Source organism: Callospermophilus lateralis, chromosome 11, assembly GCF_048772815.1.
Source record: "Callospermophilus lateralis isolate mCalLat2 chromosome 11, mCalLat2.hap1, whole genome shotgun sequence".
Lineage (NCBI taxonomy): Eukaryota > Metazoa > Chordata > Mammalia > Rodentia > Sciuridae > Callospermophilus > Callospermophilus lateralis.
In genome coordinates this window covers 79,260,461-79,404,639 of record NC_135315.1, presented here as the reverse complement: position 1 = coordinate 79,404,639, position 144,179 = coordinate 79,260,461, and the positions used below count along the sequence as shown (strand labels likewise).

Below are 144,179 nucleotides of genomic sequence, written 5' to 3'. Positions count from 1 at the left end.
AAATACAACTGATAGCTCCCACAAGTTACTAAGATAAGCAGAGGAAAGAATTTCTGAACTTGAGGAAGGTCTTTTGAAATAACTCAGTCAGGAAAAAAATAATAATTAAAAAATGAATAAAGACAAATAATGGGACTTCATTAAATAAATTCATAAATGCATTATAGGACAGTCAGAAAGACAAGAAAGGGGTATTGAAAACCCATCTAATAAAATAATAGTTGAAAGCTCCCCAAATCTCCAAAGACATATATGAACATCAATACACAAAACATTCAAAGGATCTCAAGTAGCTTCTATCAAAGATGACCTTCTCCATTGCTTATTGTAGTTGGACTGTCAAAAGTATAAGAAGAATAATTGCAAAGCCAACAAAGGAAAACTGTCACATTTAAGGAAATTTCAATTAAACTTACAGCAGATATCTTCGAAAAAACTTTACAGGCTAGAAAAAAATATGATGATATATTCAAATATATCTCTCAGAAATGAAGGAATAAATAGCATTTCCAAGACAAGCAAAGCTGGAGAATTCATCAAAATCAGAATGTCCCTAACTGAGATTCAGAAGGAAGTCCTATACTAGACACAAAAGAATGACAACTACCATCACAATAAAGGAAAAAAACCCTAAAATTCAGTACACAAAAAGAGAAAGAGAAAAGAATCAAGCCTATCATGAAAGAAAGCTACCAAACCACAAAGATAAAAGATAAAATAGGTTTGTGAAAAGGAAAAAAGAATATAGCAAAGTGTCAGAAAACAACACAATTACAGTAAAAAGTTTATACCTATCAATAATTGATCTTGAATACCAATGTATTATATTCAGCAACTCAAATTATAGACTGAGAAAATGGGTGAAAAAAAATAAGACCCAACTAATATTATCATAACAAACTCACTTCACTTGTAAAGATACACATAGGCTAAAAGTGAAGGGTTGGAAAAATATATACAAACACATACAAACAGTAGGAGGAGAAGTAAGTATATTCATATCAGGTAAAGCAGATTTTAAATCAAAACCTATAAAAGGAGACAAAAGGCCATTGTACATAGATTAAGAGATCAATTCATCAAGAATATATAAGAATTGTATATATATGTACACTAGAGACAAACCATCTAAATATATTCTTGCATCTAAATGATGGATATTACTGTTTGAATGTGAGGTGTCCCCCAAAAGCTCATGTGTGAGTGAATTCAAGAAGGTTTATAGGTCAAAGTATTGGGTTATAAAAAACTTAACTCAAACAGTGAATCAATCTCTTGATGGGATTAATTGTGCAGAAACTGAAGGTGGGTAGGGTGTGGTTGAAGGAAGTAGGTCATTGCAGGCATGTCTCTAGGGTATATATTTGGTCTATGCTGGGTGGAGTCTCTTTCTGTTACCTGATCATCATATGAGCCACCTTCCTCCACTACACTCTCCCATCATAATGTTCTGCCTTACCTCAAGCCCTGAAGAATGAATGGAGTCCACTGTCTATAGATTGAGACCTCAGAAACTATAAGCCCACAACATACTTGTCCTCCTCCACAATTGTTCTGGTCAGGTCTTTTAGTCAGAGCAGTGGAAAGCTAACTAACCCAGAGGAATAGGCACAAATACAATAATAGTTGAGTCTCCCTATGACCAGCACAGCAAGGGATCAGTAAACTGACTGGAGCGGTGAACCCACTGGGAAACTAAACATCTGAAGAAATATTTAGAAATAAAGACAAAGACCACAGAAAAATATATTTGTTTCAAAATCAGGGGCCTCATGGGTGTATCAGACTTGATGTGTCTGATTCCTCTAACACAGGGAAAATACCCAGAATGCTTTATTTAAAGGGAAGCCCCTCAGAAGGATTTATTGGCAGGTAGAATTCTTCAAGACAGACAAAGTCGGCGGGAACAGGCTAATTGGGGCTGATATATTTGCACAGATACCTTCTTTTTGCTCTGGACAGCTGACTCCTCAAGGCTGTTGAGCACACCCATATTTCTTTTACCCCAGGGCAGCGGGGAATTCAAACCTAGGGAACCCATAAATCTCATGCCATGCATGGAATCTACCTCATTAACAGCAGCCACCTGCAAATGGGCGTGTCACACTTATGTACTAAGAGAAACTCAAAAGGGCAGGTAGCTGTCCAAGACCAGTGAGTTCCAAACAATGATTTATTTGTGACTCCCAACAGTTGATGGTTCAACACTCCACTTACATCAATAGAAAGATTGTCCAGACAGAAAATTTACAAACATACCTTAGACTTGAACCATACTTTGTAGCAAATGGATTTATTAGTCATCTACAAAGCATTTCATTCAACAGAAGCAGGATAAACTTTCTTGTCATCTACACATACAAAATCTCCTATAGATCATGTTAGGTCACAAGTCAAGTCTCAATAAGTTTTAATTGGATTATATCATGTGTCTACACAGATCATGAGAAATTAAAGCTAGAAATAAGGGGAACAAGGAAAATAAATATCTACATGACAAGCTCCACTTAGTAATAAAACAAACTCAAGATTTATAAAAATTCAAAAATCATAAAGATTCAAGTAGAAATAAAATCAAAACTAAAAACATTTACAAAACATCATTGAAACAAAAAAATTAGAAAAGATAAACAAATTGGCAAACCTTTAGCTAAACTAACCAAGAAAAAAAATGAGAACTAAAAAATTATACAACATAAATACAAAGGAGAATAAGAAACTTCTTTAAACAATTACATGGCAAGAAAATGAAATGTCTAAAAGAAATGGATAAATTCTTGGAAACATACACCCACCTACCAACATCAAATAAAGAAGAAACAGATCACCTACACAGACAAATAAGACAAAACAAAATTCAAGCCATAATTAAAGTCTTTCATTGAAGAAAAGTCCACGACCTGATTACCTTGCAAGCTGAATTCTACAAACATTTAAAGAACTAATATAAATCCTTTACAAATTATTATAAAAAACTGAAGAAAAAAATCAGAATTCTGCTGCAATTCTTTTTAATAAGGCCTGGATTACCTTGATAACCAAACTCAAGGCACATCCACAACAAAAAAGCATATTACAAACTAATATACCAGATGGACATTGATGCAAAAAAATTTCAGGAAATACCTAGCAAGCTAAATCCAGTGGCACACCAGACAGATCATATAACATAATTGGATGCAATTCATCTCAGTGATGTGAGATCAGTTTTACATTTGCAAATCAATAAATGATACAACACATCAAAAAAAATGAAGAACAAAATTTTAACATCATCTCAACAGATACAGCAAAAGCACTTGATAATACTGGACATCTCTTCATAAAAATAACTGCCAATAAGTTATGTTTAGAAGTAGTATGCTTCAAAATACTAAACTCTTTACATGGTACACCCATAACCAATATAGCACACTGAATGGTAAAAAACTGCAATAAATTTTTCTAAGATCTGGAACAATATAAGGATGTCCACTTTCATCATTCATATCCGATATAGAACTGGAATCCTTAGCAAGAACAATTAAGCAGGAGAAAGAAATAAAAAGTATCCAAATTGGAAAGAAAAAAAGTCAAATTACCCATGTTTGTATATGACATGATTTTATACACAGACTACCTAAATAATCCATCAAAAATCTGTCAGAACTGGTGATGAAGAAATTAAGTAAGGTTACCAGATACAAAAGCAGATTTTTTTTATACAAAAATATTCAACTTATTTGAAAAAAATTCAAAATGTCAATCACATTTTAAAAAGCTAAAAATAATTACGTAAAGTATTCAGGAGTGAATCAAGGAAGTAAAAGAGCACTGCAATGAAAACTAATATATTAATGAAATAAATTTTACAGGGCATGAAAATACATCCCTTGTTCATGGACTGGAATAATTAATATTACTAATATGACCATACTGTTGAAAACAATAATGAAAGTCTTTGGAGAAATAAAAAAGAAACCTAAAATTAATATTTAGACCCACACAAAAAAAATCCTGAATAGACAAAGAAATCCAGAGTAAAGTACAGTAACAACAACAATAAAACTTGGAGGTATCACAATGCTGCAAAGCTACAATGACGCAAACATCATGGTATTGATATAAAGACAAATATACATACCAAGGGAACAGAATAGAGGACCCAGAAATAAATCCACAAACACAAAAAGATTTTGACAAGCTCACTAATAACACACTTTGGAGAAAGACAATCTATCAATAAAAACACTGACATAAGTGGATATATTATACATTAATATATATATATATATGGAAGAATGAAACTAGATCAATACCCCATATCTTAAAAGGATCAAAGATATAAATGCAAGACATAAAACTATGAAATTAATACAAGAAATCAGAGAGTAAACATTTTGGGACTTTGGTATGGATGAAGATTTTTGGAATTGGAAATGAAAGTTAAATCTTGACAACTGGGAGTGTATCAAACTAAGATGCTTCTGCAGGGCAAAGGATATAATCAATAGCAGTAAGACAGAACCTGGAGAATGAAGCAAAATACCTTCAGACTATTAATTTGAGAAGGAATTAATACCAAGAAAATATAAATAATTAAAAGACCCAAGAACAAATAATCCAATTTAAAAATGAGCAAAAGAAAATGAACAATCATCAAAAGAAGATATATAAATGACAAATGAGCATATGAAAAATGCTTAATGTCACAGTCAAAAGGGAAATGCAAATTAAAACCACAACAAGATATCACTTTACTCTGTTTAGAATGACTGCTATCAAGAAAAGAAAGGATGTGGAGAAAGGTGAACAATTATTTATGATTGGCAGGAATGTAAATTAGTATAGCTATTACTGAAAACAGCATGAAAATTCCTTTAAAAACTAAAAAAAAAATAGATCTGCCATATATTCTAGCAATCCACTCTATTTGGATATATATACGAAGGAAATGCAATCTTTACATTCAGAAAGTAACTCTATTCCCATGTTTATTGCATCAATTAAGGTGTCCATTCACAGATGAATGGATAAAGAAAATGGGGTATACATGTAAAATGGAATATTATTCAGTCACATAAAAGAATAAAATCCTTTCATTTGCAGCAGCATGGGTGAAGCTGGAAGTCATTATATGAAGTTGTAATGGTGTAGATATGAGGTATCTCCCAAAAACTCATGTGAAGCAATGCAAGAATATTCAGAGGTGAAATGATCAGATTATGAGAGTTATAACATAATTTGTAGATTAATACTCTGATATGCATTAACTGGGTGGGAACTGTAGGCAGGTAGGTTGTGGTCAGAGCAGAGAGTCCCTTTGGAGTTTATATTTTGTCCCTGGTGAGCAGAGCTCTCTTTCTCAGCTTCCTGGTAGTCATGTTCTGAGCTGCTTTCCTCCTCCGTGCCCTTCTGTCATGCTGTTCTGCCTAACATTGGCCCAGAGCTATGGATTTGGCCATCTATGGATTGAGATTTCTGGAACCATGAACCTCATATAAACTTTCCTTCCTCTTTGTTTTCCTGTCAAGTCTTTTGGTCATAAGAATGAAAGAGGACTAAAACAAAAGTGAAATAAGCCAGACTCAGAAAGGCAAGTAACATGTTCTTACTCATATGGGAGAGCTAAAAGGTTAATCTTGTAGAAGAATGGAGTGGCATAGTGTTCCCTAGAGACTGGGAAAGGCAGGAGAGATAGGGATGGAAAGAGGTAGATAAGTGGCATCAAAGCACACTTAAGATGAATTGGTTCTGATGCTCTATGGTATAGAGTATGACTACTGTCTGCACCAATCTGTAACAAATTTCAAAATAATTCAAGAGTATGAAACTTCCCAACACATAGAAAATATGAATATTTGAGAAATGGAAGTGCTTATTATTTTGATTTGGTCATTATACAATATATATAAGTATCTGGTTTCAGGACTGAGTCACATAAATATGTACAAATATTATATCCTGTATATCTGTATATAAAAAATTCCCAGCTACTCCATATTTATAAGAATATGATATTCTCTAAGGTTTTATTATAACTAAGTGAATAAAACTGGTATTTCTATTTTTTAAAGACAGAAAATAGCTATTAAAACAAATAATTTTACTAAAAACAGAGAAACAAATTGTGATAAAAGGGCAATGGGTCAATCCATTCAGGAATATGTTATGTTCATAACCTTAACACCTATCAACAAAGGCCAAAAGTATATGAAACAGAGTTCATAGAATTAATGCCCAACATAGTAGGAAACTTCAAAATCCTATTTTTAATAATGGACAAACAATATGCAGAAGGTCAGTAAAAAGCCTTGAATAACATGATAAGTCATCTAATACTGAAGTCATATAGAACACTCCAAAGAAAAGACATAGAAAAGCAGAATACACATTGATATATATTTTTTAAATATTTATTTTTTAGTTGTAGTTGAACACAATACCTTTATTTTATTTATTTATTTTTATGTGGTGCTGAGGATCGAACCCAGGTCCTCACACATGCTAGGCAAGTGCTCTACCACTGAGCCACAATCCCAGCCCAGAATATACATTGATATTAATTGCACAAAGAACACTGCACAGATAGGCTATATGCTAGACTGCAAACAGGTCCTACTAAATTTAAATGGACTGAAAATAAAGAAAGTATATTATCCAATGATAATTTAATAAAATTAGAAATAAATGACAGAACGAAAATGGGGAAATTCACAAATTTGTCGAAATTAAACCATATGCTTCTAAATAAACATTAAATCCAAAAACATAAAAAGTGAAGACTGGAAAACATCTACAGATAAATGGAAAATAAAAGTACAACATATAAGAACATATGGGATATAGTTAAAGCAATGGTTAGAATGGAGTTTACAGCTGTAAATTCCCACATTGAGAAAGAAAAAAAAAATCTCATATTAATAAGCTAACATTCAACCCAAAGAAACTCTAAAAGAAAAATTAAACTATAAAGAGGAATAGGTTAATAAATATTAGAGTAAACAATAAAATATATAACAAAAAAGTTATAGAGAAAATAAAGCAAAATGTTGACTATTTGAAAAATCAACAAAATTAAGAAATATTATAGGCTTACTTAAAAAAATGAAGACTTAAAACAGGAATGAATAAGGAAAAATCACTAGTAACCATGCAGAAATGAAAGAGTTGATAAAGGGACACTATAGATAAACATATGCTAATAAATTACATGAATTAGATTAAATAAACTGACTTTTTGAGAATGTCACAAACTAAAAAGCTAACTTTAGGAAGAAATAGTTCATCTGAATAGGAGTATAAGAAACAAATAGAAATTTTAAAAATGAAAATTTCCAGCAACATTAAAAAACCTAGGTCTAAATGAACAGACAATAAAATTCTGCTGAATATTTTAAGAATTAATGCTAGCCCTATAAAAATTCACTGCAAAAAAATAAGAATTGTAAGGAAATAAATCTAGAAATATATGTAAAGCATTATATACCATAACCATGTAGGATTTATACTAGATGTACAAAGAAGTTTCAATATATGAAAAGCAGTCAATGTAAAATGCCATGTTAATAGAATAAAAATCAAAAAAACAAATGATCATTTTTATGGCCACATAAAAAGCACATGATAAAAATTCATCACCTTTGCTTCATAAAAACACTCTACATACTAGCAACACAAGCAAATATGCTCAACCTCATGAAGGGCATCTATTTCTAAAGAGCACAGCTGACATCATATGTAATATCAAAGACTGAAAGGTTTTCTTCCCCATAATCTAAAATAAAAAAGGGTATTTGTTCTTATCACTTCTATTAAGCATTGTACTGGAGGTTCTAGACAGGGAAATTTAGCAAGAAAACATTATTGAAAGTTTCTAGATTACAAAAGAAAGAAGTGAAGCTCTTTCTACTGGCAGAAAACCTAATCTTTTACAGTTAGAAGAAAATATATAATAATGGGGCAGAACACAAAATTGATATACTAAAATCCCTTGTATTTCTATAAAACAACCAAAATCTGAAAATTAAATTAATCAAACATTTAAATGTACAATAGACTTAAAAAGAATAAAATGCCTAAGAATGTTTTTAATGGAAAATAAAAAATTTAACCATGAACACTATAAAACATTGTGGGAATAATTAACCTTAAATAAGTAATAAGAAATCTGATATTAATAGGTTGGAGATGTGGCTCAGTGGTACAGCTCTTGCCTGGCATATGTGAGGCACTGGGTTTGATTCTCAACAGCACATATAAATAAATAAAATTAAGGTCCATCAACAACTAAAAAAAATAAAAAAGAAATATGATATTAATGTATAAAGGGATGCATATTGTTAAGATTACAACATTCCACAAATTCAATACATTCCTATCAAAATCCCAACTGTACTTTTTATAGAAATTGGGAAGCTAATACTAAATTCATATTTAAATACAAGGGATATAGGCTAGCCAAGAAAAACCGAAGAAGAACAAAGTTAAACTACGCATTTTTCCAGATTTCAAAACATTACAAATCTGTTCTTTGAGGGTATATTTCTGGACTCTGACTTCTATTCTGTTTATCAATGGAGTAGAATAAATATTCTCAAAATCACTTCAAAGATTAATTGAATATTAACAAGGGTTTCAAGGCAATTCAGTGCAGAGAAAATAGTCTTTTAAGAAAATGGTACTGAAACAAATAGATATTCACATGCAACATAGTAAAAGTAGACACTTCTATGATATATAAAAATTACCTACACGGAAGAGCTAAAGCTATAAAAACCTTAAAAGAAAACATAGGCCTAAGCCTTTGTCAACTTACATTGACCAATACTTTCTTACATGTGATACAAAAACATAAGTGATAACAGAAAAAATAAACTGGATTTCATTAAAATTATTAATTTTATTTTCTTCCAAAAGATACCATCAAGTAAATGAAAAGACAAATCAGAGAAAGGGATAGTCTTTGAAAACCATTAAGTTAGTGAACAATAATCCAGAAAATATAAGGCACTTTTACAACTCAAAAATAAAATGGAAAATACTCACAAGTGGAAATACACATTATTCTAAAGAAGAATGCAAACGTCTGGTGTGTGGTGGCACATACCTGTAATCCCAGTGACTCCAGAGGGTGAGGCAGGATAAAAGCCAGCTTTAGCATTTTAAAGAGACCCTGTCTCAAAACAAACAAACAAACAAATAAATAAATAAATAATTGGGGTAAAATGACCCTGGGTTCAATTCCTAGTATCAAACAACTGAACAAACAAAACAAAGAAAGTATGCAAATGACTAATGAACATATGAAAAATATCATTAGAATCAAATGAGATAACACTTCCCACCCATCACCATGTGTCCTATGGAAACAACAGAAAATAGTGTCAGTTGTTGTGGGTGGAAGAAATTGAAACCCTAATACACTCCATGTGGGCATAAAAAACAGTAGCTATTCCTAAAAATGTTAAAACAGTATATGACTCATCATGCATACTGAAATTCCTAAAAGGATAGGAAGCATGTCCATACCGTTAATAACAGCATTACTCTTAATGATAAAAAAAGAGGAAATAAGCCAAATGTACTTCAATATACAAATGGAGATGTATGCATGCAATGGAATAGTATTCACCTATAAAAATTAATCACATATTAATGTATTTCTTACCATGAAAAATCCTTAAAGATTATGTAGAAGAAGTCTGATTCAAAAAGTCACATTTCCATTTATATAAAATGTCTACGATAGATAGGCAGATAAATAGAGACAGAAATTCTAGTGGTTGTCAGAGATTTGGAGAATGGAGAGAGAGAACTAGTAATACCTATGAGACTGGTTTGGTAATAAAAATTTTCTGGAACTAGATATCAGCAATGGCACATGCCTGTAATGTACAACCTTAAATATACTGAAATTCACTGGATTCTGTACTTAAGAAGAAAAAATGTGGCATATACGTTATGGCTCAACATTTTTTTTTAAATCCCACCTAAATAATTATGATTCTAGACAAATAAAGTCAAATACTAGATAAAAACTATACATTCTAAAGTGAAGCAACACAATTTAGATAATGCAGGCTTTTACAATATTAAGATGGAATCAGAATTTAATACACATAAAAAGAAGGTCTGTGTGATACATAATGAGGAAGAGATTCAGTCAAATTGAAACAGACCCCACCCCCAAAATAAAAACACAAAAAACAATTACATAGATGCTGAAACTAACACACAAAGATACTAACATAGTTGTTATAAATATTATTAATATTGCAGAAGAAAACCCAAGGAAATAATTTAAACAAAATATAAAATTCTAGAGCTAAAAATTATAATTTCCATGATTTTAAAATTTGCCTTTAGGCTCTAGAAAAAAATGCACACCACTGAAATAAAATATCAGTAAAATTGGCATAGCAGTCAAAATTGTTTAAACACAAGCAAATAAAATGAAAAAGATTTTTTTAAAGTGAATAGAAAATAAGTAATGTACATGGCAATGTCATCAATTAAACAAACATGTAATGGAAGCATCAGTAGAAGAAATGACAGAGTAGGGAAGAAAATTAAATTTGAGTTATGTTCAAATTTACCAAGACTATATACATTATCTATCATTTATCTCTATACATACATATATTCATGTAGACAATACCTTATATAATCTAAAACAGAATAAATAAAGTAAAACTAGACACATGAATGTCAACTTCTTAGAACCAAATATAAAAAGAAAAACATTAAGTTACCAGGTACATTGTGTACAGAAAGCAACAATAAAAGCAATAATCAAATGCTCATCATAAACATATAAACCAGAAACAATAAAAAGAGTTTTGATAGAAAGAAAAATGTCACTCTATAATTCTGTATCTATGGGAAACATCTTTTAAATAGGGAGGTGTAATCAACACCCATTTAGAAAACTAAAGATGAGAGACTCTATTGCCACTCATGCCACTAGACACGTTCCAATGCTTCAGGGTAACAGTAAATGATCATAGAAGAAATCATACATGTGCAGGAAGAAATGAAAGCAACAAAAATGGCATTATGTATGATTAAATAGAAAAAATATTATTAAATTTATTAAAATATATTTATTGTTTAAAGCAAAAAGTAACATTAATTTAGTAAATATATCAAAATCTGTCAAAGTAAAATATGATTTCAAAAGGATAAGGTTCTAGAGTAGGTAAATAGAACTCTGTTCTAAGGTTTTCACAATGAACTTGAAATTGAGTATTATTGATTCAAGGTACACTATAAATAAGTAAGAGCACATATTTTAACACGACTAGTAAGACAGAAAAATAAAATTAAAGTGAATACTATGTGCACATTGTTCTGTTTTCTTTTTTTCCCCTCATAATCCATTGCCTGGGGCCCAACTCTCTTCTCTCTCATTAGAAAGGGTCATTTTTCATACAGACTCTAATTTTTCAGTCAGAGAATGTCCTGGTAGGCTCTGACTCACCTTAGTCTGTCTTTATATTTTCATTCAGAAAGTGAAAAAAATTCATAATCAATTTTCTAGACATTAATTTAGAGTTAATTAATATTCTTTCCAAAATTCAGTACTATCAATAACAAGTTTTTACGTAAATATTTTAAATATCTGAGTTCTCTAACTATTGTTTACCATATTGAAAAATAATTCTAGTTTTACACTAAATTATGTCACATTTAAAATTGTAACAATATGTCCATGTTAATAAGAATCTCTATCTACACATGACCTATTTTAAAATTTAATGTACCCTATGTATGTACCTGTTGTTCTTGTATCCCCTCTAGTATTTTTTCTTTCTTGCTTTGGCTGTCTGAAGTCCCAGGTGTTTTCAAAAGTCTACTCAGTAAGTGATTTCACAGTGTCTTCTTGTGAGACTATTTTTCTCTTAGACTACTTTTAATATTATATTAAATGGAAATGGCTCACATGATTATGTGATTCTTTTATTTGCTCTACCTAAATGTGATAATTACCATCACTGTTCTCCACTTTTCATTAATAGTGTTTCCTTTTATTCATTTACATCATCTTGGGAATAACAAAAAGAAACTACCTCTATTATCAACTCGCATCCAATGCTGTTTATTAAGACACAAAAGAACTGACTAAAATAAAAACTGAAAATGTATTTTTAAATCCATACCTAATAGATTCATGTAATGTCTGTAACTTTCTTTGCCACTGGGTACAGTATTTAGAGCTATTTCATCTCAATGAAGATTTTGAATATGTGAAATAAACAATTGCTTTAAATCTAATTATTATTTTTCATCATAGTTCTTCTGTATCATAGTAACCTCCTGTACATATTGATCTCTAATTACAAATATTTCTGAAGTGAAATTTTATTTAAAAAACAAATATTTTCTTTTAAAAAACGATATTTTCAAAAATTTAAGAACTATTTTCAGAATCTGGAGTAAATAAAGTAAATATGAAAGTACCTATTTAGAGGTGGTAATAGTGGTTAAAAGAATAAATAATATTTCAGATCAGTGTAGTACATTTTTAAATGCCAGATAATTTGAATTAACTAGTTCAAATATGATATGTTTTTAAACATAAAACAAGATCATTTAGCATTAGCCATGATGATTGGCTGTTTGCCTATCACTGCTATTTGTTGTTGAAATACTAAAAGTAAATTTGGAACTCAAAATAGGTTGTATTTCATCATTATTTTTAGCAATGCTTTGGGGACATATCCAGCACTTAGTAAAACCACTCACTCAGAGATCTAGCAATGCAAATAAGAAGTAAGCAGAGGACAGTGGATAGCCCTAACTAGAGGTAATTTATTTTATCTATAGCACCAGGTAAAGCTTAATTATAGCTGGATTAAACAGCAAGAGAAAAGGGAAGACATGATATTGTGCACAGTACTTGGTAATAAACTTGGGTTCATCTTGGAATCATTTTTCTCTCTTATACATGTTTGGGCACAGCATGGTTTTCAGATATTCATTTTCTCCAATAAATAGACAATTATCCAGCGAGATACTAAAAAGAGAATTTCCCCAACTGTAATCAGTACAGTATAATTGGGCAGTAGGGTGCATGCAAGACATTAACAGGAGATGTGATTGAAAACTTATCTTCAAGATTATCTTCATTAAAAAAGATAACATCCCATGTTCTCAAACACATTTAAACTAGAAAAGATGGCACTGCACTTTTCTCATTAAGAAAAAACAACAAGAAAAATCGTTTTTAACCCTTGATTCTTACTCTGCCTTACTACCTTGATTAAACCCTCAATTTAAGATTCAAATGCTTTATTATTACTTATACAATTTGAGTAAATTCACAAAATAAGTGTGTGTGATTTTTTGTGTGTGTCTGTGTATTTGTATAAGTATACACATATAAATACTGAGAGAACGGGAAAAGGGAAAAATAAATATGGCCAAATGTTAACTTGGGTAAAATTATATGGTTATTTGGATGACATAACTCAGGTTTCTTTGCAATGTTCTAACAACTTTTCTGTAAGTCTAAAATTACAAAAAAACAAAAAGTTAAAAGAAAACAAGGTTTTCACTTTCCAAAACTGTGAGAATATATTGAGCAAATGCACAGGATGATAAAAAACAGCATAATCATTTTAATTGAATTTTTAAAATATGATAAATTCAAGTTCTACAAAGAGGAGAATGTGAAAACACTTTTAGATTGTAGTTTTTTTCCCTAGAGTCTACTCTACAAGGTACAATGGAAATAAGTAGATGAATATCAGAGTACTCCTCTTTGTACAAAAGAGGTGTTAGTTTCTCTTCCTTTATTCTGTGAAGCAGACTGGTAGGAGGTGGTGACTGTTCTCCCATGTTGTAGTCTGTGGAATGCACTAAGTAGTACTGTAAATATCTGACCATAATGAAAACTGGGAAATGAATTCCTATATTTTTCTCCTGGAGAACAAAATATATTTATTTCCCTTGTTTTATCCCTCTAATACAAGCTTTATATCCTAATTAGATCCACGGATAGTAGACGTGGAAAATAAATGCAATGAGAAAGCATCAATTTACATCCCTACTGTACTGCTGCCAATGTAGCCAAGAATAAGTTATGAGTAAATTTACTGGATGGTATGCCCTATACAGTATCTTGCCTGAATATATTTCCAGTGGATTTTTTTCCCTACCTTCCACACAAGTAGAGAATTACTTATTCAGTCTTTGCTATTATGCACCCTTAAATGTGTCCTGTAGTAGAACAGTAGTGATCTTGTCTATAACAGGAAACCCAGTAGGTTAGAAATGGACCCTCTATAAAGATCTCCTACCTTTATAAACATTCCAATAACACCTTACTATTGTTTTTTAGCACTTAGTTTCCCTTTCTGTGAGCAAATCATATAAATCAATTATTCATTCCTTCATTAATTTCTATGCACCAGAGAGGAATATTTGGAAGGGCTATTGTTGAAATGCAGAAGTCAAATAACTGAGGGTCAAGTCAGCTATTGTAGACAAAGTTGGTAGATTAACCTCTGTGTCAGTATCCCAATCTAGAAAATTAATCAATCAGATGTGACGAATTCTTCCGCTGCTTTTTGTTTTCGTAACTCATTAGTCTTGGGTGCTCTCAAATTGAAGTCACAGCCAATTAGTGTAGAAAATAAATACCAAACGGGCGAAATATGTGCTAAGATGTCTCCTCCTCTCCTCCTTTTAGCATTGGTATCTGCATTTGCAAAGCAACAGTGGAATTGACGGTGTATCTGTCACAGGCATAACAGAAGACAGATGGCACAAGCAAATTAGGATAATTTGAAGAGGATTTGTAAACAAAGAGACTAATTACCAAAGAGTGGGCAGAGTGTAGAGGACCCACAAGGGAGTGTGCAGGAATCTGGGCTGACAGCCATGGAGTAGTCATCACCTGTAGATCCAAAAAATGTTGGAGGTGGGAGGCAGGGAGAGTCTACTGCCATCATAAATGAGAGTCCTCTAGAGCAGGCACGTTAAAAGGAAGATGAGGCTTTAATGGAGAGAAACACCAGCTAAGATTACCTCTCAAGGACATTAACAGGGTGATAAATATCCCTTGACTCCCATTCTTTTCTCCAGAAAAGAATTTCATTTCCATTGTCTGAATGGAGAGCAGAAGCAGAAACTGATAATAGTCCATACAGGTTACACCTCCCCAAGGTCAAGAACAGGGGAAGGTTGAAGAGAATGGGCCACTAGAAATTAACTGCAGAGAAAGGAATGAAAATTGCCTTCATATATTTATTCACTCATTCATTTAATCAATAATAAAATACTTTAAAAAAATATATCCAGTATTTCAGTATTATTAATAGATCTTGAATTTATAGTCACATTTGGAGGAAGAATTTGTTTTTGTTTTTTTTGTAATATACCAAACACAAAACCCCCAACTGTATCTTAATCCACTCTGTCTCCTGCTGTCCATTGAAGCCTATAAAGATAAGCAAGAAAATTCATACTATTAATGAACTTAATCATGTTTTTCTCTAGTAAAGAATCAAGGCCATTTCTGGAGATTATATCTGAAAATGAAAAAAAAATCCATCAAGATTGAAAAGAACAAACAGGAATAAAAGATCCTGCAAGGGAATCCTGAAGTTTGGAAGTAGGTATCTGTATCTCTATATGAATGTAGAGATAAAATGGCCAATGAAAGTGTAAGCTGGACTTCTGGGCTCAGTTCTGATTAAAATCCTGCCCATTCTAATTAAACTCCCACACTAATGTCCTTTTCCATCAATTTAAATAAAACATAACATGTAGCTAACTTAATATAAAAATAGAAGTGAGATTGTGTTGCTTCTCACAACACCCAAATGGCTTGGCAGATCACTGAAAATCAGAGCAAAGTTCCTTAATATCATCTATGAGAACCTAAATCAGCTGGGCTTGCTCTCCTTGTCACCTCTCCATATTCACCTTTGTTTGTTTTTCAAATTCCCTTTGTTCCTTCTGCTTCTGTTTCTGCTGTTCCTTTCCTGAATGTGCCACACTTGATTCTAACCCAAAGCATTTACGCTGTTATCTACCTGGAATGATTGTTTTGTGGAGATTTCTGAAAAATAAACTCCAACACATCCTCATCTTTTTTTCCTCTGTCACTCAATCAGGGACACCTTTTCTGACTACCCGATGGAAGAGTTTCTCACTTAGGGGAGCCGCACCAAGATTCTCTCTAACCAATTTCTCTGCTTTATTCTTTTTTTTTCTGTAGAGAGTTTATCACTGTTTGTGCACCATACATTTCATTTACTCATTTCTTCGTCGTCTTTTTATGACAACTAAATCATCAGCATTACAGAAGCTGAGTGTTTTCTGTTTTGATCATTGTTTTATTCCCAGGAATAAGAACAGATAGAGACATATATGGTAGAGATTTCGTGCAATTTATTGAGTAAGTGGATAATAGAAACGGTGACTTTGTGGTTAGTGAACTGAAAGACAAACGTGACAGCAATAATATCACAAATACTTAAAATTTCAGTTTAAAATTTTGGAACAAAGAAATGGCTAATCATAAAATTGATTTCCTACATCATAACAAATGATACCAGAATAAAGACCTCCTAGAAATGAAAGAATGAAACTGACAGAGAAAGAATAATAAATGAAGGAATAAGCTTTCCTGTTTGAAAGACTATTTGTGTTTTCTGAGTTGAAAGTAAGAGATTCATACACACAATATGTGTATACACATATAACTACAGAACAATTCATGATAGATTACATGTATTTCAAATGTATCAGCACCTTAATGAAAGCTGTGCCTGGAAAATAACAATAATAGAAAAATTAGCTATAGAATTTTTAACAGCTATGAAATTATAGATTACAAAATGAGCCTTTTCATTTGTTTCCTAACTTATCTATATATCAAAGATAATTAAATGCTTATTTAAATTAATTTCAAAATTGGGAAATATAATCAGAATTTTGTGGAGGGACTTTGCTTTAACTGGGATAACATTATCCTATTGAAATTCCAAACATTGTTTTCTAATGTATTGTTTCATGATGAGATCATTTTTTACAACCTAGTGAGATGAATAATCAAGAAGAAAAATGTGGCATTTATACACAATGGAATATTACTCAGCATTAAAAAAGAACAAAATCATGGCATTTGCAGGTAAATGGATGGCATTGGAGAAGATAATGCTAAGTGAAGTCAGCCAATCCAAAAAAAAAATGCCAAATGTTTTCTCTGATATAAGGGGGGTGACTCATAGTCAGATAGAGATGGAGAGCATGGGAGGACTAGATTAATTCTAGGTAGGGAAGAGGGGTTGGAGGGAAAGGGAGGGGGAAGGGGATTAGCAAGGATGGTAGAATGTGGTGATCAGCATTATACAAAGTACACATGTGAAGACTTGAATTGAATGTCAACATATCTTATATACAAACAGAGATATGAAAAATTGTGGTATATATGTGTATTAAGAATTGTAATACAAAAAAAGTACATGTATAATAGCATAAATTGACATGAACATACTTTATATACACAGATACAAAAATTGTGCTCTATATGAGTAATAAGAATTGTAATGCATTCCACTGTTGTGTATTTTAAAAAATAATAAAGTCAATAAAAAAAGTTTTTTAAAAGAATTATTGTTCCTATATTACAAGTACATGAAGTTTAGCTTCAGAGAAAGAGGTGTGTTCACTTAATTACAGGCATTCTGCTAGAAAGTGTAAAATTGAGATGAATTAATATTTTCTGGTTTTTAGCCAATGCTTATTCACTAAGATTCTAACCTATGCATACAAACAAGTCTAACAGAGATTGAAATGCTGCTTATATGAAATCTTTAGTGGTAATAAAGACCAATGGTTTCTTTGGAGCTTTGTAGAGTGTCTTGCTTAGCAAAAGGGGGTTGTCTAATGGATTTTTATTCCTTTTTAAAACTTTATTTATTTTTTTCTACAGCAGTTTTAGATTTACAGCAAAATCAAAATGAAGGTGAAGAGATTTCCCCTGTACCCCTTCCTCCTATGAACACATAGTCTCCCCCATTATCAACATCCCCCACTAGAGATGCGGTTGTTACAATCCACAGACATAATCACCCCAAGTCCACAACTTACATTTAGGCTTACTGTTGGTGTTGTCCATTCTACGTGCTTAAAAAAAAATCTAGATTCACCCTTAAAAGTTATGTGAGCTGCAGTGTGTTTGCTTGTTTGTAGAAATTCTTATCAAGGTAAGAAAGATCCCTTCATTCTTAGTTAACTAAAAGTTTATTTATTTATTTTTTACTGTGAATGGATGTTGTATTTTGTCAAAGATTTTTTCTACATATACTGATATGACCATATTGGTTTTCCTCTCTCTCCTGAGTATGATGTACTGAGTAAAAGAAACTGATATATAAGCCTTTAGTGATGTTATGGTAAGGTCTAGGACAGGGATAGTCATCCTGCTTCCCTGTGATTAGGTCTCAAGCCCTTTAGTGGTAATATGCCTAATAGCTATTAACTTTATGAATGTTTCCCAGTTTTTTTTCCTAGCTACTTGCCTTCTTTCATGTTGAAGACTAGAAGAAGTCAGCATTGAGTATATACCTCCTAAGAAATTTTTAAGTCTAGAGCTGGATGGGAGGTAGATGGTTCCTTTCCTATAAGTCTGTTAAGCTACAGTGATACCCCAAGCAGAGCCTCTGGCTATTGTTTCCTGATTGCATGCTTTGTTTATCTGGACAGAGTCTGTGGCCTATATAAAAATGGTTCCTTTTTCCTCTTGCCGGAAGCATAGCAAGATATTGTAGTTCCAACCTGGAATGTCTTCCAAGGATCATGTACTTAAAGGATTGGTCCCCAAAGGTGCAGTGTCCAGAGGTGAGGCTAAAACAGAAAGAATTTGATAATGAGAGGTCTAACTTTCTCAGTAGATCACTCCATTTGATGGATTCATAGTTTGAAAGGAATATCAAGAGGTGGAAAGTAGATGGAGGAAGTAGGTCATGGGGGGAGGGCATGCATTGGAAAGGTTTGACCTTATCTCAGGCCACCTCTCCCCATCCCCACATCCTCCCACCTTACTTCCTGCCTCACCTGGGCAGCTTTCCTTTGCCACACCCTTTCACTGTGATGTTCTGCCTCATCTCAGACCCAAAGCAATGGAACCAGCCAACCAAGGACAAAAGCTCCGAAAGTGGGAGCTAAAATAAATCTTCCCTCCTTAAAGTTGTTTATATTGGTATTTTGGTCCCAGTGAAGAAAAGCTAACATAGTATTTATCAGGGAAACTGATCAAATTCTTCCAGATAAATCTCATACTATTTAGGGGATCCCATAAGTACAAATTCCCCTGGAGCTTTAAATATGAGGACTTTTCTAGTCTGAGCATCCAAAAGTTTGTTGATTACAGTCCAAGATTTCCTACCCTAGCACTGGCCCCTGTTATATTTTTCTGCTCCTGAATTTCAGTCCCACTTGTCTGTGATTCCCTGTATTCACTTTTCTGCCTCTACCATCTTGGGGGAAGCTGTTCATGCCTGTTGTCTCCTTTCTTACAGATCCAAAGAGAGTGGTTGATTTTCAGTCCATTCAGCTTTTTACTTTTTTTTTTTTTGGACAGGCTGGAGAGTCCCAGACTTCTTAGATGTGAAATTTGAAACCAGAAGTCTGTGGATATATTTCTTATTTGCACGTACAATTTTATTGGAACATAAACAAACCCATAAATGCAAATGTTATCCAGGATTTGATTTTTCAACTACAGAGAAATACTTGACTTTATGCAAGTGTCAAGAAGCTAAGGAAAAAATAAAAGCTTATATTAGAGGTATTAATAGTCAAGAAAGATACTATGTATACAACCAGAGATAAGAAAATGGTGCTTTATATGTGTAATAAGAATTAATTACAATGCATTTGCATTCTGCTGTCATATATAGATAAAAAATAAAAAAATAATACGCTCTTTTAAGGTCCTCAGGGATTAGTCCCAGAAGGGCGATAGCTGGCTCAAATGGTGGTTCCATTCCCAGCTTTCCCAGGAATCTCCATACTGCTTTCCAAATTGGCTGCACCAATTTGCAGTCCCACCGGCAGTGCACAAATGTACTCTTTTCCCCACATCCTCTCCAGCACTTGTTGTTGTTTGACTTCATAATGGCTGCCAATCTTACTGGAGTGAGATGGTATCTTAGGGTGGTTTTGATTTGCATTTCTCTGACTGCTAGAGATGGTGAGCATTTTTTCATGTACTTGTTGATTGATTGTATGTCCTCCTCTGAGAAATGTCTGTTCAGGTCCTTGGTCCATTTGTTGATTGGGTTATTTGTTATCTTATTGTTTAATTTTTTGAGTTCTTTTATACTCTGGATATTAGGGCTCTATCTGAAGTGTGAGGGGTAAAAATTTGTTCCCAGGATATAGGCTCCCTATTTACCTCTCTTATTGTTTCTCTTGCTGAGAAAAAACTATAGGGATATAGGTACTATAGGCACTACAGGGATACTGTGTATGGCTAATTTTGCGGTTCTATTCTCTTATTTCTCCCCAACTTTTAAATTGCTTTTAATCCCCGGTCTCACTTCTCATATTCTTCATTTAAAAGATTCTCTTAATTTAAACCATATTACTATCCCATAAAATTTTAGCATAAACCAAAATATATTTTTACAAATATCAGGACTCTATTTCAGGGAATAATGCTTTTTTTTTCTATGCTGTGTCTAATTCTCTAATGGGAAGAGTGATTTTCAGGGAAAAGAAGATGCTAGAATACTCTATCCTACACTGGATAAAATAACACCACTATAATGTGAAAAATGCCTCTTCACATAGAACTTCTTCAATACATTTCTTTAAGAGACTAACATGTAATAACTGTGTCCAAAAGTTTATTGCTAATATGGTATAGATTGATCACTCAGTTCACTTAACAAAGAGGTGACAGTGCTATGCCCCCATGACCAGCTGCCAGGTCCTGATTACCAGTTTTTGTGCTTTTCTATAAATGCAGAATCTTAAGGTCCTGTTTCTGACCAACTGCTTACATCTGTGTTTTAATAAGATCCAAAGGTTTATTGTATGCTCCTTAAAGTTTGAGCAGTACTGATACCCCATTATTTTCCAAATGAAAACTAAACCTATAAAGAGGATAATAAGTTTCCTGAGATAGAAATTCCAATGTAGTACACAATGTAATATTATTCAACAGTAAGAGGATAAAATCATGGCATTTGCAGGTAAATGGATGGAGTTGGAGAATATTATGCTAAGTAAAGTAAGCCAATCCCCCCAAAACTAAATGCAAAATGTTTTCTATGATATGAGGATGCTGATCCATAACAGGGATGGGAGTGGAGCATGGGAGGAATTTAGATAGGGCAAAGGGGAGGAAGAGAAAAGGAGGGTCAGTGTGTAGGAAAGATGGTAGCATGAGAGGGACATTTTTACCCTGAGTACATGTATGAAGACAAGAAAGGTATGACTCTACTTTGTGTACAACCAGAGACATGAAAAATTTTGCTTTATATGTGTACTATGAATTGAAATGCATTCTGTTGTCATATACAACAAATTAAAATAAATAAATTAATTAAAAAAAGAAATTCCAATATAGAAGAGAGATCAAGGGGGAATTCTCAACATAATGACAAAGAAAGTATCCACACATTAGGATTCCCATAGCTAAAGATTTCCTGGTAGATATTGCATCAGGATGATAGTGAGCTTTGTGAGAAATGGTTTTTTTTTCAGCAAAATATAATAAAGTTAAAGTTGATACATTATCAACTTTGACCATGTTACCCTCTATTTTTGTCTGCTTTGTCTATCAGTTTCTGAGAGCTGTGTTCCAGTGTATCCTGGTAATGGTGGTAGAGCTGTCAAACTCTCGTTGAGATTTTGTCTGATTTAGCTTTGTTCTTAGGTACATATGGAAAATTACTATATATTCAGAACCTCTGTAACACCAGCTCCTCTTTGCTAACCTCACCACCATGTTCTTCATTCTCAGGTGTTATCTTATTGAGAAAACAGACACAACCCGAAGAGACACTCCACATTTTCCCTCCATCAAATCTGCCAGATCTGCCATGGTACCGACTTCCCTCTTCTCACAGTGAGTGATTACCTGTACAGTTCCAAAAAAAAAAAAAAGAGCTGAGAGTCAGCTCTAGAGACCTGGAAGTCTTTCAGAACTTCTACCTTCCCCTCATTGTAAATTTCTTCCTAGAATACTACATTCTTCATACTGTACAGTCTTCTGTTATTGTTTATGTGAATTATCTTCATTCACATGAAATCAGTATGTCAGGCCCCTACTTTCTCTCCCACCCTGGGTCCTCCTACGGTTAGCATTTCCCTGATTGTGGAACCTTTGGTCGCTTGAGTTCTATTTTCTTAGAAAGGGCTAAAAGGTTAAGTCCCACAGAGGCTTCTGCTCTCACTTGATTTTCTACTTTCAGTTATTCCATCACAGTGTTCCTCTCTAATATGCACAAAGGCAAACCTACTTCATCAACACCAGAATTAATTTTCTTCCAAAGAAAACTGGGTTGGGTTTATGCAAAGAATCTATATTCTTTGTGCAATATAACTTTTCTGCAGAAATGATGATAAGACCTTCCTATGTAAATATCCCCCTTTCCCTGGAATAGTTTCATTAGAAACACTTTCTGCTTTAATAATGAAAGTACTGACATGAAGAATAGTTTCCATTGGGCCACATATTTCTGTCCCAGTAGAAGGAAGGGATATGAATATGTGGGGCTGAGGGTTTGGTGAAGAAAACTGAAGTTGGGGAATTTTGAGTTTACTGTATCCTAACAGGATGTATAAATCTGATCCCTCCTAAAACATTGTAAAAAGTTGTTTCTCATCTGTTTTGATGACCATAGCCATTGTTTTTTCTTCTTTCATTGATAGCGAAGAAGTGGAAGAATCATTAATGTCATGGGCTTTTCAGAGTTTATATCTAGTTTACTTAGGGAATCTTGATGAGGCATAGTGATGGAGTCATGCAGAGCTGTGATAAACTTTGATTTCTCCACTGTGTGACTTGACTGAACTTAGTTTCTGTAGAAACTGGTGAGTCTCTCTGATTACAGCAAAGTTATACCTTGCAGGGATTTTGTAAGGAATTACAAATGACATAAGCCAGGAGGTGTGTGGAAGATGCCATGACTTTGTCCTGTATATATAAAGTGTTCACCCCAGTCTTCCAGTTCTGGGGTAGGAAACGCATTTGACAACCCAGCCAACACTGGTGGTAGAGAGGCAGTTCTCATTTAGATACTTGTTTGTGCTAGGAGAGGAAGCATCATTTTTTCTTATGCATACTCTCATGGTCTCATTTGCAGAAGATCTATATTCAAATTAGCACAAGGTACAGTTCCAAAAAAAAATCCAATTTTTTTCTCTCCTTTTTCTTTAGGCAGACTTATTTATCCTGAATTCCACGTGCTTAGGAAACACTTGAGGACTTGCCAGCCTAGAGCGATGCCTGCGCGGTGTCCTTGCATGCTGTCATCTGGCAGCTGGATGCCCTCTCCTCCTGCACAGCTGCTCCCTCTGTGTGGTGACCCATTCAGCTGGTCCAAGACAGCAGAGCCCCTTTCCATCAGGTGCGGGACCAGGCTGTCTTTCTTATTTTTGTGTCCTAGATAGGGCTGCTGGTATGCAAGGCAGAGGCAAAGGATGAAGAGGATTCACTCCATCTTAGACAAACAGATAGTGAGGACAGCCAATGTTCTTCCATTCCTGCTTTGGAAGTAGTTACTAGTTCCAGGAGTTGCTCTAGAGGGAATATCTTAACGGCTGGAAACCAGCTGGTAGGGGTTATAATAGCTTTTTTAGAGCAGAGATGTAGAATGATTTCTAGTCTGGAGAATTAGCAATACTCCATTCTGACAATGGAACTACTAACCCTAAAGAGAGTCCAGTTCATTTTGCTAGGAATGATGATGATGATGATGATGATTTTAATCTTTGGACTCTCCAGCATATGGGAGCATGTATATTTTTTGACTCTTTGAAAAATAAGGATGTTAATATTTTTTAATTATTCTCAGTGTACTAGTTTCCTGTGGCTGTTATAAAAAATTGGTACATCTTTGGTGGCTTAAGACAACAAAAATTTATTTTCAAAGACTTTTGTTTAAATACTATGCAATTACAGTCAAGGAAATTGAGAATTATATTTAACTGATAGGCAAAATACAGTTTATTTCACACTGCATTTTAAATCATTTTTTAAATAAAAAAAATGAAGAATATTTTTAGATATCTTGGATATCAAGTTGTTGGAAAGTTCTTACACTTCTCATATTCAATGTGGACATTATTAATAACCAATATCAATTGATGCTTCATTAAGATTTATTCCCATTCTCTGTGTCACATATTTTCAGTTGTATTAGACAATACATTGCATCCTGTAATCATTACCAACTTCCATTGACATTATTCTGCTCATAAACAGAAGGACATTATGCCATTAAAACATATTATCTCTGGATAGACCTATTCCTATAACAAATGTCATTAATTTTTTAAAAATTAAAAGTTATTTCACCATAATTTGGTAAAGGATTAGTGTATTGAAAAGAAATAAATGGTTAAATATGGCCAAATATTTCCCCAAAAGTGCCAAAGCCTGAATGAGAAAAGCTCAATTTCAAAGTCAAATTAGTAGATAGTAGATTAAAGAAGAATGTAGGCTCAGATTAATATCTTGGAGAAGGCATGAACAATTCTTCGAGGGAGAATTCAGATGCAGAACTCTCAGTACACCACATGGGAAGGGAAAGGGGAAAGGGTAAAATGATAGTGCTACCCAGGTGCAGTGTCATTGTGGGGAACCATCAGGAAAAAAGTCTCAGTGTTCACATCTTAAAAGAGACCTATGACTTTACAAAGAATACAGTTAACTCTTCAATATCATCCTTTAAAACTTTTTTGAACCCTAATTATTTTACTCAAAAGCCTTAAAATTTCTCCAAGAATCTTCACTGCATTTCAAGTAATGCTCATTTCTAGTCCCCCCACCTTATTTGCACTAAAAATATTATATAAGAATATAATAATAATTAAACTGAAGATTTAAATTTGAAAAACAGATCCCATATTTTAAAGTTCATGAGATCCTTATGAGTAAAGAAATTAGTTTCCTGAGATGGAATCTATTCTGGGTGAAGATGCTATAAACAGGCTTGAAACGACACAAAGGATTTAGAATATTGTATCAAATTAGTGAATAAAGCTTCAGCAGGGTATGAGAAGATGGACTCTAATTTTAAAAGAAGTCCTAGCATGGGGCTGGGGATGTGGCTCAAGCAGTAGCGCGCTCGCCTGGCGTGCATGTGGCCCGGGTCCGATCCTCAGCACCACATACAAACAAAGATGTTGTGTCCGCCGAAAACTAAAAAATAAATATTAAAATTCTCTCTCTGTTTGAAAAACAAAAAGTCCTACATAAAATGCTATTAAGCAGCAGGACCTGCTCCAGAGATTTTTAAATTTTTTTTTTTTAGTAGATGGACATAATTCCTTCCTTTCTTTCTTCCTTCCTTCCTTCCTTCCTTCCTTCCTTCCTTTCTTTCTTTTCTTTCTTATGCTGAGGATCAAATCTAGTGCCTCACATGTGCAAAAGATGGGATTCTGGGAATGATTAAAGGTTTTGGGTAATGTTTGCTTTCATTATTTTTTTTTTCCTTTTTTTTTGTAAATAGAAGACACTTTGTTTCTAAGAGGTTAACTTGAATTCTTCTTGTATTCTGTGCCTCATTAAACTAGTATAGGAAAAATTTGGAAAGCTAATACAGAAATTAAAGCCACATAAATAATACTGTTAATTTAGTGTTCTGAAGTAGTTCTTGTGTGTTGATAGAAGAAAATGGGTTAAGAAAAAGTAAGTTCAAGTCTCTTGACTTAAATATTAATATTACAAGAAAAGATGTTAGAATAGGCATACTTTCCCTTTCTTCTCCAAAGTCTTCTCTCTTATTTTAAAATACATTTTTATGTTGATTAAAGTAACATACTTATGTAGTTTAATATAAGTCAAAGTGTAACTAATGACTTACAATGAAAATAGTAGTACTTTGCTCCATCCACTGTGCAACCCCAACTCTCACTCCATAAAAGTTACATTTTTAACTTTAGCTATTAAATTTAATCTCTACCTTATGATTTTAAAGGAATATATTTTGCTATTTATTACTTTTTAAATTATTGACTATAACTACAGATTTCCTGTTGTGAATATGAGTATTTAACTTTAATATATTCTGATAATCTTTGCAAAACACTTACTCTCTATATTTGTCTCTCTCTGATGCACACACACACACACACACACACACGCACACACACACACTTTTTCGTCACTGTCCTTCTAATATAACTTATGAAAAGCTTTGTTTAAATGTCTACTCAGTGAAACATGCAAACATGACTATGAAAACATGCAAACATGACTATGAAAATGTAAATATTATTTAATCTAAACCACATGTGAAAAATAGTGATGTTTTCATTGAATAGTTTTTACTTTTCCTACCTTAGTAATTACATAATTATTTCATTTGTTTAGATTTCTTTGTACAATGAATTTCCCTCCAACTTTGAAAGATATATAAAATTCATGACCAAATGGTGGTCAAACACATCAAATAATCTTTCAGTACATCTATCTATCTGTCTGCCTGTCTGTGTCTATTTGTACCCATGTATCTATCTATCTATCTATCTATCTATCTATCTATCTATCTATCTATCTATATATCTATATATCTATTTTTCTTTTCCTTCAATCTGCAATGTCATCAGCCCTGGAAACCTCTCACCCCCAACTCATATTCTGCCTGGATGGATCATTCTCTCTGACTGCTCAACTGTAGTTCTAGTATTTCCCATCATCATCATTCCAAGAAGCCTGTACACTTTTGTCTCTAATGATAAAGCCCTATTTCCTTGATGACTTTGTTATTGTTTGTTTTCCATTATCCCATTTGCTTTCATTAAAAGTAACTTCTTATTTCTTCATAGTAATTTCAGTGGGTTTTGGTTAGAAAGATTAAATTTCTGTGTTCCATCTATGTTCAAATGAAAGTCCCTCATATCTGTAATAGACAGTATTCTAGTTTACAGAGAAAGAAGATAACATTAGGCTTAAACTTTTTCAAATAATTGCCTCTATGTCTTCAGGGGTATTTATATTGGTACTATGTCTTTTTAGTTGTCTTCCAAATTTGGATACTGGCTAATTCCTCTCCTGATTCCTTGCATCCCCTGAATCTAACTGATACCCTATTATCTTTCCTTCACAGTAATGCTTATTAGAATTTTGTTTATATTTTCTGTCTCTGTCTCCTCAATTTTCATTAAATTCGTGGCAATCAAGATTTTAGCTCCATGAATATGAACCTCCCTAAAATGATTTTTATTAAGATTGTTCATGTTTCATTTAAAAACTTTTTTTTTAATCCTTGAGTTTAATGCTAGACCTTATAATAGAAGGTATATTTGTACATTACCTTTTTTTCAGTTTTTGGTGATAATAAAAAAATAGTGAAACAAAAAAATAAGAGAATTTTGATAAAGATTTCATGTATACTGATTTATGTTATTTAGGTTATAAATTCATGTGAGTATTCAACAAATTTTTCAGTTGCTGTGTAGCTTGGACAAGTTCACAAAGACACCTTTTGACTCATTAACTGATAATTTCATATACATTTCCAGAAATATCTTTTATACTAAGAGAGGATTAGGAGGTCTGATATTGAATTTAATCTCTAGTGAATTCAAGAAAACAACCCAACTGTCTTTGAGTACTCCCAAAAGATTACAAAGAAATTGGCAATTTGTTGTAGGACTCTATTTCAATCACTGCTGGGCTTTGCTATTTTTCTTTTTTTTTTTTTTTGATATGGTTGAATTTGTGCCCAAAACATGCTTGTGTTGGAAGTACAGTCCTCAGTGAGGCAATGTTGGGAGGTAGAACCTTTAAATGGTGAGACTTTATCGATGATAATTAAGTCATTGGGGTCACTGATATCAGAAGGGAATAATACTGATTTTGTGGAAGGAATTAGTTATTTTACCAAAAGAATTAGTTGATTTTCATAAAGTGACTTATGATAAGAAAGTAAGCCTGATCCCTGACCTCTCTAGCTTTCTACCTTGCCAAGTGATCCTCTTGCATGCTCTCCTGCCATGATTTCATCTGTGGTAAGACCCTAACTAGGTGCCAACGCCAGCACTATTTTCTTGAACCTCCAGTACTGAGAACTAAATAAACTTTTTTTTCTTTATACATACACTGGTCTCAGGTATTTTATTATACTAATGAAAAACATATAAAGACAAGGTACATATAATCAACCCCAACAGTTCAAAAATTTCTACAACCTAAGATAATGTTTTGTTGATATTTTTATTATTGTTGTTACTTAGTGAGAGAATTACTTTAGTTGGTGAAAAGACAGAATCATAATTGTCCCAATGCTGTTTTTTTCTGTCTACAGAATAAGTCAGAAATGACTGATCATATTCCCTCACCACATACACTTGTGGTGGGTGGAATATATGATGGATTTTACTGCATTTTTACAATAATAGGTTTTAATTAAATTTCCAGAGGATATGTATTCATCAAATTTGGGGTATGTTCATGGCATTTACTTTTACAAGAAAAAATCTGTTGCCACTTCTGACCCATTATTGCTGTTCTGAATAGAAGCATTAAGTTTACTGCTTGTTTTATAATTTATTTGAAAATTGACATTAATTGTTCATAACTAAAAATCACTTCCCTCTTCTGTATAATCCTCAGGCATTTTTCATGGTTAAGTATATTTTTTTCCATGTATAAATGGGGGCTTGCCTCTTCTAATTATTCTGCTGCTTAGGCTGAAGATTTGTACATTAAATTGTTAGTTACTAAATATTAAGTCTGGAACAAGATATGACACTTCAGATATAGCAAAGGTAAATTATGGCATATGGCACTATTATAAGGTGTGCTACTATTTTTGTAGTAACTTTACCCACTCTATAACCACAAATAAGTATTTGTCTAGTATGTGTGTAGTTTTAAGGAAATTATGTTGCAGCTTGTAATTACTTGCATTGAAATCTATCTGCTCAAACTTAGACCGTGCACTGCCTTAAATGCACTTGGGGACAGGAATGTATTCGATATGTTTTCTTAGCGCTGATTAAAGCCGTGGTATTTACCTTAGCCCCTTAAAAATAAATTTGCTTTACTGTGGGATCAATGAGTCTAGCTGTGTTTCCTTAAACATGACTTACAATGTGGTAATTTAGAGGAAGAGAGGAGAAAATGTCAGGAAGCTCTTGCGTTTACTCCTCATACTTCAATATGTACAATGACTAGACTACAAAACAACAACAAAGAGAAGTAGAGGGCATTTTCAATGTAGAATTAATTTCCTGAATTGTTAAGAGGGCATTTTTTAACCACTTTTTTTTTTTTTTGCATGAAACTGAGATTTAAGAGTAAATTTACTGAACTTAAAATAACACTATTTAGACTCTGTATTTTTATACATACATCATTTTTCTCTTGTGTAGTCTATGTGCATTTCCACTTCTGAGCCATTTGTTCTTTTACAGAGCATCCTTATACTTAGCTTGTTTTTCTGCTTGGAAAGCTTTAATTTTTTTTTCTTTTAATTAAAATATTGTTTATCTCTCATATTTTATTCTGTCCCCCTAAAAATTCATTTTTCTGTTTCTAAGCATTTGTAATATTTGTCACAGTTGGCCCCAGATAATTAAATGTGTCCTTTTCATATTTCTTTCTAGACTGTAAAATCTGTGAATTTCTTTCCCTCAAGAATCTTGCCTTACTTGTATATTTGGATACTTGAAATGCTCATAGCAGATGCCTGACACCCTGTAAGCAAGGCATGTTTATTAACTCATGGAGTCATGCTGTCCCTGCTCTGGAAATGCTTTTATCTTGCCTCTCTGCTTATCCAAATTTCCTATTCTTCGGGAGTCGGCTAAAGACCTGGCTCTTCCTTGTTGTCATTTCTGGTGAACTCTACCCTCTGTGGTGTCTTTTTTTCCTAATCTGACAGTGGTTTGCAACATGGAAGGGTCTATTTTACAAGGAAAGTGCTTGGCACAGACTTGTTCCTGTAAATGCATCAGCTAGTGAGTGTCCTTTAAAGTCTGTGATGCACAGAAGTGACATGCTTAAGAGTATTTGGTGGCTAAGTTGAAAAGTGAAAGGGAGCTCTGGGCTTCTGGCTGTCCAACAAGGTTTATGATAAGAGTTCTCCATAACACTGGATGTCCACCAAGATCTGTGGCCCTGGCTGCTTACCTAACAAAGTACGCTTAAAAGGGTCACTCTAAAAGATGAACCATTCTTTGTTATTAGCTAGAGTTTTAGTCTGATCTTTGAGAAACCACTTTGACTTTCTGACCTCAAGTCTAAGTTAAAGTTACAGGAGCATGTTTCTTGGGTCTTCACATTGAGCTTTGACTTGATTCTCATGTGTCTTTTAAGGGCAAAGACACATCCTAAGAGAACTGAACTTGTTTGATACATCTTCATATTGTAATAATAATATGAGAAAGACTAAAGTTTTATTTACATTCAATGAGTGTTCATTATTTGGCAGATATTTCCATATATCTCTATTGCCCACAACAATGATAGATGGCATTGGTACCCCTGTTTGATGAGAGGAGCTCTTATAGTATAAGTTACTTGCACAGACACATTCAAAAAAGGTGGAATGGCAGAAACTTAAAGAACCCTTGTCCCTGGCCTCAGAAAATATTAGATAAAATTAGGGGTTTATCAGCTGGGTGCTACTGCGCACACCTGTAATCCCACTGGCTCAGGAGGCTGAGACAGAAGGATCACCAAGTTCAACAATGGCAAGTCGCTAAGCAACTCAGTGAGACCCTGTCTCTAAATAAAACACAAAATAGGGGTGGGGATGTGATTCAGTGGTCAAGTGACCTTGAGTTCAATCCCTGATCCAGAAAAAAAAAGAAAGAAAAAAAGTTGGAAGTTTATCACTTATCAATTATGTGACCTTGGGAAATTTGCTTTAGTTACTTAAGACTTAATCTCCTCATGTGTAAAATAGGACAATATTATTCACCATGTGATACTACCATAATGACTCAATAAGACATTATAAAATGTCCAAAAATTAAATCACAGGTAAGATAATTTGGCTCCAAATCTATGCCTTATTCTGTATAGGCATTATCTAGAGCTATTTAATTCATTCAAAATATTTATTGTATATCTGCTCTAGATTCTTAGAATAAGTCAGTGAACAAAATAGGCAAGGACTCTTGCCCCTGCCCTGTGGAGCATCTGTTATAGCAGAAAAGACTCTCAGTCACTAAAATAAACAAATTATATAGCATTTAAAAATAAGGTGGCAGGCACTAGGCAAGAATAGACTATATGGAAGATAGATGTTTTAAATGGATGATCAGGAGCAGGGTTTAGTTTGAAAATCATAACTGGGCAAAGACTTTGTGACAGTCAGGGAGGTAGAGAGCTTCCAAGTAGAGAGAAGAGCCAGCATAGAATTCCTAAGGTGGATCTTCACCTGGTATGTTCAAGCAGCAGCCAAGAGACCCTTGTGGACAAGGAAAATACAGAACCTAGAGGTCATAGAGGGAGCTGATGCTGTGGAACATTGTAAACCCTCATGAAGACCTGTACTGAGTAGAGAAATGAAATATTATCTGATGTGCTTTAAAAATCGAACTCTTGCATGTGAGGCCCTGAGTTTGAGTCACAGTGGTGGTGGTGTGCAGGAGGCCTGTCAAAAGGTAACTGTAGCTATTGTATTAGAGAAGGTACTATCAGGGAATAGAGCAGATGTGAAATGGCCAGTTAGGAGGTGACTTCAATAACACATTTGAAGGATGTGGTAGCTCAGACCCGGGGCAGAGCAAGATAGTGGTAAGAATGTGAAGCAATCAGTCCATCAATTATTTGAAGGTAACCTACCAGAATTTCCTTTCAGATTGGATATGGGTATGAGAGAGCAAGTAAAGCTGAACGTGGAACTAAGAATCCTGACATGGGAAAATGGATGGGTGAGTAGTCAGAAACTGAGATAGCAAGGATGGCAATAGGGCAGTTTTATTGGGGGTTGGGACATTGAAGAAAAATCAGAAATTCTGATTTGCACATGTTGAGTATGAGATGTCAAAGGAACGTTTAAAAAGTTGTTGGTTTTTATCTTGGCAGTTTCGGCCTACATATCTGCCAAGCTAGCAATCAGTGCCATTCCTTCATCTTAACATTAGCTTCTCAACTGTCATCTACTGTCTATTACCAGATTTCAAAGCCTATGATAAAGAGGATTTACAGTATATTTATTCTGAATTCCTTATAATACTGAAAACATAATTTCAGTTTGTCAAAAATTTATTTCCTCATTGTTTCCAAATGCTTGTCTCCCTAAATAATTAAATATTGCATTGATGACAAGGAAAGAAAAAAATGCATGGGGAAATAATCCAGATGTATTTTTGCCATTCTTTTTTTGGCAACATATAACTGTATATGCATATAAATCACTTTTAGTATGAAATGTATATTAACATACATATAATTTTGAGATGTATATATATATGATTTTGGTATATTTGAAGGCAGAAAATTTTCTTTATACATATTTTTTATTTATTAACCCATTCTAAGACACACATGCAAATGCATATTAGATTGACTTAAATGACTTAATGAGAAGAATACTAGTAGTTTATAAAATAAAAGAACAGATAAACCCTGAAAAGGATAAAAACCAGCCATTCTTGTCAAAAATATAGACTTTTATTTTAACTTTTTAAAGGAAGTATTAAGTGAACCATACCATATGTGCTGGTGATGCCAGTTACTCAAGTATTCATCTTCCTGTTCTGGATTCTGGGGTTTTATTCCCTGAAATCCTAATGGAAAAGGCAGAGCACAAATGAAGACATGGCACTCTTTGGAATGCCAAAACTCCAAAGAGGGAATATACTATTACTCTTCCAGTAGTAATTTGTGGGTTTAAGAGAGAACACAAGTCAAAAGAGAAACTTCATATGGATTCAGAAGGAGATTGCAATATAAAATATACGTAATGATACAGTCTAACACATGCAAATGCCCACAGAGCAGTGACATGTACTTAGGAGGAGAAAAAATGGAAAGAAAATCATAACAGATGATCAACTTCAAAAAATGGTAAAATACATTTTTGCTCTACATAAATGATAAATTTTAGCTTTCCAAGAGGCTCTTATTTCCTTTTTTTTTTTTTAAATCTCATTTTCTTTCTAATTGGTTTCTGTTTTTAGGTAAGAAATTTTATCTTATAAATAGTAGCCTCTTAATCCATGGTTTTATTTTCCACAATTTTACTCGCTCATCATCAACAAAGATCTGAAAATATTAAATGGAAAATTCTAGAAATAAATAATTCATAAGTTTTAAATAAATTTTATTACAGCATATCATTTTAATTGCTCTATTTTATTATTAGTTATTGTTGTTAATCTTCTGTGCCTAATTTGTAAATTATACTTTACCAAAGGTATCTATATATTGGAATAAACAGCTGCCACATGTAGGATTTAGCACTATTCCTATTTTCAGGGATCCACTGGGAGCTTGGATCACAGACTACCGTCTTGCTTTTATAAACCAAGGACAACTTTTTAAATTGTGAGATAAGAGTCTCTGTCTAATTTGTTTAAGCCCAAATGACATTTGTTTCCTCATATACCTCGGACTGCAAATTGGTGAAAGAGACTTGAGTTAGGGATTCTGAGGATGTCATCAGAAACCAGGATCACTACATTTTTGGCATTGCCTTTTTAAAATTTACCTTCATTCTTACCAGTCACAACATCCTAACCATTGGCAAGTCAATAAAAATATTTATTTCTCTGTCAACTATTTGTCGTGTAATATTGCCTCCAACTGGGTCATTTGTGTTCCTGAATTAATTACTATATCCAGAAAAATGCAATGCTTTCATTGGAAGCCTTGTGGCCCATCCCTAGAGGTAGGGACAAGTCAGCTGAGGGTGAAGAAAAAACAGGTTGTCAAAGACAAAGATACATATGGTTTTCAGGTACGTGGTGGATGGAAGTAGAACAACAAATGCCAAGCTTGGGGAGTTTTAATGTGTTGGGGGGAAAAAAACACATCGTTGCTTCTCAAGAAATTTCAAAAAGTCTACTTCTTTGGACTTCCTTATTCTGGTTGTAGTGTGTACCATCATTCTTCCACAGCCAAAACCTCAAAATAGTTTTTACATATTATTTTCTCTTGGCTCAGTCATCAAGTTCTGTCAATTTATCTTCCATAATGTCTTTTACATCTGTACTTTTCTTTCCATTTTCAGTGCCACTCCTCAAATTTGGACTATTATTAATTCTTGCCTGCCGCAGTCCGGCTGCAGCAAAATAACCGGGGGGGGGGGATGACGAGCAACTTGTGTAGATTGATACAGTAGGAGTGGGAGCCGTTTATTGTAGTACAGGAGGGGTATATATATGCCGCAGTCCGGCTGCAGCAAAATAACCGGGGGGGGGGGGGTGACGAGGAACTTGTGTACGTTGATACAGCAGGAGTAGGAGCCGTTCATTGTAGGACAGGAATGGAATTTATATATTCCACACAGCTTATCTAATTAACATAAAATAGATACAGCAGTCAACCGATAAGGAATCTCCACACTTAATGACTCACTGGCGTTACTTCACAAACCACTCCCTCTGGCATTTTGCCAGGCGCCATCCAGACTTGTTTACAGACTCTAACATTTGCCAGGCGCCATCCTGACTTGTTTACAGACTCTAACATTTCCCCCTTTTGTTTAATTTAAATAACGACCATAGTGGTTTTTACACAGACACCATAAATAATCTGCTACAAGCAGAAGGGGAGGATACAAAATGCCACAATACCAAGCCAATTGATGGCTCCATGCAAGAAGCCCTTGGAAAAATTATCCCAGCAATGACACCATTAGCAAAGATACCGAGTTACAATTTGTTGTAGATTACAGTTTGTTGTCTCAGTCCAGGTAAAGCAGTGTCTCAATAGATTAACTTACAGTCCAGGTAAATCACAGTCCAGGTAAGTTCTGCAGGCAGCTAGCTTGATCTGAAGTTTCGTCTGGTTCTCAGCAACACTGGAAATTCTTCCACTCTCGTTGTCACTAGCACTGGGATGAAGGCAGGAACTCCAGCAATGATGCTAAAGAAAATCCTGTAGTATTCTAGCAGGCACTAAGAAAACAACCTTCTGAACAATTTAGTACATTATCTCAAGGTTTTTTACATTTGAAATAAGCCTTAATGGTGCTCATTATTTACTAGCCTCCAGGTGTGGGAGAACCATTGTAGTTATTGACATTGGAAATGATCAAACTTCAGGGACACCATGTGCGTCCTCTGTCCAGCTGTAGTGTCCTTGGGCAGCCCCAGACGTGGAGCTTCCCTGGCTCAAACTGCTTCTGGGCACAGGGAGCAAGAGCCTGCAAGACTGTGCCTCCAGGTCAGGTCTAGATTTGGGTTCTCGCAGTGACATCCTGCTCCCCGGGGCAGGGGGGAAGAGCTGGCAACTGCAGCTTGGAAAATCCTTGTTGCGCCATGTCCAGCTCGCGCATGTGGCAGCCGCAGCTCTGATTTACACACCCTCTGGTAACAAAAAGTATTCAGTAATAGCCTTTTGCTGCAACTTTTTTCCTGATAATCCTTTCTCCTCTGAACTTTCTTCTTACTGACTAGAGTTCCTGGGCTCTTATCAACACATGCCCTACCTATTCTTGGTTCCACTGGGGTGTCTCTTTCCCTTATCAATTTATTTAATACCCTTTCCATATTTTCATCACAAAGACAATACAATACACTGAGACAAAACAAGACACAAACATACTGTATCAATCTTCTCCATTTTCTCAAAATGGCCATTTTTTCTCTCGCCCTATCTGCCTAGGGATGAGCAGATTTGCTCCCGTCCTATCTTCAGAGGGGCAGCTTTTTTCGTCACTTACCCCCATGTGTCCTAGGGCTCCCGGTACGGGCCACCATCTGCCACAGTCAGGCTGCAGCAAAATAACCCGGGGGGTGGGGGGTGGGTGGGAGGGGTGACGAGGAACTTGTGTACGTTGGTACAGCAGGAGTGGGAGCCCTTTATTGTAGGACAGGAGGGGTATATATACATTACACACAGCTTATCTTAATTAACATAAACTAGATACAGCAGTCAACCAATAAGGAATCTCCACACTTAATGGCTCACTGGCTTTACCACAAACCACTCCCTCTGGCAAAATGCCAGGCGCCATCCTGACTTGTTCACAGACCCTAACACTTGCCTAGATATTTGTGTTTGCTGCCTAACTGGTTTTCCAGCCTTCAGTTTTCTTCTTTTTTTAAACTTATATACATTAAACTTTATTTCATTTTATGCTTCTCATTTATGTTTCTATGACTGCTCAAAATTTTAATTGGTTCCTCTTAGTTATGCATGACCGTGAAATCCATTTTGATAAAATTACACAATTATGAGATATATCTTATTCTAACTAGGACCCCATTCTAGTGGGTGAGTATGATGGTGAGGTTGACTTGTGCATTTTCCAACTCCTATCCCTCTCCCTTCCTTTTGTTCCCCTTTGTCTGATCTAATGAACTTGTCTTCTTCCTCTTCTCCCCTTCATTGTGATTTACCTTCTGCATATCTACCAAAACATTCAATGTTTGGTGTTTTTTTTGAGATGGGCTTACTTCACTTAGTATAATAGTCTCCAGATCCATTCATTTACTGGCAAATGTCATAAATTCATTCTTCTTTATGACAGAGTAATATCCCATTGCCAAATGTTCCACGATTTCTTTATCCATTTATCTGTTGATGGAAATCTAGGTTGGTTCCGTAACTAAGCTCTTATAAATTGTGCTGCTACAAACCATAATTTCTTTCTAGAATCCAGGAATTTTTAAAATTTTTTATTTGTTCTTTTTAATTATTCATGAAAGTAGAATGTTTTTTGACAGGTCATACACACATGGAGTATAACTTCCCATTCTTGTGGTTGTACATGATGTGGTGTTGCTCTGATCATGTATTCTTATATGAACATAGAAAAGTTATGCCTGATTCATTCTACTGCCTTTCCCATTCCAATCTCCCTTTCCTTTCCTCCATTTTCTTCTGTCCAATTTGGTGAACCTCCACTCTTCCCTTCCCCCAACCATTTTCGAGTCACGATCTGCATATCAGAGAGAACATTCAGCCTTTGGTTTTGGGGGATTGGCTCATTTCACTTAGCATAATAGTCTTCAGTTCCATCCATTTTCCAGCAAATGCCATAATTTCATTCTTTTTTATGCCTGAGTAATAGTCTGTTGTGTATATACCATATTTTCTTTATCCATTCATCTGTTGAAGGGCACCTATGTTGGTTCGATAGCTTAACTATTGTGAATTGAACTGCTAAAAACATTGATGTGGCTACATTACTATTGTATGCAGATTTTATGTCCTTTGGATATGCCAAGGAATGGGATAATTGGGTCACATGGTGGTTCTATTTCAAGTTTTCTAACAAATCTCCATATTTCCATAGTGGTTGCACCAATTTGCAGTCCAAATAGCAGTGTATGAGTGTACCTTTTCCCCTACATCCTTGCCAACATTTAATATTACTTGTATGTAATCCAGGAAATTAAAAAAAATTCAGCTTATCAAGTGTTAGCATTAAGTAAGTAAAAGTTATTCAAAATTGAGCTGAAATTGTGTAAATTCTTTCAACTTTCCATCTTTCAAATTCCATGAGTAAAATATTATCCTATTGAATTTTAGGTACATAGAGGGATTTTTTAATATAAATCATATGGTACAAAAATTATTTTTAAGAAATACTAGTATGTGTTATTTTGAAGGAAACAATGGGAACATAAAGTCTAGTTGTAAAATTACTGTGATAAATAAGCATGATGTGATAGAATCTGGAACAAAGGGAACAGGGACTAGAAATTAAAAGCATGGTAGATCCAAAGGAAGAATTTTATGTTTTATTTCACCATTTAACTATGTGGTCAATAAGAGCCTTCATCTTTCAGTATTGAATTGTAGCCAATGATAAGTCCTAGAAAATCTTTGGTAAAGTTTAAGAAAGATGTTGAACTAAATTGTATGTCTGGTGGTATTGGGAAAGGGTTAGCTTAAGTAATTGGTGAAGTATGAAAATCAAGAGTCCCAAAGTGTCTTTCCTTTGTCTGTTTAATTCCTTTGCCTGTTTGATTCCTCTTCCTCTGCCTCCTTCTTGATTTTTCAAAAGAAAGGGATTGTTTAATATGACTTGCTGGTGGTTGATTTTTTTCAAGGAAGGTTCTGACAGCTGGTAAGCTGATTTCCTAGTGGTTTTTCTGACTGCTCAAATAATGTGCCTAATAGCATTTATCAAAATAATAGCAAGAAGACTTGCTATCTTCTTCTTTCTTTCTAATGTTCTATTATTCAAGATTCACCTGTCTCTAGCCCATGTCCCACAGGAGCAATGGGAATGGGGATCCCCTTGGTGGAATGTGCTGGCTGAGATAAAGCTAAGAGAAGTAAAATGTTGAAAAAACCCACAGAACACAGAAAGCAGTTTCAAAAGCCAGGGCAGGATAGACAAGCGGATCTTTGTTTCTAGACTCTGGCAAAGTGGAGCCCACACCTGCTTTATTTATATTGGGAAACATCAAAGAGATTCTATAGAATATTCTTCTCCAAAAAAAGTTATAGGTTGCCTGCTCAGTTCCTGACAGGTTATGCCCATCTTCAGAGCTACTATGAGAAACCTTCCTAGCAGAGTGAAGAGAAAGGTCATGTGCATTGGGCAGTCTATTGTCGTGGGAGAGCCATGGTGAGTTCGCAATGCCAGGCCTATCTCCCTGGCTATAGGAATTCCTCTAAGATAGTTGCATGTACCATAGTGAACAGATGTACTAACCACACAATTCTAGAAGTGGCAAGTTCCTTTATCAAACATGGATAGAGTGCTTTCTTCCTTAAAATTTAAAATCAGAACCATTAAAAAAGAAGAGAGAAAGCTTGAGTTATGAATTGAGAGTTGACAGAGGCAATATCACTTTTCCACAAAAAAAGTGAATCTGGCACACAAAAATAGGTAGAGATGAGAGGAAAGGCAAAACTAGTTTTGGACCCCTGATTCCTCCCATCCATGAGGCAAAACGTTATCCCTAGCTAATACAATGGTTTAAGTATATGACTCAATAATTCCCCTATATTTGTTTGAACTACCTCATGAAAATTTTCTGTGATATTGGGTTACATCAGAACACTTCTTAGTAATAAAACAGACTATAAATGTAGTGCCCAATATCATTTAATTAGATATAAATGCTGGAATACATAATAGTTATCTGGTGTCTAAAGTATATTTTTAAATACCTAGCAGTGATTATGTGTACAAGGTTGACACTATGCTCTACCCACATCCCCTCACATAGGCTGTGCTAGTGCATGTGCACAGACTCCTAATGGTCTTTCTCTCCCAGTAGCCTTCATGGTCTCGATGGAGGAGGACCCACAGGGCATTAGAAGTATTGCTGCCTATACCCCTGATAACCGTAAGGACCTGGGAACTGCTGCCCTTGGTAACAGTCCTTTAAACAAACAGGCAGGTAGTAGGTCTTAATGTTTCATCTTCTGACAAAGGACAGTTCTGAGATGATTAACCTATACTGCCTCCAGAGATCCCCCACAGGATTAAGCCAAAGATAACTTCCATAGGACTTGCTTTATATTCCTCTGTTACATGGTTTTCCTCTTTCATTCTCCTAGGAATATGGAATCTATGAATATGAAATCTATGAATATATATATATATATATATATATATATTTATTTATATATTTATATATGTAAATATATATGACATGTATATATAAAAACATATCACACACACACACACCCAAAAAAAAAAAAAACACACTATCTTAACACACAGATTTCACAAGAGACCTCCGGTGAAGAACCTAAGAGTGTGGTATCAAAGGTAAGTAAAATAAAAGTGTTTGGGAGAGAGACATGAAAAAGTGGTACTAAGATAAACACTATAACTGTGTTATGCCTCACCTGGAAATGAGAATTAATCAGAAAGTGACCTAAAAATGTTATTCAGCTACAATTCCAGTGAATTGAAAGAGTACACCTTCTTTGCATTTGCCAAACATTACAGAGCAGAATTTTAAACTGGTGTGTATTTTGGCTCTCATTTTAGGGTTATAATTTATTCTTCTTGGTTTGTTTCCCAGTATTCACAGCAATGTCCAGCATACCTGACTGAAAGAGCATTGTTGGCCAGAATCTTAAGGAGAAATATTTTCTGAAATCATTATAAAAAGGTTAGGATAATTTCCAAAAGTTTGGGATTAAGATTACCAAGCAGCTGATTTACTGGTTCTCTGAGAAGTGTTCAGCCTCTTCCTCCCAAAACAAATACACAGATAAAAAACATCTTCTGTACTCACCAGCCACCACCTATGAGGCTGTTCTTTGGAAGCTTATTCAAGTTAGTAGAGAGTGAAAATGTGAAAATGCACTGGTGTAAAATCACTAGTACTCTGAGACCAAAACCAGTCTAAGGTAGTAAAGGAAAGTAACTTATGACTCAGTAATTTATGCATTTCAGTGGTCCGTTTGCTTCAAAAATATTGCTGAAGCTGCATTCAAAATTTTTCTAATACATTTAAATAGAATTTACTAGGAAGAGAAATATTTACTCAGCATGATTTAATTATACTTGTATACTTTAATTTCCAAATAGCACATATTTTTTTAGAACAGATAGAACTTACAACAACTTAAATAAAATGTTTCATGCCCATATGCTTTTCCCCTATCAGTATATTTCTTATTTTCTGAAAAGAATTTCATACTGAAAATAGGCTTTGGAGTGGTATGTTCTTATGTGTGCCGGGGGGTGGGAGTTGTTGCTAATTCTTTCTGTTCTTTTCATAACATTTCGATGTCTCTAGACCTAATATATTTGCATTTCTGTCCTGACAGTTGATAGAACAGTACTCTTTTAGACCAGTACTCTGCTCAAAAGGACATTCTGGACAGTAGTCAGAGTAACACCTTAAAAAATAATAGCTTTCAAAGCTTGTTTTTCTTTCAGACTATGAGCTACTTGATATTAGGAACCATGACTTATTCATCTCTATATTCCCTGGGTAGAATGTGGCCATATAGAAGATGCTCAATAAATATTTGTGGAGTGAATGAGTAAACAGCCTATGGGTAGAAAGTTTCAAATAGCCTTTATCCCACAGCCCATAACTCTCTCAGGAGAGAGAAAGTCAAGTTAGGACAGTGGATTCTAAGACATCGGCTTTTGAATATTGGATTTGTATCTTTCTTGGGAATATTAGCAATGTATCTTAGAGGAAAACACAGGAAAAAATTGTGGGTTTTCCTCTCCATCTGTAGAGAACACTGTGTCCAGTTAAAAATGTGGCAAATAACTTTTTGAGATGCAACTTATTCTATTTTTATTTCTTATATAATCTTGAAAGTTAAAATCAATATTATTATTTGTATTTTATTCTGCAAAAAGTTCATTTAATGTGTGAATGTTCCTGTAATGTAAATTTAATAGGTAACTAAAGACTATACCTAACACATTTGTAGAATCAGTATAAAGTACCAGTGATATAAACTATAAAAAAACATACATAAGAGTCATTGTTTGCATACAGTTTTAGATATCATTTATAAAGTATGTGCATTCAAAGGCTTTTTAACTGATCTAAACACTCATGTAAATAGTATGGGTATATTCTCCGCAAATTGGCGATAAGAAGGCAAGGTTCAGAGATTTGAAGTGACTATGCAAAGTAAAAGAAAATGAAACTAAGAGAGTTTTAAACACAATCATAAGTTCTAACTAACTGTCCTATATCTTCTTCAGTAACCTAACAAAGCTATTTGTTTTACATTTTTGGATTGGCTACAACAAAATATAAAACAATATTTTGCTCACTGCCAATTTCCCAATTAGATTTGTAAGAAATTATAATGTATAACTATTAGAGTTTTACCCAGGTCTCAAAGGTTATATAGATCTCTTACAGAAATAGTTGCACTAAAAGTTGTACAGGAAAACAGTAATGTTAATGCATAAAATAATAGCAATATTCATTGGTTAAATGAAGGAATTATTGTGACAATTATGTAACATATCCTTTTGGTAAAATAATACCACAATCATAATGATCAAAAATGAAAATTTCTTTTAGATTAAAAGAAATATTCTATTCTTAATATTAATTTTTTATACTGGGGATTGAACCCAGACATGGGCATTCTATCACTATGTCACATCCCCAGTTTTATTTATTTTTTATTTTAAGACAGGGTCTCACTAAGTTGCTGAGATTGGCTTCAAACCTGCAATCCTCCTTCCCCAGTCTCTAGAGTTATGGGGATTACACACGTATGCCTTCTCACTTGGGTGTTCTTCAGAATACTAATTCAGGCAAATAGAAGCCTATTCTAAATTGAGCCACTGAGGTTTTATCAAATCTGTACTGTTTTTCTTCCTATTTTTAAAAAAATAATAACAAGAAATTAGAAAACATTTTTAAGTCTAACATCTAACACATTATATTGCAAAGTTTCTCATTTCCAATCCTATTACTTTCCAAATGCATAGTTAGTCTTTGCTTCTTGATGCATTCTTAGCTGGTAGCATATTTTTTGACACATGACAGAAGCTCAGTAGGTATTTGTTAAATGAATTAAACTTAGTATGTCCTCTTCCTTTGTTATTCCTGAATTATACAAGAGTAATGTTATATAACTATGTTACAATATATATTGTAAATGCATTGCCTAGAAAGCTAACTTCAAACAAGAGAGGCAAAATATGAGGCATATAATGTACTATTTTTCCATTGGTATTGAATTAACTGAATTATATTCAACAAAATTAACTTGGAATTCACTGTGTGTGTGTCTCTCTGCCTGGTATTGGGTGGGCAGTGGAAAGAGGATGTAAAGCTTGAGAGGAATCCAACCAATTTTCAAGTCAAGTGTCCCTGTCTTCTATCAGATGTTGTTCATCATTGAAATGACATTTACTCAGACTAATTGAAAGTTGTCAAATTATATTAAAAAGTAATGTACAAAAGATATTAAGAAAAATCATAAAGTCAGCTAAAATGAAGTTTAGAAAATATCTTGTATTCATGATGATTGCCATTCTGACAGGAGTGAGATGAAATCGTAGAGTAGTTTTGATTTGTGCACATACATAATTACTTTTTGAATATAAACTTATGAGTATAAGTGATTGATGAGTGATTACTAACTTCCTTTATTTTTTTTTCCAGTGCTGTATATATCAAACCAAGGGTTTTAATCATGTGGGCAAGTACTCTACAACCCAGGTGTATCTGCAGCCCTAGTGTTTACTATTAATATATTTTTCTTTGAATGTTTAAAATTAATTTTTTAATTGATTTGAATCTTTATAATTTGATTAAATGAAGTAAATTAATAATGCTCAAATAATGATTGCATTTATTTGTACTGTCAAGGCAAATAAGAATGAGAATGCAGAATCTCAAGTTGTATGTCTGGCTCTTAAACCAGCTGACAGGGTGATCCTGGGATGGTTGTTTCTCTCTCAGTCACAAGGATTCTGGATAAGATTGTCTTTAAGGTGCCTAATAGGGTGTGTCTTCAAAGAAGTCTACTTTAGAGCTAAAAAGTACATCCTCCAACCATTGGGGTTGAGTGAAAAGCAAATGGTTATGACACCCGAAAATTTATTGTTTTCTTATCTGGCATCTTCCTCAAAATAAAATGCTTCTCTTTGGGAAGATATCTTGAAAAACTACTGAGGAATAGTGAGACTGAGATAAAAACCTAGGTCTCTATGAGAAAAGAGAGGATTTTTTTTTCCAGGAAAGAACATAAAATTAGGGACTAAAGAGGAAAGAGATTTACATGAAGAAGCCAGTGAAACACTTTGAGGTGACCCTGAGGACATGAATCCATTTTCTCCCTCTCTCCCTCTCTCCCATTAACAAAAATCCTGATTTCCAAAGCAAATGGAGCTGGAAATTTTATGGAAAAAACAAGATGGAAAAAGCAGACAGGTTAGTTTCCAAAATAAATTGTCATATTTATTAATCCAAATAGAATAATATATATGCAATTTCACAAAGTTATTAATGGAATATTAAATAACACAAATTACAATATGTATTACTCATGCTTCATAGTGCACTTTATGTTCTCCATTTACTGACAAATAATATTTTGCAAAGTCATTTTTCTTAGGTAGAATACCTAAGAATCAGTCATTGTAATATTGTCATATTGTAATATAATGAAATAATAATGGATACACTTCAAAGTAAATATAAAGACTCCTTACTAATTTGATTTTACTAGTTTTTGTAATACTAGTATAGAATGATTATCTTATTATCAAAGTATCAATGTTAACATAGCATTACAGAAAAAAAAAGTGAAAGTTGATTTGTAATTACATTCTTGTAATTACAATGATTCAGGAGTCTCAAACAGGAGAATTGAAAATTGGAGGCCAGCCTGGGCAAGTTAGGGAGACCACGTTTCAATATAAAAAAATAAAATAAAAGGGCTAGGGATGTAAAAAAGTAGTAAAAGATCCTTGGGTTCAATCCCCAGTGCCAATACAAAAAATAAATGAATAAATGTTTTCCTTTTTATTATAATCCATATAGAAACTGGTAATAAAAGTTGTTTATTCCTGTCTTGTTCAACCAGATTTTCTTGCAGTTTCTATTATAGCTATGTGTCATGTTCCTCACCAAATGCTTCCAGTAAAAAGTAAGTTTGACATCTCAACAGCATAGAAAATATGCATTTCAACAACTAAAATAGAAAAAGGCAGGATCACTTCTCAATGAACTTAAGAAGATTGATAACAATTATCCTCATGTAAATTGACTCAACTTACCTGACATAATAGCAATAAAACATGGGAGCAAAACACCTGAAGGTAATATATTAAAAAGGCATACCTTCCTTCTTCCAAAAATCAGAGCCATATCTCTTGCTAAAAAGAGTAAGACTTATCCTTCTTAAGAAAGAAGCATAAAATAAATCTTATCATTCTTGAACATATACAATAAATACTACAAATGTTAATATTAAGTCATCACATAATCTGTCAGATACAAAAGCATAAACCTAAAGGGTATTTCACCCATCACGTTGGACTTGACAGAAAATATATTTAGTGAATCATAAGGCATTTAAAAACTATGAAAAGAAAAACAAACAAAATATCCAGTAATTTTTTCTTTTTTCTCTCAGACTTGTTAAGAATACCTTTTTTGAAACAAAAAACACTGATATTAAGTCATGGAAAAAATTAGGGCAACAGATTCACTATCATTCCTTAAAAATAAACAAGTGTTGGAAAAACACATATTAAAGAGATTTTATTGTAAAATCTAACCTAAATTCACTTCAACAGTAGCAATAAATCAAAATATCTTAACCTTTTCTAACTAGTTAAAAAAATCAAAATATACTTACAGTATATTTAAAAGGTTAAAAAAAACTATTGAGTTAAAATAAGAACAGTTTTGTTGTTCTAAGACTTTCCCCCTTCTCAAATTAATAATTCTTATAAAAAATATACTAAAAACAGTTCTAATTCCAATAAAAACATACATTCCTTACTTTGGGTCTTTTTTTAAAATTCCCTGTGTGAAAATGGGGTGAGGGGGAAGAACTACCTAATTATTCAACAAAGCCTAAAAACTTTAAAATAGTTCTTAGGCCATTTTCCCATCTGCATGAACTGTCAAAGGCCTGAGGAAAGTCAAGTATACTACAAGATATAATACCTTTATCTTGAAGCTGTGTTAATTATTTAATGCTAAAGAGCAAAAATGAGCTATTAGAAATCATACTCTAAAATGGAATACACTCATATATGCAATGTACAAGTGAAATAACTCTAGTTCTAATAAAATTAAGGAACAAAATGCATAAGGAAGGGAAAATTACCAAGTATCATTAAGTCACTTCTTCTTATACATATTACAAAACTATTGAGTATAATGTAAAATATAATTAAAATTAAATACGTAAGTAAAGTCCCCAAACTGAAGATGCCATGCATATCGGGGAAATGAGAGGACCTGGTGATCTTGTACTCCTCACCTCATCTACCTGAGGTTCCTGAGCCTGAGCAGCCTTGGGTGCTGAAGAGTCACAGTCTGGACTATAATGCTCACAGTAGTCATATGCTGCCTTGGGATCACCTGTGATTAAAAACTGCTGGATGTCCCCCTACAAAGAAACAGACATGGATATGGTCAGTAAATCGTAGTACACATATCGAGAGCAAGATTTCTCTAAGATGATCTGTACTTTATTTGTAAATAACTGAAGTAGAAAATCACTTTTATTTCAATGTGAAGAATTATAGGACTGAGAGAGAAACATATTTAACAAACTAGTTATAAATATTAACCTCCATTAATGTTTTCCATAACAGTTTTACTATTTTACATTCCGACCAGTACTACATAAGTGTTTCACTTTCTCTATATTCCTACCACCCTATTTTACTTTCTATTTAAAAACTGCCATTCTCATTGGGGTTAGATGATATTTCACTGTGGTTTTGATTCACATTTCTCTGATGATCAGTAATGGCATAATTTTTTAAAAATACACTCATTAGTCTTTTATATGTCTTCTTTAAGAAATGTCTATTCAGATATTTGGCCCATTTCGTAACCCATTCATTTTTATTTTTGCTATTGAGTTATTTGTATTCTTTATATATTCAGGATACTAACCCCTTTTAAGATGCATAGTTTGCATACATTTTCACCCATTCTCTAGGTTGTCTTTTCACTTGGTGGACTATTGCCTTTGTTATGCAGAAACTTTTTAAGTTCAATGGAATCATGTTTGTTGGTTTTTGCTTTTTTGTTGTTGATGCTATTGAGATTTTATCCCCAAAATTCTTTCCAGACCTATATCAGAAAGCATTTTCTTCTAGTACTTCCAATGCTTTGAGATTTATATTTAAGTATTTCATTTGGAGTTGATTTTTGTGAGTGGTGAAAGACAGAAGTCTAGTTTCATTTTTCTGAGTATGGACATCCAGTTTCCCAGCATGATTTATTGAAGAGACTGTGCTTTCCTCAATATGTGTTATTGATTCCTTTGTAGAACACTGACTGTAAATGTGTGGTTTTTATATCTTGGTTTTCTATTCTGTTCCTTTGGCCTACATGTCTGTTTTTAGGCTAGTACCATGGTCTTTATTTTGAAGTGCATTTTGAAGTCAGGTAGTATGGTGATGCTTATAACATTGTTGTTTTGGTATAAGTTTTTTGCTTTTAATATGTTTTCCACCACTTTTTGCCCTCAGTGGTATCTGGTGAGAATCAGCTACTAATCTTAATGAGAATCCCATATAAATTATCATCACTCCATGCTTGAACTTTGAAAGTTCTCCTTTTGTCTTTATTGAGTGACTGGTTTTGAAGTGTTTAGTTGTGGATTTCTACAAGTTTATCACACTTGGGGTTTGTTAGGAGTCTTAGATGTGCAGATTAACATGTTTCATCAATTCTGAGAAATTATCAGCTATCACTTCATTGAATATGCCTTTTTTATAATTTATTTTAATAATGCATTTTGATTCATTGTACACACTGCAGCACAACTTTTCATTTCTCTGGTTGTACACGATTATAGCATCACACCCTATGCGAACTCCTACATCTACCTAGGGGAATGATCTCCATCTCGTTCCACCATTTTTCCTGTACCTCTGCACCCTCTCCACTCACCCTTCCCTATGCCCAATCAAAGTTCCTCCATTATTCCCATGCCTCCACCTCACTCCCTATTTTGGGTCAGCATCCACTTATCAGAGAGAATAATCAGCCTTAATGTTTTGGGGATTGGCTTACTTCATTTAGCATGATATTCTCCAACTCCATCCATTTATTGAAAATGCCATGATTTTATTCTCTTTTAATGCTGAATAATATTCCATTGTGTATATATACCAAGGTTTCTCTATCCATTCATCTACTGATGAGCATCTAGGTTGGTTCCACAGTTTAGCTATTAAGAATTGTACTGCATTAAACATTCATGTGGCTATGTCCCTGTATTATGCTGTTTGGTCTCAAGGAGTGGGATAGCTGAGTCGAATGGTGGTTCCATTCCAAGTTTTTCAAGGAATTTCCATATTGCTTTCCAGATTGGTTGCCCAATTTGCAGTTCCACCAGCAATGTATGAGTGTGCTTTTTTGCCCACATCCTTACCAACATTTATTTTTGTCTGTATTCTTGATAACTGCCATTCTGACTGGCTTAAGATGAAATCTTAGAGTAGTTTTGATTTATATTTCTCTAATTCCTAGAGATGTTGAACATTTTTTTCATATTTTTGTTGATCAAATGTGTATCTTCTTCTGAGAAGTGTCTGTTCAGATCCTTAGTCCATTTATTGATTGCTTGATTTTTTTGGTGTTAAGATTTTTGATTTTTTTATATATCCTGGAGATTAGCACTCTGACGTGTGTGTGGCAAAAATTTGATCCCAAAACATAGGCTCTCTGTTCATCTCATTGATTGCTCATTGCATGGAGTTCATTCATTGAATTTGCCTTTGATCCCTTCCTCTGCTCTTTCTAGGGCTTCTACCATGTCTATTTTGGTATCTCACAGCTCTCTGACTCTGTCTATGTCTTTGTCATGATTTTCGTTTAATTTTCTTATACTAGATAATTCTCTGTTGTTTTATCTTCAGGTTCACTGATTCTTCTGCCAGTTCAAGTATTCCATTGAACTTCTCTAGTCATTTTTAAATTGGAGTTATTACACTTTCAACTCTGCAATTTCTGTTTAGTACATGTAAAAAATAATATCAATCTTTATGGCTGTTCTTTTTTTGGTAAAATATTATTATCTTACATTAAGTTATTTAGTCAAGGTTTCTTTTAATTTTTGAATGTATACATAATGTTGATTTAATGTCTTTGTTGTGAAAGTTCAGTATTTGTGGTTCTTCAAGGACAGTTCCTAATATTTGTTTTCCTTTGCATAGTACATAATTTACAGTTTCTTTGCCTTTCTTATAATTTTGAAAATTTGTTGTTGTTGTTGTTGTTGAATGTTTAAAAATGTAACTCTGGAAATCAGATTTTGTGCTCTCATATCCTGAGCCCATTGTGGTTTCTATTTATAGTTGTTGTTGATTCTAAGTCTGTATTCTTAGTTTCCTTGACTACTAGAGTCACTACTTAATTAGGGTATGATCAGCTAATGATTGGCCAGATATTTTCCTAAATACTTTAAATCTATAATATCACAGGAGGGTGATATTCTGGGAACTGGAGAACCCTTTACACATGCTAAAAGTTTACAACTGTGCCTTAGACCTCACTTATTCAAGTGCCCTTTTGAGGGCAGCAACATGAGATATTAGGACCTCTTTAAGTCTTTCCTGGACATGTATACAGGTCTTCTAGATGACCGGAAGAATGATGGAGCTTTCCAGAGTCCTTTATGGATTTCTCATTTCCAACTATTTTCTTTTAGTGTTTTCCTCCTCCCGTTTTTTTTTTACTCCATCTTTTGACCTTTATATCAATGTTGCCAACTACTTGCTAAATATCATCTACAATGTTTCATTATCAATAGAAAATGTAGCAAAATTAAAAAGTGAAAAGCATATCCACCAAAAATATCACTGACATGAAATATTATAATGTTTAAACATTCTTTTGATAAATCTTGTTAAACTTAGAAATTTCTCCACTGATCTCTCAGATTTTTAAATTTTATTAAAATTATTTAGTCATTTCATTCAATTAAAATTAATTCATTGTCCACTCAAAGTGTTTTAAAATTACATATAACATGGAAGCATAGTCATATAATACCTAAATAAGAAAACACTTTAATTTCCAGTATAACATGAAATAAAGCTAAAGCAGCAAATATCCATACAGTAAACCACATGGTTTATAATGGTTATACTAGTAGCATTTCCAATCAGAAAATATTTTCATATTTCATCAGCAATATAGATGATTATTCAAATAGGACTGTTTCTGGGATTTTTTTTTGACTTTTTAAAATCAATATATAGGGGAATATAACATTAACAATGCCTGTTGATTCCAGACAGGTTCAAAACAATTGAATACAAGGTCTTAAAATGTCAATAGCATTTTCAAACACCAACTGATCAACTTAAAACATACAGATACACCTGCATTGTTATGAATGGACAATTTCAAATAATAAAGAGAAATATGAATACATAGCTCTCCATTGTGCAGTTTAAGAAAATAATAATGAGGGGGCTGGTAGAATGCTTGCCTGATATGGTTGAGACCCTGGGTTCTATCCCCAGCATCACAAAAGTTAAAAAGAAAGAAGTTAACAAAAAGACATCATTAAGTACATTGAGTATGTTACTGAGAAAGGACATCAATGGTGGTTTCGATTAGAAACTCAATTTCCTAAACTTTCCCCAGCTTTGTCATTAACTGCTTGGAATTGTGAGGCTTCATCTTGTTAAAATGAATGCACTGGAAGATCATATCTAAGGTCCTCTCAGTGCTAAAAATTCTAGAATTACATACCTAATGACATAGGAAATATAATGAATGAGGTAAAGCTATTGCTGAAACAGAAGCAAAACATTGCTTATTTTATATAGAGATTGCATTTCTTAAAAGGTGTAGAGGAATATTGTTTTCCTAACTATTTACTATTCTACTTAAGGTATCTGACTTCATTGAGTGGAATGCTGCCAACTTTTTCACTATAAAATCTTATTTCAGGTGTTTCATAGTTAGTCATAAAATATAGGAGTGGAAAGGAATTGGAAAATTCAGTAAAAAAAAAAAATGAACAGCACTCTTTTCCCAGAAGATAGTTTACAGTGTTTTATATTAATCTATCATTGATGAAATGTTGTGAGAAAGTCTATAAATAAACAAGAATGCTCTGACAGGTTGAATGAACTGTAAATATTTAGATTCGATAGTGGTTTGAAAACTTCACAACTAGAAAAGAGTGAAGTAACCAAGTAAAACTGGCAACTACAGCATAAAAGCCTGGAATAGGCATTCTCATTCTCTAATGATCTGCAAAGCCAAAATGAAGGTAGAGTCAATAACATTCCTCATAATTTACACCTATGTCTAACTACAGTGTTTTCCTATGGACGGTAAAGATCAACAAGAGGAAAGTAAAGAGAATGTGAGAAAACAAAATAGAAACCGTGTAAACAGATGAGGTTCTTCTGAATGTCACATCATTGCGAAAACATCTCATCACATTTTCTATCAATGCCAGTGACATAAATAATAGCATATATTTCTTTCAAAACCAAATAATATTGTATACATGTTAACAGGTCTTTATTTAGTTATTCATTTAGTTTTTTGTTTATTTTACTTTTATTTATTTTACATAAACATTTAGATAGTCTCTGTAGGGCTGGGGATGTGGCTCAAGCAGTAGTGCGCTCGCCTGGCATGCGTGCAGCCCGGGTTTGATCCTCAGCACCACATACAAAACAAAGATCTTGTGTCTGCCGAAAACTAAAAAATAAATAGTAAAAAATTCTCTCTCTCTCTCTCTCTCTCTCTCTCTCTCTCTCTCTCTCTAAAAAAAATAGTCTCTGTAATGCCTAACTACTTCTATTTTGAATAATACAAAGGTAATACTCTATAAAATACACAAGATAAAAAATTCAGGTTTTCTGTGTATGTAAAAAATATGTTTATTAAGATGTATTACATAAAACTGGTCTAATATGTGCCAATGTTAAAAATTTTAATCTTCACATTCGACTCCTCATCTTGGGTGGAACCAACTAGTGCTAATTTGACATCAATTCTAGACTGAACATCCACTGAATTGCACAGCACAACAGTTGACTCTCCACAAAAATCAGTGGAAAACCAGGCTCTGATAAACTGTCATATTCAGTTACATCTAATAGAATAATCTGACATGTAGATAGATTATATACTTTGAACATAATAGGATCACAAAAAAGGCAAAGGAAATTAACATACAGCCACATAGCTAATGCAGGTGTTGGATCAATGGCAAACTATAACTGAAAAATTTTGGCCTCTCTTGAATGTCAAGCTAGCAAATAGTGATTGTTTTTCCATAAGACTGTCATTTCCACTCTGAATATTGGAAGATGTAACCTTTTAATATTAATAATGGATACCACTTATATTCTAAGAGATCAACTTACTTTTGGTAAGATTATGAAGACTCCAAATAACTACTATGTATACCAATGAATTTTAGAAATGTTGAGAATTAAATGTTATACCACCTGCCCCCCTTAATAGTGGAGTTAATCACACAGTTGTAATTTTGTTCTATACAGTGATCTACCTTCTAAATTATCTAGCTTCTAAATTTTGTGTCTCAATTAACTTGCAACCCATAGGTATCTAAATGAGAATAAACACTTATGAAATAATTATTTAAAATATCTTGATGGATTATTTGCAAATAACTAGAAGGAGGAGTGGGAAAGGGAAATAGCATTAAGCAGAATAAGCATTTTAATCTATTGAGGCATCAAACTGAATGCCAAATTCAGAGAAGAGCATATTGTTCTGCAAAACTGGAAAGAAGGACCTATTCATGGTGATGATGGGGACTGAAGTAGGAAGTAAAAGGAACAAAGCCATAAATTTAGAAAAATTCTAAGCAAGGAAACAATTTCAGGGAAATCTTACCAATTAACTGAATCCTGAAAGTCATGGAATGTCATTCAAAGGCTTTGAACAATGGTATGAATTGATCAATGTATTTTAACAAAATCACTTTGACCAAAAAAAAAAAGAGGAAGAGGATTTGGAAGCAGACAGTATGGAATCAGTCAGAAATATTATTCAATAACTCTTAGAACTAAAACCAAGTCAAGCACTGGCAAGAATGAAGCAGATAAGGGTACATATAGTGGAGTGGAGATAATATGAAGAAATATCTGAGATTTGGAGACTGTATGCTGATGATGGAGTGAGATACAGATTGCAAGGATAAATGCAGGAATGTTATTGAGGGGTGTAGGGAAATTCTGTAGCTCTTGAATGAGTAATGGTACACTACCAAAAACAGTTACTAAATAAGAAACATAACAGGACCAGAAATGTAGTTCAGTGATAGGGAACTTGCCTAGTACACATTAAGCCCTGGATTTAATCCCTAGCAACACAAGCAAAAAAAAAAAAAAGAAAAGAAAAAAAGAAAGAAAGATACATGGTAAAAGGAAAAGATTTGGGAGTCAACCATGTTAAGTGTAAGAAGCAGAATAATAATTCAATGTCATTTATGAAATAAGTTCAGTTTTTTTAGAAAATAGCCTTCATCCATGTTCTTCCTCTACTTACAGATTGTCAGATAATATTAAAGCCAGGTTAAATTACAAGAATCAGTAAGAATCAGCAGAAACTTTCCCTTTACTCTGACAGCCACACCTCTTTCTGTAGCAATTTAACTTTCTGCATAGATAATGAAGGAAGGGACAAGATGAACTTGCCTAGACTGTGCACTGGAACTAATACAGACTGAGATATTACAAGTGTCTTTATAACCAAGTAAAGAGCACTGAAAATAGCAAATGAGCAAACAAAAATGAACATTTGTTTATTTACAACAAGAGTAACAACTAATTATGTCCACAGCTAGTATTAAGTAAATGTAGTAGAAATATTGTCTCATTTAATTTGGCAAATAGGAAGAATTCAAGTTTTACTCCAGATGGTGTCCTTTGTATCCCTCAGACAACTGAACGTAATAAAAATTAAACATGGTAAGAAAATATTTGACTCCAAGTTTAAATGAAAAATTTGAAGGGAATGAGTTTCTAAGTACATTTACCAGTGATTAAATTAACTTTATAAATTAATTATACTAGAATTTATATCAAGTTTATACATTATGCAGATGTTTTCAAATATATTTTCATTACACTAGTAAAAAATTAAAACAACTCATGTTTTATGATTCCATATTAATTTGTTATAGTCTAACACTACTTATGCATGTCAACAATGCAAAGAAAAAAAGTACAAAAATGTATCCCTATATTTGTTTTTTGTTTTTTTTTCCTATATTTGAATTATAGATATATAAATCAGAATACTTGTTTTTTGTAGTATTCAATACATTTTCAGCTTATATTAATATAAATAGTGACTTCAACAATATAATTTCCAACATGGTTTCCTCTTTAGAAAACTCTTAAAATTTAAATTGCAAATATGTAAAAATATTGACATGATTCTTAGATTATAACAGAAGCCTTCATATCAATGTTTTTTATATAACACTTAAAATGTGTTTTCCAAATTTGACTCCCCTTCCAAAATAAATTCTTCTTATAGATACTACAAATATTTACTGTCCAAAACGTGTCATTGAAAGTAATATTTAAAAACTACAGGAGGATTTTAAAAGCAAATGGAAATCATTTTGCAACCTATTTTTTTTAAAATTAACTTGAGAAAAAATTTTTCTCATGTGAAAAGAAACATGTATCATGTACTATTTTTAACTTGTCTTTTAGCACCTGGACTTAAAAGATAAGTTCATGGAACTAATGTCAGCATAAAGGTCAATGCCCTTTGCAGTAGGCATGACTTTCATTGCCTGTCATGAAAAATTAACACTAGAATTTGACACTTACATTAAGTCAAAGTCATAGCCTTTGACGGGTTAGTGAATTGTAGACTTATTTTTAAAGTAATTGTTGTCTTTGAAACATGAAGGGACATGACAGACTATTCTCATGATGCCATAAAGAGTCCAACAATTGAACTGTCACATTCACTGCTCTAAGCAAGTATTCCAGATAGTTGGAAATCAATATTTTACCTATCAGTTTTTATCTTTTTTGTTGCATATTTTTCAGTCTCTTATAAAAAAAGATATTTGTCAGAAAAATTTTAAATGTTAGCAGTAGCGTATCAATACATCTACTATTCTAATTTTACATAAAATGATATTATCCAGAAAATAATAGGTTTGTTCAAATAGTGCCTTATTTTTACTTTTTTGCACTCTTTTACTATTTAACAATTATTCACAGATTGCTTTTAGTAAACTGAAACTTCATAAATCAAAATTGGCTATTTTTATAAAATTTTTCCAAGAGAATTTATAGAATATATATGTACACATATGCCATTCACACATATATGTAGCTGACATATATTTTACCCATAATATTAAAAACAAAAATGGTTTTTAAATGTCAAATCTGAAAACTTCACTATACACAACATAGTCAGTGTGTACATCGAACAAGTAACATCTATTGAGCAGTAAAAAATGAGGGGCATGCTTAAACCTAAAGCCATAATTCTTTATTTAAATTGGAGTATTTGGGGGGAAAAAGCAAATTTTTGTTGAAGACAAAGGAGACCTGGTATACAACATTGCTAATTTCAGGAGGTGCTGTGCCATATCATTTTAAGACAAGCTACCTTGTTTCACAAAACAAATTATCTCTTTTATTTTAATGTATTAGCACAAGTTAACAGAGATACATTTTAAAGAAAATAATTATGTTTTTCCAATAATTTCTAATTCTAATTTGTGAAGTAATTTAATAGATTACTTTCAGAATCCTTCAATGTTTGCTAATGATTCATTTATCTATTTATCCCACAAATGTTTATAATGTTAGATATCATGCTGAAACTATAGGTAGGACTCAAAGTTATAAGAAAAGAAGTGAATAAGACCTAGATACTCCTCTCAAAGAGCTCATACCTGGTGAGATTATTTTACACAAAAGCAAAATCATTAAGAAACATTTTTTCGCTACTTATTAGGTACTAATTATAAAGAAGAAAGAAGCTTGCAACAACTTTTATCTAAGAAAATCATAGGAATTCCCAAAAATGCATAGCATAAAAGGGATAATTTGTAAAAACCTGTCCAGTTTTTGTCTTAATGTAAGGATACTTAGTATACTTGAATGACTCTTTAAATCGTACAATTAGTACTTTTTTCTCTTTTCCTATGCCCAAAGAATCTAACCCCTAGATTTAGTATCACCTGACTATTGGTTTATAGTACAGACAAGGACAGCACCAGGAATTTGGAAAGTGGGAAGAGAAGGATCAGGCAGATTCCCCTGTACTTCTTGGCTTTTACAGAAGCTGGGGACCCTGACCATCAATGCCACTTTGGGAGCATAATTCTTCAGGACTGTAGCTGTCATTGAGTTCTTGCCGTAGTTTGGTTGTCCAATGTCTCCAAATACCCATATGTTAAAAGGTTGGCACCCAGGCTGGTGATTTCGGGAAGTGATAAAGCCTTTAGAAGGTGGAACCTAGTGAGTGGGTACCAGGCATGCCTTAAAAGGAATTGCAGTACTCTGGGAATTCTTTCTCTCTCCACTCTGGTTTAGGTTGAGATTGCTTCCTTCTCTGTGTATGCTTCTGCTTTGATGTATTTCCATCTGCTCTTACCAATGGCCAAATCAGTGGAGTCAGCTGATTTTGATTTTGAACTTCCCAAACTGTGATTTTTGTTGTAATAACACAAAGTTATCTAATACATAAAATTGGCACCAAGGAGTGAGGTCAAGAGAAACCTTTGGAACTGATAAATGAGAACAGGTTGGAAGAGTTGGAGGAGAGGGCAAGAGAGAGCCTGGAATTCTGTACACGGAACATACCAGGTGATACTGGTCAGGACCTAGAAGGCCAAAATGCTGATTGAAATTTGAACAAGTAAAGACCAGGAAGATGAGATTTCAGATGGAAACAAGAATTCTATTGGGAATTCGAGTACAGGTCTCTCTTGGGGCACCATGACAAAAATATTGGTTGCAGTGTGTTTGTGCCCTAAGACATGAATGCAAAACATAAAAGCAATTAACTAGTTTATTGGGCAGAGGAGATCTCAAAGTAGCAAAGTATTCAGGCGATAGATCCATGTTACTGGCTGCTTTAGTCAAATTTATAATGACCAAAAGAAAGCACGTTGGAAAGATTTAGAAGTTTCAGCCTGGTTAGAGAGTGGGAAAGAAAAAGCATGCTTGGGAGGTAAATCTGCAGACAAGCAGGGTGAAGAGATTACTAGTAATGTTAATCACTGGGGCAATAGAAAAGACATTTTCAGAGAATTGCAAGCATCTTGAAGGCCACCACTCCCATCACGGGAATATTAGAGGCCTAAAAGTACAAAATTTGTTTTGAGACCTTCTAGGACAAAATGTTTCATGAAATAGTGCTGGAGCCCCCTCCACGGCCAGGGTCATCTTGATATTCTGGCTAGCCAATGAGTTACACCATGGATATTGCAGCTGGGCCCAGAGGAAGCTTATGCTGGTGGCAGACCTTCATAATGTTCATATGATGCTTGTTTTGTAGGTGAGCAAAATTCAAGAGTTATGGGGTCATAGCAGCTTCCTCTAGTCCACTGGAGGACTGACAGGCCCCTGCAGGGTTGAGTCCTACAGAGGGTCCCACATGGAGCAATCCCTACTAACGTTGTGGGTGTGAAACTGAAGCAAAAATGGAAACACCAGGAATACAGAGAAGCCAGCAACATGCAGTGGTCACTGGGGAAAGCTACAGACAGCGTGTAAAATCAGCATGATAGATTCTTCATGTGGGCTGCAATCAGCACACCTCTAAAGGCAGGGTTGCCTGGGTTCTTGGAATCCTAACTCTCCTGACAATGTATCCAAGATGCCATAGTTAAAATACTAAAATTTAACCTTTATCTTGTTGGATTTAAAACTTGCTTTGAGTCAGTTCTTCCTATTTCCCTATGTCTCCCTTTTGGAATAGGAATGTTTACCCTATGTCTGTCCCACCACTGTATACTACAAGTATTTAAGCTGTTTTTGACTTTTACAAAGACACACAGATGAAAGTTTGCCTTGAGACTCAGATGAGACTTTGGTTCTAAACTTTTTGAGCCATGTTGGAACTTAGGAACTTAGGGAGACTTTGGAACTTAGGGAGATGAAACGAAAGCATTTTGTACAGTGAATGGAGACATATTGTGGTTAAGGGCAAAATACTAAGCTTTGGATATTTAAATGCCCCACAAAGACTATACACTAAAGGCTTGGTTCCCATGTTGGCACTCTTAGGAGGTAGCAGAAGATGAGGAGATGAGGCTTAATGGGTAATCTATAGATCACTGGGGATGTGCTCTCAAAGGAGATTGTGGGACCCCAGTCACTCTCCCCTTCTCTGCTTCAGTTTGAGATGTGACAATTTGCTCCTACATCCTTTCCTGCCATTATGTGTTACCATCTATTAACTAGAGGCCAACTAAATGGGTCCACACATTGGAGTGTGAACTTTCTAAACTGAGTTAAACAAAACTTTTCTCTTTATAAGTTAACCACTTCCAATATTTCACTATGGTAATTCCAATATGACTAGTACTGCTCTGTAACACCATTTCTGCCCTAAGGAAGGTAATGCTAACCACTAGGTTTCTCAGCCTTCTGCAACCATCTAAGTAGAGTTCTACTTCCTTCTAAAGTTGGAGAAAGACCTTATTTTAAAGCTCTAGAATAGTAATTGAAATCTTCCAATTATAAATTGGAATTACAAACACACATACACATTAAATTTAAGGTTTCATATAATCAGTATGTGAGTCACTTGGCAGAAAAGTACAGGATCTTTAGTAGAAGACAAAGGCAAAATATATAGTCTGGCTTCCTCTACTAAACCAGTCAATCTATTTTGTTCAGTTACATTCACAGGAACATAAACTTCATGAGAGCAGGTGTTTTATTCTCTGGTTTCCACAGTTCCTAGACTAGGCCTACACGCATTGGATTCTCAGTAAACATTCAATGAATGGATCTCCAAGCAAACAATTTATTCATCATTAACAAATTCTATTTCAAGGGCTGGGGGTTTAGTGTAGTGGTGGAGCACTTGCCTAGCACAAGTCAGGCACTGAGTTTGATCCTCAGCACCATGTAAAAATCACTAAATAAAATAAAGATATTGTGTCCATCCACAACTAAAAAAAAATTTTTTAAAAGATTCTATTTCAATGTTAATTAAGAATAGTAGTACTTGTTCTGTACTTCCTCCAAAATTCTAAAACAATTTGTACACATTTGAGCAGCTTGTAAACATAAAATTTATGCAAACATAAGGTATTTTCATCGTGTATTTGAAGGCAATTAAAAGAGAATATAAGCTTTTGAATAGCAAATTTCTAGACAATGCATGTGTCAGCACTACCAAGTTTAAGGAATGCTGCCACAGAATTCATTTATAATTGTTCCAAAAATAAGTTCAAAAGAAAATCAATTTCAGGAGTTTTAAAGTCATTATTCTATTAGTCAAGTCGGGAAAAAGTACATAGAAAAAAAAAAGAAAAATACATTTAGCTAAGCAGACTAACATGTGCCACTATAAAAGCAACAATAAAATGCAATTCTATATTTTTCCAATAAATACTTATCCAGACACTAAAACTTCTGTTCATACTTGATATTAGAGCTTTATTGGAAAGTATAGTGGGTCTTGAAAGAGACATTGGTTGCACACCCAGCAAGAAGCCTGACATTAAATACCAAATATGGCATAAAATTCTTAAGAAGTGACTACCATTATGTGAAGATTAATTTCAAATCTGTGCTTCCTGCCTACTCAGACTTCTGAATTTGCCAAGACAGTAACTCTTCATCACAGGGTTTTCTTTCTAACATTCCACAGTTAATGATTCTTTCTCAACTATTTTGTGTGGTAAAGGAAAGCTGCCAACATGCTTAGAATTTTAGTGTAATTGAAAAATGCATCAGAGATTGCATCTGAACCATAATTCAAAGGAAAGAATGAAAAAAAACACATAATCACAGACAGGACTACTAGCCACAAAGTTCCAAACATGGCTTCAGAAACCAGTTTCATGAAAATGAGCGGTGTTCTATATTACTGCATATATATCTACTTCACATTTACCAAGTATTACAGAAAATGCCTACATTTGTGTAAAATAATTCCAATAAAAGGACACATTTTTGGTATACTTTCTAAATCATCAATGTTTAAAAAAAACCAAGGTTTCTACTGAAGGATAAGCACTAATTATGGTTCTACTCCACCAGAAGAAGAAGATAAAACAAAACAAAACAAAACAAAAATGAACAGAATGAGAAAAAATAGACCTTGCCTACTGCTTCTATTGTATGTGGGTTATCTAGACTTAATAGAATTAATAAGTGATAGGAGGTATATTTATTTTCTCTTTCAATAAAAAACTGTTACATCACCTGCAAGACTCCAGACTTTGGGGATACAGCCGAGAGCTCCTGCCTGGCTACAGCTTGTATGCTAGAGGCACATACAAAGTTAGCAAAATGTAGTGTATCAGAAAGTGGCAAATGCTATGAAGAGTATGAATAAATAAGAGAGATGTGTCAGTAAGTTGGGTGCTGACTCACTAATGAAGGCTCATGAAGACAGAGTTATCTGAAGACCTAAGGGAGTTAAAAAAAAAAGTGAAGCCATCTGAGGAAGAGCCTTCCAGGAACTAGTAGACGAATAGACAAGAGCTACTCCAAGGCAGAAGCATGTTTGATATACTCAAGGAAGAGACTACCTGTGGCCCAGAGGGAGCAAAGAGTAAGAAACCATTGAACAAAGTTAGAGAGAAGTGCAGAGGGATGGTATGGATCACACAGGACCATGTAGACTTTTGAAAGAAATAGAACTTTAAACAAGAAGGGAAACCATCGAAAGGTTATGAGCAAAGAGTGACATTTCATTTACTCATTTGTCCTTTTAGTCAGGTGCTGTTGGACAGAAATAGGGCTGCTATTCCAGGCATGCTGGTTGGAGAACAGACTAACAAATGGGAAAGACAGAAGCAGTGATGTCGATTAAAGGGTTTTTTCAATTATTCAAGAAACACATAATGCTGATATTTAACAAAAATGCTGATATTTAATTAAAATGTCAGCATTTAAATGGTACTTACTATACACCTGCCACTCTTCTAAGAACTTTATATAGTTGTTATGAAGAGAAAAGAATTAGATCATGTCTTTAAAAGATCAAGTTCTAAAAACACCTACATAGTAATTTAAATAACTAATCATATTCTTAGTGTAACTCTTTGAGCTAATAATAATTTCTCTATGTTTATTATAAAATTCAGGAAGTATAAAAAAGATGGTGAAATAGACTTTGTATAGCATAATCCTACAACTTCTTACTACTATAAAGCTTTTTTAATAAAGTTGCTAAAATTGCAAACAGTTTGTGTCTGTAAATACCATCTATTTACTATGTGTGTGTCAGTGCTAGGAACACAAGGCATTAAGTTCTTCTCTCCCTTAACCCCACATGTCCTAACATACTTTTACAAGATAATATCTTATAGATATATTTAACTAACAGTCCCCAGCTCTTACCAGATCTAACCTACATTAGCATCCAGAAGTGAGACACTTCTCTTCAATTCTCCCACTGCAAGTACCTCACACATGAGTTCATATTAAATATTTCATATTTTCTTATTTTTGCCAGGTCCTTCATCTTCTAGACTAATAAATAAATAAATAGATAAACAAACAAACAAACAAACAAATAGGTCGAGATGTTTAATTACTCAAAGAAATTTTTTCAGAGTCCACAGTTTAAAAGTTCAACCCCTCAGCTTGATGTAAAAGGTAAAGAAATCCTTACACATCCAACCAGGTCATTCGCCCAATGCCCCCAAACCACATTGTCCTTCTCACAACAGCTGTGCTCATTCCAAGCACTCATTGCTTACACGTGTGTTCTCATCTTTAAATGTCCTTTTATTTTTCATTATTGTGGATCCAGTTGTTACAACCTCCCTTGAACATTTTGATGTCTTTATTATGGAAGATAATAACATTTTGGTTACTGTTTGTGTCTCTAGACCCCTTATTTGAGCACCAGATTTAGAAAATATATTTATTCTGCTTCAATAAAAGAATCCATTAATTAAATATCAAACTTTCAAATGGCATATGCTAGCCTGCAGCTATCTACACCCTTCCTACATCCTGATACCTCCAACAAAATGTTTTGGATCTTCATTGGTTATAAGCACTGTGCCAAACTTAGTGTCTGATGATGCTCTTGGGATATATCTAAACAAAGAGGATATAAATCCTGTTTTCAGGAAATTTTTAGTCTAGTGAGAAAGTTATACATTAATAGACATAAATAATTATGAAGCAATGTGGTGATGAAGATATGAAAACAAGAATGCAAATGCAAGATGGCTTTTTTTCATAAAATTCTGCAGATTAATAGTTCAGCATAAAAAGGAAAAAAAGCACACGTATGGCCTTTCCCCAGAGCAATCTATATAAGAAAGGCAAAATTTATAAAAGAGATCACATAAAATGTGACACTTTATTATGCATTGTTGGTAGCACAAAATCCAGTGATACACTAATCACAACTGTTGTATAATAAAGAACAGAAGCTTCTAGAAAAGACAACCAAGGAAATGTATTACAGATCATTGAAGGTTGGTCGTAAATCATGCAGCACATTTTTGCGTGTTGTTCTACACCACACTTGTCAGACCAACTCAGTGTGCAGCAATAAGAAATGTAATTACACATCAAACAGACAAAAACAGATGGTCCTTTCAGTGTTGTTTAAGGATAACCCTCAGAGAAGGATTAACCCTATTATATATAGATGCCATCATTAGTCAAATTTAACCTAAATATCTCCTATAGATTATTAACACCAAATCAAGTAAAATCCAACAAATGTAAAACTTGATGAAAAATAAAATCGTATGTTTTATGAAAATACTTTTACAAGATAATGTCTTATAGATATATTTAACTATTTTTGCATGAAAGCCAAGAGGTCTCATTTAGAAAGAACTGCACACACATTTGGTTGTTTTATATTAAGGAAATCCAATATGTCTGTGAATCCAATGAGTCTTTAAAGCAGTATAGTTGCTGAAGCTTAATATAACCTGGGTGTGTGGTGTCTACTGAGCATTGAATTTGTGTTTGTTACACTCACAGACTTGAACACTTTTTTAACATCAACACTCTCAAATTTTATCTCATGTTGTTATCTATGATGTATTATTTCTCTTAGTTTGGTATATTATTTCCTGACATTTTGAAAATAAATAACTCTGATGCCTTAATACATTACACCAACATGAATCACAAAACTGATTCCCCACAATGCTTTCAACAATTTTTTTAAAAGCCAGAGCGACATTCCCAAATGCTCAAGTTAACCACAGATTTACAGACAAAAAGAAAACTAAACAACCATAATAAACTTAAAGCTTCCGTGTTTTGTTTTTATTTGCTGACTCCATGCTTCTCTGACAGAGTATGTAATAAAGTCCAATTCCAAACTGACATTTCATTTTTGCTTTCACATATTGAAGTCTACTATAAAATAATAAACTATAAACTTGAGTGTTTACAAAGACAAATATGAGTGCTATGTTATCATATCTACTGTTTCACCTAATTCCAAAAATGGTCAATGAACAAAAATTTATTTTGTAAACAAAAGTAAAATACTCAATATTGCAATGCACTATTATCCCACTTTATGCAGGGTCTCTGTCCCTTGTGGCTTGTCCTTTACTCTCACAACACTGCACAAAATACTTTCAGGGGCTGCTTTCAGGGACCTCAAACCTGCTACATATTGCGGTACCTCCTGAGCTTCCCTTTGAAATCTTGATGGGAGCTTTCATGACCCCACAACTCCTGTATTCTGCATGTCTGCAAGACCAAGATTATATGGATGATGCCAAGTTCTACACCAGTTCAATCAGTAGCCAGACTCCCTTGGCTGAAACTGGCATGGTCTCTGAGTGCCTGGATGGCTGAACATGGGGAAAGAAATCCCAGGGAAATAATTACCTAGGCAATCCTCTGTGAGCAGAGTACTCTTGGGCTCTCAAAGGAAAGTCTTTGATCTTGGGATGGTTGAGGTTTTGCAGATTATTGAGATGCCCTACAGATATCTTTTCTACTGTCCTACAACAGACTTGGCTTCTTTATAATGACACTAACTTTTGTAACAACCATACTTCTCTAGCCTACAGAACTAAAAGTTCTCCATTTCTGCCCAACCTGAAGTTTCACAGATCATTCTCCTCTGTTTGGGGCTTGCAATACTCACAGTAAATTTATCTAAAAGTGCCAGCAATGTCCATGCCACTGCCTGAATTCTTTGCTGCACTGAAATTTCCTCTACCAGATTAATTTATCTGTCACCTTTAAACTTAGTCTCCTACAATGTCTCAGGGCATGGATAAAATGTAAAATTTTTTCCAGTAATGAGCATGGCCTGTAAGCCAACCCCCATACAAGTTCTCACTTTCATGAAAATTTCCATGAGCACAGCCTTTACTATCTTTATACCTATGAGAATTCTGATTGTCTGAGCTCCTACCAGAATCACCCCTTAAGTTATGCTTACAGTATTATAGGTTTTCTCTACCCTTTGCTCCAAATTTTCCCAACTGTCTCCTGAAAGGCAATACCACAGGTTTCTGAACTACATGATCAGGTAGTGTCACAATAACGGCCCTACTTCCTGATACCAATTTTTTATTAGTTGGTCAGCTTTCCTTTGCTGTGACAAAATAATCAAGAAATCAACTTATATGGAGGAAAGATTTACTTTATAATTTTAGATGTTCGAATCCAAGATAACTTGGTCTCCTCACTTTGGGCCTATGGAGAAACAGTATATCATGGTGGAAGCACATGGCAGAGTGGGCTGCTTATCTCATGATGGCCTGGAAGCAAAGAGAGAGTATCCTATTTTTCTATTTTTTTCCCCAGTGCTGCTGATTCAACTTAAGAGCCTTGGGCTTACTAGGCAAATGCTCTGTTACTGAGCCAGAACTCCAGCCTTGAGTTTTCCTTTTATATTCAGTCTCTTTTCTCTTTGATTTTCAATTTTGGAAGATTCTATTCTCAGATGCTTAAACTCTGAAATTTCTTCTATGCTTTGTTCAGTCCTTTAAGGTATCCATCAAAAACCCTTCATTTCTGCCACACTATTTTTACCTATAATTCTTACATTTGATTCTTATAATTATTGTCTCTCTGCTACATTTTTTTCTTCCGTGTTATCCACGTTTTCCATTAAAGCTTTCAGCACAGTTTTTAAAAAATTCTTGGTATGTAAATTCCAACCTTCCAACCATATTCTACACTGGTTTTCTTGCTAATTGGATACCTTTAAACTGTATGTTTTGCCTTTTAGTATGCCTCATAATTTTCTGTTGAAGGATAGACACGATTTACTGGGTAAAAGGGGGCATTGTAAGTAAGCCTTTAGTTATGTAACAATAAAGTATTGGGGAGGGGAGCAATCTTTAATGCTAGGATTCACTCTTTCTCTTCTGGTTAACCTGAGCTCATGGAAAGATAAAATGATCTTTTGATCAATGTTTCTCAATCCCACTCTTACCTCTTTATGGTTGGAGGGGGCTTGGTTTATGTATTTCCCTTTTCATGTGGAATGCTAGTGAGAACTTTGGTTGGGTATTTCCTTTCTTCACCAAAGATTAATACTCACTGGTGTGGGTATTTCCCTTTTTTCAGTTAGCTTAAGCTCTGATGAAGCCTTAGGAGGTTATGTACTCATTAAACGGCTTCTAATGATGATGCATTCTGTGGCACACACCTGTAATTCCAAGGACTCAGAAGACTGAGGCAGTAAGGCCATAGGTTCGAGGCCAGTCTAGGCAACTTAGTGAGGCCTGGTCTCAAAATAAAAATAAAAAGTTCTGGGAATGTAGCTCAGTGGTAGAGCACCACTGGGTTCAATTCCCAATATTGGGGGAATAAAAGTTTCTCCTATGGACATGTTTTATTAAAAAGAACAGGACATTTTTGTGTTTCAAAATGTTTCCATCCCCCTTCCAGAAGCCTGGGAGGATTTTTCTCTGATACTCAGTATGACAACCTGATAAAGCCCCTCTAAGTAAAACTCTCAAAAGCATTTCCACCCCTACCTCACACGATTGGGCTGCTTTGGAGTTTTTAACTCAGACTTTTGGTTTTGTCTGCCCCACATGTTTTTGCATGTTAAGAAGTTTTACAATATTGGAGAAGCATGAAGATGGCAAAATAGAAGGGTCACTTCCTTGGGGGCTCCATGGTATAAACCAAGAAAAGCAGACAGGCAGCTTTACAACAAAGTGGGTGAATGATCAAGAATTAGGGGGGACATACTGAAATCTAATAGTGGACACTCAAACCAGATCAGGGACTCAGGAGATCTTGTATGATAAAATAAGGGAAGAAGATTCCCAGCTCCACAGCTGCGAGAGCAGCTGGAGGTGCAAGCCAGATTAGTCCCTACATGAATGGCGTAAAGCAAAAAAGAAATTAAAAGGACCACCATTCTCGGGAAGACTGAGGCATGTCAAGGTACAGAGATCTTAGAGATCAGAGACACTACTTGAAAAAACAGTAAGCTATGCTACTGTATCTACTGTATCTATGTATAGGAAGGAAGCCACCATCTCTCTAGGTGGCATGCACAGAGGACAGTGAAAGGAACAATTTTGCAGTCATAGTGCAGGTGCTGACATCTAAGGAAGCTAATTATTGACAGACCAGAGTCTGGCCTGAAAAATGAGCTGGGCAAACCCACACTGCATGACAGAGAATGTACCTAAATGACCAAGAGAAAATCAAGTGTGAAGAGATGTATACACAAGGGGATACTGGTCACAGAAACCTACCTTCTTTTCCCCTTTCTTTCCAATCTGGCTGCTTGCAGGACCAGCTGGGAGAGAAGTGCCATTCAAATGGGCAGAGGATAGAGACATTGAGTCAGAGACTGAATCAGAGACAAGGAATTGTGGGGTCCACAGGCAAAGCAGTGGACAAAGAAAAGCCTCCTATACACAGGAGTGGAACCCAAAAAAGATTCCTGGGGTGCAGTAACAGAGAGTGGAACCCAAAGGAGATTCCTGGGGTACAGTTTTCCAATATGGACCCACAATTGCTGGGCCTTTGATGAGCACTGACTTGAAATCTCTAGACCAATTGGCACCCAGCAAAGAAACTAGAGCATTCCTAAGCCTAAATCTCCCATCCAGGAGTTCTGCCTCCAGGATTAACCCTCTCACCATAGCAACCTCTCCCATCCAGAAGGTACAACTAGCATCATACTCCAAACAACCACACTTAACTTCTGAAAAGGGAAGCTAAGAAACTTTTGAACTTCAACAGAAACAATATTTTCATCAATATCCCTTTTTTTTCCTCTCATATTTCTACCATTTTTGACATCAAGTATTTTTCATGCATCAGGTTACTGAGGACTGGGATATCTGAAGAGTATATTACAAATTTGTTGTGTATTCTTTCACTTTTATTTTTTTCTTTTTCTTTTAAAATTTCCATTTTTTAAAATTTGTACATTATATATATATATATATATATATATATATATATATATATATATATATATATTCCCCTAACTTATCTGTTTTCCTGGATTTTCTTTTTCTGTTTCTTCTTGCTGACAGCCAATCTCTATTAATTCCTCTTTTACTCTTTGTATAATTTTCTACTTTTCTCTCTTCTTTCCTCATAAATATCACATCATCCTACACCACATCTATTCTCTCTTTGTTCACCATTTGAATTTGCAAACCCTTCTGAAAACTTACTGTTAATAATGTAGACATGAATATAACATTTGTTTATTGCAACAAAACTGTAGATGATTTAATAGGATCTTTTTTATTTAAGCTGTTGTTATTATTTGTCTCCCCTTAGAACTGGAACTTCAGACACAATGTAAGTCTATAAGGTAGAATCTGTACTGCCTCAGATCCACAGTACTAGATGGGCAGACACACACAACATGAAAAAAAAAAAGAAAAAACCACCCCAAACAAACCAAGATGCTCAAATAATAGAATCCATTGACAACACAGTAGATTAACTATCAGAGAAAGAGGTTAAAATGTATATAGTTAAAATCATCTGCGACGTAAAGGACGATGTAAGGAGTGAAATCAGAGATAAATTTTAGGAGGTGAGAAATCACTTCAATAAAGAAACAGAGGTTCTGAAAATAAATTAAAGCAGAAATCAAAATTAAGAAATCAGTAAACCAAATTAAAAATTCAATGCAAATCACCACCAACTGACTAGATCACTTGGAAGAGAGACCCTCAGACAATGAACACAAAATATATAATTTTGAAAATAAAGATGACCCCAGAGAGAAGATGGTAAGAAACCATGTAGAAAAATTCCAAGAATTATGGGATAATATGGAAAGGTCAAATTTAAGATTTATCAGGATAGATGAAGGTGAGAAGATACAAACCAAAGGAATGTATAATCTTTTCAATGAAATCATACCAGAAAACTTTCCAAGCCTAGCGAATAAAATGGAAAATCAAATGCAAGAGGCTTACAGAACCACAAATGTACAAAAATGCAACAGACCCACTCCAAGACACATCATAACAAAAATGCCTAACATACAGAATAAGGATAGAATCTCAAAGGCTGAGAAAAAAAATATCAGATTATGTGTAGGGGAAAACCAATTCAGATAACAGCCTATTTCTCAACCCAGACCCAGATAGCTAGGAGGTCCTCAAATAACATATACTAAGCTCTGAAAGAAAATGGATGCCAACCAAGAAATCTGTATTTAGCAAAATTAAGCTTCAGATCTGAAGATGAAGTAAAAACCTTCCAAGATAAGCAGAAGTTAAAAGAATTCACAACTAGAAAGCCTGCACTACAGAATATTCTCAATAAAAGATTCCATGAAGATGAAATGAAAGACAACTGAAAACCAAAAAAAGGAAAAAACTACACTAAAGGAATAATCAATCAAAAGAGAACTCAGTCAAATTAAAAACAGAAATCAACCAAAATGACTGTGAATACAAAACATCTCAATAAAAACCTTGAACATTAATGGTCTAAACTCATCAATCAAAACACATAGACTGCAAATTGGATTAAAAAACAAGACCCAAAATATGCTATCTCCAAGAGACTCACTTCATAGGCAAAGACATCCACAGACTAAAGGTGAAAGGTTGGGAAAAAACTTATCACTCACATGGATTGTGTAAACAATCTGGTTTATCTATCCTCACATAAGATACAGTGTACTTCAAGCCAAAGTTAATCAGAAGGGACAAAAAAAGGACATTCATACTGTTTAAAGGAATTATACATCAACAAGATATAAAAATCATAAATATTTATGCCCCAAACAATGCAGCATCTACATACATACATTCTCCACTTCAAGAATCAAACAGACCACAACACAATAATACATGGTGATTTTAACACAGCTCTCTCACTACTGGATAGACCCTGCAGAAAAAATATTGAACCAAGGAACAATATAATACAATTAATTATTTAGACCTAATGGAAATATTTAGAGTATTTCTTCCATCAAGGAGTGAATATACTTTCTTCTCAGCAGGACATGGATCATTCTATAAAAAAGACCAGATCTTAATGCCATAAAGCAACTCTTAGTAAATGCAAAACAATAGCAATAATACCCTGCATTCTATCAGATGATAATGGAATAAAATTAGAAATCAACAATAAAATTAAAAATAGAAGCTACATAAACAACTAAATAATATGCTACTAAATGAAAAATGTAAATCAGAAGAAACCAAAGATGAAATTTTAAACAATACTTAGAGGTAAATGAGAATAGTAATACAATATATCGAAATCTCTGGGACACTGTCAAGGCAGGGCTAAGAGAAAAGTAATTGCATTGAGCTCATTCATTAAAAAATAGAAAGTCTACAAATAAGTGAATTAACATTATACCTCAAAGCCCTAGAAAAAGAAGAACAACTCAAAACCAAAAGCAGTAGAAGATAATAAATAATTAAAATAAGAGCTGAAATCAATGAAATTGACACAAAAGATACAATTCAAAAAATGGACACAATAATAATTGGTTCTGTGAAAAAATAAATTGATAAACTCTTAACCATACTAGTGAAGAGAAAGAGAGAAAACTGAAATTACTAATATTCGTGATGAAAAAGGAAATATGTTAATGGACACTACTGAAATACAGAAGATAATCAGAAACCATTGTGAAAATGTATACTTCAATAAAATAGAAAATCTTGAAGACACTGACAAGTTTCTAGAGACATTTGAGTAACCCAAACAAAGTTAAGAGGACATACACAATTTAAACAGATCAATCTCAAGCAATGAAATAGAAAACAACAAAAGTCTACAAAATAAGAAAGACCCAGGACCAGAAGAATTATCAGCCAAGTTCTTCAAAACCTTCAAAGATAAATTTACACCAATTCTCCTCAATTATTCCATAAAATAGGAAGGGACCCTTCTAAACTCATTCTGAGACTAGTATCACCCTAATACCAAAACCAGACAAAGACACATTAAGGAAAGAAAACTTCAGAACAATATGCCTGATAAACATACAAGTAAAAATTCTTAATAAAATTCTAGAAAATCACATATAAAAACATATTCAAAGATAATGCACCACTATCTTTGGAGTTCATCCCAGGGATCCAAGGTTGGTTCAACATATGGATATACATAAATGTAATTCATCACATCAATAGACAAGAATCAATGATCATCTAAATAGATGCAGGAAAAGCATTTGACAGAAATAAGTACCCCTTCATGTTCAAAACACTAGAAAAACTAGGGATAGTTAGAACATACCTCAACATTGTAAAAGGTATATATACTAAACCCAAGGCATCATTCTAAATGGAGAAAAATTGAAAGCATCCCCTCTAAGAACAGGAAAAAAACAAGGATGCCTCTTTTCATTACTTTTATTCAACATCATCTTTAAAACTCTAGCCAGAGCAATTAGAGAGAAGAAAGAAACTAAAGGGATACAAATAAGAAAAGAAGAATTTAAACTGTCACTATTTGGTAATGACATGATTCTATATTTAGAAGATTAAAAAAAAAACTCCACCATAAAACATCTAGAACTAATAAATGAATTCAGCAGAGTAGCAGGGATATAAAATTAACACACATAAATCAAGTGTGTTCCTATACATTAGTGATGAATGTACTCAAAAAGAAATTAGAAAAACTACCTCTGTCAAAATAGCATCAAAAAATAATAAAATATTTAGGAATCAATCTAACCAAAGACATGAAGGACCTCTACAATGAAAATTACATAACACTAAAGAAAGAAACTAAAGAATCTTAGTATAAGGAAAGATCTCCCATGCTCTTAGCTAGGCAGAATTAACGGTGTCAAAATAGCCATACTACCAAAAGCATTATACACATTTACTGCAATTTCTATTTAAATATCAATGACATACTTAAAAGAAATAGAAAAAGCAATCATTAAACCCATTTGTAAAAATAAAAGACTCAAAATAAACAAAACAATCCTTAGCAAGAAAAGTAAAGCAGGAAGCATCACAATATAAGATATTAAATTATACTTCTGAGCTACAGTAAGAAAAACAGCATGGTATTGGCACTAAAATAGACACATAGACAAATAGTAGAGAATGGAAGACAGAGACAAACCCACATAAATACAATTATCTCACCATAGACAAAGGCACCACAAACATATAGCAAAATAGTCTCCTCATCAAATGGTGCTGGGAAAATTGGAAATCCATATGTAGCAAAAGGAAATTAAACCCTTATCTCTCACCCTGCACAAAACTCAAAGTAGATCAAGAACTTAGGCACTAGAACAGAGACCCTGCACCTAATAGAAGAAAAATTAGGCCCAAACATCTACCATATTCGCTTAGCAATTGACTTCCTTAACAAGACTCCTAAAGTGCAAGAAGTAAAATCAAGAATCAATAAATAGGATGGATTCAACCCAAAAGCTTCTTCACAGCAAAAGCCAACAATCAATAGCATGAAGAAAGAGACTACAGAATGGGAGAAAATATTTGCTAACTGCAACACAAATAGAACGTTAATTTTCAGGATATATAAACAACTCAAAAAACTGAACACCAAAAACAAATAAATCAATAAATGGGCTAAGGAACTGAACAGACACTTCACAGAAAAAAAATACAATACAACAAATATATGAAAAGTGTTCAACATCTACAGCAATTAGCAAAATGCAAATCAAAACTACTTTAAGATTTCAAATCACTCCTGTCAGAATAGCAATCATTAAGAACAGATGCAACAATAAACGTTGGTGAGGATGTAAGGGAAAAGGTACACTCTACATTGCTTATGCGACTGGAATTTGGTGCAACCACTACTGAAAGCAGTATGAAGATTCCTCATAAAATCTGGAATGAAACCATCATTTGACCCAGTTACCCAACTCCTTGGCATATACCCAAAAAATTTAAAATGAACATACTACAGCGATGCAGCCGCGTCAATGTTTATAGCAGCTCAATTCACAATAGCTAAACTATGGTACCACCCTAGGTGCCCATCAACAGATGAATGGATAAAGGAAATGTAGTATATATACACAATGGAATATTACTGAGACATAAAGAAGAATAAAATTATGGCATTTGCCAGTAAATGGATGGAGCTGGAGAATATCATGCTAAGCAAAGTTAAGCCAATCCCAAAGAACCAAAAGGCCAAATGTTTTCTCTGATATGCAGATGCTAATTCACAATAAATGGGGCTGGGGTTAGGGAAGAATAGAGATACTTTGGATTATACAGAGAGGAGTAAAGGGAGGGGAGGGGGTTTGGGGGAAAGAAGGATGTTAGAATGAATCAGACATTATTACTCTATGTTTGTAGATGATTACACAAGTGGTGTAAGTCTACATCATGTACTACCAGAAGAATGAGAAGTTATATTCCATTTATTTATAATGTGTCAAAATGAATAACTGTCATGAATAACTAAATAGGACAAATTTTTTAAAAATAAAGAAGTCTTATATTAACTTGGTTAGAGATGCCAGGAACATGAAATGACTGCTGAGGGAAGCTGCAGGCAATGAGCATAACCAGGCTCAGAAAGCGGCCATGTGAGCTTTATCCAACAAGACCACTGGGCTGCACCTGCATGGACTATGGAGGTCATACACCCCACCACCATGTGCCCTGGATACTGGACATGGAGCCATATGATTTCATATTTGTTCAACTAAGTTTCAGTCTTGCTTTAGTACAATTTTTAATTGTTTCCCTCTTCTTCCCTTTTGGATTGGACTATTTAATTTGTGCCATCCTATCTGGGACATATTAAATTTGCTCTTTTGATTTTTATAGACATTGACAGCTAGGAATTTGTCTTGAGACCCAGACATGACTTTGAATTTGGATTTGTTTAGCAATCCTGGAACTGTTAAGACTTTGGTGACTCTTAAGAGATGAACTGAATGTCCTGTGCATTTTGAGGTGCACATGAGCCTTTGGAAGCCGAGGACAAAAATATTACGGTTTGTATCATAAATAACCTTCAAAGGCCAGGTACAAAAGTTCTGATCATCACCTTAAGAGGTGTAGCTTAGTGGAGGGACATGAAGAAAATATTAAGACCCTGGCTCCTTTTACTCTCTACTTTTGCTTCCCAACCATGATGCAGTAAGCAGATTTCTCTACCACTTGCTTCCAGCTCCATGATATATTACCCTGTCACAGGCCCAAAGCAATGGGGCCAAGAAACCATGGACTTCAATATCTAAAACCATGAGCCAAAATAAACATTTATCCTCATAAGTTAATTACCTCAGATATTTGTCACAGCAATATTTGCTGAGTAATCAATAATATAAATCACTCAATATCTACCAGAAAACAAAGGAATTAAACAAGAAAATAGTAACTGAAAGATAGCTGTAAATTCCTCAAAGATTTGGATGTTAAAAATCACATTTCTAAACACAGGTCAAGCAAGAAATCTTCTGAGAAATTTTAAAATAAGACAAAATGGAAAAGACAATGAAATTTACTTTAAAAGGAAATTTATAACATTGAATGTACACATTAGAAAATAGAAATAATATAAAAATCAGTCATCTAAACTTACACCTTAACAAACTGAAAAAAAAGAAGAGCAGAGAAAGTTAAATCTTGGGTTTGTGGCTCAGCGGTAGAGCGCTCAACTAGCACATTCAAGAATCTTGGTACAATCCTCAGCACCACATAAAAATAAAGGTATTGTGTCCAACTAAAAAATAAATATTTAATAAAACTAAGTAAGCAGAATAAAAGAAATAATTAAACTTGAGTAGAAGTAATTAAATAGAAAACAGAACATTCAATATAGAATGTCATTAAAAACAACAGTTTGTTCTTTGAAAATATCAATAAATTGACAAGACCTGAGTCAGAATATCTAAGAAAAAAGAAAGAGAATACAAATTACTATTATCTGAAATGGAAGATGGAAACTTACTGTAGGTTGATTGGACATTAAATGAATAATAAAGAAATATTATAGAACTCTATGCCCCAAATTTGACATGCTAGATGAAATGGACTAGTTCCTTGAAAGGCACAATATGCAAAAACTCCCACAGGAAGAAATAGAAGATATGAATAGACCTACATACAATGAAGAAATTGAATTAAAAAAATAGCAATTTTCCAAAAGAGCAAGTACAATAACAGGACAAGTTCACTAGTGAATTATACATACATTTTGAGAATAAAGTAAGCTATTTCTCTGTAATTTCTTTCAGAATAAAGAGATAAAAGAAATATATTTTTTTAAGTTAAGGCTTTATAGTCATAAAAGTAATATTTCTTAACTCATTCTGTGAAATTGCATTACTTCAATATTAAAACCAGATAAAGACATTAAAATAAAACCAGATGCCAGGTCTTGTGGCACACTCCTGTAATGCCATCGCTTTGGAAGGCTGAGGCAGGATGATCACGAGTTCAAAATCAGGCTCAGCAAAAAGCAAGGTGCTAAGCAACTCAGGGAGACCCTGTCCCTAAAAACATACAAAATAGGGCTGGTGATGTGGCTCAGTGGTCAAGTACCCCTAAGTTCAATCCAAGATAACCCTCAAAAGAAAAGAAAAAAGAAAACCAGAGACCAATATCTCTCCTAAAAATAAATGCAAAATCCGTAACAGAATATTACAATCAAAAAATAATGTATGGAAATAATTATGTATCATGACCAAGAGGGATTTACACCAAGTATAAAAGGCTGATTTAACAACTGCACATCAATTAACATAATAATATCAAAGAGCTAAAGAAGAAAACCCAAATAATCTTATCAATACATTGAAGAAACCGTTTAGCAAAATCCAATAGGCATTCACCATAAAATTCTTCAGGAAAACAGAAACAGGGTAACTTCCTCAACTTCAAAAAGAACATCAATCAAAAATACTATTGTTAACATCATATTTAATAATGAGAGACTCAAAACTTTCCCACTAAGATCAGAAACAAGACAAGCATTTCCTCTCAATTTCCAAAATCATGCTGGAAATCCTAGCTAATGCAGTAAGTAAAGAACATGAAATAAAATATATGTAAATTGGGAAAGAACTTAACTATTTGTAGATGACATAATCATCCATGTAGAAAACACAAAAGGATTTAAAAAACAAAAACAAATTGCTAAGAAGAGATTACTGTATGGTTGAAGTAATATACAAATTTTATATACAAAAGCCAATCACTTTCCTAAAAACAATGAAAAATTGGCAACTGAAATTTTAAACTCAATATCTCCCTTGTTAGCACTGAAATAATTGAACTATGCATGTTTGACTTCAACAAAAAAATATGATTTATATGACGAAAACTATAAAATTGATAAGATATGAAAGAAAATATCTGAAGAAGTATTCCAAGTTCATTAATAGGAAACTGAATCAATATTCAATATGTCCGTTATCCCCAATTCAATCTAAATATTCAACACAATCCTAATTAATCTACCGAAATATTATTTTGTAGATCTTGACAAACTGATTCTAAATTTTTAGAGGAAAAAGATCTAGAATAGTCAAATAAGTCACAATATTGAATGAAGAGAGCTACCTGACTTCAATATTTACTATAATGTTACATTCATAGCTACAGTATGGTATTGGTAAGAGAACCATGCCTTTATTAGTAAGAGAACCATAAAGGCATCAATGGAGACCAGAAAGTCCAGGAAAAGAGCCACAATGAATACAATGGATTTATCATTGAGAAGGGTACAAAGATAATACCATGCAGCAAAGACAATACAGATGCCAACTCCAAGATGAACTAGAAACTAGATGAAATTCTCAAAAATTTTTAAATAGCTGGTAATTCTTCTCCAAGGGGTGAAGAGATACAATGCTGAAAAGATAGGAATACTTCACAGTAAAGTAGAAACACTTTAAAAATTGGCCAAAAATTTCCTAAATTTGTTGAAAATCATTAATTTATATATTTAAGATATTCTTTATACGCCCCCCACAATAATAAATTCAAACAAACTCATTCCCAGTTAATTTATATCCAAACTGCTAAAACGCAAATATAAAGAAAAATCTTGATAACAGCTAAAAAATGGTATATGAGAACAATGAATTGAATGTGGATTTAGTGTTCAAAAGCATAGAGGTCAGAAGCATGTGAAACTTTTTTACAATATTAAAATAATAGACGCTCCATGCAGAATTCTATTGCCAGTGAAAACATCCTTCTGTAATGAATGGAGAGAACAACATCTCATACCCAGGAAAACTAAGAGAATAAATTTGGACCTTAAAAAATAAAAGATTGGGGCTGGGGATGTGGCTCAAGCTGTAGCGCGCTGGCCTGGCATGCGTGAGGCCCGGGTTCGAACCTCAGCACCACATACAAACAAAGATGTTGTGTCTGCCGATAACTGAAGAATAAATATTTAAAAAGTTATCTTGGGCTGGGGCTGTGGCTCAAGCGGTAGCGTGCTCGCCTGGCATGCGTGCGGCCCGGGTTCGATCCTCAACACCACATACAAACAAAGATGTTGTGTCTGCTGAAAACTGAAAAATAAATATTAAAAATTCTCTCTCTCTCTCCCTCTCTCACTCTCTCTTTAAAAAAAAAGTTATCTCTCTCTCCCCCTCTCTCACTCTCTCTTTAAAAAAATAAAAATAAAAAAAATAAAAATAAAAGATTAAGCCAGGCATTGTAGCGCATGCCTGTAATCCCAGCAGCTCCAGAGGCCAAGAAAAGAGGATCACAAGTTCAAAACCAGCCTCAGCAATGGTGAGGCATTAAGAACTCAGTAAGACACTGTCTCTAAATAAAACACAAAATAGGTCTGGGGATGTAGCTCAGTGTTGACAGCCCCTGAGTTTAATTCCTGGTTCCAAAAAATAAAAATAAAGAAAGATTAACATAAATGATAAATATGAAATTTTTCACTTAAAACCTTAAAATATTTATGACTATTTAAAGTAAGAATTATAACATCTAGGGACTGGGGATGTGGCTCAAGTGGTAACGCGCTCGCCTGGCATGCGCCGGGCGCTGGGTTCAATCCTCAGCACCACATAAAAATAAAAAAATAAAGATGTTGTGACCACTGAAAACTAAAAGGTAAATATTAAAAAAATTCTCTCTCTCTCTCTCTAAAAAAAAAATTATAACATCTAGTGATATTTTCAATGTATGTAGATCTAATACATATAACAAACTACTATAAAGATCAGTGTAGAAGAAGACTGGAAGGAAGGTTTTCTCATTATATATATATCATGGCATAAAATAAGAAATAGATCATAAAATGCAGTATATATTTTGGAATTCTTAAACTCACCACAAATTAAAAATTAGCAAAGTAATCCAACAGATAAAATACTATACAACATTAAAATGTATTCAAACAATCTCCCCATCACCAAAAACAAACAAAAAAGCTGGAGGAAGTGGGTGATGTACAAAGGATCAGAAAGCAAAGAGAATACAAAAATTGTAGACCTATATCAAGCCATAGCAATAAGAAATCAACATTTAATGCAATTCTTAATGTATTTTAAGTATTAGTCTCTTCACATCAATCAAAAGGAAGAAACAAAGGGGCTCAAAAACAAGAATATCCAACAGGCTAATTCCAATAGGTCACTTAAAAAAATAATGTACAATTTAAAATTCATGTAGTGGGAAGAAATAAATCTTAAAATATTGACCTTCTACTTTGAGAATCTAGAAATTTTCTGTTTCCAAATTTTATGTAAAAATAAAGTTAAATATAATAAATAGTCAAGAATCAAGTAAGCCTAAAATTGATCTGTTAAATATATCAACAAAATATATTCACTAAGGAAATTGAGTATGTTAAAACACCTTTTTAGGCAAATTTTTATTGTTATTTTATTTTTTTAATGTTTCTACTTTGGGTACTGGCCATTCAACCCATGGCCACTTTACCACTGAGCAACATTGGCCATCCTTTTTATTTTTTGAGACAGGGTCTCATTAAATTGCTCATATTGACCTAGAACTTTTGATCTTCCTGCAACAGCCTCCAGAGTCACTGGAATTACAGGTATGTGCCACCATGGCGAGCAATTAAAAAAAAAAAAAAAAAACTTTGAAAAGAAACCTCAGGCTGATATTTTTCACTGGTGCTTTTTGTTTGTTTATTTTTTATTCATTTTATTTGTTTCTTGATACCAGGGGTTAAACCCAGGGTTGCTTAACTACTGAGTCACTATTTTTTATTTTGACTAAGGGTCTCAATAAATTGGTTAAGGCCTTATTAATTAGCTGAAGCTGGCTTTGAACTTAGAATCCTCCTGCCTCAACCCACCTTGAGCTGCTAGGATTAAAGGTGTGCATCACCATGCCCAGCTTCACTAGGGCCTTTTATACAACATTGAAGAAAGAAATAATATCAATTATACATAGAAGTTTTCATAAAATAGATATGGAAAGATTACTGTCCAGCTCAGTGCATGAGGACAGCATAATTGTAATATCAAATTCTGATAGATATTAAAAATGCAAAGAATCATTGACCCATATCTCTCATTAATAGAGACTCAAAATTTTAAAGTTTTTTTTTTTCACTTAAAACCTTAAAATACTTATGACTATTTAAAACACTATGTAAATAGGAAAATACACAAAATTCTCAAGGTCCATGAATATAAATACATTCAAACTGGCAAACGTGAATACTGGAAAATTCCCTCTATCCTACCACATAGTTCCATCCATATCTACTGTCTTACAATGTTTAAAACGTACCACTGGAAAATCTACACAGTAGAAAGAGAAAAGGACATCACAAGTCAATAATAAAACTCTTAATTTTATTTATTTTTTTATAAGACTTTTTTTTTTTTTTTGTACCAGCGATTGAACCCAGGGACACTTAACCATTAAGCAACATCCTCAGCCCTTTTTTACATTTTATTTAGAGACAGAGTCTCACTGAGTTTCTTAGGGACTCACTAAGTTGCTGAGGCTGGCTTTGACCTTGTGATCCTTCTGCCTTAGCCTCTGGAGCCACTGGGATTACAGGTTGGGTTACTGAGGCCCAGCTTAATCTGATAAGAATTTAATGGATTATTTGGAATGGCTACTAGTATATAAGGTAGGATTTACCAATTCATTATCATTATTTATTTTTCAGGTCTTGCAGAACTACCAAAATAGTACAGTTTTGCAGGGCCAGGTGATACAAGCCTATGAATCCAGCTACTCAGGAGGCTAAGGAAAAGGCATTGCAATTTCAAAGCCAACCTGAGCAATTTAGCAAGCCCTTGTCTTGAAATAAAAGTAAAATTGGCTGAGGGCTGAGTGTAAAGCTCAGTGGCATAGCACTTGCCTACCATGGGAGAAGCCCTGGATTCAATCCCAGGAATTTAAATAGAAACAAAAGAAAAAAAAAGAAAGCATAGCTTGTATATATTGTTACTTCTCTGCATGGATTTCTACACACTGTACACACACACACAAAAAAAAAAAAAAAAACACTGAATTTAAAAATATTTTCTGAGTAAGGAAAAACGCAAAATTTTCATCAAGAAGCTTTTCCCATCTAATTGCCATCATATTTCACTAATTGTTTCAATGAATGAATCTCCCCAAGGCATAAATGTTAGTTAAAAATATAAAAGACTTGTAATAATCTGCTATGATTCTCTATACTTGTAAAAAATTAAAGACTAAAATTAATGATGCTGTTTTAGTCAGCTTTTCTCTGCTGTGATTAGAAGACCCAACCAGAGCAATTTTAAGGGAAGGAGAGTTTATTTGAGGTCTTACAGTGTTAGAGATCTTAGTCCACAAGAGGCTGGCTCCATTCCTCAGGACTCAAGATGAGGCAGGACATTATGGCGTAAGAGTGTGGAAGAGGGAAGAAGTCGTATGTTGGTTGATCAGAAAGCAAAAATAGGGAGTCTCCACTCTCAAAGCCACGCACCCAAGGAACCAGTTCCTCCAGCAAGCACACACACCCGACCTGCCTCTTCACTGCTGGGTTAATCCCATCAGGGATCAATTAACCGATTAGGTCAGGTTGATAATCCAATCATTTCTTCTCTGAACCTTGCATTGTCTCACACATGAGCTTTCTGGGGACACCTCACATCCAAACCATAACAGATGCTATGAAAACTTGAGTTCTAATGGCTATATCTTGTTATTTGGCAATTTTCCTGTTTAAAAGTCTTCAGAATGATTTTATTGGTAATAAACACAAGCAATGTGGTTCTTCTTTTTTATTTTTCCTTACATCTTTGCAGCATATTGTCAAATGGAAAAACCAAGAGTTCTTATCAGTGTTGGTTGGACACATTGTGCTTACATAAAAGTGTGCACCCACTCAGACCATCTTCCACTTATAAAGGCCTGTACTCAGCTATGTCTGTTTAGGGGACAGATTTATCCAATCTTTACAATGTACTTTGTAAACTAGCAATAACCCAGGAAAGGGTACACTAAGAGTTTTGACTTAAACATGGGTCACTGTTGGTTACCAATATAAAATGCATACAAATATATTTGAAACACCATAGCTAGAAATTAATTTAAAAAGTAATAATAATAAAGAAAACTATGCCTTAATACATAATTAATACATGTAACTGCTTATGTGTTACCTATGAATGTAGGTACATAGATTCATACTAATATCTTAAGCACTTTACATGATCCTAATAAAGGAGATTCTATTATATTTCTCATGTAAAGAATGAGAGATTGAAACATATATAAATTAATTACAGAGAGAAAAGTGAAAATTAAGCTTGATGATGGCATTCAAAATCAGATCTTTCTCATTCCAGAATCAAAGCATATATACTCACTCTGATATGCTAAAATTATATAATATGCCTTATGGGTCTATATTGTCATCTTGGCATTTTCATGTAAATTGTTCTTGTCAAAATTAAAATTTTCAATTCTGCTTCTATCTGTTTACTGATGAATTTTTACATTATCAGACTGCAATTTAAATATAGCCATGTTTAATATTTTGGGGGATGAAAGTTCCATTCCAGAAGTGTAGTGTGGCATATATGTGAAATTAAATGCATTAAACAAATCTTTATCTAAATACAAATTACTGTATTATTGAAAAAGTGACATTTCTAGTTTTCAGGCTAATGAAACATTGATGTTATCAGAACATCTTCATCATCACAACTGTTATCAAAAACTAAAATGATATGTATATGTTGTCATTCTGTCTGTTTTCATTTTTAGTTTACTTCTACATATTCACTTACAGAGATCTAAAAGTTGATATGTGTATGACAACATAAACCAAAATGACAGTAAAATTTTTTGAGAAAATTTTTAGACCAGGATATATTAACATTATATTCTGATAGGATGAGCTAATTTCACAAAAGCTGTGAGAATTTAATTCAAATTTAAAAGTCTGTGTGTTTGAATCATTTTTTCTCTTCATGCTCTATTTTTAAATGGAAAGAGACTATATTAGTTTAGAAATTTTATATAGCCATACAGTAACACAATTTAGTAAATAAAACCTTAATTTAACATATGATGACTGGATATGTGAATTAGACAAATACAAAATTTCAGCCAATTAAAAGAATTTTGTTCTAAAGCATTTCAAACAGTTTATTAAGTAAAAATAAAGTTTCCCTATTTATCTGGTCAAAGATGGTAGAGGATAATCTGATAGTGAAAGGTGCTGTCTTCATTTACATTTTAAAAAACTGACTCATGCTTCCTAGCAAATAAATGTTCTATTTAAAGCTTCATGAGAGTTTCATAAAACTCCAAAATGTGAAGCAGTTTAATAAATGTACTTTTCACCACACATTGTCAATTCACTAGAAGTGCCATTAAACAATTTCTTCAGAATTATTTTTTCTTAATGTTTTAATAGCTCCTCCAGATAAATGATTGGAGTTATTCTAGGATGTAAAATATGGTATATGGTATTATAAATTTAAATGAGGAAGAGACAGAGAGAGAAAGAGGAATAAAGGGCAGGGGCCAGGGAATGAAATCCTATATTATTCATTTATGATCCTGGAAAATAAGGTTCTTGGGGTTAAAAATATGCATTATGCCTGTGAAACAAATGTTTATGGATAGTCTAATTCTAAAATAAGATTCTAAAAGACTGGAAATTATACTAATTGTTTATAATATTCATTTGTTAATAAATAGTTATTTATCATAGTGTGTGCAATCAATGAATTACATTGAATGACCTGGGTCTACATTACCAATATATATTACCAGAATCAGTTTATCATTTAATCCAGACATATCACAAATTAAAATATCTTATGTAGAGTCAAAGACTTAAATACACACAAGTGAAAAACATCAGAAAAAAATATATTCTAAATAAATAATTTGAAAATGTCATGAGTGTTATTTATGTTTACCCTCAGTTATGCATATAATTACAAGAATATGATAGCCTAGCTAATACTCTAATTTACACTGTATTTTCAATGCAAATATACACTGTATGTATAGATGTGTGTGTACACATATGTATGTGCATATATATGTGTATGTATATATATATATATATATATATATAATATATATATATATATATATATATATATATTGTTTTTTTGACACATCAACAGAATACAGCAAATCTCCCATAGGAAACATGTCTCAATCTATATTATACTGCACAGTTTTACTCTGTTTCACTCTGAAAATTAAATGACTCAGAAATTATGTTAAAACAATCATGAAAGTAATGAATAATGTGTCAGGAGTGCATACTTCTCTTTATGAGGTCAGAAGACTGAGATCTGTTTGTTCTGTTAAAAAATGACTAAAAACAAAAGCACAAATTACCAGGTCCATTGATTAAAGAATTAAAGAAAAGAATGTGATTATCATAATTAGTGAAATAAAATTGAAAGAGACTGCTTCCCATGACCTTCATATTATTTTTAAAATTATGATTTAAAAGCTTAAAAGTTCATCTTTTTGCAATATGATCTTTACTTTACCTTGGAAATACTCACAAAGAACAAAGGAAGTCAGAATAAAGACTTGTACATTTCTCAAAATTAATCTTCCAGAGAAGGAAGAGAAGAAAATGTTCTTTTCTCCAAAGAAAATAATACAAAGTACTAAGAGAAGAGCCATTTGTCCCTCCCAGGGAATAGTGTGCCTGTGTTCAAATCAACCAATCTCTGTAAAGGTTCCCCAGCCACTTCAGTCACCATTGTCTGGTCATTCTCTTAATATACAATACAAAACATCACTGCTACACCCACAGGATTAGAAAGTGGGTCACTCTTTACAGTTTTCATCTTTGCTTCATAACAGATATTGATTGTTACTGTTATTAACCTAGTTCATCTGCTTTAATAATATTCAGCTTAAAAGTTTATTTTTACCTCAAAAACTTCTTCATCCAAAATCCTTGTTCCAAAAACCGTGATTCCATTGGTATCAACAATTGATCTCTCACTTCTATCAAGTGGTTTTGTGGTTTTCTTCTTACAGTCAACAATCATTGTCACAGTTTTCTTTTCCACACTGATTGCTACCCGATGCCACCTGAAAAAAAAAAAATCCAGGTAATTCTTTTGTAAGCTTCAATAACATTGGCTGCCAAAGCATTATTCACATACAGTATATTTTAAATTACAAAAGTGAGCTGAAATGGCTTAAAATGTAAGCTTAGGGATCAATTGTTTCACTGGTAACAACTTACTGCTTACCCAGCATAGTGCTAGGTACTCAAAAAAAAAAAAAAAAAAAAAAAACACTAGCAGCCTAAGATGCACAGCAGGATGATCTGTCCATGCTGATAAGGACATGCCCATTCTCTGCTTCACTTTATGTCGAAGCAACAAAAGCATAATCTCACTGCATCCTGATGAAGGTATTTGATTGAGATTAGAAAGGGACAGGGTATAAGCAGTAGTTTCTATGTACACAAATGCTTTCTTCCAAAGAAAATGCTTTCCACCTACAAAAAAAAAATCAAACCAACCAACAAACAAAAAAGGACCTTCTAACTGAATGACTGCTCCATCTGGAGCAACTCAACGTTCGAACTGTAAAACACAATGCACTGCACTGTCTTTATTCCCATTTATTTTAAGTGCTTTCAATTTCTTTTCCCACTTTAATTTCAAGACAGTTATAGATCACTACTGTGGGTAGGATCCAAGCCTGAGACACAGTATCTCTCCTTCTTCCCACTCTTGGCAGGAAGTGGGAGCACTAAAAGAAAGCAGTCAGTGCATGCCTGCAGGGAGAGTCTCAATTCATTCTGCAGCTACTGTTCGAGCTAATGCAGGATGGTGATGACAGGCTTAGAGGGGGAGACATGACCTGCCCTTTGGAAACATAGGTATCTTAGCAATATTGTGAAAAGAAGAGTTTATTAACAATATCTGGTGCTAACATAAACCACTAAGTGAAGCTCACTTGGATTCTGCAAGCCACTCTGGTTTATATGTTATTTTTTTTTCTCAAATAAAAAGGGGCTAGATTAATATTCCAGAAGTGTCTAGGACTAGATCCATAAAATAAAGTACCCAAAAAGTTGCAGGAGCCTTCCTAAGATGTCTGTTTCATGATACTTGGCATGGCTACTGATGAGGACCAAGTATATTTCCATATACACTTAATCTTTGGTCTTTCCACAAGTACATTCAACTATCATAGGCATCTGCTTGGTTTGAATTGAGCAGATTTATATAAGGAGCCACTTAATACAGTGAGAGTAAAATTTACACATACTTCATGCCAAGCTGCCTGTGTCTTAACTTAAACCATTCCTACTGTCATAGGTATGTGCTTTTCATTAGCAGAAAACAAAAAAAGACTTCAACTGTGAAAAGCTGATTGGAACTCTAAATGGCATTTTTGTTGAATTAATTTAAGCTGTGATAATAATGAGACATCAAAATCACAGTATCACGTAATATTCAAAATACTGTTAGAAAGAAAATAAATTAACACTTCATTTTGAAGTCCTTCTCCATTATTTCCTTTCTCTCATACATTTTTATCGTCAGAAAACTCTCCTCGGTTCTTATATTCGAAGTATAAACAAAATCCAGTGTCTCTCAACTTAGTCCAAGCTGTCACCTCTTTCACATAGCCTCCCAACTGGTTGCTGTTTCCACTCTTTAGAAACACAGCGATCTTTTAGTATATGAGACAGATCAAGTCTCCATCTTACTAAAAGCTATCAAGTACTCCTATAACAGGGTGCCCAGGCCCTCTCTGATCTCATGTCTGACTTTTCACACTCTGACTCCCTGGGTCCCAACCACACACTGCCTTCCTGCCTCCTTCCAGCTGCTGCTCCCCAGTGTTCTTCACTTTGCAAGAACCTCTTTCTCCACATCCCCTCAGGGCAATTTCTGCTCCCTGAACTTTGCTCAATACAACATCATCAAAAAGACTGCCCAGTCTAAAATAGTACACTGAATACATCTATTTCTTGGATTTATTTTCATTCAGAGAACTATCAGCACTGCGTGTATTTTTGCCTCTTCTGTTGTTGATCTTTTCTATCAGAATTTAAGCTCCAGGTGTGGAGAGACTTCACATGGGCTATTCATGGCCTCACCCGTGCCCTGTAGATGTCTAGTCAAGTAGTGGATAAATACTTACAGATTGAATAGCCTGTCATGAGAAATGTAGTTTAACAAATCGAAGTGTGCTTAAATACCATTAATGTTTGCATTGAAATTGTAATGCTAGTTGGGTTCAACAAATATGTCACATTTTAACAGTATCAAATGAATAATACAGTGCCAGAACGTGGTAAGCACTTAATAAATTGTGATTGAATGAATATATGAATGAAAGGTGTTTATTTAATCCAATATACTGTCAGTAATAGTTTACCACTGTGATACATGTAAATATAACTATTGTTCTGTTTGATAATCAATAAAAATGTTTTTTGAGCGTTTCCCACGTTTTATTTTAATAACTTATTCAAATTAAGCACTGCCTATTGTTTTCAAATAGAATGCTGGCCATGATAAATTAATTTTTTCAATTAAGAAGGCATCCTAATAAGGATAAATAAGACAAAGTAAAACAATGTTTGAATAATAAGATGAATTAAAAATGTCTTAAACAAATACTAAATATGAATTAAATTTTACCTTGGTGTTGGCTAATGGTCAAAAATAGAAACATAATGTGATAATATTTTACTTTTCTATAGGATAATAATTTAAATTACTTGTGAAAGTCTATTTTTTTCTGGCACTGAGAGTTGCAGGTTTCTATCGAGTCCTGACAAAGACACAATGTATATGAATTATTTTTTCCACCTGCACTTCTCTTTCCTTCTGTCTATAGCCAAATGTTCTACATCTGATAAAGCTATTTTAGGGGTCTAAATACAGCAATTAAAAGTGTAGTAAAATTTAATGCACATTTGTTTGTGTTTAATGGCTCCCTAAGCAAAAGGCAATCATTACAACACAGAATTCAGCAGAGTTTCAGAAGACTGTAGTTTGAGCCTAACTACCTAAATCCCAAAGCTACCTCTGCCACTTTCTAACTTTATGAATTTAGACAAATCAAATAAACTTTCTGTGACTTGTCCCCTTATCGGTAATATTTATTAACATTATCTTCTTAAAGTGATTGTGAATAATTAAATAATTTAGCTACGTGTTAAGTGCTTAGAACAGTATGGACATATATCAATTATTAAATAAGGCTTCTATGATCACATATTACTATTACTGGTAAAAAATAATAATAATAAGTCAAATTAGATCATTTCCTACTTAATATGCTCCACTGACTTCCTATTTCACTGAGAACAGAGTTTGTAGCCTCCTAGGATGTATTATGCCATCTGGCTTCCCAAGAATTTTTCCATGCTCACCATCCCACTCTGCTCCTACCATGTTGGTTTCCTCCATGTTGGAACAAATGGGGCACACATTGGAATCAGAGGCTTTGCATTGGCTTCCTCTCCTCCTAGAACAGAATGCTTGTGATTCTCAGCATGGCATGTCCCTCACCTCCTTGACATGTTCCATTCCTACAGAGATTTTTCTGTCATTACTTTTTAAAATTGTTCTGCCCACTGACATTCCCTTTCCTCTGCACTATTTTTCTGTCTTTATTAAGTCTTTATTAATGTATTTCTAAATATTTCTAAATATTTTGCCTGCCTAGACTGCAAGATAAATTATGCAAGGTAGGCATTTCATTGTTTCGTTTTTTTCATTCCCAGACCCTAGAAAAAACTGTATCACACTTCATAAATATTTGTTGAATGATTAAGTGAAAGTATTGTTTTCAGCATAGCTAACACATTTGGTCACTGGCTACTTACTTCCCATCAGCGATGTTAACAGTTCTGAAGAGGGGATAATCTTCTGGAGCAGGTTTTCCAGTGTGGTCTTCAAACAGAAAAACAGGGGATCTCCCAACCTCAACACCAATTTGCTGAATACCATGCTCATTATATATAGATAAGAGGAAAGACTGAATTCCTTTTTTGGGTTTTACTGTAAATAATACTGAAAAATCTTCCAGAAAAGTTCCACCTGAAAAGAGAAGTCCAATGTGTTAGAAATTCTATATTTCCAAATTGTTCTTAGATCACAGCATTATTTTTGAACTTTCTATGTGGCCTTAATGAATCATCTAAATTCAAAAAGTAAACAGTTTAACAAACATATGGGGTAGGTGTGGGGGGACACTCTATGACTCTATTAACTTCCCACTTAATAGTGATCCAAGTTATGTGCAAACTTTAAAGTCACCCTTTAAAAGCATAATGATTATTAGAAATTGAATTCAAAGTAAGAAAACATGATCATGGCTCCAATACAATATCAAACACATAACAGTAACTCTTGAAACACTTATTTAAGCACTAATTGTGGCAAAAGGTCTCTATTTTCTGGCTGTGTCTAGTCTAAAGCCATATATATATTTTAAAAGAGGCATTTTAATGACATAATATAAAGATATTATTTTTTATCATCTCTTCAAAAGTTAGAGGTTTTGATCAGTTTTTGACACCACACGATGCAGTTTCACATATAAGAAGCATACATATTTATCAATAAAAAGTATCAGGTACTTAGCTAATTTGATTCTAAAGTCATGAAGACATAGTATCTTTTTTTCCATATACATATATATGTGTATATATATAAAATTTAATCCTCTTATGCCGCAGTCTGGCAGGCACAAAATCACGAACCACTCAAGCAGGAACAAACTTTATTTCCAAAACTCCCGCGAATGCCACGCATGAGGCCTTCTCCCGGGACACACACTACCCCAATTGGAAATCCCTCCTCTGGAATTCCCTCCTACCACACTTCCCCAACCAATGGGAACTCTCCGGGAGTCCCTGGAGAGCTCCAAAGTAGCAGGGTGAGGAGGACTGCAGGGGTCTAATCTCCAATTGAATGCACATTTTAACATAATCATTATCATCTCAATGGCTTGCTGGCATCACCTTTCAACCATCACCTTTCAGCCATGGGTCATTCCTACTTAGCTATGGCTCTCAGCACTCTTACTACTCTGACATATAAGTAAAACAGGCAAAATTTTTTGAGAGATGAGTTTAGTTTAAAAATATGTCCAGGTGTATGTGCATGTATGATAGATAATACCTGGACCAATATTAAGAGTTCATGTACAATCCATTGATTGCAAATTGTATTACAGGGAGTAGTATAAAATAATAAAGGCATTATGTATGTGTCTGTCATGCACTCACATTCAATTACAGAAGATCAGCAATTCCACTTCTAAGAATTTACAGACACTTGTATGTAAAGAAATGATTTTGTCATCAAAGCACTCTTTCTAATGACAAAATATTACAATGGGTTGCAATGGTTGAGACTGGTTAAATAAAATACAGATTATCTACATAATGGAATCCTATGAAACCACTTAAAAGAATGTAACAGATAGCTTAGCAATGCCCTGTTCTAAAATAGAAAATAAAATGGCTGAAGATGTAAATCAATGGTAAATCACCCTAGTGTTCAGGCCCAAGTATCAGTAAACAAATACATAAATAAAAGTATGTAACAGAAAGATGTTTGACTAAATGGAAATTATTTAAAATATATTATGGAAGGAAAAATAACAAGCCATGCAAATACATTTTATACTAAAAATATGTGCACAGAATAATTAAGCAGAAGGTTTTGGGTCATATCTCTGCCCTTTGACATTCTTACTATGTGTTCTTGGTAAATAATTGAAAAACCTCTTAATTGGTTTTTCAAACCATTACTAAGATAATCTGTCCCACCAGGATGTTCTGGAAATTAAATGAGAGTATATCACACACAAAAGAGCAATCAATGTGGGCTATTCTGCTCTTATCTCATATATATGTATATATACATATACACATATATTTGTATATACACACATATATATACACCCATGCATATGTATAAAATATATATGTATATAATTAAGTGAAACTAATACAAAACTCAAAATTGAAAAAAAAATGTGTAAAAATTTTCAATGGCATCACAGCAAATCAATCAATCCATCTATCTAGTTACAATTCAATTTATACATATAGTTTTGTTCAATTTGATTTATTTTTTTAAATTTTGTGGTACTAGGGATTGAACCCAGGGCACTGCACCTGCTAGGCAAGCACTCCACCACTGAGCTAAACTCTCAGCCCTCAATTGGATTTAAATATCACAGAAACAATTTTACATTTATGAAAATCAATAGAAGGAAAGTAGTCATAGGAAGAAAATCAAAAGATAATAAAACAAATCAACTAATAAAATGCTGCCGGGTGCAATGGTGTACACCTGTAATCCCAGCAGCTTGGGTGGCTGAGGCAGGAGTATTGCGAGTTCAAAGCCAGCCTCAGCAAAAGCAATGCACTAAACAACTCAGTGAGACTTTGTCTCTAAATAAAATACAAAATAGGGCTGGGGATGTGGCTCAGTGGTTGAGTGCCCCTAAGTTCAATCCCCAGTAACCCCCCGCAAAAAATGCTTCTGCCAGTTCACACTATAATTATATAGCTAGGTAATCCAGTTCATTATTGAAGAAGGTCCTTGGCAAACAAACTTTTTCTTCAAACAAGTACTTCAGAATACTAAGAACAACAAGACATTGTAACTGCATCTAAATTTTTCAAAGATTTTATTCAGTGAAATAAATTGATATTAAAATATTATGAGCTAGTGGAAAATAATGCCTTATCCATTATTTTAGACATTTATAAAAATGTCTACATAGAGACATCTAGGGAAAGTGGAATTTCAGGGAATAATACCTTCATACAAGACTAAAAGAATAAAAATTTTAATTAACCATGCAATATATGCACCTTAACTTTTGAAAATCTCTGGCTTCTTACTATACAAATCACTAAAATCTGTCCATTAAAATGTCTATTTCCCATTTTAAAGTTAAACATTAAGGGTTTTAATTGCAATCTTTAAGTTCTGACCTTTCAGAAATAAAATAAGCTGTCTAAGAAAATCATGACTTGATGTCAAAATTTCCAGTCTAACCTAGACACCCACCTTAGTTTCCTTCCTATGATAATTAATATTGTTCATAACTTAGTGAATTAATCAGACAGATATTAGTTCCACAACAGAAACACATTCACTGAAAATGTAAAATTTCATCAGAAATAAGTGATGAGAATTTACAGTAAAGATAAAATATGGGGTTTTACATTTTAATCCACATTTTGAAATATATAAATAGATTAAGAATAAAGCATGTTAAATGACTTGTTAAAAAGTGCTATTATTCCTTACTGTATGTGTTTATAAAAGTCATATATATATATATATATATGTGTAATAATAATCTTGACATATTGTTAGTATAACAAATTCAATAGTGATTGTTAAACCAAGCTTTTAAGATCATTAAATGTTGCCTCCAGTAATACTTTTGAAATGAAAAAAGGCATAATAACTTTTTAATATTTTAATATTACTGTCCTATGATTGTTATAAAGATATAGATCAATATATGTAAAGTTTTTTGTACAGAGTCTGTCTCATGGCATGGGCTCTAAAGGGCTTCCATTCAGCTCCAATTTTCAGAAATTTAAATTAAAGGTTTCAAGTTGGGACTTTGAAAGACACATACCTTAATTCTACTAGAATATTTTAATGACTGTATCCAACTGACAACTTCTCACTGCCCCATTGATGAATACTAAAGTTTCCAGTCCTTCCGCTTATTCTTTAGAAAAGAAATTGCTTTTATATCTTCTTATAATGCATGATAGTATATTCCAAATATATTTTTCAAAGATGTTTTTTACTGCTTTATAATTAATATTTACTATTTTAATATTTTAATGGTAATCTGTTGTGACTAATTTTTACTATCATTTTGCATAATGGACAGAAAACTTTACCCTCCAAAATGGCAAGCTTGTAATCATTTCCATGATGTTAACTATAATATGTGTCTCTTATCTGAAATGCTCACTGTTAGAATCATGCCTCAGACACCAATCATGTGAGGAGTAAAAACATTCATATAGTTAAATTCTGTTAACTGGAATGAAAGAAGATCCTATAGACATAAAATATTTTCTTTCTTCATGAGTAAAACAAGATAACATATAAAATTAATCAAATTAGCTAACTACCATCTTGGAATGCAGATAAACAGACCCTGATAATGACCCAATTATAAATAAAATAATAAACAATAACTTCATGAGTATTTCTAAAATATTTCCATTAGTCTATTTTTTTCTCTACTTTTTCTTTCTTGAAAATTCCCATCACTTTTTCTATTAGAAATGCAATAGGAAATTAAAAAGTAATGACTTTTACTATTTGAAAATTTTAAATTGGATTTTTAAAATATATTATAACTTAATTTTTAATTTTTAAAGTCAGAAATTTTAGACTTCATTGTTATACATACATTGTAACTTTTGTTTATCACAAATAATAGCAAAGCACAAAACATATTGGAAAATTCAACGAACAATCAAAATATATGAAATATACTTTAAAATGTCTTTGCATGAAAAGTTTGCTTTGTTGTTTTATAATTGTTTAATTCCTTGATTCATATCTTTCTGATAGTAAAAGTTTTACCTAAAAATAGAAAATTTAAATCTCTTGAGATCTAGAAGGTATAGGACAATATGAAGAAATTAATTGCAAACTGCTGCTGAGAAGATTCTAATGCCTCAGAAATAAATTTTGACAATATATGAAATATTGGCCTTGGAGAAAAAAATGTGGATTAAGTATTGATCTGTCTATAAGTTGGTCTAGTCAGACAGCATCTGTGAAACTGTTTAACTCTGTTAAACAGGGATTAGGACACCAAACTTAAACTTATAAGGATAAATAATTTGTCATGTATCAACTGCAAGTAGGTGCAAGGAGCTATCTGCTTAGAAAACTTGATACTCAGAAATTTTCATTCACCATTCAATTCCTTTTTCCCACAGTATCATAATTTCTAGATAATTAGTGTTATGAGATCAATTAGTACTTTCATAGAAGAAAAGAAATTATTTACCATGTATTTTTCCATACCATTATGAAACCCTGCTAGGTGAAGTCTTAGAAAATCTCTAGTCCCAGAACTCCCAGTAACTATGAGATGTGACTAGCTTTTATTATATTTCAGATAAGAATAGCATGCAAAGTTAATGCAAAATTAACATCTACCACAGAAGTGTTTCTTTCAACAGAAAGAGTACTAAGTTTTAGTCTTATGAAAATACACATTAATTATGTCTAAATCCACATGCCTATTAAACATACTAGTCAGTAAGAGTAAGGTCTCCTTCCAATTCCCACTTCCCCAATGAAAAAGTTCTACATGATCACATACAAAAATGGAATAAGTCATAAAATGCTGCTTTCACATTCTGTCATGTTGAAATTATGAATTATTAAGTGTTAAAATAAGCATATTTTGTGTGATTGTGCTGAATTAAAAGATTGGCAATAATTATTTTCATTTCCTCACTTTGGTGATCACAACGTATTTGGTAACTGATATATGATCAAATTATATTTCAACCTAGAAATGAGTATTATATAGAATGGTAAAAAGAAATAGTCATTAGCAAAGAAATAGTCGAAGGAGACTTAGTAGTAACAACAGTAGCAGTAATAGTAGGACTCATAATAAACTGAACATACCTGGAAATAACTGTTTAGTTGGGGCACTGAGTTGTGCTAGCTTTGAAACTCTGTAAGCAGTATCTGAACCTTGAGAGTTCTTTCTGTTTGTGCAAAATCCTGTTGTTTTTGATATTCCCTCTGGAGAATTGTGAAAATCTAGTGCTTTAAGTACATCAACTGGAGCAGCTGAAAAATAAGTTTAAAAAATAATTAAAAAGACAATCTAATATAAAATGGAATATTTTAATACAGAAAATATTATGTCATTCCATCCTTCAAATCTACTGTTTACCATACCTCCTCAAGCATATGGATGAGTGTCTATGGAGTGGGGTTAAAGATCATAATAGAAACAATATGAACATTCTCAAATGCAAAATCTAGAATGAAATTATGAATACACAAAATAGAAGGTGTTGGTATGTGTATTTGAAATTTAATTTTGTCTATATCATATATGTATATATGCGTGTGAATGTACATGTATCTGTGTGAGTATATATTAGGTATCTATACATAGATTTTTACCCTCTAAATTTGTAGTTATTTTATGACATTGCTTTATGCTTCACAGTAGAAACTGGAACTCCTGGAATTGATTGTCCCCCCGGCCCCACATAGCCCTACAGTATTTAATGTTACTTTTGACGGAAGCATCCATTTCCCAAATCCAATTCATTCTATCTCCAACTACTGTGTAGAGTCGACATAAAATAAGTTTGGAATCTTCAACTTTCCTTTTCCAAGTGTGTCTTATTTGGATAACCAGCTTCAATGGTATAAAACTCACATACCATACAGTATACAATTCAATGGTTTGTGGCATATTATACCATCTCTTTTAAATTACAGTAAAATATATATAACATAAACATTTCCCATTCTTCAATTCAGTAGTCATAATTACACTCACAGTGTTGTGCAATTATCACTATTATCCATTTCTAAAACATTTTTATCACTCCAAACAGCAATTTTGTAACCACCATGCAATAATTTCCCATTCCCATATCTCTTCTCCTACCTGTAGTAAGCTATAACCCACTTTATGTCCCTATGAAGTTGCCTATTCTAGAAACTTAATGTAAAGGAAACTAAACAATATTTCTCTAAACATAGAAGTAAAAATGACTCATCAACAATTTAACTACTAGGTACATGCCCCAAAGGCTCAAATTCAGGACTTGATGAAGAGTTGTATGCCAATTGCAGCAGTTTCATAATAACCAGAGGTAGAAAGAAATCAGGTTTCCTTCAAGGTATGAAAGCATTTAAGTTATGACACATCAAATTATCTCAACACCACACTGGAAACAGACCATGAAATAAGGAATCAACTACAACCTAGATGAACCTTCAAATCATTATGTTACATGAAATACACCAGATAAAAAAGGACAAACTGGATATTTTTGACCTCCAAATTCTCTGGTCCACAGCTATCCATCATTTAATCCATTAAGTCAAAACATTAATTGATTTGTGTAAATACTACTATAAAAATGGACTCTGGAAACTATATTACTCAATGTACTTATGATTACAGGCTTTCTGTATGTGTTCTAAAAAGAATATTGAAAGTAGGCCATGTGCTGACCAATGTGTCACTCAGCATGACTTACATATAGTTCTTATGTCACATATTATTATGGTTTGTTTCTGAATGTCCCCCAATAGCTCATGTGTTGAAAGCATGAGTCCCAATGTATCAAAGTTCATAAGTGGGATTATTAGACAATGATTAGGGCCTAACTCATTGGCTGGATTAATCCACTCTTAGCTGAATGGACTGTAGGCAGGTTGCATATGGCTAAAAGAATTAGGTCACTTGAGGCATGGCGTTAGGGACTATATCTGTACCTCACCCTTTCTCTCTCTCTCTCTCTCTCTCTCTCTCTCTCTCTCTCTCTCTCTCTCTCTCTCCTTCTCAGATCCCATGACCTGAACAGCTTTCCTCCACCATGCCCTTCTGTCATGATGTTCTGCCTCATCTCGGGCCCAGAGCAGTGGAGTTGGCCAACCAGGAACTAAGACCTCTGAAATTGTGTGCCCAAAACAAACCTTCCTCTGTTAAGTTTGTTCTTGTCAAGTATTTTGGTCACAGTGGTGAAAAAAATGACTAGTATATATCTTTAAATTCTAACTGGGGAGACACTATTTATGTTCCAGTAACTATGTAAGAGACATCATTTACATTTATATAGGTGTAAATAGCACTATTTGACTCATTTGTGTCTGAAAGGAAGAATGAAAGTTATTGATTGAAAAAGTTATAGTAGAATAGAATTGTCATCACATTTCAGAACACAATTTGCTTCATAAACATATTTTTTTCTGGGATGATTTCATGAAAATGGGACTGATTTTGGAATCAGGAAATACCATCACCTTAATTTAGCATACCCCATGAAGAAGAGGCTGACCTACAACAGGATTTTATTCTTTGAAAATTACAATTTCAACCAATATTTTTACAGTAATTATCAATCTGGCATAGAATGCATGAATGAATGATTGAATTTGGGCTTGTGAACATTGTGCATTTTATCTTTTCCTTAGTTCATTACTTTTTCAGAAATACTAACTTCTATATTTTCAAACATGTGACTTAGCTTTATATAACTTGCCTTATACAGTATGATAGATATGATTTCCTTTAATAATGAAGTCCTTCTACCGATTACATCAAGCTTCTGAATGGAAATCCATACACTATGCAGTAGAACACACATTTTTCCAAGTTTAAAAAGAAAATGTTTTTTATAGAAATCAGACATTTCAGAGGAATCTTTAACTCTACTAAGTATGGTATTTTTTAGTTCAATTTTGGAATTTTTAAAAACTATAATGTGTTTGGAAACTTTTTTTTTCACTAGTCCCTGTTTACAATGGCTGTTTTTTAGGCCAGTGGAATATCTGACTATTCTTCTTATCTAATTTTCTCTTATCATTAAACAAAGAAAATAGCCATTAGAGTAAGTGCCATATCCAGACAGCCTAATATATGCATGCACTGGTCACTAGACTAGGTCCTTTATGGGCATGGACCCTCACAAACCTACTTTTGTATCCCCACGCTATGGATGAGAGAATTTAGAATAAAAGAGAAAATTCAAGATAGTTCTGAGATCTATGTAAATATCAAGTGTATGCTTTTTCCACTGCAACACCCTCACTGCTATACCCACCAAGGAAAACTACAAAAAAAAAAAAAAAAAACAGACCTACAACATACACATAATAGTCTAAAATTATCTTGAGCCAGTTAACTGATTCCTCATGTTGATATTTATTTTAAATTAAACTCAATTCATGTTCCAGGATATAAATTACTAAAAAGGAGAACGTTAATGAAAGCCACAATCTTATCTGCTTATTTTATTTTATCTTTGTGAAAAGCCATTTTCAAAAGCAGAGCTGAATAAGACTCCAGAACAGACATGAACACAGCCATGAAGTCTGTAATTTAGTGAAGAAAACAATGCAGCCCCATGGTCACGGTCAAAACTAGGCATAGGTAAACAGCAGACCTATGACCACAAATTTCCTTTTCTCTATAATATCTCTTAACACAATGACCTTTTCCAAGAGCACAAACTTTGTCACATTTGTTCCTTTCTGCTCTGAAATGAATGTGGTAAAAACACAATCTCTGTACAGAATTCAAAATGAAGGTTCTCCTTTTAAAGTCTGGCAAAGTTCTTTATGGAGTCCATGATACAAAACCATAAATCTCTCCTCAAAAAATGGTAAAAAACAGGATCATATTATAAAGATTTTAATTAATTTTTTTTCTGAAATTGCCCTTAATATTTTCATTATTTCTGTTTCTAACCGATATCAAAGACCATTATAAACATTTCTGACGTATCCAATTCAGTATATTTTGTTCAATAATATCTTCCTGCCTTTTAATGCACATCGTTGGTAAATTTAAATAGAAGAACAGTACATCAGAGCCCTTTACTCTACTACAAAGGCCATTTGCTATGGTTTGGAGCTTGAATGTCCCTCACAGACACTATTGGGTGGTGCTGGAAACTTGAGGAGGTGGGGCCTAGTAGAAGAAATTTAAGTGACTGGGGGCATGATCTTGAGGGGAATTTGGTACCCCAGTATCTTCTTCTCTTTCTCTCTTTGCTTCCAGCTGCCAGGAAGTGGACAGATTTTCTCTACCACATACTGTAGTCATGATGTGCTGCCTTACCTCAGGCCAAAAAATGATAGAGCCAAATGACCATGGAATGAAGCCTTGAACCAAAATAACACTTATCCTTCCAGTTCCATCCTCCGCTGCATAAAGTCCTTTATGATCTCTCCTTACCCCCTAATTCCACCCTCACTCAGTGCTCTTACCACACTGAAGCAGACTTTCTGGAAGCCTACTCTCTTGTAAATACACATATACACACACACTTGAACTACATAAAATGGTGGTTGAAAATGACATGTGTGGAAATATTTAGAAGCAACTTTCTCTGAAGGTCACAGGAGTGCTTGGTCATAAAATTTAAAAATTTGAGGCCCAAATATATCCTCTCTATTGCATTCCATTGACTCTTGAATGTCCTCACTCAGTCATCAATCACTTTGGTTGTGGGCCTCTGGTCATTTTTCCCTGTTATATCAGCATCCCTACAGATTATTGATCTAACACCTCAAAATGCTTTGACTGTTTTTTCTTTATTTTCTCGTCTAATCTTCTTCACATACGTCCATGACAGTAATGAAGGCAGCATGACGTGGTGTTAAAGAGCCTGGGTGCTTCTGAATTCCATTAGTATCTATATGATTTGGACATATTACCTAACGGCTCTGTGCCTCAGTTTCTACATCTGTAAAATGAGAATAACAAAAATATTTACCTCAAAGAGCTTCTGCCAGAACAAAATTTTATTTGTTACAATGTCTTCGAATGGCATAGTGGTTGGGGAAACTATGCCTTTGGATTAAGATATTTTTGCTGCCTATCTTTGTATGGTGCATAAAATAAGAATGATTTTACATTTGTAAATAGTCAAAACCTCAAAATAATGCATAATATCTTATGAGATATTAAAACTATATGAAATTTGGGGCTGAGGATATAGCTCAGTTGGTAGTGTGCTTGCCTTACATGTACAAGGCCCTGGGTTCAATTCCCAGAACCACACACACACACAAAAATTATATGAAATTTCAATTACAGCATTCATAAATAAATATTTTATTGGGACATAGCCACACTATTCATTTGTTATTCATAACTGCTTTCACAGTATGACAGTGCTGCACAGTTGCAACGGAGTTTGTATGGCCCACAATGGCTGACATATTTATCATTCAACCTTCTTATGCTAAGTCCTAAAGGCTAAGTAGGATTAATCAGTGAAGAGGAGAAAGAAAGAAATGGCAATTATGGCAACAGAGATACAGCAAGGTACAGAGTTCAAGGAAAGAAAAGAAGTCATTCTTGTTCAAGACCAACATTAAACACGTTCAGCTGTTCAAATTCTCCTTAGATGTACCATGCTACTGAAACCTCTGGACAAATATTACACCTCTGTCATAAATTCACTTGCCATAAGTAAGCCATCTCTAGGTCAATATAAAAGACATACCAGGGCCTCAAAAATATTTGTTTCATACATTTCCACTCCTCACCCCCAGATTTATTGTCCCAATTGGAATAAACTTCTTTCAGTTTGTAAACTGCACTTTAATCTCTTTATCTTCCTTCATTGGCTACGAATAGTTGACTCATTTTTTTTTTAACCCTGTTATTAGAATAATTTGGAGCTGGGCATGGTAGCACATTCCTGTAACCCCAGAAACTCAGGAGACTGAGGCAAGATCCTAAATTCAAAGCCGGTCTGGGCAACTTAGCCAGGCCCTAAGCAACTTAGCAAGATTCTGTTTCAGATAAAAAATAAAAAGGGCTGGGAATGTAGCTCAGTCACAAAGTGCCCCTGAATTCAATCCCCCGTACCAGAAAAAGAAAGAAAAGAAAAAACAGAATCACCTGGAGAGCTTTTAAAACATCCATATGCTTGTGTCCCACCCCAGAATTAACAAACTGGAATGACTGTGGTGAGGCCCAAGCATCATCCATGTTTTAAATTTTTCCCAGCTGAATATAATGTGCAACCAGGGATAAAAACAGGTAGATCCCGAACTAGTCAATGTTTTGGTCTAAACCTAAGTATAACATTTTCTAGGAAACCTTTACTTTCCCAGGCAGTGGCACTCTCTCATAGTAGCCTATATTCCCCTTGAATAACACCACGTTATTTCATTTTCCTAATTTTATAATCATGACTCTGAACAATATGGTCTTGGACACAATCTAAAAAATAATATGACTTCTGGTTATTTGCACACACTACTTAATTCATTTCTTTCTCTCTCAAAGTTTATTAACATTTGTCTCCCCTGATAAATTGTTAACCCTCTGATAGTGAACAGTGATATTCATATTCACTGTTATACTGCCAAGGGATAGAAGTTGAAACACAGAAATTAATCAATAGAGATATATTTCACAAATAAATGAATGAGTAGCTACATCCAGCCTCTGAGTTGAAATATCTTTCCCATCAATCTAAAAGGGAAATGAAGAAGGTTGGAAGTGACATTAACCAATAATAATTTGAAGAGATTTCCAAGTTCAATTCAGGTAAGATAAGAAACAGGTGTAAAAAGGCCTTTCTAATGTGGATGTTGTCTCAAATTCTAGAGATTCACTTACCCTCACTTATACCTCAAATTAAAGGCAATATATGAAAAGTATCATCAAAGAAAGGAATGGAAATTTTTTTAAAGGATTCTAAACCATCTCCTGCCCAGTCACAAAATGCTTTGCTGCCCCAGGGAAGTATCAAGAGTACTACTATGGGTATGCGATAGGGAATGTAGGACTGAAAAGGAGAGAAAAGTGATTATTCATTGTAACTGACCTACTAGCAATGCACTACTCTCTTTCAAAATCATGAGATCTCTTGATAAAGAATCTACAACTTGGGATCTGACAAGTGTATAAATAGCAATCAATATGTCAGTTTCTGCAGTTTGAACTGCCCAAATTCTAACCAAGCTAAGGATTTATTTTCTGTATGAATTTGGGTAATTACTAACCCCACTAAGAATTAGTTTTCTCAACTCAATCTTACTTTGAGAATTAGATATGATAAGAAATTTTAATCTCTGAGAAAATGCGAAGGCAGTTAATTATTGTGTCTAACCCATAGTAAATAATGCCTGTAATGCAGGCTACTCAGGAGGCTGAGGTGGGAGGATTGCAAGTTCAAGGGTGGGCTGGGCAAATTAGTGAGATCCTGAAATAAAATATAAATGGCCTGGGGATGTAGCTCAGTAATAAGAATGTCCCAAGTTCAACATTGAGTGCCCAGTACTGCAAAGAAAAAAAAATTATTCCCTGGAAACTTCAATCTTTCTGAACACGTAGTTTCAGTGAGTAACTTCCACAATTCCACATAGCTATAATTAACTTTTTTCCTGTTATCTATTTTCTCTTGGGAAAATCCCTTTGTAATAGAGTAGAATACTGAGCAGTTTACTATCTCTAAATGTACATTACATGCTATGCAGGAAAATTATGTATTGCTTAGCAATCTCCCGGACATGCTCATATTGAAATTATTATGCTGATACCATTAGCATTTTCCTTTTATTTTATGTTTGCATTGATAGAAATTGATAAAACATAAACATAGTAACCCTGATGTGAGTTATTTATTAAAAAAATTAAAATTTAATATATAGTATTTCCTCTGGTACTATTCTTTCACTTATTTTAAATATACATATCACTTATAAGAGTATGTAAGTTTACCTTCATAAGATCATGTGGGCAAATAATTTCAATAGAAATCATAGGTGTTTCCTATGTCCCAATACAACCATTTTAGCTACAATGGCCAGCATTATTATTAATATTCTGTAATCTAATCTTCATCAAAGGAGAACAAAATGGAAAAAAATGACTTGATTAAATACATTAGAAAACTGTAATGTTATATGAGAAACTCTCATAGTTGTACAGTTTACATTAATTACTCTTGGATATGGGACCTGTTACATACTACTATTTAGAATTCAGTTTTCCCCCATAGGGTTTTATAATCAAATAAAATGTATTGCCATTAATAAGACTATGTTTTCTTAATATATTTCATTGTACATACACACAGAGAGATAATACAAATATCATAAATATAGGTATCTCATAGTTCTAGATTTTGACAGACATCTTGGAAGAAAATGAGTGTCCAATATTCAAATTGAAAATGTCAAGGACAATGGCAACATAAACCAGTAACATGGAGTGTTATGAATTTTATGATTAATTTCTCAAATCAAGCACCTGGTAAGCCTATTTGCACTGTTCTGAAAATACCAGCTTTGAAAAGTCAATTTCACAGTGAAACCCACAGTTCAAAGATTTAAAAAAAAAAAAGAAACAGTAAAATATTCTGAAATATAACTAATGAAAAAAAGTGACTCCCACAAAAATCATTTGAATCCACATCCAATTATGGACTATTTATTATTCTAATTTTGACCTATCCAGAGTTTGAGGGCAATGCTAAATTTATCCTTAATAAGAAACAATAAAAGAATTTTTCTTGAACATCAGCATAAAGGTACATGTCCTTGACAATATGTAATTATAATTGCTTTCTAGTTCTTTTAGCTGAAAATGTCTCCTAACTACTATCAGGGTACCAACATCATTGCTCTCTTAAACCTGTGAAATAAAGTAAAGTTAGCACTGCAATTTACAGCCACCATGTCTTAGAACAGCTGGATCTAAGTCCATGTCATCTATCAAATAAGATAAATGTTTTTGTATGTGGGATTTGACTGTCATGGTAACTATGTGAAAATTATACATACTTTAAAAAATCAAACTATGCTGTAGGAATTATAAGACATGTGTGACCTAAATTCTGCCAGCATCTAAAAATCCAAATAATTTAAAGCAATATTTGTACTCCAAAATAAAATAATTCAACATTTAATTCAAAATTTTCTGTAAAACATTAAAACAAAATCTCCATAACTTAAATAAATCATTATTTTTTATACAGTACAAATATCTAAATAGTACAGCACAAAGGAAGGTTGTAAAGGTGTGGAGTGTGATATCAAATAAAGAAGGCAAGGAAAACACTCACTGAAAAAGATTATTTACATAAAATCTGGACAGTCATAGGGGGCTCATATACCTTAATGTTTTTGAAAAAAAAAAAAGATTCTAAGAAAAAATAACAAGTGCAATGAACTAACATAAGAATTGGCTCAGAATGTTGGAAAAAATGTAAGAAGACATTGTCTCATCCAAAAGATGTAAGAAGGATATAAAAGGTGAGGTCAGGAAAGTGAGAATTAGGGTCTATTGAAGGTGAACTATATTAGTCCAAGGACATTTGATTTCATTTCAAGTGAGATGGAAAACCATTGAAAGGTTAAAGGGGGAAAGGTGATATGAACCAACTGTTTCTTTGACTTATTTTGTCAGAGCAGGTATAGCTTCATAGAAAATTGAAATGAAGGAACACAGACTTCCCACTCAACTTATTTTATCAGACCTCTGTGACTGCTATGTTGAGACAAACTGAAAGGGCACTAGAACAGAATCCTATAGCAGTTAGGAAGTACTTGCAATCCTCCACATGTGAAATGATGACTTTCTTGGACTGAGCAATGAAGTACTGAAGTACGGGGTCAGATTCTGAATATATACTGATGATTGAACAGACAGGAGTTGCTCACAGGTTAAATATAGGCTATGAGTGAAAAAGAGTCACAGATGACCTAGTTTTTTACTTGACCATCATGATCCATTGTGTTGCCCTAACAGATTGAGAAAACTGAAAGAGACAGGTTTTAGGAGAGGAATCTGAGATGACTTAAATACCACTAGGGCACAACTGAATAGAGTCAACTATGCAAGTATATATATAATTCAGGGGAAAGATCTGGGTTAAGTAAAACTTTATTATTAATGATACAAAGATTAAAGTTTATTCAAATCTGTAATTAATTAATTATGGTATTACCTAAAAACTATTTGATGTGTCTTCCCTTGAAGGAAATTTTTATGACCTAAAAATTATTACAATAAATATTTTGTCTTCTCAATTAAAATAGAGAACATGGCCTAATATTAATCCTTAGAAATTAAAAAAATTCACAAATGTTATCCTATGATACTGTAATCTGGCTAATTCCCAAAACTGTCACATAAGACTTAGAGATGTTAAGAGACTTCTTTTTGTCTTATAAGTTTTTATAAATGTGTAAATACTTTTGTTTCATGTATTCCCTTATAAAATAGGAAGATTACTTATTTATATCTTATTTATATAAATAAATAAGATTACTTATTTATTTATATACTTCCAAGTCTATGATGAAGTATAATTTAAATGTCCTATAATTGTTGAGAACACCTGGTGATTTTACTATGGTTGACTATTCCAGAAAAAGGAGCATAGCCCCAGTAGCCTGATTATTTTGTCAGAGGATCCGATGATGACAATAAACTAAGATCGTAGAGGCAGCAAATATGCACTGACCCTGCCAACTGAACAAACAGCCTTTCTGTACTTTCTACTTATTCATGAGATTGCATGCCATGCAGAAAAATATAACCATATGATCTTGTGTTATGTGTGCACTGCTCACTTCCCCAACCTTACCTCACATATACCCCTTTTCTTCTGTTCTCGCCAGCCTGCCTTTTTTCAAGTCCTTTATTCGGGTCCTTTGTGGAGTCGTTTGCCCTTCTGCTTCAAGCCCTCATGTCACTGCCTGGAACATTCTTTCCTCCTCACTTAATTTGATTATTCAATGCTCAATTGTTATTTCTCAGGGAAGCCTTCTTTGGCCTTACTGAGTTTCTATTCTGTGTTCTTCTGAAACCATGCACCTCTCCTTCAAAGCATCTAGCATTGTACTTGTGTATGCACTTGCATGACTGTTTGATTGATTACTGTCTTCTCAAGTGGATCATAAATTCATTGAGGCAGGATTGTGACTAACTTTGCCTAGCAACTAGTCTGAGCACATAATAACCTCTAGCATAATAACCTCTAACTGGATATGTGATTGAATGAATGAGCTTAGAATCTAGCATAAGTCCATAAGAGGACCTTGATAAATATTTGTCAATAAATAAACTAATGGTTGACTCTATTAATCAGCTTTTCATGCCTCTGTTATAGCAATATTCACATTCCATGAAAACAGAAATTGAAATACTGTCTTTGTAGCTCTGGCACCTAACATACTGGCGGTTCCCAGATGGTGAGAGTCATTTAAAATCTGAAGTTATTGACATACTCTATCCCTAATTTTGTTATAACAAAATACTTACACAGACAGAAATTTGAAAGCAAAAATAACACCAAAATTCCACGTATGGTGAAGAAAAGAAAGAACAGCCAGTTGAGAGTGGATGTTTGAAAAGTACACCACTTCTGATTAAAAATAGTCAAGGTTTTTAAAGAGGTAATCACTAAACACTAAAATTATATTGCCATTCAGTTTTCATGCTGACAAGAACAATGTTCATTGACATCTAATTTGTTATATGATTTGGAGACAAGGATTAAAAGAAATTATTTTCTGTATTATAATCAAGTGAACTACTCAATTCAGTTCTTTCAGAGTCAATGCAGTTTGGCAATACAGTATTTATCAAAAGATTTGCACACAGCAATAATTATCTTCCACTTAACTCACAGTGTCTCGTTATACAAGTGAAGCACATTCTCATTTTTGGATATATTTATTTTCTATTACAGGTGGTTTATAAACCCTTGGCTTTGCCTCCCAATTATCTACATAACTTTATAAAGCATCCAGGCTTGGATTCCATTCAAAATCTACTCAATCAAAATCCTCAGGGTTAAGATTGGAAATATATGTGATTCTAAGACAGCAATCATTTCCCTATCCTCTTTAGTGAAAAGCCTTTGCTTATGAATTCATTCATTCATTAATTCTTTTGACAAACATTTTATTTTCCATCTATTATGCTCCACATATGGTGCTAAATGCTAGTGTTACATAGGAAAAGGACATGGGTTTCCTGCTTTTACTGCATCAAAAATATTCTGTGATAAGTATTCAAGTTTGGGGTAAGTACAGTGTGCTTTAGGAGGTTGTGCAAAGCCAACATCCCCATCTTCAAGGTTGCAGAGAAGTATTCCTGAAGGAGATAAAGTCTAGAGAAAAACCAATGGTCAGCAAACTGGAAATACGATCAAGGTAGAATCACAGGTGGCCTGGAGGCAACCAGACATAGATGATTTTAGGAGATCATAACAACTTCAGCAGAAATAGGCTCAATGTATTCATATAAACCTGGACAGTAATTCATACACATCACCATATGTATCACATCTGTGGTTTTTGTTTAGGTAATTAAAGAATAAGTCTTTCCGTGAAGACTTATCCAATGCCTATTACATGGCTTGCTCTATGCACTTTGGACACATTAAAATAGATAAAAGCACACATCTTGGTGCTTTTGATGTAACTAAAATATAAAATAGGAACAGAATATAAAAACAATTTTTTGATAGTGGGGATTGAACCAGGGGTGTTTAACCACTGAACCACATCCCAAGCCCTATTTGTATTGTATTTTGAGAGAGGGTCTTGCTAAGTTGCTGAGGCTGGCCCCAAATTTTCAATTTTTCTGCCTCACTTTTCCAAGTTGCTGGGATTACAGGTGTGTGCCACTGTGCCCAGCTTTTCAAAACAATTCTACAACTACTGTCTATCAATGTTATAAGCACTTGAAACTTGTGTTGAAGATACTAATTCATAATATAATATGATTATATAAATTACTTCTAATCCAAATAATTACTTTTTAAAAATAATTATACATTGGTAGGTCATCATTTCTCTGTTATTAAGCAAAGTCAGACATTTAAACTCCAATACACACAAACTAAAGACTCAAAAATGACTACATGACAGTAATATTTCAAATTAACCATTTTAAATAAAATATTTCAAATTTACCATTTTCTTGAATTATACTTCCCTTTCCCATTCACCAGTAAAAATGGAAATGATAATTTATTTTATATATATATATATATATATATATATATATATATATATATATATATATATATATATCACTTCATATCTTACAGCAAACCACAATCTTAGAGGTAATATAAATGGGTAAAAATATTCAGAAGCATTTTTGGAGAGAATGTCCAAAACATTTTTCCAGATGAAAAAGCTAGAAATAAATTCCAACTTATTTACTTTTGAGATTGAGTAAAGAAAAGGGGGGCAGGGGATATATAATCACTGATAATAATATGACATGAGAGGAGGTCCCAAACTTTAACTTCACATCACTCCAAGTTAATAAGATTTTAACTTTGATCCAGTACACTTAGTGAAAAAGAAAGACAATTAATGACCCAAATAAAAGCAATTATATACTGTACATTCTGTCATTGTGACAGACACTAGGGAGACGGATAAAATGAAGTCACACTTATAGTTACCCAACCACTTCAAGAGGAAAGCTGGCATATAAATGAGTAATTTTTAAAAACTGTAAGGTTTATTTTGTGTAAGCTATGTGTCTTTCAGTTATACTCCCCTAGTTGATGATATTCCAAATAATTTTTGGATAATCAGGTCTGATATTTTTATATTGAAAGCAATAAGCAAACATATATACATCAATCGCCCGAAGTAGAATAAGACCTGATGTTCCCTGCCATAAATTCTGATAGAATGTGATACTTAATTTAACCAAGTTAAACCCAGTCTATACCTTGAACTTCAATGGACACATCAATGAACTTCTTAAATAAATCAAAGGAACAAAAGTAATTAATGATGGCTCTCAGCGACTCCCTGTCTCTTTTCCCTCACCTCTTGTGCAGCAGTTTGTTTGTAAAATGACTAAGTATTGATATGGCTTTCACTATTGAACCTAAATGTAGGATGAAGACCTATCTGAATGGTAAAATTAGCCTTTTCCAGGGCCTCTTTACATCTCTCCTTGTAGACTCAAGTTATTCACACGGTTGACATGAGGCTTACTGTGCTACAGCTGCATGATTTAAGCTTCGATGTTAGGCCCCAGAGCATAGTCCTCAAAAGACAAATCCAGAGCTCTGTGCAAAAGCAGTTTAAAAGGAAATCTAGTAGAGAAAGGAGATTTTGCTAGGGCAGGATGTGAGGGGAAAGAGGGACAGATAGGGGAGCATTGTGAACTGAAATCGATTTCCATGCATGAATGAGTTTATCAGGATGAACCCAACTACTATGTATAACTATGAAGCTCTAATTTTTTTAAAAAAGTAAACATCAAAGTGGTTAAAAGCCAGGACTCTGGAGCAAGATTATCTGTTTCAATCCAGGATCTATCACTTACTGTGTGATTTTAAACAAAATAATTAACTTTTTATTATCTATTTTTCAGGTCCCTCATGGGTAAAAAAGATATTCTGGTGTCAGCTGATTTCCAAGACAACTGTCAGAACAAAACGGGATTCTCTATGAAGTTACAAGAAAACCTGGTATACAATGTGTATGTATTCATGTTTGCTCTCACTGTCTGTATCTTCCTGGAGATATGAGGAAAGATTTCATGAATCTGCGACATTGAGTTAAATCCTGAGATATAAATTGAGAGAAAGTGAATACTTGATGGATGGGAAGAGAACAGATATTCCAGGGAAAGAATTCCAAGACAGGAAAAAATCAAGCAAGGAGATTAACACGGCTGATGTGCTGGGTCAATAGGAGTGGCACTGGAGAGGTGAGAAATGTCTAGTCATAGGACACACACAGGGCCCACACACTGAAGGGCACTCTGTGTCATGCCCAGCCATTCAGACAATTTATGCTCAAAGTCAGTAAAGTGTTGTGAAGACTCACCAGCATTCAAAAGGAAGAGTGATAGCCAGCACACCACTGTTAGACTAATCAAGAGAGAACCAAAGACATCTCTTCAACATCATGACTCCTGTTTTCGGCAGAGCTAAGAGCACCAAGTACGCACTAGAATTCTTACAAGCCTTGTCAAGGATCGCAACCACTGCTCTTTCTGGCAGTCATCCTTTCAGGAAGTTGTATGTGAAACTCTAAGTGAGGAAGGAAAGCCAACTGCCTCACACTGTCTAAGGTTCATTCCTTTAGGCCCGGATGTCAGCTTACCAGTCAGACAGAGGAAGGAAGCTTCCACTGATACTCTATGAGCTCAAGTTCTATGAATAGGAACCTTCATTTTCCTGTTCAGTCCCGGGCCATTCAAGAGCAATTAAATTTGGTTAAAATAAGAAAGAAATGCTTTTTTAAGAAAAAAAAAGAAGGTTTGCAGGGATTGCAAAAGTTGATTGTGCTAAAGCACTTTTACACAGGTTTGTTTTAGTTCTCAATTGTCACGTCGTATTTAAGCTGCTCTCTTACTCTGAAATATGATAACCTTTCTTTTCTCTGAGTTCTTTCTCCTAAATTAATAGCACTGTGTCTAATTCCATGCACAGCAAGCAAAGAGTTTATTTTACCAGATAACAGTAGGTCTGGTGATCAGCCAATGTCTAAAGAACCACTAGCCAAGTCAGTAGTAGGCCAAAGACTGCAACTGATAAATAGATATTACTTGCTAAATCACTTTAAAATTGTCTTTCATCTTCTCTATAAACTAGTATTATTCATGCAATCCTAACAAAAGTGAAAGGAGAAAAAAACATTTACCTGTAAAATAAAATTATATTACAGTTTGTAAGCAGGAAAAAGAAATGTATTACATGCATCCAAATATAGAAAGCAATTCACAAAATAAAGGGAAAAAAAGACCAAGATTTTGAATTAAATTATAAGAGAAATTAGAAGAAAAATGTCTAAATTTAGGAAGGCAATAGTGTATACTAAAAGCTGCACTGTAAACTGCACTTAAAGTTGACTCTTTAGTGAGAGAATTTAGGGGACATTTCAACTTTTTATAACATTTTTGCATTACTTTCTTCTTTGCTAGCAAAGAAAGCTTCAATGTTTAAAAAAAAAAAAAAAGAAAGAAAAGAAAAAAAAAAACAACTTTGGTTTCCTCTCACCACTCCCAGCTCAGGTCACATTTCCCCAGTATTAAATGAGGGAAATGAAGGAGTAAAGAAAGCAGAAATGCAGACCAGCAATCTGCCCACACTTTGTAGCTGCCTTGAATTCCTAATGAACCAACCAACTGCCCTTAATTATTTCTCCAAAGATGGAGAGCTAAGAAAAGTGTATCTAGGATCCAGTGAAATTTTGGCTATTATATACCTAAACCTAATCATTAAAAATATGTGAAATGATGGAGATGCCTCATTATTTATAAAACACCATGCTTATATAAATTGTTAATCCCCACGATAACTCATAGTAAATGCTTCCACAGTATCATCTTCAGGACCTTAAGGACATTGCTTTACCCTAAGGATGGAACGACTCTTAATTTATTAGAAACACTAGCTCTTAACGGTAGGATTTTGAGAAATAAATGTTGAGATATAAAGTAAAAATTTTCTTTCTTTCCTCATAATTTCATATGTGATGATAAAATTTGTCAGAAATGATGATAGCATCACAGATATCATAGTAATCCATTAAGAGTACTTCCTGTAAATAAACTGTCCCTTTATTGACAAAAAAAAGGTATGAAGTTTCAGCTGCTTAGATAATCCAAAATACAAACTTCAATTGGAATTTGCACTATTAAGTTATCTCTTGTTTTCTTTCTAAATTTGACTATGTATAAGAAAAATGGTTGTTAACACATAATGAGTGCATAACATCCTAATGATCATCTGACTTATGAATCAAGGCTATATGACATAAAATATAATATAAAATCAACTAAAATTAACATCAGACCATTTATTTTCTTTGTTTATAAAAATACGTTATTTTCTTAGCTTCTTGAAAATTCAAATTCAGACCTGGTCCTCTGTCAACAACTTTGCAGAGAATTAAAAAATAAAAATAAAAAAAAATAAAAAGCCTAAGTTCTTACTCCAACAATAAACATATACAAAAAAAATCAGAAATTATTACCCTTTCTAATCTGATGCATATAACCTTATAGAATCAATTAGGTATGTTACAATATTTCTATGATGAAATGATCAAAAATTGTCTTTCTCCAAACTTAGAAAATTCAGGTATTCTGAAATGCACTCTGTAACACTATTTCCCTATCTATCTGATTTTTATTAAATCAGATGTTTTCTCTTAATCCACCTTCTTATTTACCTAAACTCCAGCAAACATACCATTAGATAATATTCGGTCAATCTATCAAGTCTCATACATGTATCATAGAAGCTATTTCTCATCACTATTACAGATCTTCACCCTACACCCTCAGAAAAACTTTGAATATTATAAAAATATTCTTATATTTTTATGAGAAAACATTCAGCTAACAACCTTCTGTACCTTAGATTCTTCATTAGTAAATGAGAAGTTAGGATTGATAAGCAATTACTAGAATTCCTGGCTCTAGCATTGTCAAGAAAGAAATCTCATCAACACACCTTTTCTTTGAAAGATTTATCTTTTTATTACACAAACTGGTTCAACCAAGCTTGATTTGTATTCTTGTTATCAATTGATAGATAATGATAAATAAACTAGAGCTTTTATAAATTTGCCAGAGCAAAACTTATCTCAGGCAAGAACATTTTTAGAAAAGAAAGGTAACTATTTACACATTTTTATCGGATAAAAAGCCAACACACAGATATAAAAAGAGGTGGTTTGCTGTGCTGCATTTTAGGGCTAACTTAACTTGACCAACAATACAGTCTTTCTAATTTAATCATTAGTCAAAATAACTAAGGAATCTTTAAAAAATTAAATTGTAAGCAATCATACTCTATAGAAATACATTTCCCATTTTGCTACTTCATAATTTTAAAACTCTACAGATATCTCCTAAAGAGTCCTCATACTATGAAGCAAATTGCCACTTTGAGATATTAATAAACAATTTCAAAACTAATAGACAATTAAGTGAAAGTGTCTGTAACTAACTGACAATGTATGTACCACCTAAAATCACACTGTCTGCATAACACATGTAGGGAGGTATTTCCCAGGAGCTAACTTTTAACTTTACTTTTTCTCTATTATAGATTTCATCAAGTTTGAATTTAAAAAAACAAATGGTAAGACACAATATTAATAATCCTACCAAATACTGCATTTGTTACGACAGACACATACCATCTTGTAACTGATTTCTAATTAAGTAACCGAAGGGAACAAATCTGCTTTCCTTGCAAGGTTGGATTAGCACATACTCTGGAAGCCAGCACCATTTCACCTGCTGATCCTGGGCACTCAAAACAACACTTCAGCAAGGTTCAGTACCAATAGCTGACAAGCTACCAAAATTCCTTCTAAATATTTTTTCTAAAATTTTATCAACATTTTTTAAGATATATTGGCTTACTTACCAAAAGCTGAATACCATTCTATTTTTTTTTAAAAAAGCTTCAATTAGGTATTAATTTTCTTAGTATTCAATTATAGATAGCTCTTATTCAAACAGCTGCTAAAACTCATATAAAAAATCATTTTTCTTAATACAATCATACTGTAGTCACTATAAATTCTAGGAAAATCTCAGGTCCTATCTATAGTAAGTCATGGCCTAACTGTCTTTTTAGCGTGAGTGCTCTCTCTCTCTCTCTCTCTCTCACACACACACACACACACACACACACACAGACACACAGTCCTGAGATAAAACAAATATATGAAACATAAAATTGAAGCTGATATAAATGCCTGTTTCTTAAAATTCCACCTAATCTTTACCTAATCTTTTTAGACTACATCTTAGTTAAGATTAAAATTTTTTAATACATACGTATTGAAGTTTCCCTAGTTTGGATTTTCAAACTAAATGACTATGCAAAATCAATTTATTTTATCCATTCACTTCCAAGATATTTCTCTTGCATTATTTTCTTTAGAGTTTAACTTTATTATGAACCCAGAACTTTTTCAGTCTCTAATGATCTAATTTTATATGAAAAAGACTCTTTGAAATTTATTTTGGGGTTTAGTAGCTGAACCACACAACTGCACCTCAGGGAAATCAATAAGTAATAGTATGATGTTAGAGTATAATACCTTTATTTAGAAACTAGTATAAAATCTTACTCATTCCTCAACTACAAATATAAAGACTTGTTTTAGTACTTGACACTGAGTTTATTTTTTCCTTATGTATTGATTTGGAATTTGAAGTCAGTGTTCCTCCTTTAAGCATTAATGTAATATAATTTATTTTTGGACATATATCAGGCAACAAGAATAGATGTAAATAAATATGCCTCTCACAAAGCAAAAAGCACCAAATATCGTAATATACCAAACGCTAAAATTGTGCAATATGAATATATAAAGTGTCATATAATTTTCAAGATATTTCATTAAAAATGAGAAGCAAAATCCAACAGCATCTGATCCTTATACTTCACTATTTCTCATATTACTTGGCTTTATACAACAGAAGTTTATTTTTCTATCATTTATCTGGTGTGCTACTGAGATGTTTGTTTACAAGTGTTTCAGGTATGTACCCATTTTGAAAATAAAAAATTGAAAGCATAGAAATTTTTTTCTGATATTCTTAGAACTTTACTGAAGGCCCAATGTGGAAAGAAAAATCTGTATTTCCAGATAAATAATCCATTTGGCAAATTCATAGAATAATGTGCTTTGAACATTTAGTTCATCAGTCTTCATTGAAGAATTTCTCAGTTTTCACATTTTAAAATAAACAACTGCCATTAAAGTACTCATGTCTACATATGTGTGCAACATGCTGAAGAAGAACTGCTATATCCATTCTTCCTTAATCAAGTGTCCTTTCCCAGCATCTGTATAGTTAGAGGGAATTTAGGAGGCCTTTTACTGTGGCAGATGTTTGAATTCCAAATAATAAACAAAACCAGCAGAGGGCAGAACTGCTGACAGGATTGACCAATCCAAGTGGTGACCAGGTACCAAAGGTAAAATGCAAAATTTTTTATGTATTCTACTCTCAAAGATGCCTATTTGTCCTTTAAAATGTGGAATTGAAGTAACATAATCCATACAACGCATTTCAAAATTCAAATATAGTCGTCATTAGAAGTTCTAACTGTAGTCACCAGGAAACTTCACAGGCAAGAGTAATCTAGCGCTGCCTGCCACACTCTGGAAGGTGAAAACCAAAGCGTGCAGTAGGAATACCGATGCGGTGGCAGGGTCTGACTTCCAGGAGCGCTAACTTTCATTGGGGAGAGCTCAGATCTTGGCATCTGACCCAGGACCAGGCTCGGGTTTCTGCTAAACTGCCCATTTGGGGCTGGCTTTTTTTTTTTTTTTTTCATTTGTTTCTCCCTTATCCTCTCTTCCCCAACCTCCTTCCTATTCCCGGGCTTCTCTCCGCACTTTTGAAAAAGCTTGCTTCCTACTGTAAATTGCTTGCGCTCCCAGAACTCCAAAGGCTTTCGCCTGCCTGCCAAGTCTACAGCACCTAACGGACCGCTGCCTCCAGATGCTTTTTCGGGAAAGGGAGGGGCCAGGAAGGGAGGAGGCAGAGGGGAGGAGTGAAGTCGCTCTCCCTCCTTGGGTACTGACAGGGCTGCAGTCTTCTGAGCAGGTCTGATCATTCAATATTTGGTGGTGCCACTAGGAACTTTTCCTTACCTCTCTCCTCCCACCCCCCCACGCCCCCTCCCCTTCCCTCCCAATCCCTATTCCTCCACCCCCACCCCATTTGCTTGGCGACTTTCATCATTCTCCAAAAGAACTGCACGTCCAACCTGCAAGAAGAAGTATTTGGGGGCGCAGGGGCAGGAGGATCTCATAGAAGGAGGGGGCTGAAATTCAGAGAAAAGTGTTTTCCCTATCTTGAGCCCTTTCCTTATAATCTGTGGAGTGTTTTCCGCTGAAAATCGTTTCAAAGTGACACACACACACACACACACACACACACACACACACCACTCACAAAGTGTTCTCAATCTTCCAGATTTATCCCCCCCCCCAGGTTTCTCTTATATCCCCCAAAGTAAAACAGCCTGTTTCTCACTTCGTTGCAGACAAAGAACTTTATCAAGGCTCATTTTATACCCTTTCTCTATATTTTCTCCTCAGCTCACCCTTAAAAAGATATTCCCACTAGTTAGAACCTGAAGAAACCAAAAGATTTGTTCAAAGGGCAGTCTGAGAACTGTACCTCAAACAAAAAGCTTTGTACAACTGCCCCTCTGTTCAAGGTAATATTTTTCCTCCTTTTCAAAGAGACTGGAAAGTGGCGAAAGGCATTTTCAGCCAGCTCTGTGCCTGACAGATCTTTTTCCCTGCTACCTACCTCCTCTCCCATTACTGTCCCGCCTACATCCATCTCTCAAGGCTCCAGTTTCCACTTCCAACCTGGTGGCAGCTACAATCTGGATTTTATTTAAGAGAATTTTTGAGGGGGAAGGGGGAGGGGCGCAAAAAAAGGAGAAAGACCGACGGCAATATCCCACCCACCCCCCAAATCCATTTTCCTTACCTCCTCTGACCTCTTTAACTTGGAAGAAGAAAGTCAATGCGAGGGTTGTTACGGTGAAATCCCAGAGCCACCGTTTCGTTTTCCACCTAGAGGACCACGGCTCCATCTCCGAGCCCCGCGCTCACAACTGTGAACTCAACCCACGAATTGCGATTGAAGACCGACTTCGTCCCTTCCAAGATATTGCCCACGTTTGCTACACAGCCATTGGGGAGGGAGAGGAGGTAAAAAGTCAAAGGGCTTTTTTTCTTTTAAATTTGATGGTTTGCTTCCTTCCTGTCTCTCGCCCCCTCCTCTCCCTCTCACTTGGCCCCGCCGATTGGGACCCTCCGATTGGTCCTCGGCCAGGCCCTGCCTTCAGACTGAAAGCAGATGAGGGGCTTCAACCAAAAAGCTGAGAGCACTGCGTACCCCTAAAGGTTTCATGCCGTCAGTGGGCCGGACGAGAAGCTCCGGGCAGCCCCCTCCTCCGCCCACTCCCCTCCCCGCCCTCCCGGCGCCCCCACCCCCCCCTACCCCGGCTGAAACTGACTAGCAGGCTGAGGGTCAGACCCAATCACATGCCTCTCGGGAGGCCCGGAGCCCGCCCCCCTCTCCCTCTGCCCAAGAATTAGGACTTCTGCAGGCCCAGCCCACCAACTAACCCCCCAACTCTCCATTCCTCTCCTCCCTCCTCTCCTACCCAAATCTGCGAGAAGAAATGGGAGGGAGCTACGCGGGATGCGTGCTTGGCTCCTGCACTTTGGGAATGAAAGGAATTGCAGGAGAGCCCCCAGAGCACACGGAGTTTTCAAGGAGCTTCTGTATTCAATAAAAACAGCTACTTGTCTACTTGCACCCTTCTGTTAGCCTCTCGTTCGTCGGAGGGGGAGGGGAGAAGGCCAGCAGCGTTTGATCGGCCACACCGCTGGAGTCCTGGGCTGGCAGCAGTAACCTTATCCTTGTTGCAAAAAATCTGCTCCGTGTGGCAGACGTGGAATCAGCGAACTCATTGCGCTGACTGCTCCGACAAGTATTTTTACTATTTTTTAAACCGAGAATAAGAAATGAATGAAGGTGGTGTGGAGGGACCCTGGAGGTCAAAACCCATGAGTTTATAAACTCATTGAACATCTGAGATTGACAGGTTTCTCTGTAATTGTTTAAACTCAGCAATAGGTTCATTCAGGGGCTTGCCTCAAAGAGTTGAACTGTACTCTGAGGGAGGAGGAGAAAGAAATTTATGGGAGCTGACATTAAGGGGTGAGTAATTTAATTTTCCAGCTGATTCTGTCCTGATCCCGGATGAGGGTGGCACAGAGGGAGGAGAAAAGAAAAAGAAAGCAACTAGCAGAAAATCTCAAGTGGTTGGGCCCACTGCTCCAAATAAGGCACCTGGCCCTGGCCCTGGCCCTCTGGGCCTCAGGGACTGAAAACATGGTCACTCCACAGGGAAAGTAATGAGGAGAGACAAGCTTCTAAATTCCCTCTTTACTTACCCCATCCTCAAGATAATCCTCTTAAACCTGGAATTTAGAATACCTCATCGTTTATCCCACATTTAAATTACACTATCCTATTGACTTCTCCTTTTCTTAATATTTCCTCAGATATTTCTTGCAAAGATTTTCTAGAACCATGTGTAACAGTGCCAGCATACATTAACCAGTCAATAGAATGTGTTGAATGAATAAATACATTTTTCTGTTGACAAAGACTAGAAACCTTAGCCAGGTCCTACTTTAAGTTTTTAGGACGTTTGACTATTTAATGGCCTTTAACTAAATTTACCAGATACATATATTCCATTCTACATTTGCCCCCAATATTCTATTAGTCACCAAGATAGGACACATGACCCATTAGATTATATCAAATATTTTCTTCATATAATTTAAGAGCTGGAAGAAAAGTCATTAGAGACTCGATTGAGCACCAAAATGAAATTGTTCAACAACAGAAATTAAGGCATATAAAATGAGGAAAGCAACTAGAAAAACCTTTTATATGAGGCATATAAATGATGAAAGCATCTATAATGTCACTCTCTGTGACAAAGAACCACTCCCTCACCAACAGTTTATCTTTTAGATCACAGGTTAAAAATCTAATAAATTTTTATAATGTTGCTGGCAGGGTGTTTGGGATGCCTCAAATCAATTGCAAAGAATTATGACCAACTAGCTCTCCAAAGTACAACCTCAAATTGTTAACATAATTTAATATAATAATTTGATGTCCTGTGAACCTAGAATGTATAATTACAAATTAAGAACTTTACAATGGGACATAAGTCAATTTACTATCTTCATTACTCTTCATCCTCTCACAAATGAAAAATTTGTATATATTCATGGACTCCAAATTTTTTTGAAACCTGACTTTACTGTTCAATTCTCTTTATATATGTAAAATTATTTTCTAGGTCTTCTTTTAAATGCAAAACGGTATAGTGATTACAACTTTAGAAATACATATTTGAGAGGTTTTCAAACTTTTATTTCAGTTGAATAGAGTTACAATGCTTATAACATATGTATAGAGATGGTGTTCCAAATTGTTTCTCAATAGCTCTCCTGATTTTTTTGAGAGTTCCATGACCTGATACTATTTTAGAAAGTGAGAAATGATGCAGTCAATCTAGCAGACACTACTTTCTGGTTTCATCTCAGACTTTCTCCTTGCTTGTGAAAGGGTCCTTTCAGGCAAAGCATCTTGGGTGAATAGAGTTATTACCACCTTATACTTTCTGTACTCTGTGGTCTGAATTCCTCTGGCTGCTGCCCAACTAGGCATAACCTGAGTCTGAATTAATGCCTCTGGAAGGAAACAGTAGACTCATGGTGAAGTGTAGTTATTTCTAACCTCTCTAACCTGTAACCAGCTGTCAGACTTAGAGTACCCTGAAATCTGCCCATGAATTTACAGGAGATAAGTAAGCTCAGTGAAGGGAAGGATAATACCAAACAACAAAGGAAGCAAAGAAAAACCAGAATAGACCCACCTCAGCTACCTTCAGTCTTGCACTGGAGAACTCTGGGGAAATTATGACTGGGGCTACCTTTCAGACAGTCTTTGCTAATTATTTATACACAAAATCAAAATGTAAGAGGATATGATAATATCCTTGATATAGGTATTTAGTTTGAAGCACAATTAGTGATGCATTTCCATTTGGTCAACAATGTTTAAAGATATTTGCTCAACCTTGTGAAATCAGTTCTGATTTGCATGCCTTACAAAAAAAGAAATGGAAAAAAATAGAGAAAAAAAAATTTGGTGACTGCTTTGCAGAAATGTTTTAAATTGACCATTTGTCCACATAGACTTGTCATAGAAACTGAGATTGATAAATGAATGAGAGGTACAATGAAGGAATCTTACATGTTCTAAAAAAACTTCAGAGTCCATAGAACGTTATTAAATATTGTAAAAAGCTCACAGGTTACCCTTAATGTCTTCACATATCTGTAGGTATCACAAGCCTCAGATTCAGAACCAATGTTTCAAACATTGAAACTTCAATGACCAAAGGGAAATTGAAGACATATTATCCATAGCTACACAGCCCTAATACAAACAGTATTGGAGGATCAGAGGTAGAGATAACTACTTAATAATCCTTAAATTGCTACAGGTAGAATTAGGGGAAAGAAGAAGTAGATTAAGTAGTATGATGTTAGAAATGATATGTCACCTTTTAAATCACTTGACCTTTGTTCCTTTGGCCTCATTCTGAAGCTTTGTCTTCTCTATTTTTGATAGATAGATAGAAATTAGACATTTTTTTTTCAAATCCTTTACCATAATTAAAATTACTGCATCAAATTTGACTTGCTGAATGAGATATTACTAGGGAGAACACATGCACAACTCAAAAATATATAAAAGAAAGTTGCTCTTGAATGTATTCCCTGTCTTACTCTAACCAATGGTTTGCCTCTCTCACCCTTCTCTGAACTTCAGGTCAATTATTTTAAGACATGACTAAGCAGTTTGACATTTATTTTACAGTTTTTCTATTACTTGGGTGGTAGAAATTAGTCTCTTTAAAAGTGAAGTTAGTCCTTCTTACCTCACAAATGGGCCATTGTATTGTAGAAAGTGAGGGCGGAGAAGGGACAGAGAAGTTTATTTCCATAGTCTAGCCATGCTCATAAGAACTCCACAGTGATGATTGTTTTTTTTTTTTCCAACTTTACTCTGAAATAACTTGCAGAACTTCAGAGGATCATAAATTTAGACCAATTTCCCTGATACAACAGAATATTCAGTTGAAAATTGATTCTCTTGGAAAGTTGAATGAGCCAATTTAGAGAAGACAGACCCCTTTTATTTACAAATGATAGACCCTTCTAATTTTAGAAACTAAAATCAAATAAAATCTAAATAGACTCTCAAAAAACAACCAAAGTGGTCTAGTACACTCTCTCTAGTTTTAGAATCCTTTAGTTAGCTATACTCACAGAAAGCTATCAGGGTTCTTTTTCGTATTTTTCCAATCAGAGATAAAAGGGAAAAAGAGAGAATAGAGTGATTCGCGAGGTAAAACTTTAGAAAATAGGCAGTTATTTTAACTTTTGTCAAGATATTTTTTTTTCTACTTTATGAGTAAGTTTGACATTTAATAGCTCTTGGAATGTCCTGAAAATATATGTATCCTTAAAAATATAATAAAACTTGTAGGCCAGGTTTGTTGACTCATGCCTGTAATCCCAGAGGCTCAGGAGGCTAAGGCAGGAGGATCTTGAGTTCAAATAGAGCCTTAGCAATTTTGAGAGACCTTAAGCAACTAAGCAAGACCCTATCTTAAAATAAAATATAAAAAGGGGGGGGGGATGTTGTTTAGTGTTTAAGAGACTCTGGTTTCAATCCCCAGTACCAATAATAATCACACACACACACACACACACACACACACACACACACACAGAGAGAGAGAGAGAGAGAGAGAGAGAGAGAGAGAGAGAGAGAGATGTACAAAGTGGCACTAACATCTTTATTAGTAGAGGCAGAAGAATGAATTGTAAACTTTTAGTGAACATATGCCCTCACAAAAGGAAGTGCCACACTAATAATATGACAATGATATTTTACAGCTATTACTATGAATAATGACGTTTTGATTCACACTGGCCATTTCTAACAAAACAAGATTTCTGAAGGTAGATTTAAACTTACGTAAAGGAATTCTTTACTTTTTACTCCTAAGAATTTACTTATAACCATTTCACACATTTTTACAATTTAATTTTGGCAATGAAATCACAACACAAAAGTAATTTCTCTTTGACACTATTTCATAATATACAAAATAAAAGGTAACAAGGTGAGAAATGTATTATTACACTTTCTAAAGTAAGTAGATATTCTTTTCCACCTCTCTCATGTCTTCACAGATTCATCCACACCAATGCCATTTGACACTGTTCTTGACTTACAATAAATATTGTTTCCAGACAACCAAATGTAATTGGTTTGTGCCTCCACCGTTTAAACCAATTCATTTAATTCTAAAACCAAACTCATGTGCTTCAAAAATCTGAAAACTCACATAAAAAATATTTCTGAGGCATATTCCATATTTCTGTTTTTTTTTATATGATAGCCTTATACATTCAACAAAAGATGCCAAATATAAGATTTAAAGCTAGTGAATATGGTTGAATATCAAAATAGTTGTGATTATTAAAACATCTGTATTGAATAACTTCAGCATAATTTGTTTTGCAGATTCTCAATGTCTAATAACCTCCCAATATTATATTTTCTGCCAGATCTGGTATGGTAAAATTATTGTACATTCAAATGATGGACAAACAATAGACACTATGTCAAAAATTTTCACAATCTAACTTATAAAGATTGGAAAACCACATATACATACAAATGGATGCAAAACAACCAGTATTTAAAACATTTTTTTTATTAAAAATAAAATACATTTGTCACTATAGCAATTTTTAAAAATACTTTCTTTGTTAGCTTCCATGACATCTTTATGAGGTAGGAATGTGGCAAGCTTCATTTTAAGTTAAGATCTGGGACATTAGAAGTTCAAATTACAATTACAGGATCAGACAGCATATGTAAAAAACATTTATATTTTTTCACTTCTTCTCTCATTATTAATTATGACCTTGTAAGTGCTACAGTTTTAGAATACAGCTTATATCTTTATAGGTTCCCTATTAAAATGAATGAGATACAGAGTACTATGAATCTTAAGATAAGGAAAGGTAATGTCAGAACTATATTTATACATTAGAATTTTCAATAGATCTGGTTAAAGGGTTATATCTATGGATATATGTTTGTATGAAAAGAAAAACTCACTCTGTTTTTAAAGATATATAATGATGAGAAATTTCAAATTCCATACTGACTTGGTATTTTAAAATTCATTCATAATTTGTATGCTTTTGTAATGAGAAAACATAGTAATGAAAGTACATATCATTTTATACCTTCCAAGAAGAAAATAGAAAAAAGGAATTCAATGTATTAAAAAAGAAATATAATCATAATTATGCTAATATTTTATAAATATCTAAAACACCTTAAGAGTCATTTCTACATAAAAACTTCTAAGCCAAAACATTAAAATTTTGAAGTAGAAGATATATCAAGTCTGAAATGATTATTTATTTTGATACTAAAAATTCAATGAGAACAGAAACCCTCCGTCTAAACTGTGTCTTCAATGTCTTGGTTTCCCCTTTTAATTGTGCTCCATTTAATTTTGTTGGCATTTTATGTTAATTACTCACTTTAATTTGGGCTTTCAAACACATGAGCTAATTTAAGTTATTTCCCTCCAATAATTTAAAACATTGGATCTTTAATATGAATCACTGTGTTTCTGACACCCAAGCTTGGATTGGAACCACAGTACACTCCTGTTAATATCATGGGGCTTCCAGAAACCAAAAACAGAGATTTAACACCTGGACTGCCTATAAATTAAAGTGTGGAAAATCAAGAGAGGGGTTGATATAGTGGGTAAATCAGTGTTCAAAACTTCAGAAAAGTTGCATTCTACCAAAAGAATTTCACCAAAATTCTCACATCAAATTCAGGTCTCTTCTCTTCCTCATCTCTGCAACTTCAAAGGACATTAAGGATTCTGTAGTTTCTGTTTATGGTCACATAAACTTTGACTCTGAAAACCAATAATAAACTGCTTCTTGTAGTCTCTACACTGTCTTTTCTGTTATTTCTAAAATAGGATTTCTGATAAATTTTCATAAGTAGATAACAATATGAAAAAAAATTTAGGAATTCATATTAGAATATCAACTTTGGAAGTTACAAATGATAACCCCCAAAATTTTATGTTTATTTCATGTTATCATATTTAACAACAAAAATATTATCATGAGTTATCCTCAAAAAATATGGGATATATGGGGATAGTTACTTCATAAATATTTGTATAGGACATTGTCTTAAATCCTGAAACCTTATTTGTATTCCTGAAAAAAAATATAACATATTAATTAGTTAAATAATTACCTGGGGTGGGGGAGTCACCTTCTATAAGAAACCAGAATTTGCAAACAAATCTTACAAAATCTACATTTTTAGTATTGTCTTAAATAGAACTTTACTTGGGTTTATAACACAGATAAAATTTAATAATGTGATCATCAGAAATATTTTAAGCACATGCATACAAATATACATGCACATATAGATAGAGACATAATTGTCTTGGTAGCTCAAATAAATACCTGAATGAATGTAAACATTAGTCATACATTCAATGATGGATATTGTAATGTTTAGAAGAAATGAATAGTTTTTTTTAGCTTCTAACTGTAGAATAGAAATAACACTAGTTATTTAAACAAGTTCATTCTGTATTCTACCCTAATTTTTAGCAATATTCCTGCATAATATTCTCCATTACATGATTATGGATGTATTTGCTTCCATACATTCCAGATCTCCTACTAAGACTTTTTCCTGGATCTTGAATTGCTAGAGAATTTTAGAATTTTATTCCTCAAAATCTCATGGGTTAGAAGATAAGAGGGTAAGTATTTTTCAAGCAAAGCAATCAGCATGGGAGAAAATTGTACCTCTCAAGAGAAAATGCTAGGGCACTTACTGGTAGAGAAAAGCAATGAGGAGAGAGCTCAGGGAAACAGAAAAGAGTTCTGGGTAGAAGTGTGTACAAAGGAGAAGTGCTGAGGAAGGGAGGAGCTGCCAAGAGAGCAGTCTAAGAATTGCTGTTTCATGAGGCGTTTTCCTAAGTACACCTATCTCCTGCTTCAAGGAGAAACATTTAGTTGCCAAATAGTTTGGCTCCGACAAAACTTACAGTCTGTGCTGGAAGGAGATAACTTTGACTACAAGTGTTTTGGGGTGTACCATAAAATACAAAATCTAAATAGGGGTCTGTAAGAAGACCACTGGATAAGTATCACTCATGTCAAAAGGACTTACAGATGAGAAATTCCAGTATCTCAGAATACAAAAGAACCACCATTAGCATTCTGTGTTAATTATCCAAGAAGCATAACCAACCAACTTATAATTTAGGAGCTTACAACAACTTCTTAAAATGATTTCTCATGAGTCTGTGCATTTGTTAGGCTCAGCCAGGGTCATTCACACAACTGCAATGAACTGGGGGCTGACTAGACCTGAAACAAGAGTAGATTCAATGGCATGTTTAGCACTTTCGCTGAGAGGTGCCTACAAATGTGCCACTGCATGGACCCTACTCTCTTCACAGGTCAGTCAGGCTTTTTAAATATTATCTCAGGGGTTCAAGAGGACAGAATTAGAAACTGCAGGTTTCTTCCAGCCTAGGCACAGACATGGCACCATCTTACCTCTGATGCATTCTTTAGGTCAAAACCAATAATAAGGGAGAAAAACAGTAATATATATTCACAGGCATGGTGGGAATTAGCAGTAGCCATCTTTGGAAGTCATTTATGTGCTCCCTCTGGTCTCCGGTGTAAACTACACCAACCTTCGCGTGTTCCCCTAGACCTCATTTAATTATGGCATCAGTCTCAAAGTACAATAACTTCTGATCTTAATAAGATTCAAATGCAGATAAGATTTGGCAATCCATCTCCTCTTAATCCAGACACTTGTGAATTAAAAAGACATCTGTTTCTCACTGTAGACAGTCCCCTTCAAACAGGGAGAATGAGAAGGCACAGAAATCACTAGTCCTTAAAAGTAATGAAATTCAACCAGAATGTTATCTGAGGGTTGTCTGATAATTTGTTATTCTCCACAGCTCTTTGCTCTCTGGGTTATGTTTATGCCCCTTGAGAAAACTTCTTTTTCCATAAAGGTTTGTGATTGCAGCTTAGATGAAAACTTTTTATGGCCTCCTTCATTTTGGCCTATATTTGTGTGTGTGTGTGTGTGTGTGTGTGTGTGTGTGTTTATTCCATTAGTAGCATATTTGCTGACAAAATTTTTCTTAAATCCTTTGTGGAATTTCCTGTCAATCTCATTGGGCTTCATTTAATTCACCAAAGCCATATCCATAATTTTTCTCAGGCAGACTTTTATCTAATTGGGCCAATTCTACTTTCTGAGACAATGCTCTTAAAAACCTTGTTTGGCTGAGAGGCTAAATAAAACAATATCTTAAACATTTATGAGGTTTTCAAAAGGTTTTACAGATACAGACTTTATTTGGCCTTGACTTAGTCTGAGGCCCACTTCACTGCTGCATATGGTCTATTTGATTTTTCTAAGATCATCTCTTATCTTGAAAGTCTTTTAAAGAACACATGGAGCCCCAAGTGGTGGAGCAGGCCTGTAATGGCAGGGACTTGGGAGGCAGAAGCAGAAGGGTTGCAAGTTTACGGACTCATATCAACTTAGTGAGGCTCTGTCTCAAAAGAAAATCAAAAAGAGTTGAATTTGTATCTCAGTGATAAAGCACCCCTCTCTTCAATCCCCACTACTGCAAACACACACATGGATAGGTCTAGAAGATGGCACACCCAGATAGGATGCAAAAACTGCAAACTCCTTCCCACATATCTTGTCCCATTCATGTGTTTCACTTAGCTGCTCATCTGTATCTAGAGTCTCTTTTATAATAAATGGATGAACATAATTAAAATTCTGAGAACCACTCTAGCAAATTAATTGAACCCAAGAAATGGTTGCAGGAACCTCAAAGATAGAGTCACTCATCAGAAGCATTACTCTCAATGTGGAGTTTGCAATTTCATCTGAAATGGGAAGTCTTTAGAAACTGAGCCCTTAACTTGTGGGATTTGATGTTAGCTCGGGTAGATGGCATCAGAATTGAGTTAAATTGTAGGATATTCATTTGGGGTCCAACAGAGAATTGACAGTTTGTTTGATGTGTGGGGAAAACATATTCACACCTCTGATACCATATGTGTTGAGATGAGTGATGCATGAGAGCAGAAAAGACACTTTATTTTTTCCTTTATTGTCTCACCAATAAAATACTTTATCTTCCTAATTCTTGCACATAATGGGCTTCACTCACTCTCTACCACAGCACACCATGGGTAATCCTTTCTCCAGCTTCCCTTAGCAATTTGCTCACTCTTGTTCCAACTTTTATAAATAATTTCCCTGCTATCCTTTCATCCCTCAGCTAAAGTCCCAAAGCCAATGTCAGGTATTTCAGTTTTATGTTACATAACACCCTGCTTTCAAGTACCAATTAAAACCAACCACACTTAGAGAAAATCAGTGCCAGGCTACAGTTTTGAACTAAGTGAAACATCTTCAGTCTCTTTTCTCTTCTTCATTTCCATCTTTAAAACCAGAGAGATCCTATTCAACAGCTATAAAGTAAGGAAAAAGAGAGAGATTGAAGAAAACCGTGAACTTCTCTCACTAAACTCTCCCAGCCCAAATTAGGCCTGAGGGAAATAAGTGGTCAAGTGTCAGACTGAATCAGAGTTTGCAGTTTTAATATTGCACTAGATTGAGTTTGTTGAAAAGTAAGAGCTACAGCTATGAGTGTTTTCCTAAACTCTGAACTAACGCTTTTTCAGTTACAGAAAAGCAGTAAAGAATAAATTTGCTGTATAAATGCATCCTATCTCATCTATCTCATTCAAGTTGGTTAGACTGGTCAGTCACTAGCATTATCCAAATATACCCAAACATATGATCCCCCCAAATTCTAAAGTCTACAACTTTTTACTATCATCTATGTCAATTATATTTTCCTAATGACTATTGCAATCTTCTACTTCAAACAAATCCATTTTTTTAGTATTTTGTTTACATAGTCAAATTTTAGTCTATACAAATGCTGTGAAAGCTCTTTCATATAAATATTCTTTCTCCAAATTATCCCAAAAATTTTGTTCAAAAACAGTGAAATATAATTAATATTTGTTTAAATGATGCAAAAATGAATTAAAATGCATAGGTAGCAAAATCAATATTCATGTAACAATATTAAAATAAATTATTACTCTCCCACAAATATTAAACTATAATTACAGTGGAATACAAAGAAAATTTTACTACATTGGAAAATTTCGTACAGATATTGAATTCTCTGAAGTGGTTATTTTAGGAATGATGAATGATTATAGATGTACCAGTAGATCTATATCATAGATCTATTCTTTCAATAATAAAAGAAATTATAATTAGCTCAACTAAGAACAAGAATATTCTTATATTTACATATACAAGATAGACATATGCGTGTAACTTCAAGTAGGAAAGCAAAAAAATTCTAGCGTTTTATTGACTAGGAATTAAGAGAATTTAGAAACATACAGGTTACTCATTTCACATAGTAAGTAGCACAGTAAACCAGTTATCTCTGGGTTGTCTTATAAAATACCATATAGGATATGTAGCAATCAAATCAATTAAAATGTATGTTTACTGTGAGAGTTCTCACCAAAGAGAAGTTGGTTGTTTAAATTTTCAAAGACTAGTAAGTTAAACATCTAAAGTAGGGAGAAAATACCTTCCAGTTTTGTCAGAAATGTTTAACTTCTAGGGATAATTAAGCAGTTTTCAGAAGTTCAACCAATCACATTTAGAAACATTTTTGACATTTTAATTTTAATAAAGACAAAAATTCAAAGAAGAATCAAAAGTCAGTAAACTTGGCAGAGCAACCAAGTGTAAAGGCCTATTTCTCCAGAAAAATTGAAAATTTTTCATATCAAAATTATCATAATCAATTTTGTTAAATCTTTGCAAAACCAAGATTTACAGAAATACAAGTAGCCTGAATTAAGAAAGATGCAACATAATTAAATGGTATTGTGGAACTTTTATTTACTTCCCACCACCAAAAACTGGATTCTGAGTTAAACAAAATAAAAATAAATAAACAAATAGCCACTTTGCATCAGTCCTTCAATAACTCCCAGACAGGTTGAAATTCAATGAAATAAGGTGTACTAGTGGAAATGGAAATGATATTTCTCTTTGTTTTTCTTCTTTTGGTACCATGGATTGAACTCAGGGGCAGTTGACCACTGAGCCGCGTCCTCAGCCCTATTTTGTATTTTATTTAGAGACAGAATCTCACTGAGTTGCTTAGTGTCTCGTTTTGCTGAGGCTGGCTTTGAAAATGAGATCCTCCTATTTCAGCCTCCCAAGCCGCTGGTATTACAGGCATGCACCATAGCACTTGGCCAAGAATAATCTGTCAAATAAATAATGCTGGAACAATTGGATAGCCATATACAAAATAAGAAATTTGTATATTACCTTATAAACAAATATTGACTTAAAAGGGACCCACTAAACTTAACAGCTAAAATGATAAAAGCTCTTAGAAGTAAACATAGGCATAATCTTAATGATCTTGGACTTACCAATGTATTCTTAGATATGATACCAAAATCATAAGCAAAAAGTGAAAAAAATCCAACTTCATCAAAGTAAAAACTTATGCATTAAAAGATGCATTATCAAGAAAGTGAAGACAACTTACAGAATAAAAGAAAATATCTACATATCATATATCTAATAAGGGTCTAGTATATACTACATAAAGAACATTTACACACAATAAATATTCCCATAGGCATATGACTTGAGTAAACATTTCTCTCAAGAATATATCCAAAGAGGTAGCAAGCACATATAAGTGTGCCAACATCATCAGTCATCAGGGAAATGCATATATCAAAACTATGATGAGAAACTACTTGAAAACCACTAGAATAGCTATATTTTTTAAAAAAAATTGAAAATAACTAATGTTGATGATGATATGGAGGATCTAGAACTTTCATACCTAGCTGGTGGAAATAAACTTATAACTGCTATGGGAATTAGTTTGCTGGTTTCCCAGTATTCATATATAACCCAGCAATTACAAACCTAAGTATATACACAAAAGAAATGGAACAGGTACATAATTATATAGTAGCAATATTCACAATAGTTAAAAGGTAAAAAAAGAGATGACTGAATAAATAAAGTATCATACATACATAAAATTAAATATCATTTAGTCATAAAATGAAATGAAGAAACAACATGTAAGTAAATTTATTACCATATTATTCTAATATGAATAAACCTTTGAAACATGATGCTAAATGATAGAAGTCAGTCACAAAATGTCTCATATTGTCTGGTTCATTTCCATGAAATATCTAAAAGAGTTAAATCCATGGAGACAGCAAGTATATTTTTGGTTACCAGCATCTGGAGAGAAAGAGGAATGAGGAGTAAGTGTTTAATGAGTATGGGATGTTCTTTTGGGGTGAGGAAAATATTTTGGAGCTGGATAGATATGGCTGGTTTTATGACATTGTGATTCTATTAAATGCCATGGAATTGTTCCTGTCCAAAAATTATATAAATTTTACCTCAAATTAAAAAGTTCATAGCATGGTAAACATGTTTTTCTTTTTGCTATAGTAAATATAGCCAAAATTCTACTAGGAAAGCATATGGCACAAATCTGAAATGTATAATTTTAACAGTAAACCTTATAGGAAACAGAAAATATTATTGGAGATTTGGAAAAAATAAATTAATAAAAATTTAATAGTGCCAGAGTTTTACCATTGAAGGGAAGTACAGATGCTTCTAACATCTCGGTTTATGATTTTTGAAGAATCAGTCTCAATATAAAGCATCAAAGAGGATTTTTATGTATGTGGTCAGTAAAAGAAAGAAATACTGGGAATTATTTAAAAGAATCTTTAATTAAAAATATTACTTACAAAAATATTTAAGCATAACTATTTTAGTTTGCCTGCTAAAAATTACATTAAAGAAAAATAGGTTTTTAATTTATGCTCAGAGTTTTTACTATATGAAATAATCATTCCTGGAATGATTCATTAGTAAGCAATTTCTGTACAGCCACAGAAGCTAAGAAGCACAAGTTGCCATCAATGTGGAAAATTTAAAAAGAGGCTAAAATATGGCAGCCTGCAGAATATGCCATTATTTTCTCTCTTTTGCTTGCAATATACACAAAGCAATCCTTATGACTTATCCAAACACAAAATGATAAGAAAACAGTAACCCACATGTTTTAATAAATACAGTTTTATTTGAATACACACAAAATACAGTGATGTATTATAAAGCTTCATAATGAGATGGGAAGTGACCAGGAAAATACCTGTGGCAAAGTATGTAAGAGAGGAGTGGGCAGAATTAAAATCACACATTTTTTTCTATTATCATCCTACAAACAAATTTTAATTTACTAGACATTTTTGATGATAAATGGCTATTAGTATTGGTCAGTTTTATAAATAGTTTAATAAAGTTTTTCACATTAAAATACTACTGCAAAGTAAAGAAGACGGTTGAACGATAACTAAAAAATAAATAGTGTTTTAATACAGAATTTTCTATATAAAAATAACTCTGAGAATACACATTTGGAAATGTTTCTGTCACTCTGTAATTTCAGTGTCTGAAACCATATTTGCATGGTTTTGGATTAAACATACAATTTTACACTTTTGTAATCAGTAAAATTTTATTAAAAAAAGATGTTCAGTGAGTTTGAAGTAATTTATTTAAAAACAAAGATGCAATACTTTATGAGATTTTCAAGAACATTGCCAATTTTAAGAAAAACACTTCTTTGGGTTGTGGATAGGACTGATGGGTGAACACCATGATTTGTTAGGGAGAGTAGACTTATTCCACTTATAGACATTGAAACAAAGTATTCTGATAATTTAAATATAACCATATATTTTATGTTTCTTGAATCAACATATAAAGATTTTCAAAAATAATGAATCCATTTCTATTATGTCTCACTGACATTAATTTTTTATAATTTAGACTAAACATTAATACATTAGGAAAGAAATATTAAGAAATAATAATAAATTTTAATGTTATTCCATCTATGTCCAATTCATTTTTCTAAATTTATTTTTGTATATACTTGTAATATTTTTAATATAAAATACACAAAAATCTAGTATTAAGATTTATATATGTATATATTTGTATATAGAGAGATATATGCACATTACTACATCAATCTGTTTATACAAGAAGTTCAGCAGAGGTCATACAATCAAGATTAATTGCTGCCACTCTAAGTGGAAGCAATACAATGTATTCAACTTGCCACAAAATGCTGATTGGTTTCTCTGAGGTTTAGCACTAGCCATGCTTTTGATAGGATATCATCGATAGCAACAATTTAACTGCCTTAGTTAACTGCAACTATTGGGGCTATGCATAGCCTTCATTCATTTCATCATTATTGTTTTCAATTATTGCTTCAACATCATGGATTTTGTCATTGTGTTTATTGTGTCCATTGTGCCAGCACTGGGGGAGCCAATTATAGATACTGGCTTTTGTCACCTGGCCATGTCATTTAGTCTAATTAGCTTTTAGTGCTTTATTCATGGGGATGTACTCTTGAATATATTAATATACAATAGAATGATCTTGAAAGAGTGTTTCTATTCCAATAGCTCCAGATTCCTCTAGTAGGGCTTACACAGAATATTTTGCCACTGTTGATATTCTAATACAATAAAGGCTTCTGGTACTAAAGTCCAAGCATCAGGACTTAGATGTATTGCAGGGCCTTTTCCTGCTCTGAACCTTATCTGAAGTAAGCGTTCTTTTGAATCACCCAATAAGCTGACCTGGATTAGCAGCCATAGTGTGGAATACACTGTTTACCAACAGTTATTGTCTTCTTTCTTAATGATGAAATGCATGATATGTAATAAGTATTCTTTTACTTTGGAGGAGATGCCCAGCCATGAAACAGGCAATAGGACCCTGATACTCTTTACTGATATGTCAGGCTCTGAATCTTCATATTTTTATCCCCCATTCTATGTAGCAGTTATGACTTATCAAGATCTTCAACATAGGTGAAACCATGAGTATTCAATTGAATATAATATTATGGATATAAGGGACCAATGTGATATACTGCAGAATGGCCAGATGGTATTGATGGATGCTTTAGTCTAGGTTACCTTGAGAATTGGGAGCACAAGGTCCAGAAGAAAGATTTTAAAACTTGAAGTTTGGCTGGAAAACCATGTGTATAACCAAGGTCAAGGAAGATGAGATTACTAAATAGATCACTGCCACTAAAGAGAAGTTCTTTGCATAGATATGATAGGAAAGATTTTGAGAGCATCTCAGGAATCAGCAAGAACACACCGATTATACACTCAAAGCTGCAAAAAGTGAAAACTTATTTGAAAGGTATTGCTTTAAGAAGAGAGTGCTAAGGCCACCTAGAAAGCTGTTTCCCTAGCATTGGATTGGACTCAGATGCCTAACCACTCAGAGACTGCAGTTGCCATAGTCCAAAGAGACCTGGCAGCAGACTTTGGCCTAGTCATTATGGTGCTGATTCTGCAGAAATGTGGGATACTGGAGTTAAAGGGTCATGAAAGATTTTACTGAGATTTCAAAAGAAGGCCTGTGAGGCCACACATTGTATTGCAGGATTGGAATCTTTGTGGGCAGTTCCTGAAAGGGGAATGCATGAAGCTGTGAGAAGGAAGCTGTTTTAGTCAGTTACTTCAGCACTGTGACCAAAAGACCTAGCAACAATAATTTTAGAGGAGGAAAAAAAAATTTTGGCACTCGTGGTTTCAGAGTGGCCAAATCCACTGTTCTGGGGCCTGATATGAGATAGAACATCATGACTGAAGGGTGTGAAGGACGAAATCATCTCAGGACATGGCAACAAGGAAGCAGAGAGAGCATTCATCTCACAAGGGACAAAATATATACCTCAAAGCCATATCTCCTCTAGCCCCACCCTGCCTGCCTTTAGTTACCAGCCAGTTTATCCATATTGGTGAGTTAATGCACTGATGGTTTTGGTTCTCATAACCCAATCATTTCTCCTCTGAACTTTCTTGCATTATTTTGCATATGAGTTTCGGGGGAACATTTCATATCTAAACCATAATAGAAGCCAAAGTTGCAATGAAGACCCCCACCCCAGGATTAAGAGATACGAGTAACAAGGAACATCTGACAAGGAAAACTACAGAAATTGAGCAGAACCAGGCCAAAATGGAGGCCATTCTGGCTGCAACCTGCCACGCCTTGGTTATTGAGTCAGATGTACCCATCCTACACTTCATCACCTAACATTTTAATATTCAGGATCCTGGTTGGTATATCTCATTTTCCCAGTTTGGGTATTTAAATTCCTATGCAAATCTGCCACTCTTATATGCTGGGGTTGATGCTCAGTTGTTTCTTTGTTTTGTCATAGAATGAAAGAAAAAGCAGCACTTTATTTGCTACTTTTCCATGTGGCCTCCATGCATAATCTTTAATTTGGTGGTAAATCATCTAAGACATTTATTTTTCTAATTCACAATTGCCTCTTATAACAATCATTCAATTTTATATTTCTCACTTTCCCTGATCTGATATGCTCGGGATGCGGCACCTGACAGGGTACTTATGCCCACCAGTATTTCATTCAAGTTGATCACAGGCAAAAGTTTTAACAATTACAACATTAACATCAGGCTGGGGATAAATCATACCTTAGCTACTGCCAGCAAAAGGGTCTTCATCACCATAACCACCTGCTGATTCAACTAAAACATCCCATTTTAGTTCCCATTTCTTTGAATCACTTCTGATATTGGCCCTTCTAGATAAGGGTCCCAGAAAACTGATTTAAACAGAGACTTTTTTTAATATAATGTTCCTTGGAGACTTCCTTCAAAATAAAGACTTTATACAAATGAAGGCCTGAAGATTGGGCTGACAGAATTGTTAAACTGCAGTGCCAATATAATGAGGAACTCAAATAATTCTCCAGGGAATGCTGGATCAAGGATGGACTTCACGAATTTTTTAGAATTGGGTTAGTATGACTTTTATATCTCTATTGCAATAGAATCCTTAGATACAGGTTTCCCATGGGAAAATAGTGCTCTTTCCTTGTTATTAGAGAGATCTCAACAGTGACAGCCTTCAGGAATTGGCAGAAATCTCACAAAGCACATGCGATTCACAAAGGATTTGCCATACATCTCATTTTGGATCCCTAGAGTAGTGAAGATCCCAAATGATATATGAACTATGGATGTATTTTCCTTTCATTTTTTTATATTATTATTCAGTTGTATTTGAAGAGAAGATGTATTGTTGTAGTCCCCTATAATTAACATTGATTTAGTAATCTCAAAGGGAAAAATTCTCACAATCAGGTCTCAAATGATATGAGCATTCCTTGTTACACGTAGGAATTTATTTTTCCAACTCTCATCTAAACACCCTATTATGATTTCCCCAAATGTATATATAATAATTATTTTTGGAAAGCCATTGAAAACCTTTGTTTACAATTCAGATTTAAAGTATGCAAAGGATTTCTTACTAAGAAATGTTGTTTCTAAACTTTCTCTCCTAACATATTATTATGTTTACTATTTACTTATTGTTTGATTATAAGAATATGAAAACCTCAATGAGCTTCAAGGTGCCAGCCAGAAAAAATCAGTGTGATGATTTGTAATCAACTATAGATTTCCTGCTTCCTGATTCATGTTCCAATAACTGGATTTCACTGGTGTCCATCATATCTTAATAAGCATTAAGTATATTAAAATGCACATTGCTCCAAGATTTAAGATATGCCCATGCAGTCATTCTGACATTTGAAACTTAATAAATTTTTAAATTCATTGTGTTCTTCTACATTGTTTTAAATAGAATGACTTAAATGTGTATAAAGAACAAACTCATGTGACTTTTTAAAATTTAGAATGGTCAATGGGAATGAAGTGTACATAAAATGGGATTATTCATTCTATTTATTTTTAGTTAAATTTTCTGTTTATATCTATTTTTAATGAAGGTTCATGACTTTTCTTATTAAAAATTTGTCAATATTCACTGAAATGTAATACATTTCTGTCACTATTTTATGTACTCCACACATCAAAATTTATTTTTCTAACCCTTCAGTAAGAAAGATACTACCACAACATACTAATTTTTCAGCTGAAGAACAAGACAGATTAAGACATTTGCCTTAAGTCATACATCTAGAAGTAAGAAAAATGTTGTTTCCTCAGTTATACAAAAATCTGTCTAACTCTCACTTTGCATCTTGATGAATCTGCTCAAATGTCACTTCCTCAAAAGATATAGCCTGGTCATTCTGTGATATATTCCTATAATTTATAGAAATTACCCTAGTCTGTAATGATATTGCTTACTTATTAGATGATCCTATATTTTCTGTCTTTTCAATAGATTCAAAGATTTATGAAGGGAGAAACATTTCCTGTTTGTTTGTTTCTGAGATATAACTTGCCATTGTCTAGTAAGGGGCTCATCAAGTATTTCATGGGTAAATGAGTGCATACTCCACTGCAATGGCATGTGAAATAAGTCCCTATTATAATTTCTAATTAAAAACTAATATATCTGATATTTTTGCCCTTATATTTTTCCAGATAAATTTCAAAACCACTTTGCTAAATTTTGTTTGAGATTATAGTAAATCTATAAGCTTATTTAGTATGAATGGGACTTTTTAAACAAAATTAATTTTTAAAAATCTAAGAGGATGGTAAGTTTTTAGTGCAAGTCCCGTTTTTCCTAAATTTTAATTTTTTTTACCTTCTCAATGGAAGATTTTCCCACCTATCAGTAGGGTATCCTTTGGTGTTTATCACTCTCATGGGCTATGAGTCATAGTGGTAACATCAACGGTATAGTATTAAGAGAATTAGGAGTAGAGCAAGATAAATCCTATTAGTTGGAATTAAGGGTAGAAAAAGTAGCATGTATTCATATGAAATGGAATCTCCTCCTATTTTCTATTTTCAAGTTAGCATTTGTTAACAAAAAACTTATCTTTGTCCATATAGAACTGTTTTTATCAGTTCTAATAGATTTTTAGCTATTTGGTATAATTTGAAGGTATAACTTTGTTTCATTTTTTCCAAAGCTGATTCTTTTTTCAGTCCCTGTTGGTTCTGTCTGGCTTGCCTAGAGAATCATTCCCATGGCAGCTCTTTGTTGCACAGGGGAAATGACCTCTTCAGATAGCATTTCCCAAACTCCTCTATCAGCAGGTTCTGACTGATATAGCTAATGAATGGCAGGCAGTCATGACCTGCCCTGACGCCAATTCAGGTTCCAGGACCAGGTGGTGAAGGGATGGAAAAAGGACAAACAGAAACAAATAAAGAAAAAGCTGTGTCTCAGGGGTTGACTACTTCTTGGTAGGGAGGTAGTGACACATAACAAACTCCACACATTTATTATATAAATATAAACATCAAAAGGATTATTGTTGAGAAAGTTTCTTCAAAGTAGGCAGAACCAAGGTCATGAGTATGAGCAATCTGATTATGATTATCAGTTAGCACCCATAATTTTTTAACCCTGAGGAGCTGGTGTCTGAACCTGAATGTCAAGTACTGATAGTTCTGTGGCCAGCACAGAACCTCCTATTGAACAGGGTGTCAGCATAGCAACTGGGCAGTCTCAAATCAACCCTATTGCACAAGAGTTCCCAAGAGAGGCATTGCTTCTGTCACAGGACACTTCAAGACTCACAATTTAGTTGCTGCTCCCTACAGCAGGCATTAGTTGAGCATAAGGAGCATAAGGAGAACAGAGCATAAGGAGAATCCAGGGTAATTTTTCTCCTCTCTCTGCTGGTATTCCTGGCAATGGGGATGATACCTCAAGTGTCTACCAATCTCTAGGATGTCTCTTAGACAATCAACCACTCTGTGTAATCAATTTCCTAAATTAAATTATTTCTCTTTTAAATATATGTTATATCTTAACCCAATAGATACTTGTTGTCTAAAATTGTTTAAATAATTTTCCAACGGTACAAATTTCAATATCAATATCTATACTGACAAATTAAGCTTCACTCATGTTGAGTTTACAGAAAATTCAAGTGAAATAGGCAAAGATATAGAACTGCAGTAGGAACCTCAAATTCTTTTGAGAAATGGCCAGGCTTTAAGTGGTAGAGCCTGTGAAGTCATTCATGAAACAAATTAAATGTTATACAAATGAAATTATTTCAAACATGATGCAAATGGTTAGAAAATTATAAATGACTTAAAAATTAAAGTTTATATTCAAATTCTGTATGTAAGTCACCAAGATACTTCTATAAGTAAAGAGTAAAAAGTTGTTGATGAAATATATAGGTTATTGCTTTTCTGGAAGACAGCAAATCTGCCAGCAAACTGAATTATGCAATGTGGACAGCTTTGAGATGCAGGCAGGAAATAGCACAAGAGATAGATCTTGGAAAAAATGCACCTAACTTGTATATCTCTTATGAAAAAAAAGTCTATATTTTCAATAAAAATCAAATTTAGAAACTATAAAGCAAATGAGATGTAATAAAACAACTAAATAGAGATAACTTTAAAGTGATCAAAGCTAGAAATTAATTTCTCTTGGGTCTGTATGCAAATATGTTATTACTGAGTTGAAAGTTACTGATATTTTCTCACAAATTTGGGGATGTTTCTGGCATGCAGAATAATGTTCAATTCCAAGTTTGTTTTCTCAAAGCAGAATCAAATTTAACAGTGTCAGAATGATTTTCTGGATTTCAGTTATAAGGTACAAGCACTGTAAACCTGTGGCAAATTTTACTCAGAAAACTGATAAATCTTTGACAATGAATCTATGAATGTCACAACTGATTTAGGTTTTTATAAAAAATATACAGTAAGAGGTATTAGGAGAGAATTTAAAATGTATCAAGAGAGGATTACTGGAAAATATAATATAAGATAATTTAAACCATGTACCTGGACAAACACTGAAGTTAGGGAAAATAAAAATATTATTTAAATGTATAATATCAATTAAACTGATAGTATGATAATAAAGATAATAGTACTAAAATGAACACAAAATTTTAAAATGCTTTATTAGCAAGTTTTTATATTATTTATGGCTTTATACACATATAAATTTCATTGTTTCAAAGGACTATATTTTGACTATTTCACATTTATTTCATCTATCAAGTATATCCATAATGATATAGTGCTTATATATTTAAAAAGAGAATATTTAAAATGAAACGCCCATATATTGAGGACATATTTATTCTATATGTTCAGAGTAAAAATATTATTATACCTATCCATATTTAAGAAAAAAATCAACTTTTTTCTTCCCTCACAGACATATACATAGATATATACTGTGGACTTGTCAATCTAAAAAGTGCTGTTTTGAAAGACAAGATAGCCTCAACCCACATTAATAATTACAAATTATAAATCAACTTTCTCAAAGACAACTTGTATATCTGTCTAATTGCAATAAAAGCACATGTGAATCTGCCCACTGGCAGATTATAGGAGTAACAACACACAATATTGGAAAGTGTAAAAAAAGAATAATTTGCATTGAATTTCTCAGGGGCCGAAAAAGACACTTTCATTAGATTAATGAGGTGCTGTTTTTCCAAATTTTTAAGAAGCTCCTCCAGAAACTCAAGAGTCAGAGGCACTCAGCAGGCCCTCCTGAAGAAATGGATGTCAATATCAGTTTGTGTCATCCATACATTTGCTTTGACATTCACATACACAACAGCTCAGCATGCAACTATACTAACTCATATATATGTATCTGTGTCTAATCCTCATCTCTACCTCTGTGTTCTTTTCTTCCCCCTGAAATAAATGTCTCCCAATTATAGGAACTGTGTATAATCCAAACAATATAAAAGTGCTAAGTGCCTTGCAGCACAGAATTAACCGCTAACTTTCCATAGATATATCTTTTTTTCATAATGATAAAGCAGACATTTAGTTAAACTTATGATTAGATGAGTGCTACTTAAGAAGTAGCTGTGACATGTTTGTTACTTTTAAAAGAGCACTGGGGAATTGCTCTCTAGGTCACTATTTTGACTTAGAAAGTAAATTGAAGGATTCCAAAGAAACAAGAGCATAATTTAGTCAGAATTTAGCTCACTGAGCTTACTTTTGTTCAGCAAGGTACTGATTTCTTTTCAAAAGATAGGAATCTGAATAAGGTATTTATTTTATTCTATTATTGAACCGAATAAATACAAAAAAAAATTGAATGTGCATTTAAAATGGAAATGTGGGTCTTTTCTCATGCTATGAAGACAGAATATGTAATCTTGAAAATAAAGTTGACCATGTAGAGAAGATGGTAAGAATTCCTGAATAGAATTTCCAAGAATTATGAGATAAATGAAAAGGCCAAACTTAAGTTTGGTCTTTTCTCTGGGTGTGTCTGCCACCTACACCACCACTGCTGACATAGCTGCTGCCACAGTGAAGCCACCTGGAGATTTCATCTCTGGGTGCCACTGCCTCCGCAGCCACAGCGCCCACTGCCACGGACCCCCATCATTGTTGCTGTCACTACCACCCAGAGGTGTGCTGCCAGGGAGATACCAAGTTTGGTTCCACATGGCTGCATCCATCTTGGAACCCTGGCCAGGGCCTGGGGGGCAGGGTGCCAGTAGGTTTGCTGCCACCACTATCTCTGGGCACAGCTGCCTCAGTCTGGGGACTCCAGCTAAGACCCAGAATTCCAGTGTTGGGGTGCCTGTGGGTTTGGCTGTGCCTGTGGTCTTCCTGCTGGGAGTGCTGGTGGCCACCACCTTGCTGCTGCTTCTCAGGGTCACTCTTTGTGTAATTTTATCCCTGGTGGTTTCTCTGCAAATTGAAGCAACTGTTGAAATTTTGGGACTGCAGTGTGGCCAAGACTAGGGTACCTGAAGCCCACATCCATGGATAGTGAATGGGTCTATGAGGGCTGAGAAACTTTTGAATGCTGACAAAGATAGTTCAAAATGACAGCGAATACAAATCATATCTCAATAATAAACTTGAATGTTAATGCATAAACTTATCAATCAAAAGACATAGACTGACAGATTGTATTATAAAATAAGACTCAAGAATATGTTGTCTCCAAGAAACTCACCTCATGGGCAAAGATATCCAAGGACTGAAGGTGAAAGGATGGGAAAAAACACATCACTTTCATCAATTACTTAAACAAGCAGGGATTTCCATCCTCACTTCAGATAAAGTGAACACCAAGCCAAAGTTAATAAGAAGGGATAAAGAAGGACATTTCATACTACTAAAGGGAATTATATATCAGTAACAAATAACAATTAGAAATATTTATGCTCCAAACAATAGAGCATCTATATATACCAAACAAACCCTTCTCAATTTCAAGAATAAAATAATATATAGATCACAACACAATAACTGGGTAATTTTTAAGACACCCCACTCACTATCAGAAAGATCTTCTAAACAAAAACTACATAAAGAAACTGTAGAACTAAATAATACAATCAATAGTTTATACTTAGCAGATATATTAGAATATTTCATCCATCAATGAGTGAATACACTTTTCTCTCAGAAGTGTATGGATCCTTCTCTAAAACAGACCATATCTTATGCCACAAAACAACTCTTAATAAAAAAAACATAAACAAAACAGTTTATAGCCTTCATTCTATCAGGCCATCATGGAATAAAATTAAAAATCAATGGTAAAATAAATAATAGAAGTCACTCTAACACATGGGGATAAATAATACACTATTGAATGATGATTGGATAGTAGAAGAAATCAATGTTGAAATAAAAAATACTTAAAGGTAAATGAGAATATTGATACAACATGGCAAAATTTCTGGGACAGTATGAAGGCAGTAGGAAGAATCAAGTTTATTGCACTAAGCTAATTTATTGAAAGAATAAAACTCAACAAATAAATGACCTAACATTACATCCCAAAGCCCTAGAAAAAGAAGAACAAATGAACACCAAATGAGTAGACAGGAAATAAATAAAATCAGAGCTGAAATCAATGAAATTTAAACAAAGAAACAATTAAAAAAACTGACAAAACAAAAAGTTGTTTCTTTGAAAAAATAAATAAAATAGATAAAATCCTAGCCATGCTAATGAAGACAAAAAGAGAAAAGTCAAAGTACTAAAATCTGTACTGAAAAAGAAAATACCACTAAGACACAACTGAAACACAGAAGATAATTAGAAATTATTTTGAAAATTTATACTCAAATAAAATAGAAAATATTGAAGACATCAACAACTTTCTAGAGACATATGACTTACCCAAACTGAATGAGAAGGACATGCACAATTTAAATAGATCAATTTTAAGCAATGAAATAGTAGAAAACACCATCAAAAGCCTACCAATCAAGAAAAGCCCAAGGCCAAATAGATTCTTAGCCAAGACCTTCTACAAGACCTCAGAATTATCTCCAATACTTCTCAAAGTAGTCCATGAAATAGAGAAGGAAGGAGCCCTTCCAAACTCATTCTATGAGGTTAATATCACCCTGATACCAAAACCAGACAAAGACACATCAAGGAAAGAAAACTTGAGACCAATATCCCTGATGAACATAGAAGCAAAAATTCTCAATAAAATTCTGGCAAAAAATTTCATACTAAAACATATTCAAAAGATCATGCACCACAATCAAGTGGGATTCACCCAGGTATGCAAGGTTGATTAAAAATATGAAATCGATAGACATATTTCATCATATCACTAGACTTAAAAACAAGAATCATATGATAATCTCAATAGATGCAGAAAAAAACATTTGAGAAAATACAGCACCCCATTCATGTTCAAAACACTAGAAAAACTAGGGGTAGTAGGAACATACAGTCCCAAGCTATCCATGGGCTTTGTGAGAACCACTGTACATTAAAGTCTAGAGAAAGGAACATCTGTATATGGGAATGACCAGTGAACATTTCCTCTAGTTAATTGCTCTGACACATTGTGAATTTCTACCTCTCTCTGCCAAAGGTCCCACACAGCACCTGAGATGGGGTGACCTGCTGTAGCCACACAGCTTCTGAGATGGGTGTGACCTGCCAAGGTGCCAATCGACCTGCTGACTGCAAGACACCATGAAGCAAAACTCTACCCTTGAATCCTTGTCCCTGCCTTTGATGTATCCCCTTAAGTAAACTACTGAAGCCATTTTGCCTCGTTTAATTCCAGCTCCCATGTGGACTGAATTTATCAGGGGATCCCCTTTTGAAAATATATTTTTGACTCTTTGTCTTTTGTTCTTCATTAATTGTTCTAGAGTTTAAGTTCTCAGGTGGCTTACACCCTCCTCGACAGGAAGAAGAACCCCAGAGTGAGACATTGGCCATCACCCCTTAACATACCTCAACATCATAAAAGCTATATATTCTATACCCAAGGCAAGCATAATTCAAAATGGAGAAAAATCGAAAGTATTCTCTCTAAAACTGGAACAAGGCAAGGATGCTCCTTTTCACCACTTTATTCAACATTGTCCTTGAAACTCTAGCCAGAACAACTAGATAGAAGAAAGAAATTAAATGTATACAAATAGGTAAAGAAGAATTCAAATTATCACTATTTGCCAATGACATGATTCTATATTGAGAAGATTCAGAAATTTCCACCAGAAAACTTCTTGAACTAGAAAGTGAATTCAGCAAAGAAGCAGGATATAAAATCAACAACCATAAATCATGGTGAGAGTTAGGGGTTTGATTTCATTTTGTTGCATATGGATTTCCAGTTTTCCCAGCAACATTTATTGAAGATGCTATCTTTTCTCCAATACAAGTTTTTGGCACCTTTGTCTATTATAAGATAATGATAGAGCACTAATCTCTAGGGTATATAAAGAACTCAAAAAGCTAAGCACCAAAAAAAAAAAAAAAAACAAATAACCCAATCAATAAATGGGTCAAGGACCTGAACAGACACTTCTCAGAAGAGGATATACAATCAATCATCGAATATATGAAAAAATGTTCATCATCTCTAGCAATAAGAGAAATGGAAATCAAGACTACTCTAAGATATCATCTCACTCCAGTTAGAATGGCAGCTATTCTGAAAACAAACAACAATAAGCGTTGACGAGGATGTGGGGGGAAAAAAGTACACTCATACATTGCTGATGGGACTGCAAATTGGTGCAGCCAATATGGAAAGCAGCATGGAGATTCCTTGGAAATCTGGGAATGGAACCACCATTTGACCCAGCTATCCCTCTCCTTGGTCTATATCCAAAAGACTTAAAAACAGCATGCTCCAGGGACACAGCCACATCAATGTTTATAGCAACACAATTAACAATAGCTAAACTGTGGAACCAACCTAGATGCCCTTCAGGGGATGAATGGATGAAAATATGTGGCATATATACACAATGAAATATTACTCAGCAATAAAAGAGAATAAAATCATGGTATTTGCAGGTAAATGGATGACATTGGAGAAGATAATGCTAAGTGAAGTTAGCCAATCCCCCCAAAAACAAATGCTGAATGTTTTCTCTGAAACAAGGAGGCTGACTCATAATGGGGTAAGGAGGGGGAGCATGGGAGGAATAGATGAATTCTAGATAGGGCAGAGGGGTGGGAGGGAAAGGGAAGGGGCAGGTGATTAGCAAGGATGGTGGAATATGATAGACACCATCATCCAAAGTACATATATGAAGACACGAATTGGTGTCAACCTACTTTATATACAACCAGAGATAAGAAAAATTGTGCTGTATGCATGTAATAAGAATTGTAATGCATTCTGCTGTCATTTATTTAAAAAAAAACTCAATTAAAAAAAAAGAACACAGAAAGCTTCAGAAGAGAGCTTGGGAATGGACTAACAGGGTAAAAAGAGGCATCAGTCATATGTTGCCTGTCTCTCCAAGTACTCTAGCTGCAAGTGCTTACTTTTTTTCTAAATTCTGAAATACAGTAACTTCTGGAAGATTTGAGTTTGAAGCCCTCTTAACTATACTTGTTGAAAACTTAGCAATGAATACAATGATACAAGATCTTATATACCTCCAAAAATATATAATCTTAAAAAATATTTCATAACAACTTTTTTTACTACTTTACAGAAGAAAACACTTGTTGAAACTTAATGTGGTGATAATAATATGAGTACTTGTGAAAGAATTTTGAATCCTCTGGAAAAACCCATCCTATCACACATGCTTTAAAATATTAAATGATGTTAAAACAAACACAATTGTGTATTAAATAATCTATAACATTTAGGTGAAAACCTTAAAATTTAATAAGAGAATTAATACTTGGAATGGTTAAATCTCAACTAATACTCTAAGGAAGAAGCTGAATGAAACGGTCTTTAAAAGATATACAAAGAATTCATTCAAAAGCACATTTTTCTCTGTGAAGTAAGACTGAGAGAGGTACATTTTGAATGTTATCAAATCTGGGAAAATTTTAATTACATTTTCAGAAACTATCACTACCTTCATCATATGAGCATATTTGAAAAGTTTATTGCATTTCCATGGTATAATTTGAGGTCATCTTTTTCCTTGTGTTAGGGTATAACTGGGTTCATAAATGAAGTCAGTACTTTCAACTGCACTTAAGAAAAACCTTAAATTAATCTGCATATGGTGGTGTCATGGACTTCTTCCATCCCACTTTGGCAATCTTTGATGGAGAAAGAGAAA

The 144,179-nt window shown here is 33.9% G+C and overlaps 1 protein-coding gene across 1 annotated transcript; it reads right to left on the bottom strand.

The window, feature by feature from the left end:
- Window positions 1-46,129: 46,129 nt before the first annotated feature.
- Window positions 46,130-88,024, bottom strand: LOC143410625 (collagen alpha-1(XI) chain-like). The gene is made up of 3 exons (XM_076871446.1): window positions 87,810-88,024; window positions 83,875-84,037; window positions 46,130-46,342 (listed from the first exon to the last, which is right to left on the bottom strand). The coding sequence occupies exons 2-3, from the start codon at window positions 83,992-83,994 to the stop codon at window positions 46,130-46,132; spliced, it is 333 nt and encodes a 110-aa protein (XP_076727561.1). The 5' UTR covers window positions 83,995-84,037; window positions 87,810-88,024.
- Between the last annotated feature and the right edge of the window lie 56,155 nt (window positions 88,025-144,179).

Excerpts from the sequence above, each read along its gene's own strand:
- LOC143410625 (XM_076871446.1), bottom strand. The coding sequence starts at position 83,994 with ATGATTGTTGACTGTAAGAAGAAAACCACAAAACCACTTGATAGAAGT. Across the intron at positions 46,343-83,874 it reads TGGATGAAGAAGTTTTTGAG|GGGGACATCCAGCAGTTTTT; the intron begins GTAAAAATAAAC and ends GTTTCTTTGTAG.